Here is a 144,179-nt window from a genome sequence, read left to right as displayed (position 1 = left end):
TTGAGAAGCTTCCGAGCAAAATCCGTCAGACACTGACGAAGTAAAATTCCAGAAATACATCTAAACATCACAGACAACCAAATGTTTATCTAATAATGGTATGTCCACAAATTATTTTTAAAATGCTTCTCGATTTATGTTTTAAATATCTTCCAACTCTAAAAGAATGATATAATTTTTTCTGATGATTAATAGAGAAATGTATTACATTTAACTATAAAGGACAATTTCAATGACTAAACCAGCCCGCTTAAGATTTGCCCTCTTTGGTTAATCTCAATTGACGATCATCAAACAGCGTTACAACAATTTGTTTGTGCACGTTAACATAATAATTTAACAGTCGCATTGATAATCCGGTTCTTGAACTACCACTGATATCATCTGAGAGGTGTGTTGGTAAATCCAACTTTCAGTTTTTACGTAACCATAATGCAGCAGTAATTGCTTTGCTGGCTGACATCATTCACCTCCCCAAGCGCACTATATGCGGTGCGATAGCTCCCAGTTGCTCCATCAAAAAGGAGCAACGATTTCATTCCCAACCAATCTTCGTAAATGATATCTAAATTACCTTCCATCCAATCCATTTACGACAAAACACCATCAAAAGTTATGATTGCGATCAGCTCAACGACTGTGGTGGGGCCAAGAACGAACGTTCGAGAAAAGTGCACACGCCGCAGTTGACTTCGGATCGGGAAAGATGAGCACATCCTTCTGCCACCCAGTACGCGAAGCCAGAGGGACAGGAATAATAGCAGAGAAAAAAAAACTAGCACAAATAAACGCCAAGAATAAAAATACTGCTCGCAATAAATGTGGCGCCCGCTTGGCGGACAAGTTTTTCACGCTGTCGCTTCTTTTCCCCGCAGAAGTCAGTTCACTTGAAAGGATGCCTGCTAGCTGCGGCTGCCGTCCCCTGACAGGAAAAGATAACTATGGATGCTTGAGGAACGACCCGACAGCCATCATGCGATGGGATTTCCCCAATTCCATGACGCGGTTGTTTTGTGATCCCACGAAATGGTTGAGTGGTGGCTTCATGCGCTGCTGAACACCGTTGGTTATTGAACCAGAAGTAATAGATCCTGAGTTCCATTTCAGCCGCCAGCTTGGACTGGGGATATGTAAATTATAGAAAACTGCCTCATGCTATCTGATGTGCTTTATGTGGCATAAAAGCGAGATAGGAATTTTGAGGTAAATTGGAGTGTTATCGAGTTATACTAGTAAATAGACTAACAAAAAACCAGGCGAACCCATTATAATTAGCACGTGGCACTATGAATTTCGTCTCCGTCGTAAACATTACGGACGCCAGGATGGCTGGGATCCCAGGCTGGCGTCTCGTCATGACCTCCGGGAAGGTCATTGCCAGGTGAGCATGCGTCGGAAACGTTTGGGGGACGAAACTAGTGACGCCCTTCCGAAATTGAACGGTCTGCAGCTAATGTGATTTTAAGGATTGTTTTTTTTTGCTATCTGCGACGGGTTATTTATGTATCTGTACTTTGGGCTTTAGCTATATATTATCAGAAATTTTACGACTGAAAATACTCGTTTTGGGGTGGAATAATCGTCCCGAATAGGAACAGACGCTATTGTAGTTCAACAACAGAAAAGTTTTCGGAAGGAAGTAGCAAAATTTGTGCGCACATAAAGAAAATTTATCGTTCTGCATAAACTTTATGTACTGTTCGTTTTTTTTTTCTTCATTCTTTGGGACTTCTGTTTTCCCATGACTGTTCCAGTCTTTTCGGTACTATCTTTCTTATGTCTATTTATCTATGTAGTCAAGCGTACCCAACCTCTTCGAGGGAGGAGATCTTCTACGCTTCGCTGTTGGAGTGTATAGTCTGCATGTGCGCAGCATAGCTTTTTTCGTCGCGATGATGGGGGAAAATTCGGGTTCCATTTCCAGCATTATCTTCTGCTCGCTCGCTACTGGATATTCGTGCAATTCTAGCGTTTTCGTACATAGCGTGATTCGGGTTTTATCTAGCGACCATTTTACCTTGCTTCTGCTCGCGAGTGCTTGATTTCGACCGCTTCACGTTAGAATGAGCCAATGGTAGCAAAGGTAGGCTTTTGCATGCTAGCTGAGAGACTTCAATGCGCAGGTAAGTGGGTGATATTTTTTTAATTATTCTAAAGTTTTGAAATCTACCGATAGTTATTTATGAATAGTTAATTTGCTTTCAGAAATGTTCAGAACAGTATGTTAATTTCTCTGAATTCTACTCAGATATACTTTCTTCCCATCTGTCGTAAGATTCTTGCAAAAAAAGGTTTCAACGTAAGTTAATAAATCATAATTAGATGTATTGGTGGTAGTCTTCAAGATCACGGTTAATGTACCGATTATTTCATAATGCACCAATTCCATGTGCAATTTTCGAATGTGGAAACAATGACCGCAAATTAACGCATTTTGAACATATTTAATTTTTAAATTCATTGCCCAATCATTTTTTTTTTTTTTTGAAAATTTAACATGTAAATTAAACAATCAAACTGAATAATCTGTAGGATAGAATGTGAGATAATTCCTGAATTTATAAACCATAAATCCCAATAAAGCTATCTTATAGCAATCAGCTAAGCTTCGCATCGTGCAGTTTGGAGTTTTGTTTTAACCATCGCTCTGTAAGCATCAGCAGTAGGAAGAACAAGAGAAATAAAAGTAGCTAAGGATTATTAACTGTGTTCAATTCTGTTATAGTTTTTCGTCCTCGGCAAGGAACAACGTCAAATCTCAATTCTTTCTAGAGCTTCCAAGAGTTAATTGATTGACGCTTGCTCCCTTTGCTCGTTCTATCGAATACAGTCCACTTTGCTATAGCAAGAGTTCTCCCCAACCGAACATGCACCGTAAATTAGTTAAATTAGTAAAAAGTTAGATGGGATTGTTTCGGTAGTGTAAATTGAACTAATACTTTATTACATCACAGAAAATGCGCTCATAAAAAAGCGCCTTAAATTCAATAATAAACGTAAATAGTACAATGGAAACTGTTTACATCCTGAAAGCTGAATCATTGCCAATCTTTGCTGACATTTTAGTCATCAAGCCTTGCCACTAATGATAAGTTTGCCCAGTCCAAACTAAAACATTAGATTGCTTTCCAAAACTTCTTATACTTTTTCTTCACAATAATCTACCTTGAGTATATGATTTGCTATAAATCCGCAATCTGTCAGCAGAATTTGAGGAATCAAATTCCTTCCCTTAAAGTGCTTTTTTATTTAGCATGAGCATGAGCATGAGCATGATTGACCGCCCGCGGTTGCTATTCCGTTATTGCCAGATCAGCTGTAATTACACAGAGAACCAACGGATGATGTTTGGGACTAACATCCATCCTCAATGTGTAAAAACTGATGACCTTAATCTTTATATTAGGCAATACCAGCGCCGGCCGCATCCGAATGCAGGTCAAAGAAGGAGTGTGTATAGGAATATGTTGACGTGATACTCGCTTTATTGGAAGCCGAGAACACCTCTGCACTTCCACGAGAAATCACTGGGATGTTGGAGAAAAGGGTAGGCTTTGCAGCAGGTTTCGTTTTGGTAAACGATGCGCTGAGTTCGAGTACCGGGTTTATAATATCAAATATCGCGCGTACGAGTTCATTAAATCTTCTACGGAAATCGTTACGCGATCCGAGCTCATTCTGTTTGATGATGTAACACCGCAAAAATAAAGCGCACGCGAGGATACCAGACCTATGACTTGATTAAGACAGACGCAAATATTCGGACATCTGTTTATGAAGTCATTATGAAACTACCGAAACGCATCTCCCATTAATTTATCTTAGCTGACTGTTACACAATGTTACGAAAGCTACGAGAGTTGATTCTACGTTAACGCTTCGCCACTCGAATCACTTCTTTGTGAAGTGACCCTCTTTATACCGAAAATTATAACACGGTTATAACTATTCTGTAGAAAATACGACCTCATGAAAGGTATCGACGCAAAGTCTCTAGATATTTGATCACCCGGATATCCGCCTTTGAGCTTAACAGGTCGACTAACGACGTTTCTTGTATATTGTTTTTCTGTGCTCAATAAGCGGTTTCCTGATTTGAGACGGGTTAAAGCAGAAATTAACATTAGAGTGTTTTTAGGGCCACGCACAAGTGTGTGTGGTATATCCTAGAGAAACGCAAAATGTATATGTACTACGCTATGTGGACGATTTGAACTAACATATTATAGAGTTGGGTCAATACATTTCGAAAACATTCTTATGAGCAAAACTCTCCCGGGCCGAAAACGCGTTTTCACCGAAGCATTATGCCCGACCGTTCAATTCACGCCTACCGACGCAGACCTCACAAATTCGATATTTCACACCGATTCTCTATTAGTTGTCGATGCAAGTGTTACTTATCGAATAGAAAAATTGGCAAAGTTTCATGCATACAAAGCCTCAATAGTTTCATAAATGCAGATATGCATATTGACCAAAATATATATCTCAAGTTTGTTAACAAAATGCCGAACTAGGCAAAATTGGGACATAGTATACAAAAACCTCTATAGTACACAAAAAGCTTAAAAAAATCGAAAAAAATTAATCATAAGATCTCGACTTCGACTAGCATCAATGCACCATATACTCCAATTCCACAAACCACACCAGTACTATCTGGGTGAAAACATCTCTTTCTAATAAAACCTGCTTAGAGCATGACCGCGCACACTCGTGCCACGACGAGTTAAAGTAATGTTACGCGTTATGTTGGCTCATTACTAAGTTGAGCGATGTGTACTGTTTCGTTGAACACCGCGACATGCGTAGAATCATGTCGAACTCGCCCCCTCGGCGCATCCACACCCGGACTACACTTATGTTCTGTACTGTTTTTTCTGTTGTTTTTTTTTTTTGTTTTTTTCACTTTCCGGACTACACTTTTTCTGTATCCGACTACACTATAGTCACTGTACTTTACTAGTCTGGCGGAGTGGGGAACCATGCAACTGGCAACCCACTTTTTCACATTAAAATCTTGACACCACTGGATATAATTCATGTTGCATATGACTTCTTTGAAAGTAAACATTTGATGTGAAAATGAAGTGCGTTCATAACAAATGTAACAGCAATTGGCGAAGGACAAAGAAACAACAAGTTTACTCAGGTTTCCAAAAAATGCGGAGATTAGAGGAAAATGGATAAAATTTTGCGAGTTACCTGATAATTCCTTTATTCGTTGAAAGAGAAAATTATAAAAAAAATCATTTTGTTTCGATTGAGCACTTCCCGTACAATAGTACAGCGTGAAAAGCGACAGGACAGCAAATCTATGTCAGTATAATGTTATCAATAAACAATTAATTATAAAAAGAGCACGTTATTGATGAGACAAAAAAAAATTTCTTGTGATTTTCTCACATTATAAATTTAACATTATTGTGATATCATTGATTCATTACAATAACTATTCTCAAATAAATAGCAATTGTCATAAACAGTCCAATTATTGAGTCTAATTTATTCTGTATCTTTTAACGGCACGATTACAATACTTCAAATGCGAAAATCGACTGGTTCCCGTTGTGACAGTTCACACTGGTTCCCGAAATCCAGTCCGCCAGACCAGTGAAGTATACAGTGACCATAGACTACACCCCCTGTATCCCGGACTACACCCGGAAGAGACAGGTTGCAGGCCGAAAACACGAAAACACCAACAACAAAAACAGGTGCTCTCAAAGGCAGTATGAAAAAAAATGACAACTAGGTGTGGTGTCGCCTGCGTGTTCGTTCTCGAGCTGTAAAATGTAGTCCGGGACGGTGCAGCACGGCCGCAGAAACGAACTCGACACAACAATATAGTATTCCTGAACTTTTTACAAAATGTCAAAACAATTATTATTTCTTTTACCGTTTCGGATCTGCGTCTATGAAAATTTATCATAGTTAACAAAAGTTTGCCATAGCGTAAAATAATTATTCAAAAGCTAGTGAAGTCATAAATAGAAACGAAATGACAATGCATATTAAAACAGAGTCATCAGATATATTTCAGTTCGCAATTTGAAGACAATATCGCAAAATAGATAAACAGCAATCGTGTGGTACACTTCTCAAGTGGTGCAAAAATGAGGTTACAGTACGAAAGTGCTACGCCGTAGTAGCTACACATGGAAGATGAATTCGCCGTTGAATGGCGCACAGATTCATTGCTAAAAAATTATACTGTACTACACACACTACAATAATAAATATAAAAATAATTTAATTCTTGTCAGTGCAAACTACCACAGAAAGGTCTATACGAGACTGTTCAATGCATCGCAGAAAATATATGAGGCATTTCAACTGAAATCTGCATACAAACCTGCATCTTGCAGGCAAACCCGCACGTCTGATAAGAGGCTGCTGTTTGCAATTACTGCTAGAGTTCTTACCAACCACGCTACTCAAATCAAAACCGCCACACAACGCAAATCAACATGAATCACCTCTCACGCACACTGTCACACATTCAATAAACAACTCAATCTATCTTGAGCAGACCTCGCATTCAAAGCCCTCCACACATTCTGGGGAAGATGGGGCAAAGTGGGTTACCAAATAAGCAACTCTTATAATAAATAAAAAGTAAAAGTATTAATCAATGTTAGTAGACAATCATTATTGTTGAAATTTTCGGAAAGGTTTTGTTGAATTAATTGCAAATTCGATAATAGAAGACATATACCTAACAATTCGCGGAAATTTCTTTATTCATAACCTATTATGCAGTTCTGCCAATATTGGTGAAATCGATGTACATGTTTCACACCATTTTAAAAGAAGTGATATACACATACACTTATAAGGAAGTAACAAAAGATCGACTATTAAAGTAAAAATAATTGAACCGCTCTTTGCATTTTGGCTCCCTTGCTCCACTTTCCCCTACCCATGATGATACGGATTTTTTTCCTATGGAAATGCGTAAAGTTTGAGATGCCTGATACTTATCCTTTTCACTTCTCCCTGCTTGGCTCACTATTCCGTTCCATGTCACTTTAACCTACTCCGCGCTTTGACCTTCTGCCAAGTTCACCACAGACTACCGGCCCGTTTTTGGCTTGTAGCCGGCATTCATTCTTCGGCTTTATTGGACTTGGCTGGTTGAAGTAGAGTTGCGTTGGGCTTACACATACACTTATGTATTCTGACACTACCTCAATTACACTCGACACTTTGCCGGCCTTACAAATTTCAATTTTCAAGCGTGGATAAATAATCACTTCCCCCAAATAACACTGTGTTTTTCACTAAACCTTCACTTTTCTCACATAAACCAAGCATCACAGAGCACATCTCAACACTTTTAAACAGGTTTTGCCTCTTTAATCACATATAAATCAATAATTTAAGCGAAGAGATTTCGGAACACGCGTTGTCAATTAGCCGTGCTGCCAGTTCCTCCCTTAAAGTGCTTCTTTATTTAGATATACAAACAGTTAAACAGTGATGAGTCAGATCTGATAAATTTGGGTCGGACGAATTTGAATCGTTAATCGTCCTCGTAACACAGCGTTTTTTCTCTTCATTTTTTTTCTTGACCAATCTAATAACAGGATGTAGTTTTAGTAAAGCGGGCAATGTATGTAGTTTTTCGAGAATGCGAAAATGAACGGGAATAGAAGGTGTGACTTTTAGGCTTAGAAATTAGGGTGCCAATTAGGGTGAGGGTGATTCGACTTTGGCTTAGAATGAGTCATACCTTTCCCAGTAGTTTAATTGGCCAAAACACCTCGCCGGAGACAACGGAGATTGTGGGTTTGAGTCCCGTCTGGACGAGGGAAAATTTTTCTGAGCCTAAAGGTCACACCTTCTATTCCTGTTCATTTTCGCATTCTCAAAAAACGACATACATTGCCCGCTTTACTAAAACTTAAAATGTAAGTCATATGACAAAAATTCGTTCGTAAAGGATGTAGTTATTAATGTTGGTCGTCCGAACGTTTGGTAAGAAGTAATGGTAGATATTTTCTTGTATGTCTTGAAATACAGTGGCTATGACTTTGGCTGCTCATTTTTGTATCTTCTACTGCTTTGACTGATAATTTATTTTATATTTACATTTCATGTCCCGAAACGAGATACAATTGAATGTTTTATCAGTTTCTCGTAGTTGTCGGTTGCCCAGAACCGTTGAAAAGTTACAAAGCTCGAGACCTCTTTTTCGCAGTTTTGATTTAGTATTCTAATTATTATGAATGAAATAGTAGAAACTAGGGCTGATTTTTGCAATTGATTTTTGCATTGTTTTGTACAAATGTACTTGTGTTTGCTCTTTCACCTTACAAATATTTGCTGCAAATTTTTTTTACAGGTACAGATATCCAGATATTTGGAATGTATACTAAAGATTTGATTGCAGCAACGTTGTTCTCCACCTTTCCGATGTTTTATTGACTTCTGTATATTGCAATGAATCCATCTGACAATCAGAACATTGTACAGACATAATGTTTTTATTTTTTCTTCTAAACATTCAGTTTTAAACTACGTTTCGAACCTTTTCATTGCATCAAAACGTTTATTTGATACGGCACAAGTTCCTAATATTTAAATTGTTATCGGTGCAAAACTGCGTTCAAACTGGAAAAGTGCAGGAATTTAAAAAAGAGCATGTTTTTCGCACCGAAAAACATTTCGCAGAGGAATTTATAACTCTTCTTTTCCTGGATTGGTGCTCCCTCACATAGTTTTAGTGTCTTCAATCATTGTTCAATTACTGAAAGTTCTAACTATGGAATAATTTGGTATGGCTTTTTACAAGCGGTGACTTTTCAACACCTTTAACAATATATTACATTTTGTTAAGAAATTGCTTGCTCTTCTAGCTAAGAATTAGCTTTAACATGAATTTGAACAAACAAGTCAACTGAAAATAATAAACAATACAAATATAACTCAAACTTTGGTATATCAACATATCAACTATACATAAAATTGTGGAAAATGAAAATTAATAAATATAAGTTTTCGGGGCATTTAACAACAGTGTCTGATTTGAAGCATCTATTACGATTTTTGAAGAAGAATACTTCTCTCAGGAAGTTCGGCTACATAGGGATGTGAAATGAAAATCTAAAACCGAAAAAAGTAAAAAAATATGTCCAATTTCAAATGCTAATAAATCGGTTAGTATTCGATGGATTTCCTTCGTTCTTGCAGCAATAGATTAGAAAATCTTCTAAGATTCTGCCCAAATGAAGATAATTGTGATTTTATTATTCAAACTATTGAGCTATTGGACATAGTCAAGCCTTGTCAAAACGAAAAATTTGACCTCTGATTGGTCGTTATACGATTGCTTCCCAAGCACGGTCGACAGTTTAAAATATGCAATTGGGCCTATATAAAAGCTTATTTCAGCCGAAGCCGCTCATAATTGTTCTAGACAGCGACAACAGCAGTCATCCCTTAGCAGCAGCAGTAGCAGTGCAGTGGATACCAGCGATAGCGAATAGCGGCCACAGCTGTGGCATAGCAATGGATAGCGCACTAGTTGCAGCGGATCTCAGCATCGATAGCAGCTGGGCTAGCTGATGCGATGCAGCGGATACCAATTGCAGCGTATAGCGGCCACAACTGTGGCATGGCTACGGACAGCGTAGAAGTTGCAGCGGGTATATCTGACCATGAAGCACTTATGCAAGAATTGAATGAAAATTGCAATTGCAGCAATCGGCCTTTTTCAAGGCTACTTAATGTTTTTGGAAGAGCATAATGAATGGTTATTAATAAACTGCAACTGAAGTTTGATGCCGCTGCAAATGCACAGCAGTGTGATGTTTATTACGATTTGTTGATACTGTTAACAAGCGGTATATACGAAACAAATCCGATTTCAAACAGAACAGTTCGGCACGTTCTGCTCACGATGCTGAGTCTGTTTCAGAAAACTCACAACACTTCATTAACAAGGATGTAACGTCTTGAAAAAGACGGTTACAGTTTGACATCACAGCAGAATTTCGACCTTCATTCACATGTACTGCCGGTAACCACAAGTCAGTCCAATCTGTAAAAATATGAAATCGAGAAAACAGCTTCGAAAGATATTTCATCCACGCTCAGTTATCACTTATTTACCATGAAATATTTTGACAATATTCATGCTAAAATACACTTATTACTTTGTAAAAACCACTGAAATCATTGATTTAATGATAAAAACTTGAGTGTGACTGACTTGCCGTTACATTCTACATCGAAGAGAAAAGTAACCGCAAGCCAGTCACTTTGCCATGTTGATGCTATAGTACTTGTCGACGTGTTGTTATTCGTTGCCGTGGAAATCCGTCAATCCTTCGCAGTTCAGGAGTGTATGTTCATGTGAACAGTTCCAAAACTGTCGATGTTGGAAAATCTCATGATATACGGAACCGATGAAAGCTCATTCGATAAGGATTCGGATGAAGAAACTGCAGTCGGGACTGCAATTGGTTCAAACGACAACAAATGTCAAGAACTTTGATTAAAATCCGTTTGAGGTTCGTGCATCACCATCACCTTTGGCGATATCTTTGAACGATTTCCTGGACTCTTTTGGAAGTCGAAAGAGCTTCCGGAAGATTTTCCGGATAAATCCATGAAGAAGCGAACCAAGAAAAATATGGACTTGAACTCATATCAGCAGGAAATTGCTGCACATAAATTCATCACCATTTTCAAAACTAATCCCAACAATTTATAATTGTTACTAGATAACTTATTTTTATATAAACGATCATATCGAACTTCTCTTTTCCATTCCCCATCCATTTTATTTTTTTAATTGGGACTGACTTTCGGTTATTTTTCCTCTGGGACTGACTTGCGGTTACTTTTCATAATGGGACAATTCGACTTGGTATTGATTTCCACTTTTGTTGAACAAACCACTATTTTTTATCGGTACATCTGAAAGTACACTCAAAGGCCAAAAAACCAATGCTAACTCAAAACTGACAAAATCACAGATGGGACTGACTTGCGGTTGCCGGCAGTGTAATGATATACGAAAAGTATACGGAAAAATATACCGCTTCACACCATTAAATTGATTAACCCTAATCGAGTGTATTTCCAAAGCTATCTTTCTTGTGAAAGTATTCTACTTCAACCTTGCGGTAGTGGCTTTGCACACAACCCTCCTGTGATTTTTTTCGTACAATTTCGAGCGGGCTTGTGACAGCTCTGACCTTTTTTGAATGTTGTAGCTAATTTGAGTTTATTAGGCCTTTTGAAGCTTTTTAGAATTTTTGAGCTTCACAGAATGCTCTACAGTGATCAAGAGAATTCTTTTTTTCAATAATTGAACGCTTTAGACCTTATGTGTTTTTCAGCTCTCAAGTTGTTAGGGAAAATGCTTGTTCCTTTTATTTCATTGGTCACTTATCAACTGATTTATTATAACTCGTGTGATCTAGTTAATTTTGTAAAGTGGATGCAGGGCCGGCGTCACACTATTTTCCCGAGTGGGTAGTAAGAAATAGGGAAGGTTCATTGGTGGCCGTCCGGTAGGTAATCGGAACAATCACCATGGTGGATGATAGCATGCGTGTAGGCATGTTTTTGAGTTCTTTCTTCGTTTATTTTCATCAATTCCTCCTTAGTTTTCGTGACAAATTTGTTGGAGTAGATCTTACGCTTCAGTTTTGACAAGAAAATCTCGATGGGGTGCAGCTAGGTGGCATCCAATAAGTACGTCACGCAAATTTTGATTAAATTTTACTCCCCCTCCTTCCCCCTGTCACACAATGCAGACCCCCCCCAGGATAGATACGTCACGTCAAAGCAACTCCTTCCCCTTGAAAAATATAGAACTGTGAGTGTCCTGCCACAAAGTGACTGCCAGGTTCTGAACTGACCTAACAAGTCAGTCGTTGTAAGTTGGAATCCCGGCTCGGGGGTAACTGTTAATGTCAAATGAACTTCACCTCGGAGTTCACTTCCTTCGTGGAAAAGTAAAATACGAAGTGCCCTGCCAGTCGTTGCCATTCGTGTTCGCCAGGTAATTTTCACATTTGCACCGACCTCCTGCACACAGCGATGTAGCCACTTTTCCTTCGGTCTTTTCCTTCAGCATGCTTTGGAGTTTCTTATCGCTCAGGGTCGTCGGCCGTTCGGAACCGGACTTGTTTTCAATGCTTTGATTGTTGTTGATTATTGATTGTGTTTGATTGTTGTCCACAAAGTTGACGCAGCGGAGTACCGTTTTTTGAACAGTGAAGTAGCTTCACTGTTTTCACCATCACGGTTAGAGTTTGAGTTAATTTTTTTCTGCTGATTCATGGGTTACTATACTGCCGCTCATGGCAAGTCCGTCTCAATTGCATTTCTGTCAATTTGGAGTTTATCTATGGAATCAATTCCTTTTTATATCTACTTTCGATAAAACAAATATTTTTGAATACTTCGTTCTGAGGAACTATGAAAAAATAGCAAGTCAGTTTGTCCCATAGCAAAAGTGATCGCAAGTCGGTCCCATTGTAAAAATATTCGCAATTTAACCCCACAGCCAATAATGATTATTAAAAATGTCATATTTACCACAGGTTTGATTAAATTTAACGCGTTCTACATCGTGTGGCTCTAGCTGATAGTACAATGTTTTCTTCAAGACAAAGTTTCCACCAGTAGCTTCGTTGTTTGTTGACAGTGAACGCTTTAGGTGTGTCAAATATTGTTAGTTAAAGCATTCTTTAGTAAATACTACTTTTCGTATTTTATCCGTATTTTATGTAAAGACGTGGGCAAGAATTGCTCAATTATTGTCGTGAATTTGTCAGTCATATCAAATACTGCGGTAGGCTACTCAGCTGTTTTTCAACGGAGCAAACATTTTCCTAAGCTATAGGTGATTTTTCATATTTGCTTCCGCTGCTACGTGGAAGCTGTCCACCGGGACGAACGTGTGACCGCTCTCAGGAAAATTTAGAACAAGTTCCTACACCTAAACTGATTTTGAATTTATTAGTAGTATCAAAAGTAAAAACATAATCTTATTTTATTTCGGGCGGCGCAGTTGGTACATTGTGTTATGCTTCTAACAAAAAACTTGTTTAATGAAGCACGAGAGAAGGTCATTTATGAATTGACCAGCGATGGATTCATTCCAAACGCAAGCCATCGATTTGCAGTAGTTTGTTTTTCATCACCTGTCGTAGCTGGACTGAGTTGCTATCATTCTGGCTACCCACCCTAAAAGTAATCGCATGTTAGTCCCAGCTTATGATTTTCAACAAATTTTAATCAAATTTCGGTGTCAATGCAAGTTTTATGATGCAAAAGTGTTAGATTGTCATTGCAGTACTAAATTCTGTTGATGGCCTTGATTAAAAAAGCATTTGAGTGCAAAATTTCACCTAAAGTGTTACGATTTTTAATTGCTGTTTTCTCATCAGCACCAAAACGCAAATGAGACGGACCTGCTATGAGCGGCAGTATAATTGATGCTGCATGAGCTGTTTCGTTAGTGCATGTTTTGTAAAGGTATGAAAAGTTGAAAATTTTTGTGCATTTTTTTTAATGCAAACTTGAGGGCTCAACAGTTTTGTCTTCTTAAAAAAAGTCTCCATCTAAAACTTAAGCTTAAGGACTTCTGGTAAGGCTTCACTTTCAGTAGTGAAAATCTCACTTTTTTGAGCAATGAAAGAAATACACGAGAGTAGCTCTTGAAGTTTTCGAAATCGTAATTTTGTTTGATAGCAAATCGCTTTCAAATGCATGAAATCTCTAGCTTTATAACCTCGCGCTCAACGATGTCCATCAAAAAACGGTCGCTCGCACATGTGAACGGCAATTTTAGGTTTCGAATATAGGAAACATTACATTTCTCTTGATTTTGTCCGATAATTCCGTGTGGGTAAGTACCCACAAGTATATTTTCCGAGTGGGTACTACTACCCATACTACCCACATCAACTGCCGGCCCTGAGTGAATGTGTATTGAGAATGAGTGTGTGTTTTTAGATGTGTGGTCCCCGTGGCTCTGTGGATAGCGATGTCGGTCGGCTAGCTCTCCCACACGGTTGTGATATCGGGTTCGATTCCCGATCGAGTCGAGGATCTTTTCGAGCTGGAAATTTTCTCGACTCTGCACTGGGGCACGGTGTATCGTTGTACTTATCCTACACATGCAAAATGTGCCAAAAAAAACAATATCGATAACGAGATCTCTCAACTAATTTAGTTGATCGAGACCGCTATTAGCCCCAAGGCTAAGCGTGCGATATTGTATTGTGTGTTATTAGATTGAGTGATTTTGAGTTGTCCAAAGTACTGTGATAACAGGTTGTATAGTTGTAAACTGGATCTGATAGAAGCGATTCGAGTTGAACTTTGAAGATGTATTTTTAAACCCGGAGGGTTTCAATCAACATCCGAACGTTGTGACGCATCAAATGTTAGGTCTCATTGCGACTCGTGGGGAGAGCTGCGACTTCCGTAATGGCACGTTTATGTTGCCCTGTAGTAGTTTTCACCACGGCCAATAATAATAATAAAAATGATATCTAGCGTATTTTATTTCCAGTTTTACAGAATGTACCCCAGTACAGAAAACGAAGACGTAATCCCACGTCATAATTTAAAAAAAAAAGATATAAAGTAGGTTGTACGAATTCTGCAATAAATTCCTATATTAATGTATCCAACTATGCATAATATTACTTAGAGTACATCCACGCCAAAAAAACAGATGGTGTGTCTGTTTGTGGACTTCAGGGCGGCATACGACTCAGTGAAAAGAAACGAGCTGTGGCAGATCATGCTGGAACACGGTCTCCCTACGAAACTAATAAAGCTGAGTCGTATGACACTGGAAGGATCAAAATCGTGCGTGCGGATAGCTGGCGAGACATCAGCCGCGTTCGTAACGTTGGATGGACTGAAGCAGGGGGATGCGCTCTCCAACCTACTGTTTAACATCGCTCTTGAGGGTGCAGTACGTAGAGCAAACGTCGAAAGAAACGGTACGATCATCACGAAATCTCACATGCTTCTTGGTTTTGCGGACGACGTCGATATCATCGGTATCAACCGTAAGGCCGTGGAGGAGGCTTTCGTACCTTTTAAGAGAGAAGCAGCGAGATTGGGACTTGTCATTAGCTCTGCCAAAAAGAAGTACGGGAGTCCCCGTGGTGTTGGTGCTGAGGTGGTGATTGATGGGGAACGATTTGAAGTGGTTGACGAATTCGTTTATCTTGGTACGCTTGTGACATGTGACAACGATATGAGCCGTGAAGTGAAACGATGAGTTGCAGCTGCGAACAGGGCTTTCTACGGACTGCGTAGCCAGCTAAGGTCCCGTATTTTGCAAACTCGCACAAAACTAGCGCTGTATAGGACGCTGATACTCCCGGTGGCCCTTAACGGACATGAAGCATAGACGTTGAAGGAAGCTGATCGACGAGTGCTCGGAGTTTTTGAGCGTAAAGTTCTGCGATCGATACTTGGCGGTAAATTGGAAGGTGGAGTGTGGCGCAGACGCATGAATCACGAGTTGTACCAGGTATACAAACATGCTGATATAGTGAAGGTAATACAGCGGGGCAGGCTTCAGTGGGCTGGACACGTAGACAGGATGCCCGACGAGAGAGCCGCCAAAACTATCTTCAGTAGAGAACCAGGAAGAGGCCGTCGACTCCGTGGCAGGCCTCGCACGCGGTGGATGTGCGCGGTGGAAGAAGATGCACGATCTGCTGGTGTACGGGGAGACTGGAGAACGGCTGCCCAAGACAGAAGAAGCTGGACATCTCTTATTCGTTCGGCCCTGGACCGGTGAACGGTCCGTTAGCCAAAAAAGTAAGTAAAGTAAAGTAAGTACATCCACGCCAAATGACTAATCAAAAATTTTTGAGTGGTTCCGAATTGAATGAAGCTTTTCCTGAATATTTGGTTTTAGTTTCGAGACCGCTGATTTGCTGAGGTGTTTTATTTCTATTCGGATCCTCTTGTTGCGCGAGTAAAACTTTGACATGCTTCTTTTCTTGCTTGGACGTCGTTTTGAAAACTGGAGAGCAAATGTTGATAACGCATTATAGCAACCATTGTATGTATATACACTCATCTTCCAAATGCAGCGTTTCAGGTTTTTTAAATGCATTTTTAACAGAAATACACCAACTTAAAGTCGACCATTTTTGTGCGTTCTAGACTTTACACAATTTATTTACAGCATTGTAGCTCAGAAGCGTTCGATTATATAGAATAACTATTCAAAACCGAGTTTTAGGGAATTACTAATGTTTGGAAAAAAATTGCAAAGAAACAAAATTATAAAAATAAAAAAAAAGTTAGAATAGGGACCGTATGCGTATAATGGACCCTGTACGTATAGTGGACCCCTCTGGTATATTTTTGCATTTGTTTCTTGTCATTATCATATTTATGTCATTATTAATATTATTCACGAATAACTACAGCATGCTATAGATAAGGATGATATGTATTTTCAAAATTTCTGGAAGGAAATAGGTAAAATAACTAATTTTTATTCAGCACAACTTAACACAGCGGTTTGTAAGCCATTTTGTAAGAAGAGACAAATTATATCCTATTGTTTTCCAAGCGCATTGTGTGTTACAAATATGATCTTAAACATGTTATTACCAAGCACTAAGACTGAATCTTACTTTGAAAACCTTGAAAACGAAGAAAAAAATTAAATAATACTTATTCACTGAGGGTCCACCGAAGGCATAATTCAGGTTACTATGTTGCGTATTTGACAACCCTTCATTTCTGTTCATTTATAAACAAAATCTGTCGTTCGCGTGTGCGTTGAAGTGAATATTCGTGAGCAAAATGGGCAAAACCAATAAGTGTGAGTGTAATTACACGAAATTAGATGAGCAACAGTGTATTTTAGCGATCCAAAATCACGTTCCGATAAAAGAGGCTTATAGGCTGCATAAGCTCCCACGTTCAACCGTAAAGGATAACCTTGAAACATGGACTGGAAAAGCAAGGAAGAGCCCTCCAACTAAACTAAAGCCTTGGGGGATACATTCCGCTATCGGAACTCGATCTTCTGTTTAGTATACACAAGCTTCACGGCCAACTGTTAGTGTACACAACAATTGCGGGGTTAGCGCAACAATTTTACTGACACTAACAGGCTAAACCGAGTCGGGATTTCAACATACGACGACAGGCTCGTTGAATCAGCATCGTGGTTTGTAAAGAGCTGGGAGGCGCGCCCCAATGCTGTTTAAAATTCAAACAAACAAAACCGTTGTCTATGAATCTAATAATTTTGGCCTCCAAAACCATTTTCTTAGCTCTTTTGGCTATTTTTTTAGGCTTGAAACATCGAAATCCTTTCAAAAATACCTTTAAAAATGTGTGAAGTTATTTGAAATTGGGGTCTCAGAATTTATATTTCGGATGAAGACTCATGAACCTTAGTACTAATGAAAGAAAACAACATTTCATGACCAAATATTATAATTTGCGTATTATGCCCGGGTCCATTATACGCATAGTGTCCCCGGGTCCATAATAGGAAAAAGGGTCCATTATGCGCACATTAAGATCGGTAATAGTTATTGATATTTGGCAATAAAAATGGAACTTGACCAGAGAGTTTTTCATTAGATTAGGTAAAAGACTTCATATTTTAACCAAATATAAGAATACTGCTCCAAAAATTTAAAGAATTCAAGCCGTTTACATCTAAATTATGCAATGATCTACTAAGGGGTCCATTACTAGCATATGAACCCTATGTTATACATTCTGAATAACTAAAAAAACGAGTGATTTTCTTTTTCACTTTTGCATGTGGAAGCTTGAAATTCTACCAAAAATATTGGTAAATTATCTGAAGTGGAGAAAAAAAATCTTTAGTATTTGTAGCTTTCATTTTTTCAGCATTATTCAAGAATTAAGTCCTAATAAATTAAAAAAAATCGCTCGTTTCTAAGTTATTCGAAATTTGATTTGTATTTTGAGTTATTTATGTTATTTCGAAAAAATAGTGTTCCTTAGTGAAAAGACGCGTTAGGGATCATTCAAATAATACATAACGCGCTCAGGGGTGGGGGGGTATTCAGCGAAGCGTTATATTGTATGTGGCAAACATGAAGAATTGCGTTACATGAGGGTGGGTGGGTATTAAAAATTGCCAAATTCCGCGTTATGTAATATTTGAATGGTTCCTTAGTTCTTTACAATTTGTTCTCAGACTGGTTTTCTCTACAAGTTGAAGGCTTTGAATCAATTGTTTGATAAAAAGTAGTTTACTGAACCAAATATACGTACAGAATTTCATTCAAATTGAATAAGTTTGATTTTAGTTTTGTGTATTTTCAGATCATTTAGATAAGAAATGCTCTAAAATCATGATCTTCTTGCAAATTTATCAATTCGTTTTTGACAGAAGAAATCGATTTACCTTTGTTATACTATTACCTTTGTTATACTAAACAAAGGTTATAAAATCGGTCGAAAAACGCAAAATAGAACCATGATGCGGAGGGCCGAATCGTATATACCATTCGACTCAGCTCGACGAACTGAGCAATGTTTGTTCGTGTGTATGTGCGTGTGTGTGTGTGTATGTATGTTGTCTGTATGTATGTGCCGCAAAATACTAACGCACCTTTCTTACAGAACGCAATATCCGATTTTGATGATCTTATACGCAAACGAAAGCTACTGTTCTCCCCCAGAATGCTACCGAGTGGATTTTCGATTAGTGGCTTAGATTTTGAATTATTGATCAAAGAGTATGTTTTATATGAGACATTTAACTTTTAACGCAAAATGAATGGCACGGAGGGCCATGTGTTGTATACCAATTTACTCAGATCGACGAATTGAACAATTTATGTATGTTCGTGTATGTGTGCCTGTACGTATGTATGTGTAAAAATGTTGTTTATATGTGTAGTATATGAAAATCGACCCAAAAAAGAAAAATAACAAAAAAAAACTCTCTTTACAGAACGCTTATTCCGATTTTGAAGTTCGCATGCTCAAATGAAAGCCCCAGAGATCTTCGAAAATCATACTGAGTGCGATCTTTTATTGGTTGCTTGAACTGTAAAGTTTTGACCAAAGTATATTTTAGACATGGGATATTTTACTTTCTGGATAATTTTTCTCTCTCACTGCTCTTTCCACTTCTCTATCCCTCTTTTTTCATATCGCTATTTATTTCTCGAAGGAAATCAACAATCATGGACAACTTTTCATAATCTTTACACTCTTCGTAGTGCGTCTTAACTGGTGTAAATAAATTACCCTTAAGCTTTTTCTTGGAAATTTGAACTAGATTTTAGAAGAAACTGCAATGCTTACTTAGCTCCTTTTCTCGCTTCTGAAGCTTTCGTCCTCATTTCTTATAAAATATATATAAATTGTACGTTGAACCTAGATCTGATCTCACAGTTTGCACATGTAACACAATTAGTGATGGGAAACTTATCGATACTTATCGATAATATCGATAAATGCGGGACATCGATATTATCGTTAATTTTTTGACGTTAACGATAATTATCGATATTATAAGGGTGAGCACAAGTCAGTGCGGCTGGTTACTGGAGGAGACCCAAAAGAAGGAGACCTCACCTACCCTACCCCAGGAGTTGCTTTTGCCGCTAGGTATTTGTTGGGTGCTGCTATTCGACCAGATTTAGCATTGTTGGGGGTGGTGTGAAGGTTCGCCTCGGGGTGTCACTGAGTTTCTGAGAAAAAAAGGTAACTAAAAAGGTATTTATAGTTTTTAGTTTCCTAAGAACAAATGAACTCGACAACTTAGTACTGGAGAACTTCAAAAAAATATCTAAACTTTTTGCACCATCTCATAAAAAGCAATGATACGAAATTGTAATAAAATGCATCATGCCAGAACTTTGAGAAAAATGAATCAATTTTGATGACCGGTTTCATTTCACTGGAAAACTATCCTAGTTTCCTAGTATTACTTGGGAACTTGGCGTGACCAACCTACACCGAAAATGTTTCGTATTTCAAAGTGTGTGTCAAAGTGTACATTTTAGCAACGCATAGAACGTTTTAGGCAACTAAATTGTCTATCTAAAATACTTCATTTAAAAGAATCTGAGATTACCGATATTATCTAAAATCATTTTTCGTTTTTTAAATTATATTTTTTTCAGAGTAGGATCCTAAAATCATTTTTTATATTTTTGAAGGAAAGTTCAGATAATTTTTACTAAGATAAATTCATTCATAAGAAAAAGGTTCAAATACAGTTGGGTTTTCTTACGCGGGGGATACATGCCTCGTGAAAAAAACATGTTAAATCAAAATTCCTCTTGATAAACCACTTTTATTCAAAAATTCGTGTAAAAAACCACGTTAATTTGAAAATCTGCATAATAAACCTTTTAGAGAAAATCCGCGTAAAATAATCTGACCTTTTTAAATGTTAATCCAGATATATTTTCAAACGCAGGTTTGCAAAGTTGCTTGGTTTAATAAGACCTACACACCCACAATGTTCGATTGAATTCTGCTAGAGTGCTGCAAGCTCAAAGAAAATTAGTACCCAACAGGGAAAAAAACGCCAAAATCAACACCCATACTTAATAAATTCATACCTCGATGATTCCTTGGCTAATTTTCAATCTATGGCTACCATTGAACTCGAGATAAATTCTGATTTATTGACAACATATAAACCTGAGTGAAACAGAATGTCAGAAAAAGTTCTACGCGTTGCAAAAATGTACACTTTGGCACGCACTTTGGAAATCTGAAACATTTCCAGTGACCCTTGGCCACTTCCAGTTCTCAAGTAATACTAGAAAACTAGGACAGTTTTCCAGTAAAATGAAACCTGTTTTGTCAAAATTGATTCATTTTTCGTAAAGTTTTGGCCATTTGAAAATTGACAGAATTTTGCCAGCTTCAATTATTTCCCTGATTTTACAACCTTCAAAACGAACTTCGGCTTGAAACTACTCCGTAGAAAGCACTCCCGGCGTGAAACCCGAAGACTTTCCAAAACAAACTGCTTAACTCGTCCGGTTGTTTGAATTTTCATTCTCAGTATCGTAAGATTTATCATTCAAGGTCTTAACACAATGGATACGTTGCAGCTGCGTTTGCGTAATTTGACAGTTAGCCCATACATTTACTGTCAAATTAACGTCAACGCAACGTAAACGTATCCATTCTGTTTGGGCCATCACTGTCTCTGTTTTTAACAGATTTACATAGCAGAATTGCATTTGTTAAATAACGTTTGCAATGAAAAAATGGATAAAAATTGCCGCTTTTTCATGGGTTTACCTTTAATCGCACTGACGAAACTACTCATGTATCATCAATTAGAGTAACCCATGACTTAAAAAAAATTGACAGATTTATCAGTCAAACCAAACTGTGATAGTGAAAAAAGTGAAGCTACTTCGTTCAGAAGTGTGCGCGTTCAAAGAACGGTACCCCGCCGCGTCAAAAACGAACATCGTGCGGCACTTCGTGGACGCCGGGAATGCTATTCTGACATCTACAACATCTTGACACTATTGGACAACGATCAGAGCATCGAAAGAAAGCCCGGTTCCGGACGGTCAACGACCCTGAGCGACAAGAAGCTTCAAAGGATGCTGAAGAGGAAGACCGAGGGAAAAGTGGCTAAATTGCTACGTGCACTTGGCCGGGAGGTTGGTGCATGCGCTGAAACAGTGAAAAAGTATCTGGAGAACATCGACATACATGTCAGGAAGCGGCAGTCTCGTCCACTCGTCCACTGGTCTCGGAGCTGCAGGCAATGACGCAGCGACAGCGGTTGAATAAGATAGTCAAGTCGATTTTCCCGGCGAAACGCGACGTGGCAGTGGTGATGGACGACTAGACCTATCTCACCCTGGATGGCAACGACTAGCAGGTCTCTTCGTATTTTACCTCCCCCACGAAGGAACTGAGCACCGAGGTAAAGTTTATTTCACAGACCAAGTTCCCCAAGAAGGTGCGGCTGTGGTTGACAATCAGCGAGAAAGGGATGTCAAAGTTGCTTTTCTTTCGTTCCGGGCTGGCCGTAAACGGGGAAATTTATAGTACGAAGTGCCTGACAGAAGTTGCGTCGTTCATCAAGAGATACCATAAGCGCGAAGACACGGTGTTCTGGCCAGATTTGACGTCGGCCTACTACTCGAAGCGATCGTTGGAAGAGATGGAGCGGCTGAATATCGATGTGGTACCGAAGTCGGCGAATTCGCCCAATGTCCCCCAGCTGCTTCCCATCGAGAATTTCTGGGCAAACTTGAAGCGCAAGATCTATTCCAACAACTTGTCGCGAAAACGGAGGAGGAGTTAATAAAAAAACGAAGAAAGAGCTTAAAACATGACTACACGCATGTTTTCGTCCGCCATGGCGAATGTTCCGGTTAACTGCCGGAAGGCTGCACGGAAGGACGTCATATTTTTTTGCGAGGAAGCTAACATGATTACCTTTCATGGGAAATTTATCCAACTCAATTATCTCTAAGACATCACCATCACCATCTGAAAAAAGTCCATTTTTTCTACCGCAAACGTTAGCTGTCAAATTATCGATACTTATCGATAAAATCGATAAAAGCCTTGAAATTATCGATTGTTATCGATGTTTGTTTTGGGCGATATTTCCCATCACTTAACACAATTAGCGATGCAGATATTTTGAAAAGCTTTACCAAAGATGTATAGACCTATTTACATACGAATGTGGTAGTGCCACCCGTTGAAAAAAACACAAACAAATCGCTGTTTTGTTTGCAATGCTACGTTTTGAACAGTTGGAAAATTTTTCAGTTGAATACTTATTTTATTTATTGAATTTGTGACCAGGAATCTAAAGTAGCTGGTGAACGTAATCGGCAAAATTAGGAAAAAGTGTTGAAGCAACTCTACATGGCTATACACGTTTACTAGTGTGCGCAGGTGAAAAGTCACTTATCTCTATGAATGATACAATATGCTCATGTAAGATATAAATATTGCTTTCTAATTTAGGACTAAGTGCAAACAGAGTATCCATGTTATTCCACTTCTCCTTATCGCAGCAAGTTTGAAAAAGTCTTTATCTCGGATTTTTTCATACAGTCTAGGCCTTCGAAAAGAATAATGTTCTCGCCTACACTCTGAAAATCTAAAATTCTCAAAGATCGTGGAGAGCCTTCATTTTCAGATAATGCATTTGAGATAGAAATAAATTGACAACTTTCATCAATAGCTATATTTTTTTTCCTGTATAATTCTAAACTATAGAGGGCAGGTTTGTAGAAGTTTGCTTCAATTCGTAAAAAAAAACTTGATGCTGATTTATAAATCTAGGCTCTGCGATTTCTGAAAATAAAGCGAATAAGTAGAACCGCCTTAAACTAACATACTTGTTTGCTGTTCTAGTGTGAAATCAGCATCATTGTTATCTATAACTGTTTCCCCACGTTCGATTATCTAAAAAAAATTCAATTTCTTCTGGCCAGCATTTGAAAATTGGTTCGTGATCGAAAAAATAAGACTCATGTACTCCAGTGATAACATTCATATTTGGTTAACTCTCTGAAAACTATCTTTCAAATTCATTTCATTCATTATTGAAATTGGACTTATGATGGTATACGATTTGTAAGTGACTGGCCAAATATGTATAAAGTAATAGTTAGTATAACAAAGGTTTCTGCACCACTAGGTGGATTAATTCAGGTTTTTTTCTCTAGAAGAATATTCAACCCTCAGAACTTTGTCTGTAAGAACGGCTTTTAGTAAAATATTAACATCAAACTATATATTTATAGAGTATTTTTTAACTCTATTATTCCATATAAAATATCATTGTAGAAGTGTAACCTCTCCTGAATGTCGGCGCGCAGCTAAACCCTCGTTCAGCCGGAGAAGCACAATAATGGTGTGCGTGTGTTCGCTTTTGACATCTTCGACGGACCGCTGCTGGCTGACAGCGGTGGCAATATCGATTTTGACGTTCCTGCCTTATCTACTCTATTCATAATTTTACCCATACAAATTTATTCTGCGCATTGTCGGCGCATAAACTGTGGGTGCGCACACCAGCGTCCAGCTAGCGGCTCGTAAATATACGCGTAATTACATTCATGCTTTGCGCTCTCTTTCTACCCGTGGGTATTGAATGGAAAAAGTAAACATTCGAAAACCACAACACCACTGCGAGAGAACTGTGTTCGCTGTATGGAAGAACGGAGAAAAAAAATACGGCTGAAGGATTGAAAACTAGCCCGTCTGTGTGTATTGTGAATATAAAGTTTTAGGGCGTTTTGTGTCAAAGTGGTACTATTTCCGTGTTTTCCCTGCGACAAAAGCCGAATGGCTCGCTAAAAAAGGTACGTGGGCAATTTTAAAGTGCGAATCTAAGTCTAGTTAGTGTTTGCTAAGCCGACACTGGCGAAGAAAAGCGTAATTTTAGCGTCGACTTCTGCATCTGGCTGGCACCGAACCGAACCGACATCATCCGCCATTTTTTCCTGTCTCTTTCGGCTCTCGATGTGTTGTACTCACAGGGGCAGTTTTTGCACAGACAGGCAGTATTTTTCGCTGAGAAAAAATATGTGATAAAAATGTTTAAAAATATAATGGTAATATTTCGAATCACGTCCCGTATGGCTGGAGTGCTTACGTAAACAGCGAACACACGGTGGACAAAATTCTAGCTCTGGATTGTGAGCCGCTGCGGCTGTGAGCGATTCACAAATATGTCAATTTACGGTAAATCTCCAATCGGTACCTTATTTGGATGCTGAGCCGTACGTTGTGGGTTGTACTCGGTTCCCTTTATCTGGAATGGGTCTCGCAGTGCGAACTTTGATGTAGAAACAATTTAAAAACAAAATAAGAATGCGTATAGCCTCGTTCGAGAATATCTCAGGCGACTGCTTTCAGTTCCAATAAGAAATTTTTTACACTTGTCACTCACAATACTGGGTGAGTTAGCGGAAGTGAAGTGATTCATATTTCTATTCGCGCGTCATGAAAATGTGATAAGTGCATGGACATGACAAACTACTTTGTACAAAATCACAGGTTCGAGGTTTGTGCGATTCGTCTAGAATATCAAAAAAACATTTGAAATTTGATGTCGCGGTGAGGAAATTCGTTGATTCGTGAGTTGCACATGAAACTTGCGCATGCTTGGAATACCAATCGAATAGACTGCTAATTCATTCCAGATCAGAGCCGTGTATCGATTCCATAGGTTCCACTGTTTAAAAATGTTGTTGAAAATAACATTTCGAATCCTCATTTCAAAATCTTTGAAACAGAGTGGTTTTTCATTACCATTCTAAAGATGAAAACAAATGTTCTTAATAGAAAAAAATCTAACGGCGTCGTCGAGCAGCAAAAAAAAAACAGAAATGAATGAAACATCTCTGCCAGCTTCGGCGGTACAACGAGATCACGACGACCAAAAACGTCTTCGAGTAGCTTGGCCAAGCAGCGGTACCGTACGTTTAATTATAGCTGAATATGAAATCATTTCGAGTTATTTTTATCTCGGGGTCAGGAAAATCAACACCAAACTCTAATTCAGTATATTACGCATACGTACATGATTGTTGATAGGTGGTGTTATGTTTTTATGCTTGTCCTACAGATTGGAGGCAAACACACAGAGCAAATTTTGATGAATTTTCAATAAGAAAAAAAACACAAAAAAAAAGAAATAATGGCCAGATTCAGTTCTGCTTTAACCCTCAGGTATTTCCAAAGAAAATTGAACAATCATCATTTTGAACCTCGCAATCGACACTGATTATCTAATGCACTTGCACTGTGGCACTACTGTGAAGCCTGACAGAAGCGCAGGACTATCACTTTTTGCGACAATTGCCAGTCGGTTGACCGGTTTGCCTTGTCAGGGCCGCCAGCACCGCTTTAGCGCTTGGTTTCAGTGTACATGTTTTCGTTTCATTTGAATCAATGCTTATGACCAAGCCAAGCGATCCACTTTCCTTCGCCATATGGGTCGCGCTCTAGTCGCACTCACATTGTGCACTGTGTATCGGACTAGTCGTTATGAATGGAGCTGATGACTTTTCCCCAGATCGGTTGGCCAGTTTTAGTCGAGAGGTTGGCGATTTCGAAGTCGCTGATGGACGAAGCAATAGGGGGCAGGTAACCGCTCTGGCAGCGTCGAAAAGGGTGTTAAATTCCGCAACCGCACTCTCTACGAACTTGCACTTGTTTCTTTTGTTCGTATGCGACCGTGTGTGCGCGAGTATTAATCCAAAAGTCGATCAACAACCCACTTGTGATTGCAATCGCTACTGCGAACACAGCGGGTAACATTATGAGAAGCTTGTTGTGAAAGAGAAGTATTGTCTCACAATCGCGATATTTCGCCCACTGTCCAGTGAGTGCAAGGAAAATCATGTGCACAACAGGTTCGGTGAAATTCCGCGAGAAAATCCTCCAATGGAGCAAAATGAAATTCCGCTTAGAGGTTCGGAATGTTGAAAAACTGATAAATGATTGATGGAACAAAACTTCACTCACAACTGAGGTCAAGATTGTATTTTCAATCGTGAGAACTGAAGAATAACATAAGCTAATGAACTTGCTATTAACACCATACGTAGAGGCCAGAAGTCGTGATCGCTGCAGCAGATTGCAACGGAGATTGACGAACGCCCTAGCAGTGAGAGCCTAAAATGGTGAGATGAACTGTTGTGGAGTGTATGAATGGCGTCCGGCGGCGATGACGTCGTCAGTACTAAGCCGAATGGATTGGCGAGAATTGCGATGATATCATGCTGCGCGCCGATTAACGACTCTGTATTTCTGATCACTTAACATTTTTTCACGCCATTAAGAACGCGAGGGTGAAGGAAACCTTTGTACGAATGATTATTACAGTGAGAGTTAATTGGCTTGTGCAATCGTTTATCATTTATTCGGTTCGCGGATTGTGTATTTATCAACACTCAACAGTAAACTATGTAGGGCATTTTTATGTTAACACTGCAATAAAAAGTTTGTTTTTTGACTTTTTCTTAGGAAGGTATAGCAATCACTGGCAAAAATAAAGTTGTAAATGTGAATTAAACTGTACTTTGCAAGTAAAATCAAATTACGCTTCATTCAAAAATTTCACTCTCTCTCATTCGATGTCGAGGGATAATTCGAAGAATCAAAAAGTTTCATAACCTTAATAGAACAAACAGATTTATATTTTTTTTTTAGAATTTTATCTGGAACCTTACGTCCCAAATAGCCCCAGTTGTGTTCTTGGCCGACCAAATGTTGATACAGAAGTGTTACTCCTCGCCTGTGCGAAACGAGGACATACAAATAGCACATACTCAGTGATTTTCACCGCATCCGCCCATTGAGGACACATGGGTGACCCCGGGTGTCCAAACCTGCGCAGGTACTCTCTGAAGCAGCCATGGCCTGACAGAATCTGTGACAGGTGGAAGGTGCAAGGTGGTATAGTCGGCGGGCTCCCAAACGTGAACGCGTCGTCTACCATCACCGGAGTGCATCCAATCCTAAACTGCGCGTGTAGATAGCGCGGCTTTCAACTTAACCTCGCTGATTGACTCACCGAAGACTTCTAGAGTTATGTCGTCCGCAAAGCCCACAATCACAGCTCCCGGTGGGAGCTTAAGTTTCAGCGGTGGGAGCTTAAGTTTAGGCTCTTGATTCTAGGGGTAATTTTCTAGAATCTTGTACAGCACCGACACTCTAAGACTCCGAAGCGCATAGACTGTAGACACTCAGTTGGGGCTATTGAATGCATTTTTAACGTCTACGTCACTCTCGGTGAATCTCACAAGTCTATCAGACAGATTGGTCTACATGCCGATGGGTCAGAGAGTTTGCGATCTTAATGAGTTCATCGTCCGTTACCCTAAACACCTCCTCAACCTCTCTGCGGCTACCGTCACTCACTGTTTGTGCTGAGTCCCTCAATGGTTAGCTCCAACATCGCTGGTGAATGCTCTGTCGATCCTGTAGGCGTCACTCAACGGGTTCGAGTTGGCACCAGGGCTCTACATTTTCGAGAAAAAAAAAAACAATGAAACTGAATATTTCGCGCTGTCATGTCGATTCGAACAGTTTCATTTTCAATTGATTCCTTTCGGCTGCTGTCATCGATGCACTTCCTTCTCTCTTTCCCGTCTGTTGTCCAATGAAACTGATGACTATTTCAATTGACGGAGAGAGTGACGAAGAGAGAGACTTTTTCCTTTCCTTCAGCGTCTCAATTGAAATTAGCACCGCATCGCGTCGTTTGATTATAACTTTCTAATACCGCAAGCTGTAGTTAGAATAAAGTTCCGATCAATATTTCCTTTCTATTTTCTATATATACGTGAAGTAGTCTCCGCCAGAGTTCATTGTCATTTTCAATTGAGAATTGTCATGTGATAGTGATGGCGGTATCTCCGCTTTCAATTGAAAAGCATTGGTATCAATTTCAAGCCCTTCAGCTGTCAAAATCAAAGCAAAAGCTTTCGACCGGGTTTCATGTGACTCACGAAGTGCTTGAAAATGTTTTGTATCATTTCAAAGCGACGAGTCAAAACGTCACTATAACTTGATAATTGTCAATTTAAAATGACTTTGTCAGGCTCTGGTTGGCGCTGTCGCCTTTCATTTCTAGGTTGGAAGCGCGGTAGTGTAGCAATAAGTTGATGAGCAATCGGGGGGACCCTCCCTTCTTCGTGACCCAAACTTATTTCTTCCGGAATTACATCGGCATTCAAATGTGATGTCTTCCATCCGCGATGTCGAGTCTGTACCGTTTCTGCTCTAGGTGCTTTCAGCGCCGGCATTGGCTAGGGGGCCCCTCTGTTAGTGTGGCGCCTTCTCCACTCGACAGTCCAAGCGTTGAAGTCACTCACGACCCACGACGGCGTTAGGCCCGTTGGTTCCACGGTCGACCATCTGGAAGAATCTTCCTGTAGACCAACGTGGCGAAGCATAGCAACTGCAGTAGAATACTTCGTCCACCTTATCAACCACGTAGCCCTCATTCGATGTCGACACAATTTCTTGAACCGGGAACCTGCCCGTCGTCCATATGGCCGCCATACTGGACTCATCCGCTACTCAATTACCGTTTCCGGGAGGAATGCGGTGGGGGTTCGATATGAAACACCTCAGCAAACATCAGGCTGTTGGAGGATGCCAGCGGGCATAGCGACCAACCGACCGTCAACTTGGCTTTCTTCAGAGTTTTACTTCCCTCGGCCGATAGGAGCTTCATGGTGGCTACTTGGGAAGAAGGGGCCTTTTGAAGGCGAATCGCCTCCGCGGCCACCACCACTCCACACTATAGTCACTGTATACTTTAATAGTCTGGCGGAGTGGATTCGGGAACCAATTTGAACTGTTATAACGGAAAACCAGTCAATGGAAATTCTATACAACTGGTTCGCGTTATAACAGTTTAAATTGGTTCCCGAATGCACTCTGCCAAACTGTATTTATAGGGACTGTACTCCACACTCTTTTCGAAGGCTTGTGTATTGTCGCAACCTGCGGTGATTCCATCCAGGTTTTTAAGCTGATGAATCACCTCTAGGACGAGGGCCTGAGCTTGTACGTCTTTCCCTAACACTTTTAAAACTACCTATTTGTAGGTAGTTTCCTTCCCCTTCGCGTCTCTGTAAAGTTCTAGGATTGTTTCGCCAATATAAGATCGACGAATGGCCCAACGTCCTCGCCCAAATTTATTAGCTTGGCGTTGCTTCTCATGTCCCTCAAGACCTCGGAGTATTTAGACCGCGCATCGCCATTGCTTCTTTTTTTATTTTCGCGACTTCTTCATCCATAGATGCATAACAATAGAAGACTCTGGTTCAAGTGCTTCGAGATATTATTACGGCAATCTGCAAACTCGATTATGGCACCGAGCTGTGCCGACAGACAGTGTCGCCACTCTAGGTAGCTTTTACATCCCCTTGGACTACCGCTACAAGCAAGTCGCTGGATCCCCGTTCGCTGGAATCGAGAGGGAGGTTGATACAATAGGAAGGATAGCATTTCTTAATCCCTAAAAGTACTCCTCTATATTGGGTGGCTCGATCAAGGCGAATAATATTAAAATCATGGAGGTTGAGATCAACATTTGTAGTAAACCAAGTTAAGCAAAGAAAAAAAATGTCCCCTTCGTTTTTTATTTATAAGAACTTCTGATGAATCAATTTTTGGCAAAATACATCTTTGATTAAGCAGACGAATTAGGCATCGAAGGATATGATAGCTGCAAGAGGATGTCATTGGGCAATTGGTTGCTTCAAAAATGATCTAACCATTAGGGGAAATGCTGGAAGAAAGTTTTTAATTGGACCAGGTATATTAAAGTTTTCTAAAATCCAGTCCACAATGCATAAAATTTCACAAATCCAGCATTTTTTTTTATCAACTGGATGTGTAAAAGGTACAATTACGGTTTTGGATGTTCTTGGAAGTGCTGGTAACTTCTTCTGGTACGTTATTCCGCAGAACTTTTCGTTTTGGTTGTACTGTTCCTTTCACTTTGGAAAATTCTAGGTCTTTTTCTGGGAGGTTTAGGTGAGGTTTTTTTTTCCTTTTTTCCAGACTCCCCAGGATTGGCATAAAAAGCTCCTTTCAGTGACTCGTTCATCTGAACACAACAGATCAAAGAGATTCGCTGTTAGGGTGGAAGTGGCCGTGGTCTGTTTGGGTATATCAGGATAACAACGCTCCGAACGCTCTTAAAGAGACTGTTTTAATGTAACGCCGCGCTGTATGTGAAGAGCTCATACTGATTCTCTTCGTAGTGGATGACATTCGCACTACATGGTTCCTTCCACACTTATCGCGCAGCCTCTTATTGGAGCCTTATTGCTTGCAGTTGGTGCAGTTCATTGATCAGGGTACAAATAAGCACACAGGGAAACGAACCCGGTGGATCGATATGTGGCTTGGTAATGCGGGCCCGGCTAACGTAACAAGCAACGAGTTTGACGGAGTGCATACTTTTTTTCCGCCGACGAGCGGCACAGTTGCTTGCAGTCAAGTATTTTACCTCAGGATGGCTGATGTTCTAAAAACAGCCAACAGCATCTTTCAGGAGGCACTCGACGGACAGACTCGGATCGGTTACAACACCGTCGATTTCTACGTCTTAGGCGGGTATGTATACGCGTTACTCCCGAGTAATGAGCTCGGAATAAGCTACATCGTTGGCCTGTCATTGACCTCGACACGGAGCTTGTTTGGTCTGATCTTTAAGATATCAGCCACGGCTTTGTAGTGTGACGTCAGGTCTTTCGAAATTCGAACAACGTTCAGAGATTTCAACTTCAGCCTTGCTTTAGGCCGGAGATAGACAACGAAACGCGGACTTGCTGTTTCGTTTGGTTAGAGCCTGACACCCTAATGAAAATCAACCCAGAAAACGGCTAAGTCCCAAAAGGTCGATTTTCTATCAAAGATCTCGACGTTTTATGCTCTTTTAAGTCATTTGGCATAAAAAAAAAGAAAGTTCCGATTATCCCAATTTCATGTACTCCGTGGTAGATTTTCGAGGGACGAAAAATCACAACGCTTTGAGGTACCCCTAAATCATGTCCGATTGAGCTGAACTTATTTATGCACAGATCTTTTTTTGGGCCAATAAACAAAATGTACATGGTTGGTTTTCGAAATTCGACATGACTCTTTTCGCTGCCACCCTACTGGAGAGTATTTTTTGGAAGGAAGGCCCGAACTTGAACGTCCTTCCCTAACACTTTTCGAGCTACCTCTTTCTAGGTACACAAATTCAAATCTGCAAATATTGAACTTGAGCTTGATTGACTACCACGAGTTGCAACTTCGTTTTTGATCAGAGTCGATCGGAACTGTACATCGAATCTCCAATGATCTCTGCATGCTGATCAGTACCGACACCTGCTTGTCCTGAACGTAGATTATTTGCAAAGTTAAACAAAAAATGTCCTCCGTTTTAATCGGATACGCCCGAAAAAATATCATCTCGTTCAGAAATATCCTAATTTCCCAAGCGTTTAAAGCCAATTAAGAAAAACACGCTAAACCAATCGCTGTCTTGTCTGCAATTGTACGCCTTGAACAGCTAAACAAATATTTCGTTAAACACCCAGTGATCGTTTCAATTTCGACACGCAATATATCGTTTATCCGTTACCAGGAATCGAAATAAGCCAATTTACCCCATCAGCAGATTAACAGCTTATGGGACAAAAAACCATACACGGCTACATACGTTGGCCAGTGCGCGCAGCTGAAATGTCACTTATCTCTATAAGCAAACGCACGAAGAATGTAAGGAAATCAATGACAAATAACACTAACTAAAATCCCGAAATGGGCGCCGATTTTTTTTTACTGTGTTCGAATGTTAAAATACCACAAATTCTCAACAATAACATGTACTTCTCTGACTGAATTCATTGAATTTGCTGCATATTCGATCGCCTTCACAGCCTGTAGCATCTACTCACACGAAACATTCTAGTTTTAGCACAAATAGCTGGTAAAAAACACTTGAAATTCAAACTTTTATTAAGGATACAATTTGCACGCGCGCGCTGCCTTAGCCGTGCTGTCACAGAATCTCCAAATTCAAATCTGCAAATATTGAGTCCGAAAATATGTAGGTTGAAATCTTTTGATCACTAAAACCTTAGTTTTTACGCGGGGGATGCGTACTAAATTTGTATGGGCCCGCGTAAAAAAGATTTTTTTAAGTTGAAAACATAACGAAGGAAACCTCGTTTGAATTTGATGGGGTGAATCTAGAGATCAACATGCAAAATTTTAAATTTTAAGTATTTACACTGAAAATTATGGTTTTTCTTGTAGAAGGATATAGAACGGAACACGTGATTGAAATGAGGTTGATACCTTTTACCGTTTTTGTGTAATAGAAAAAAGCAACCCGCGTAAATATACGGGCAAGCAGGGATGCCAGCTCATTTTTTCAAATGTCTTCTAGCTACACGAAAAACTGTCCTTGAATGTCTTCCCAGCTAAGATACCTGGTGAAAATCGCCCGAAAGCTGGAAAAAAAAGATGTCGCAAGAAGGCGCTGCAAATTGTGAATGTCTTCACATATTTTTCAATGTCTTCTGTCCAAACCAGGAACAAGTGGCTTCAAACTGAAGACGTATTTTCCAATCTGGTTTCGCTGCTTCGAGGATTTTTTTTTACAATAGAAGTGACGAATCCGACGAGAAAACATTCTGCGGCCTTTTAAAGGAACTTCCAAGGTCACCAGGGGCACTAAAATTCACAAAAATGGTTAAAAACCAATACTTTCTCATATTTCTCCAGTTTGAGCTCTAGAACAGAGCCTGTGTTATTGAATGTTCTTTTAGAAAAGGTACTGCTAGACTTCCCGACAAAAGAAGATTCCCCAACGGAATCGTCAGAATCAAACTCATCAAACGACAACACCTCATAAAGATTCTGGAACTAGTTTAGTGGCAGCAGCCTCCTTAACATTCCTGCGAAAGTGCGCTCAGAGAACGGTAAATTGTGTCTTGGCACTATTTGTACGGGAGGCATGCGGACAGCTCATGCAGAGTGTACCCGCAATAGAGGCACTTTTCACACCCTTTATCGAAGGCGTCATCCGCATGTTGCTCTCCGCATTTACCACATCTCTCCTTTTTGCCGTAGTAGATGACCATACTGTTACCATTTGATGCAATTCATCACTCGCGGTACAAACAAGCCATGAGAACATAGCACGGTAGAGCAGATCCGGTGAAAGCCTCTCAAAACGAGTCTGATTGGGTGTACGTTTTTATACCCCTGTCTAGCGATACTGGATGCAATAGCATGCAATCCAGTATCTTAATCGGCTGAAGGCTGAAATCCTTAAAACGGCCGGCTTCATCCTTCAGCAGATGCACCGTAGTCGCACTGTCGATCTTTACTGTGTGAGCTGGAATGTAGGGGAGAAGTGCACCATGAACTTTTTTCCTTCAAATCTCTTATCGTTGCTCAAAGCAGGGAATTTTGTAATACTGTAGACAAAATGTGTATTAGTTGATGCAGTCTTTAACAGGCTATGTCTTTACGGTCGGTTGGGAAGGTGAGGAAAGAAGCGTTGTAATCGTTGTTGCTAGAGATCGAGTTTAACTCTCGATCTCTGGATCTCTAAAGACTGCAACGGAACGAAAGGAACTTTGTCACCGTGGAAAATGGTGAATTTTTATACATTTACTCTTTCCTCTACGCGTAACTCTATTGCGCTTCTTAACCGAGCCTCGTTAGTTACTCCTACCAAATATCGGTAATTACAATTGTCCAAAGAGGTGTGTATTCAACTCATTCGACTGTGTGTCGGGTCTGACAATTTTTTAGCATAATGGGAGGAAGTCTGAGAATAAACCCATGCGTAAAAGTTCCTCTGACAACGAACTGTCCTTCGTTCTATTTAGAATCGAACTCATGACCAATCGCTTTCTAAAGCGGGTTCTGTAACCTTGAGGCTATGAGCTTCTCTAAATTGCTCTAAATCCATTTTGTTAACCGCGATGTTAATACCATTCTATACGGACTATCAGGCTTTCTCAAGAAGTTTTTATGCTAATGTTATTTATTATAGTTGTGTTTCAAAACGACTGCATCTTCAGCTTGAAGTGGAAGACACTGAATCGTTGAATCTGTCTGTGGGGTAATATTAGTCGTCGTCCAATGTAAAAGTTTTGGTGGAAAATACTGAGTGTTGATCATTCTGAGACAACGAAACGTAACACCACAAACTCAAAACGAGGATTTTTTTCACAATCTTTAGAATTCAAACTTGTTGTCACCAGGGCTCTTGACGCGTATTTGATTCTTCATTCGCTATAACGTAATAAAAGGGTAGAGCGACAATCCTTCAACGTTATAGAATTTTTTTGAATGCAATCGATGATTTAGGGCCTCGGTTATGTCTGGAGATCGTAAAATGCGTCCTTAGACCAGAACTTCACGTTCGACGTCATTTTTAAATCTGAGATGGCGACTTGCGATTTCCGGAAAGCTACACAAAACAGAGTAATATTGAAAAAAAAAAAAAACTTAATATTGGCCTAGAAATTGTCCGACGCGATTTTGAAATTCAAGGTGGTGATTTCCAGTGGATCTGCGAAAATCGATTTTATATTCCACAATACAAATATTTTCGGAGCCAATATGATATTAAACGCTATCTTTTATTCAAGATGGTGACATTCGGTCTCTGGAAAGCTGGATAATTACATATGGGTATTCCTGGAGTCAGGATCACGTTTGAGAAACGAAAATCGGTATCCAATGGTGTAGTGTAAGCTGGCAACGTTCAGTTTCAGAAAATCTGCGAAAATCAATTGTATATCCCCCAAAATGGGTTTTCACGAATCGGGATGATATCCAGTGCGCAAATATCGGTGTCTGATACCAGTTTTAAATTCAACATGGCGACTACCAATTTCTGGAAAGTTTGAGGCACAATTTCCAAATGCTTCCCAATATTAATATTCTCGGAACTGATATGACGCTATGAATCCGACAATTGTTGTCTGGCGTCATTTCGAAGCCCAATTGGCAATCTTCGATCTCTGCAATGCAGTGTAAAACCAAGAAAAATTGGTAAATACTCCTATTTCTAGAAGCGAGAATATGCCTAGGGTGTGTAAAATGGTGCTAATGATAAGGTTAAATATTTTGATAAAAGAAACATTAGTATATAGGTAGTAACAATATCCAAACTGAGCTCATTTGAAGTTGTTACCCCACCGTGTGCAGAGTTGTTCGCAAAATGATAATATATTCAATAGCAAACATAGCATATTGATATTCAACTGTCTGATTATCCACTCCTTTCGCTTGAACCCGTACACCAACGCGCAAATGCTCCCGGAGGCTCAGCAAAGCTGGGTCATTGAATTTAAATGTTCGTTCGAAATGCAAATGCTAGTCGAAAATGTAAATCAGCCAGTATGGCACAGAAAATTCAAAAAGAAAACAAATTGCTAGCAGTCCCAGATTCCAAAACGATTCCGTGAGCTGATTCCGCCTGCACAAAGTAATGTTGTTTAGTCCCTCCCCATCCCCCCCATTCGCCTGGTCAAATCCGCATCCACCAGTATATGCTCCTTTGCGGGTTTCGCTAGGCATACTCACCCCGACCACGCTAAGCCATCGCCGCCGTCATCACCGCGTGTCGTCATCAGTGAACGCCGCGCATCATCAGCAGAGCACACATCTACTGCCAGTAAGTCGCTTCAGCTCAAACCGTCGGATCGCGTTCAGTAACTGCCAGCACGTTGAGTTAGTCGCGCGCGATTCTTTCGGTCTCCCGCTCAAGTTGGTTAGTGTTTATTCATAACAGCCACTCACTTCCTGTGCTCGCTGCCACCCACCCGATCGGTACTCCCACACCCACCACCACTCATTAGTATCCGTTTGTTTCGAGCAGTGCGCTTGCGTGTGTGCTTAGTGTGAAGCAATCGGTGCATGCTTGGCGAGAACTCTCCAGTTACTGCATGTGCGGGAGCGATAATAATTGTAACGATAGTGTGAATTACGGCTCTTTCGATTCGTTTTGAGAAGTTTGTCCTTGAACCGATCAAACCGTACCGAAGAAAGGGTGGTCATTGCATAGCTGTTATCGCGAGTGCACAATTGCCATATCGCACAACTCCGCGAGTCGCCAATATTTATCTTTCGCTCGCTGTTTTGCGACGTGACATCGGAGCTTCGTCCGCTGACGTAATTATGGTGTAGTTTGTTGTTTGATTTCATGTGTTTCTAGGTTTTATTATTCAACAAAGGAGATTTCGCTGATGGCGCTTTCTAAGTAATTTGGTTGTTGATTGAAGAAATAGAATTGCGATCGCTGCGGCAGTGTTTGAAAATTTGGTAATTTATAGTGCCAGTGAGAGAGTGTGAATTTCAAAATTATAAATAAGCGTGAAGTAAATCTGAAAGGTATCTGATCGAGTCGAATCAAATCAGCTCCACCTACGTACACACGTACACACACATATATCTACAAGTAGCGGACTTACCCACGTAAACATCAACGCTGGGAAGCTTGTGATCCTACCACGCACCGGAGGCCCCAAGGTAATCCAACTGACGAGCACTCGAGCAGATTGCGCTCGAAATTGGACCACAAAAGTACGATGAATAAAAATTTATTTCGCCTGCAGCGGCGGCGCGCTAATACCGAACAGTGCACATTCGTGGCGAATAATTGATTTTCAACACGCTGCCACCGCCGCCGTCATTACGGGGTTTCACATTATCCGGCTGCCGGTCTATTTTTTGTATCTGTTGTTCCCCCCTTCCCCCAACTCAACCGATAAATTAGCGCCTCTGAGTTGATCTTTTGGTTTTCTGGTACGGTGCGCAATTGGGGAACTATTATAAATTAGACTGAGAATCAAATTTCCTATTCAGATTTTAGGCGAACGTCTTCGTTTTAGGATTTGTGGTAGAGCAGCCCCTCGTCAAATGTCTGTTCTAATTCTACTTTACGTGCGGGTCGATCTACTCAAAACTCGGTCCGATTCGGTCGAAAATCGCACATTAGCATAGTCAGTAGCATAGATATTGATGATGAAAAAGAACATATTTCTAAACACGACTAGATGAGCATCTCGAATCGATCGGAAATGACTTTTTCCGAAAACAAACCGTCTTTCCGAATGGGACGCAAGCGAACATAAATACGCCCACTTGAGGGAAGCTGATCCGGTGTATGTTTGCTACTTTTCGAAGGTGCTGATATTTCCCAATAGGCTAAAGGTTGAGCGCGTTTAGCGAACCGCGAGTGGCCGAGTGGGCAGCGATCAATGACAATTTTGAGCTCGAGAAGCTGTACAAGATTGCTACTAAGCCTGCCAGCGATCGACTTTTAGTTACTTTGCAGAGGCGGGCAGAGGTTTGCCTGCCCGCCAGAAGGCAAAAAGTTATGAATGAGATGGTTTGTAGCGCAACTGGTTCGCGTTCGGTATGTAAATACATGATATCACCTTTGCAATGGTTGGTGATGAGTCGGTTTCCACTGAAACCGAATGATTCTCTTGAAATCGGAGGGAGCTCAAACAACAAACTCTTGTTTTTTTTTGTCTAAGACGTATCAAAAAATAGGAATCCAAAAGTTGGTCTTATTAAGTCAGAGTCCAAAGCTGTTTTGATATAAGGTTCACCGAAAATCAACGGATTTAATGTTTTATGTACAGATTAAATTGAGCACTAAAGATAATAACAGCATTTCACCTAAACATACTGATAACGTTATCGGGGCCCGTATCGGGACCAAAGTTATTTATGTTAGCTATCTACGTTTTAACACCGTTAACTCGTTAGCTGCTGTATTTTAAGTGGTTTTGATATGAACACACGCGTGAAGATGAATGAGGTTAGCGTTAAACTTATTTTGTTGTAGTCTGACAAAAATTGCGGTCAAATTACATGCTGCATTGAAAGAATACTTCCCACTTTATTTATACTACCGTGTTACTTCTTATCATGCACCTGGCATGATAAAGACACGTCTGGCGTCTGTAATCGTACGCATGGGAAGAGTCTTGGGCAATCTAATCCCGTCCCAAAGAATAAAGGTGAAACGCAGTTCATACTTTCGAAAATTAGGAAATAACAAAGCAGTTTCACTGATGACAAGAAAAACTATTGAGTTTGATATAAAGTTTATGTTATAAAATATTTCAATACACGAGCAAGTATTGAGTTCACAATTATAAATTCGGGACATATATCTGGACTACTAGAACACATAATCTAGTGTCTGAATATATTGAAATTTATTGGGACGTCAACTGCAATTAAAAGAAAATGAGTGTGTTAAAGTCATTACAAAATAACTTAAGCTGGACTTCACATGGTTTCAAAGTTTTAAAATTGATCTACCTGATTCTCTTGCAAATTTTTTTTCTATAATTGATTGGTAACCTTGAAGAGAAGCGTTGATTTTGGATTGCCCTTCACCGATGACATGGGATGGCTCCAGTTCTCTTGTTATTCTTCGCTTCGCTCACACTGCAAGCAAGCGAACAGGACCGACCGTTATACACACACACACTACCGGCACACTCACAGCTATCAGCAGTAGCCAAATGGTTAAAAGCAAACGTGACGCGAAAGATCTGGACAAAATTACTAACATGTCTGGACATGTTCAGCAATGCTGTGCAGTACTGCGGTCCGCCGGTTGGTCTTTTTGTTGTGGAACGCTGTGATACAATGAGTCGTATGGTCAGCCTTGCTGTCCCAAAAGCAGTGGTTGCGGGTTAAACCAGTTTCCAGTAAGAGTCAATCGTCCTCTTACTGCAGTAATCGGTTATACAATTAAGACTAAATTTCTGCATGCTAGTTTTAATACGTGACTACTGAGAGTTAAACTTCCGGTAGGCGTGTCTGTGTGGACTAGAGCTGTTCTTTAGAAGAAGGTCATGTTTCATATTTGATTGGCCGAAACATGCGTTTAACAAGTCTCTACATTTTTCCATAGTACAATAGTTAGCATCACAAAATCACAAGTTTTTGCATTTCGGTGGATGCACAGCTAATTTTCCAATCGATTGCTGTATAAATAGAGAGAATCCATTGAAAACGTACTGAGTTTTAAGCATTTAAAAGTGGACAATTTTCGCGCCACTCTCAGTGTTTTCGGTTTTTTATTCAATTCTAAGTAAATGAAAAATAAGTCGTACACAGTTGAAATTTTTTGCGGGGTTTCGGTAACTTATTGCCGAAAACGGCACCACTGAGTGCTCGGTTAAAAGATTAATGACAGCTGTCACATTTTATCGTAAACCTCGGTTCAACCTGAATGAAATTTCGGCACAAAATATTACTACCGAGATTTCGGATATTTTGTGCCGAGATTTCAGTTGGGTGAACCGAGATTTACGAAACAATGTGACAGCTGTCATTATCTTTTTAATCGAGCACTCAGTGGTGCCGTTCTCGGCAATAAGTTACCGAGACCCGGCAAAAAAATTAAGTGTGTAACTCTTCATACGAATATTCTGTTAGAGAATATTTTTTTACGAAGCATTATTATTTGCCCAAACCTTATTTTCAAGTAGGTTTTCTTCACAACTATAGACGTCTGAGGCAAAAGCAAAAAAAAAGCAAAGCTTTGGTGCTGGTCTACCAATTCTGAAACTATTTGATATGAGTAAGAATTGTTCGTAGTTTATTTTTATATCATCCTTATTAGATTCACATACAAATGCTTGGAAATGGTTCAAGTTCTTATACCGAAACGAGCTGTTCCTGCGTTTAGCACGGATCGTCTTCGAGCAATTCGAGATTTCGAAGGGTTTCGGCTGCCTTTTTTTCACGTGGAACATCGTCAACATCAAAATTACCGTCTTCAGAGCGACGGCACTAGTCACGGTACATTGTTTTGCTTAGAGCAGCATTTCCGTGAACTTTTTTTCAACTCTCGATGCGCACCACACTTTTTTTGTTTATTGACTGATACCTGGTAGTAATTTTATTTACTTTTTGGACGTTATGATTTTTCTGGTGGAGCAATCGTGTACTCAATTGATAATTATTTTTGTTGGACTGTCACCTACACACAATTGGTCACAATTGAAATGTTCTGCCACAACCGAGAACAAAACTGATTCGCCCGAAGGTAAACGAAGGTAAAAACATGGCGAGCTGATTAAATTGCAATGATTCTGACAATAAATTTTGAGTATGGAATGCGTTTTTGGTCAAGTAATGGTTCCAATTCGGCATCTGAAGAAAAACTTTCTCCCTTTTACCACTATACCGGACGTGAAAATCACCATTTTTGAAGCGTAAAATCGCCTGCGACACGTTCTTTCTCTCAGAAAAGTTTCATCTTAAGTATTTGACAGCAATTGATTTGATTTCTTGGCAGATTTCTTCAAATTGAAGATGAGGTTAATCTCAAAATGCATCCGTTTTCCAGATATTTCAAATTAAATATAATAAATTTGAATTATCCTATGAGCCTTTTTTTAGGTTATTCGTGATTCTCCAGATATAACCACCAGTTCATAAGAATGGGTGATATGCAGTGGCGTCGGGTCCACCTGTGCAACATGTGCACTGCACAGGTACCCTATTTTCTAATATACGGGCATATGCAATTATCGAAATATAATAACCTTTAAAAACAAGTAAGAATACTAGCGAAACCCTTCAATACAAAGCATCAAACACTTTGGTTTGATTTTCTTATTTCATTTAAGGAAAAAGAAATAAATTTTTGGTGCACATGTGGTGAAATCAGCCAGACGACGCCTCTGGTGATATGATTTGTGATTTTGTTCTTTTCGAGCTAAAATATCGGATCAATAGTTCAGAAGCACAGTGTCGAACCAAACAAAAATCCACTCTTTCAGCATATTTAAGGTGAAACGGTATTGAATCAACAAATGGCCGACTTCGAGCCACCGCTTCGAATCTTCAAAAGCACAAGACTCGGAAACAGTAAATGCGTCACCTGTGAAAACGCTATTTTATGTTTGCTGCGGTGAAGCAAATTTAAAACAGCGTTTCTATAGGGAACGCCATAACTGTTTCCGAGTCTTGTGCTTTTGAAAATTCGAAGTTGGGGCTCGAAGTCGGCCATCTTTGGATTCAACACCGTTTCACCTTAAGTACTAAAATAAAAATGAAAGCAATTGCATACCAGGCTACTTGGATTCTCACCTATAGGTCCTGCTTGTTTTGGATTTACTGTTTAAACCGACTTCTTCTCGACTTACCACAGATTCTTGATGGGATTTAGGTCTGGTGACAAGGATGGCCATTTTATGACTCAGTACCTGGAGAAGCACCCTCAGACTATGATGTCGCTTCCTGCATGTTTGGACATTGTTGTCGTATCCAGATTTTTCCACCAGAATCGTTCAAGTTGACCTCTTTTCTTCAGACCACAGCACATTTCGCCTATCCAATCGGAATAGTCCTTGGCAAATTTCAACTTCGCTAGAACATTTTTCTGCGTGAGCATAGGAACCTTCTTGGGTTTTTTTCCACAGAGTCTATGCTCCACATGTCGTCTTTGGACTGTTCGTGAGCTCACAGTCAAGTTAAGGTAAAACGGTGTTGAAACCACAAATGGCCGACTTCAAGCCAATTCCAATGCTCTTCGTGTTCGATAAAACAGGAGTCCACGGAAAACGACAGCCAAGGACGATGCTCAAATAGAACGTGTTTCTTATAAAGATCCTCTCCAGTCTGCAAAGAAAAGCAGAGACGAGCTTAAGGTGGAACGGTGTTGAAATTACAAGCGGCCGATTTCGACTCGAAATTTTCGAGCTATTATTTGTTTATGCGTCACCTGTGAATATGCTACTTTATGCTTGCTACGGTGAAGCAAAAATAAAATAGCGTTTTACAGGGAACGTATAATTTATTTTCGAGTCTTGTGCTTCTGAAAATTCGAAGTGACAGCTCGAAATCGGCCGCTTGTGACTTAAACACCGAACACGAATGAGGACGTCTTGCCAGAACTGTTCAATGAGGTGTATACAGGTGAGGAAGAAAAAGACATTTTTCTGTATTAGTGGTAAAAAAGAGGCAAAAATTACGTGCTCTTGGTTTGTGTCGTAGATCTTGATCCATGTGAAACGGTATTCCGCATTGCTAAATGGCATTTTTAGCTTAAAACTTTCAAAACTTCTGAAAAAATCTACTGAACCATGTTCTACGTCATTACTGTTAACAAAAAAGAGCCCTTTAAATCTGAGATTCAAACGATCTTTGTACCTTTCTATATTCCATTGAGAACTGTTTACTTCTGCTACGACTTTTTTTAACTCTCGATGCGCTTGCGCTACCGTCTCTTTCACTGCAGTGTTTCCAGGTATTTTTTGATAATTTTTTGGTATTTTTGATCAACTTTGTGGCTTTGCTCGTATTGTGGCCGTTTTTCGCACAGTATTCAGACTAATCGGGATCCCAAGTGATGGTTTCGTTCGGTTTCAGCAGCTCACAATAAACAACAACGACCTGGTACCACCAAATAAACAGCATAACCTTCGCAGTGAGATATTTAGCCAAACGGACGACTTAAGCAGGTATTAGACGAAGCAAATGTTTGCTATTTTTTAATACAGATTTTATTTTGTGCAAATAAAAATCACACCAAAAATAGCAAATATTTGCGTCGTCTAATACCTGCTTTAGAAGCATGACTTGGCAGTCCTTATGACTTTATTTTCTTAGGGTTGCTGTCATGAATCCATTTTTATCACCCGTCACTAATCCTTCCTTTTTTGCCGCTGGAGCAGTTGTTCACCGGCGAATAAAATACGCTCAACGTCTCTAGGTTTCAAACCACAAGGAACCCTAGGTTTTTTAAGATCATTATCTAAACATACAATCGCTCAGGCTTGACAATTAACTCCTTATACCGAAACAAGCTGACCCTGGGTTTGGTATGGATTCTCTTCCAGGAATTCTTTAAAGTCAGTGTCTTCGAAAGTTTTTGACCTTCCTTCACGCGGATAATGTTCAATATCGAAATTGCCGTCTTTAGAAGGACGGAATTCTATGAAAAAAGAAAAGTTACACTTCCCAAGTGTGGGGATTATTTGGCATAAAATCAATCTTTTTCACACAACTGGGAGGACGCATTTTTTTCATAATTTTCAGTAAAGAAAGTTTGATTACTCTGTCTATTCCCTGTAAGAAGAGATGCTCTTTATCATTCTGCAGGCGGGTTGACTTTAGCAAAATTTGTAAAAATTGTGTTTAAAACGTGGTATTATTCTTGGGAATGACCAGATTCAAGGAAATTTTACATGTTGTTATGAAGTATGTATTTTATTAATATTATTCTATCAGAAAGATGAAAACCCACTGGCGGTTTCCTATTAAATGGCATGTCGTTAACGTACAAGATGAAAAGAAGAGGTCCTAAATGGGAGCCTCGGGGGACACCAGTTGTGACTAGAATTGGATTTGAATTTTGTCCGTTGAATTTGATTAGGTTTTTGGCGGTTAGTTAACGATTCAATCCACTCCAGTTCATGCTCAATTTTTATTTAATTTCAAATGCCTTGCTAAAGTCCGTATAAAGAGCTTCTACGTGGTTTCCATTATCCATTGCATGAATTCAAGTAAATTGGTCGATGTTGTTCGCCCCTAAAATGTAGCGTTGCTTTTGAGTTATTCGTTTTGAATTTTAGAGAAATAGTTTTTCGATAACAATTGCTTTGAATAGTTTAAGAAAACAATAAATTGTAGTTATTCCACGATAATCACGTATGACAGATTTTTGGCACTAGAAATGAGTTTTTCATTTTTTGGGAAGCATCCACTTTTAAGTGTCATGTGAAAAAGCCAGAACAATCGCAATATTCTTCAGAATATGTTATATTGATTTTTTTGGGAGAATTCTACAAAAAGATTGTAAATCTTACCCCGACATTTTCGCCAAGATGCATTTTAGAAAGAAAACTTTCAGATTTTAGTTTAGTTTTTACGTAATTATAAAAGTTTTTCGGACAGGCTTTTATTTCAAGTTCAGTTTTTGCATTATATTTATATCAATTTAGATGATTGTATATATCCATTATTGAATAAGATGCAAAAATAGTTAATAACATAATATGTATTTAAATATGTTTGTAACGAATGTAATTTTGTATGAGAAGCTTTTTTTGTAATCCCTCCCAGTTATTCTCGAAGTACGATGCTGGCTTAGCGCTAGCCCCGCAATAAACCAGTACACTATCCGTTTGTGAGTTGTTATGAATTTGTTTGCAATCCAGCGAGAGATTTTTAATAAGTTCGCTGTTTAAGATTTCTTTGTCAAAAAATTTATCATGTTCTTATTTACTTTTAAGTGAATACAAAAAAAAAATTTGCCAATTTTGCTTTTTCAACTCGATAAAAAAGAAAAACCAGCCTCAACGTCAACATTGCTTGGCGAAAAATTTAACAACCGTATTTCATAGAATCAAAGTTTCGTTCTAAGCAGTCAGAGCGAACAAAAACATTGATCTGTTTTAATATTACCCGAGCCCGCACTTCTGTTTTAGCCATACCAACATTGAGAGTAAGGTACATGCTTATTATTTATCCGTGCTCGTGAGTATGCTTTTACCCTTCTGTTATACGGTTACTACTCTACTATACCGAGCCTCTTTCCTCCTACCAAGTATCGCCAATTATTATTCCCTGGAGAGGATCCAACTGTGTATCCCTCTGGTCTGTTGTATTCTGGAAGGAACTTAATTTAAAATATTGTAAAATTTAGTGTGAAGGAATGGTAAGTGGGGAGCCTGATAATAATGTACCTTGCCACTATGTAGCTCGCTAATTAATGCCTAAGTTGACATTTCGGTTTTTAATATCTAGATTTCGTTTATATTTACTAACATTCTTTTCTATGTTCAATTGCAAGGTATTATCAGGTAGATAACTGATAAATTGTATAACATTCAAATGCGAAAAGCAGCCAAAATTAAACTCTAGTCTAAAAGCCACGCTTATGATTCGTAATAGCTCTTGATTAATCGTGGTTGATCTAAACTGAATTCTAAACAAATCAGTTATCGATCGATCATACTGCTCCAAATTAACCGCCACCGCTAGTCACAGATGAACACATTTGAACATTTTCGGCCACTCTACGATGTAGTTTCGTTCTAAATATAAAGAGATGGCTCGAGGCCTCTTGGCACGTTTGAATCGACACCGCCAGACACGAGACGGCTTAGCAATGAACCACACGGGGGTTACGCTCTCCGGTGTTGGCTCTCGGTCAAAAGTGACTCGTTCAACGCTTCACAACGTTTCGGGGCGGGTGATGAATCATTAATTTGTTGATATTTTCGTTTCTTCGAAGCGGGTCACAGCTCTACGTATGTTAAGCCGTAGAAGAAAATCGTCATCAAAAAAATCTGCTTCGAGAAATAAAAACGTAATCCGGATGGTGATTAATTGCGCTGTACAAACACACAAAAACGAAATGATTTCAGTCTCTGGGATGAGCAAAAAAAAACTGTGTGACTTGCGCTGGGACGGCGGCGTCTGCCGCAGAATTGCGAAATAAAAACAAAAAATATAATTAAATAAAGAACCGCAAATTGCATCAGGCGCACGGCAAAATGCACGATTGTTGTGTTGCGATGCCACAATCAACCCCACACTCGATTCCGTCAGTCATCAACCAGCTGATGACGTGGAAACTTCAAACCCGTCGGTGGGGACAGCAGGAAGTGATGATGTTTTTCTTTTTTTTTTGTTTTGCATGACTTTTCCCCTCCCATGACTGGGACGGTTAGCAAGCGCGCAAGAGTGAGTGAACGAGAGAAAGAAAGCCGCTTTCTCGAGGAGGTCTCCTAATACGCGCGGTCTATTTTTAAAGATAACCGCGAACGCACGCAATCTTCGCTGCTCGGTAGGAAACCGGCTAGCGGAAGTTGGTGTTACTCAAGCGGGTCACCGTCGCCGATGCCGCTGCCGCCGTTTACCGGCAGATTTAGGGCAACGTTGCGCTTTCCAGCTGTGGTGTAGGCCCAGTTGAGTTGCGTAGTGTGCAGCTTGGCACTGGGACCTGTCTGTCGATGCAATAATCGACGAGTGAAAAGTGTTTACCCTGCGTCTGAAATAATATTTTGGTTGAGGTAGCGTTACAAACGGAACTGGTGGTGTCACTGTAGTTTTTTCTCGAAGTGTTTAATCGAGAAGATTTTATTTTGGAAAACGGTTACGTTCAATTTCAATTGATTCGATTGGTCGTAACAAATTGAAACACGGTTTTGTTACAACTTCACTCGTACGTTGTAGAGCACCATATCAAAACGATACTAATTTATCATCGATTGACATTACAAAATAACGCGTCCACCTAAACAGAACACTTGAGATTGCTTCCAAATGGCAGCGACAGTGAAGCATTCCATGCCGGGTTCGACACTCGCCCGTCAATCAGTCAGTCCCCGGTGCAGACAGTCCCTTTTTCGAAATGTGATAGTATGTTTATCTTTTAGCCACAGAGTAAATATGTGGATCAAGCAAAGCTGACAGTTTTCTCGCTCGGTCTCATCAAGAAGCGAGAGAGAGACAGAGTGCGCTGCGCGCACAGGGAAAGTGAACAGCAGAAGAAAATAAATAATTTGCGCGATATTGTATTCGTATTGAAATATGAAATTACCGTCCGGACCGGACGTGTTTGTCCTTCGACGATAAAAAAGAGCATTAGTTCGGCTCCGTGTGGTCAGTTACCGTGGTGACCCGATGCTGCCGTCATCGCTGTCATGCAGTCGGCAGTGAGTAGGTTCATTGCTATGCAATTGATATGCTACTTACACGCAAAGGGCGACACTGTAATCGGGCTAACCTTCAACTAAAGTGAACATGTCTGGAGGATGATTTTTGTGTGTTATTACTCTAATGGTATTCATTAAAATCGTCGCTTGCTAAGCGGGATGGGAGAAATGGTTTTGTAAGGCCAAACTAATCACCAAACCAACTTTGTTCACGTTAAATGGCTGCAATTGTTGCATGGGATTAGATTTCTTTTTAATGATAATTCACGATTCAGATAAATTCGAGGTCATCGATCGAAATGTATTGATGAAGTTAACGTTATTTGATAATATTGCATTGATTTATTTAGAAAATTAGTTGAAGAGGTTGAGTATGAGACACGACTGCAAGGTTAACATACGTACGATGGAATACCAATTGAATACTTGGCACGACTCAAACTTGGAATTAGCAGATTCTGAAACTACTTGTCGTTATACAAATTCAAATTATTTTAGATTAGCTGCAGTTCTGCATGTGGATTTCCCAGCTCTGAAAAATGAGTTTAATTAAAAAAATTGGTCTTCATCTTCCCGACTTCTTAAATACCATAATTGCTACTATAAATCGGTTTTCACAGATTTCCAGATTCCAAAAGTTGTCATCTAAAATTAAAAAAAGTCGCCAGTCACCCATTCCTGGTTTCTAAGCGTCATCCTGGTTCTGGAAAGACCCTTTGCGAACATTTTCCACAGCTTTATACAGCATTCCGAAACCATTGCAAGAAAATGAATATTTGTTGATAATGTATCAAAAAAAAGTGCATTTTCAATTATTTGAAAGGCGGGAGTCAATTTGATGCATGATTATCCTTTTACGCACATCAAAATATGATTATCTTTTCGGGGCTAAATTGTTGTTTCGATTAATTTTTTGAATTTTTTTTGGTGTAGAATTACGTCTCGCGCTATATAGGGGTACACATTGAAAAACCGAAAAAATCGAGAGCGTCACGAAAATTGGGTTGTTCAGCTATACCAATTTTTTATATCATCTGAAAGAGCTGCATTTCCTGAGCAAAACGTGATTTCCAAAAATTTTCTATCGGTGCCATTCAATTTTTAAATCACGAAATAAAACTGCTCGAAATCGCTACAATGACGGTTCGCCCATATACCAACCGTCATAGTAACGATTTGGAGCGATTTTTATTTTTCACTTTAAAATCTAAGGACCCAATTGTCCACTTTCCAATGCTTTGAACTTAGTCAGCTTCCAGCCATTTTCTTTCATTCTTACAGAAATCAACTGGAAAATTAGCTTTGCGTTTACAAAAATCCGGAATTATAATTTTGCGATGCAAACTATTGCACTATTGATAGATATACAGTCAGACCTCGATATAAGGCAACTTTATTTTTAGTTTCGTTACGTTATATCGAAGCACGAAAAAAAAAATATTTTTTTATTGATGCAAAATTCTTTTTGGTTACTCAAAAGTGGCCAAAAACTTATTTTCCTTCACCTAAAATTATATATAAACCTGTCTTATGTCCCTTTAAGGAAATTTTTGTAGACAAACATAAGTCACGAAAAATTGAAAAAATATCGGTTGACTCTTATTTAAAACTGGCTCGATCCGCCAGCCCACAGAGCAGCAGCTGAATTCAGCGCAGCAAGTCTGAACAGGCGACTCACACAATCGCATCGTTCCACAGCAGACGGACCAACCGGCAGACCGCAGCACCGCACAACATTACTGGACATGTCCGGACATGCTTGCAGTGTGTGTGTGTGGAGCAGAGAAAGACAACTCGAATTTTGCAAATTCAATTCTTCTCCTCAATGATACCAATAAACGCTTCTCTTCAAGGTTACCAATCAATTATTTAAAGAGATAGGGTGATCGCTCCATTATTTATCTCAATAGCTAGGTGCACCTATATTCAGTTTATTTCTGTCATTTATCCAATTTACTGTGAAACTTTTACAAATTTTGAAACTAAATCTTTTTGCTTCTTGATTTTGTCAAGTGGTTGAAAGTTTTACGTTGAAAATATGGTAAAATTTGACGATAAATTGATCAAAAAGGCGTGACGTGATGAATATAGGGAATATGATATGAATATAGGAGCGATTGTTGAAAGAGAATTATCACCGAAATTTACCACTGTACATCATCAAATTGATCCACCTCAATCGAGTGTATTCTTAAACCTGTTGCAAAAATACGTTGACATAATATAGGCTATTGTCATTCTACGTTAACCTTGAGATCGTTTTTCTTTCTCTCTCTCTCTTATACTTATACTTATTGGTATACACTAAAGTCGCTTTTTACGCGGGGGATACATGCCGCGTAGAAAAAACCGCGTAAAAAAACCGCGTAAATTCCGGAATCCGAGTAAAAAAAAACCGCGTAAATACCGGAATCCGCGTAAAAAGAAACACGCCTAAAAACCGCGTAAAAAGCGACCTTAGTGTATTTGTATATCAGTTTCTAACTATTGATTCGGTATTCACATGCTTAGAATTGACGACTCTATTGAGAATGAGGAAACCTTTGGAACTGATAAAAAGGTCTACGCATAGAGAATCGTAACACTTTTTGTTAGATATTGTTACCAAATCACTTAGAAGAAGTTGTGAAACGGAGTGAAATTTCATAATTCACCATAACGCACCAAAAAGATAGAAGTTAAAACTCATTTTATCATTTTGTCATTTAACGTTTTTGGGGTTGCAAAAAAAATTACTTCGATGAAATAATCTGACACGTAATTGAAGTATTTGAAATCGCTGCCTGCTGCGCTGCTATTTACCGCAGCTATGCTTGCTGCTGGTCAATCCAGTTTCCAGTAAATTAACCTTTTGCTACAATAATCGGATAGATAATGAAGACTAAATTTCTGCATGCAAGCTTTTATATGTGACTATTGAGAGTTATACTTTCGGAGGGCGCGTCGTTGTACACTCGAGCGAGCCAAACAACAACAATAAATCGTTCACAAAGTCAAATCATTTGTATATTTTAGTGTCAGGTGTGCTGAAGAAGAAAGGTAGTGATTGGTATTGGCCTTGTTGTATTTTCAGATTGGTTGAAAAGTGTGTTAAAAAATAGTACAATATTACTACAAAAAGACTAAAAAATATGTTGGGTTACAAACGTTGGAAAAATGGGTGACAAACGTAAAAAAACTGCATAAAAGACCCGTGCATTGTGACATGCGCGTGAAGAACATTAAAACTACCACGTCTATTACTTCTGAAAATGAAAAGGGAGGTATTTCTATTGTGCATTTTTGTTTTTTTATTCGAACATCTTTGCTTTTTTTCATTCTGCAGATACATATTTAATTGTATTTTAATTTGTTTTTTTTTTCTTGGAGTCGTTTTTTGTTGACTTTGACAATATTTTGTTTTATTTTTTTTTATTTTTAGGCGTTTTATGACTCCTCTAACATTTATTTTGGAAACTAGTTTTGATATTTTTCACACTACCTCGACATTTTTTGATTGATGACATATTTTGATTGATGACATATTTTGTGATAATTTTTGTTGTGTTATGGTATTGTTTTAAACTTTTTTTCTTTAAATCATTTACCTTCTCCATTTTTTTACCACTCTAATTTTTTACTTTTTCACCTTTTTAACTTATTACCTTTTACCTCTTTACCTATTTACGTTTTTCTTCTTTCACCTGTTTATCTTTTTTCTTATTTTTGCAATTTTATCTTCTTGATTTTTTACTTCTCTACCTTACTACCTTCTTCTTTACCTTTCTACCTTTTCACTTTCTTACCTTTTTATTTTTTGCCTTTTTATCTTTTTGCCTTCTTACCTTTTTACTTTTTGCCTTCCTACCTTTTGACCTTTATCATTTTTACCTTTCTACCTTTCTACATTTTTACCTTTTTATTTTTTTAATCTTTTTATTATATTTTTTTTCACCTTTTTACCTTTTTAGCTTTTTACTTTTTTAACTTTTTACCTTTTTACCTTTTCACCTTTTTACCTTTTTACCGTTTTACCGTTTTACCTTTTTACCTTTTTATTTTTTTACCTTTTTACCTATTTACCTCTTTACCTTTTTTACCATTTTACCTTTTTACCTTTTTACTCTTTTATATTTTCGCTGTCTCAAAAAGGCAAAAAGGCCTTTTTTACTTTTTCACTGTCTTACCTTTTTACCTTGTTACCTTCTCAAGGTTTCACTTTTTTACTATTTAACCTTTTACCAAAATTCCAAATTTTTGCTATTTTGGTTACTAATTTGCTGTCAGAATGAAGAAAATCTATTCGAGACCGACTGAGTTTTGAGCATCTAAAAAAGGAAAATTTTCGTTAAGTCCTCGATGTTTCGGTTGCACCCCGAAGTTGTCGTACGACGTAATTCTACGTAAAAGATAATTAAGCTCAAGAAAGCCACCCTAATAGAGCAATAAAATAATTGGTGATTCTCGATTACCATTGCACAAAAGTGCATAAATAAAAAAGGGCTTGTCGTTTCTCAGTTCTGGCTGGTTCTTTCTTACTTTTGTGTATTCTTACTACAGTGATTCGCCACTCTTGTTTCGCTGAGTTGTGTTGTAAGCATCGGTTTTTCTGCTAGCGGTAGAAACACAGCACAAAGCAGAAGGAAGAAATGTAGTGAAAAAATTTACTACACGCAGCGCTCATGTTGGGCAAAAAGAGGGCGATGAATACTCACTCTGCTCTTTGAGAAGAATAAGAAGCCTGAATACAGGGTGTTAGGTAGCTCACTTTAAAGGGTGATAGAGGACCCTATTTGATGAAAAAAATCCTTCTACGCATATGGTCAGAATTCAGCTACTGCAGAGTTATTCACTTTTTCAGTTTTCGGTTAGTTTTGCCTTTAACGAGGTCTATCACAAGAAGTGTGATAGCTAGCTCATTTCAATAAATTGCGCCAGATCTCGTTGAAGGCAAACATAACCGAAAAAGTGAATAATTCTGCAGTAGTTGAATTTTGACCATATGCGTAGAAGGATTTTTTTCATCAAATAGGGTCCTCTATCACCCCTTAAAGGATTTCAAGTGAGCTACCTAACACCCTGTATGAAGAAGAGTTACAAATCAGGCTTCCTTTTCTTTGATATATCACTAAGCAGTTAGTTATTAAATGAGCAAGGCTTTGAGATCTACGGGAAATTTCATAAATTTCAATGAACCCCTCCCAATATATATTTCTGAAAGTTGGGTATTTATCTTGCTTTCTTTGGACACCTTTGATCGATCAAGTTTCAAAATGCCAAAAATCTATTGCGTTCACTCAAAGTCTTAACTGAATTAAGAAAAATTTGTTGAACTAAATAAGGTTTGATAAGACCTGAAAAAATACAATTTTCAACCATGATTGTACCAGTCCATTACTGTAATTCTTATGATTCACCAGAAAATTACAAAACAAAATTTGTTCAGAGTTAATTTGTGACCTTGTGCAACAAACCGAATGGAAATCGGTCTATCGATCGATCGCCAAATAAGAGCAAAATTAGTAAATTTCATCGTGTAAGCCTAAAAGGAGAAACCTCAACCTGAAATATCATTTGAAATTCATAGGTCAGTGGCAGTTGACTTACAAGACAGTAGTGACTCAATTTTCAAAATCAATTATCTCTTCCGAAAAAAAAACGTTAGATAATTTCCAATTCAATACTGTTTCTTTCGTTACTATAGCTCTAATATGATTTATCCCATCGTTCGAAATGATATCCATAACTTCAAACTCAACACAATGGGTGGTAAATTTGCATTATCCGAACAAATCGCGGCTTGAATTGCGAACGCAAAAACCTGCTCGGTAAAAATAAACCTGTTGCGGCACATTTTTTTGCCCTATACCCACGTTCATTTGGATGCAAAATTCATAGCGTGGAAATAAACTGAAATATTGTTTGGCCAACAAAAAAGTGTGGATTTGTTCCAACACGTCCGTGATAAGAAGTATCTCTTTTCTAAGAATATTTTATCCAAAATCGATCACCCCAAAGTTGGAATATATAAATACGGTTTAGTACTAAATGGCAACACATCAGCGATCGGACAGTGAACCACTCGTGCATGCGTGGTCGAACCGCGCTAGTCGCTAAAACTGCCGCAACGTCAAATAGTGACAATCCGATCCGGGTGCTTGCGAGCTGCGGATTTGCTGAAACGGAGTTTCAGTTGGACATTGGAACGATACTTTTGCGAGCGCGCGCTCGCGTTGCTTGCGCAATCAAATCAATTGCCGGCTATACGTGATGTCGTAGCGATAAACAAACAAAGCGCTGCCGTTTCAAAGCCAGAGTAGTCCGCTTTGTCTGCTTAGAGCAAAAATAATCACCCGAACTCACAATTATCCATCCTCCATTAACATTTTGCAACCGCTTTGAAGCTCAGACAGCGTCTGACGATGATGAGGTTGTGAAGTCAGTTCCGCAATGGACTGCCAAAAAGTGTCAAAATCGCACGTCACCCATCAGTCTCAATCCTGTTGCCGTATTCAACCGGGAGGAGGTGTTTGGCATTTTAAAACCAACCTGTACGCTGTAATTAGTCTGAGACGAATTGCTCTCAAAATGTTGTAAATTTCATGCACTCGAAACGCTGCACGGTTTAAGACATGGGTTAATGAAGCGAATTCGGGGGCGACAAATACTCTAACTTCGTCACTGGGATAGTGATCTCAGGTAATACCTCATTAGCCGACACCCCAAGAAGTGGGTCGCTTCTTGATGAGCATTCAATCGTACGTAGATTTTAAGCGGAACGCGTTCCGTTTTGCGTCTCGCTGACGGAGTGAGAAACCGGTTGAACAGTTGCTGCTGGTTGGCACTTTACCGAGTCTCAAATAATCAAAGAATCAGAGGACCTTGGACAATAAACTATCGGCACCTGTACGTAGGCGCTGATGTCAGAGTTTGGTGCTGCGCCCATATGGTTGACCATCTTGGTAAACGAACGGCTAAACCCCCATTTACAGCAGTCGATACTAATTGACTTCTGGTTAGCTTCTTGCAACCGCTCATATGTGGTTTCAATTTGGAACGCCCTTTTGCACATTGCGCAGGTTATAAACAAACCTATTTTCGAAACTGTAACGAAAGTTGAAAAAAGAAAAAACGGAAACGGCACGGCGGTGTATTTTCGTTTCGTGTGGGATTCCAATAGGGCACCTCAACCGTTTCGTAGCGATTATGCTACGCTACAAAAAAACACGCTGGCATATGTTTCATCTTTACAACGCCCGCTCGAGAATTAAGTGAGTGCACATCGGAAGGAATGCAAAAATAAACTTTCGAGAACAAACTAACACATTGTTGTACTTATGTACAAAATAATAAAATTGCGAACACGTTTTCCAGCACGAGCGGGGAAATTTTCCATTTCGCTTTCCGATTAGTTTATTGCATATTAAACAGTCCAGTAGCTGTTCGTGACCTCGCTCACGCGTGAAGTGAAGCCGTCGCCGTCGTCGCAAGCAGCTGCGGTGACCGTAATGAGGGCGGCACGGCATACCCCAACAAAGACTGCTGCCCTCCGTCATCCGGGGGAGGGCCTCCACACTGGTGTGGACTGGAATGCTTACTGTCGACACCGCTGTAAGTGAAGTGCATCGGCACTTGCTCGATTCTCGTAACGTGTGTTGCCCGAGTTTCTTCCCCTTTTTACCAGACACCTCCCAGGGCTCAGTAAACGGCTTTCTGGTTCTGTTTCAAGCGATCCGACTAGAAGAACATCGGTCTGTTTGTTTGCAACATTTGCTGAAAGGATGTGCAAACGATTGTTGGTAATAAAAGTAAATTGCATTTACTTGCGAATCGACAAGTTGAGGAAACTCCTTTTTTGTTGAGGTAATTAAAATTTCACTAAACCGAATTTTACATAACACCTTCAAATGGTGAAACAATCTTTGTTCGTCGCTAGGCCCTAGTCGGTATCTATTTTCATCTGTTTGCTCAACCCGATACACATCTATCCCGTTGACTTTTCGATTTCAGTCAAAGGCTTGTTTGCTTTAACGTGAAACGTAAGCCAATTCGGGTCAACGCCTCCGTCTAACAAATATATGCATTCGAGCTAGCCAGCAGCAGGACACGTGATGTGTCCCTTTTAGCCGCTATCTAATGAAGGGTTACTAAGTTTTGAGTATAGAGATTTAATTCTATTTTTAACAAAAAAAAAAAAACTGGCAGCTGTTGAAAGATAATATCGGTGCACTTCACAGCCACATTGTGGTTCATCAGTGATAGCCACTATAAACGTGATTGACAAATTATCGTAGGAGATACCTGAACTTGGCAGCTCACACATAGAACTCTGGTACTTTAGCCGTTTGCTTGAACCCCATCATCCCCAACTTGCTGAATGATTTGTTTGTTGCGAGATGTGTTGTTGTCGTCAATGCAGATAAAATCAGCATATATAATAACAATTTCCCATGCTGAAACTATTCAGCGTTATTGTAGCCCCAGCTGCGAACCGTCAACTGATGAAAGTGCGACCATAAATTAATCATCCATAGTGTGCCTTAATGGGCGGAGAAGCCCCTTTGAAACATTTGTGATACTTCAATTGCAATTGTTTGATTGTTTGACTTTAGACAATGACACGAGCATCGACAAGACTTTGCCTGCCATAGCTAGCTCACGTAATTTCTGCTTCCGGCGTCATAGATTTCAGGTGTCGTGAGCAAATTCGTTCTACAAAGCAGCGTGTTTTTTAATAGAATTTTGACTTAACCAGTTGGTAATTTTGATGCCCAAATAAACTGTTTAACGGTACTACCTGGCTTCGTAGAGACGTGTAAACAGAGAGTGTGCAACAACCAATAAAACAGTTTAAGGAGAATTGAACAATCGGAGTGAGAACTTTTAATTTCAGCTATAAAAAGAATCTATAAAACTTACTTCTTTTTCTATACTTTAAATCGAAGAGGGTAAAAACTTCGTACTTCTAACGGACAATCGATTCCATTGCTGATCTGTGATTTTCCGATTTCCGCTACCGTAAATTTTTTTCAATTTGTTTGAGATATTTTATAACGTTTTTGAATCGGAAGTTCGGATGTTGAAGTTATAAGTTTGGAATTAGAATGCACAACTCACTCACTCACGTAACTCAGAGGAAATAGAGGTTTATATTTTGATGCAAAAATGTAAATGTCCCCTACTACAGGTTCATCTGGGGACTTCCGGATGAAAAATAGCCATTTCTCGATGGGTTCTTGACCGATTCCGGATCTTGCTGAGCTATTCGCTTCAGAAATGGTTTTGTCATCTATGCCAATGATGCCAATAAGCATTTTTATCAGATAACCCATTACCAATTCCATCCGAAAATTAGCAGGTTTGACTTGCCCACCGGAACTCAGGAATATTTCCTAATTTCAGTGACCTAGGCCACATTTGTAATCAGAAAATGAAATTTTGAAAGTTTTACAGTTAAATGGTGTTTGAATTATTAAAATCGAATAACATTTGGCAAAGCTACAGCGTTTCAAATTTCATCAAAATTTTGCTATCCTACTTATTTTCCCCTGTACCATTGGCTTGTTAATTTTTTTCCCTTCTTGCTTTAATCTGTCTGGTCGGCTGAGGTCGCACACGGCTCATCTCGCAGAAGTGTTGAAAAAATTGCAAAAGTATTGAAAATAGCCACTAGGGGGCTTCTAGGTTGGCACGAGTTTTATACTATCAAGCAGTTTGAGGAGAAAAAAACCTAAAGTAGGGAAAAATTGATTACAAATCCGTTTGGTTAGCATTAAACGATGATTATGTATTTTAATCATGGTTTGCATTCCTTTGCAAAAAAGCAGTGTACATTTGTAACGTCGTCTTGACAACTCTCGTCAGATTTGTTCACTACACCGTTGTTGCTCTTAAAGTGACAAATAAAAATTTTGCGTGTAGTTGTAACGTTCTTCAATAGTCGTGATCTCCTAACATGTGCCAAATATATGACCTTACTGCGGATAAATGTTACCGCTTTTTAATAACAAATTTGTTACGAAAGGATTAATTTTTCGTTAATGTTTTCACAGTGAGTAGTAAATTTCTCCGTGTATCTTGATTTTTATGATAATCACTAAAAGATTTTCAACAAAACGAATTTATCCTGTAAACCAAAACTTCACAAGATTTTTAAACAGCTCTTTGTTATGATGTTGCAATTTCATACAATGTTGCCAGTTTATTTGATAATCTGTATTAAAAAGGCGAATGCAAGCTTTTGAAAAGAAATTTTCTCGAACTATGAATATAAACAATGGCAATTTAAAAATTCTACGGCACAAAAGAGTGGTAAAACTTAGCCCTAAAAGCTTCAGATTTTTATACTAAGTACGCAAAAGCTAGTTACGCTAATGGATAAGTGAATGTTTAACACCAAAATATAACTTTACCCCGGAAAGTTTCTGAGCTTTTCTCTAGAAAAATCATTACAAACATTGAACACACAGTTTATGAGCTATACATTTTTGAATTGAATTATTTTCAATCAAATCGAAAAAACTCATTTGGGGTTTTCTAGAAAAACTGCCCATCTTGAAACAAAGTAAAAGTAAAAACGATTTTTATGGAAGCTTAATGCAAAAAAGTTGATATTGTAAAACAGGGTAAAACTGCCACGGTACTGTAACATTTTATGAGATAGCGCTCAGTGAAGTTTCAAGTTCAGCTGACGTCTTTTTTTTTGTTTACACAGTATCGTTATAAGAGCGTATTCTATGCTTGTATGACGAGGATTTTGGAGAATTTTCATTTGTTAGAAAATGGCAGATTTTTTATTGTTTTGTGGGGAAATAAACAAGAAAATGAATTGAAGTGAATTATAGTATGCGCTTTTATTTAACAACCTTAAACTAAGGAAGTGTTAGGGCTTTGAGAGAAAAGAATATTGCTAAGATACTGTAAAGGTAGACACGGAAAGTCTTCTGTTCGAGATGTTTTTAGAAGCATGTTAAAAAGGCTCCACCTATTTTTCAAGTACGCCATTTTTCCAATTTTGTAAGATGCAAACAGATATTAATCCGTATGTTATACGAATGTACGGAACGAAAACTTACTTCTGCGACCTAAGCACTTTGGCTCGCTTTAGTCGTGACTTGGGCCCAGGTCGAATTTCTATAGACTTCTTTGATTTTTTTGCTCGCCACGGTGTGCAAACAAACCTGGTCCGATCTCCATACGTTTCGTAGACTCGCAAAATCAGTCCTAGCCTTCTTAATTCTTGCACTTCTTCGTACCGCCGTCTGACGCTATATGACTGCCAAGAAATTGGGAGAGCATGACAATATGGTCCACACAGGATCATCCGGCACGGAATCCTACCTGCTGCCGTCGGAGAATCACGTCGATCTTCTCCTGCATCCGATCTAGGATAACTTTGCACAGGACTTTGAGAACAATGTACCATAGCATGATACCTAGCCAATTGTCACATACAGTCAAATCCCCCCTCTTGGGAACCCTCACTAAGATGCCTTACACCCACTCCACCGGAAATGTCGCGATGTCTCAGATATTGCAGAATAGTTGCTACAGTATCCTTGCGGATAGCATAGGGTCAGTTAGAGCTGCTGCTTCGATCTCCTACAGTGAAGGGTCCTTGGATTCGACACGAGAGATACTTGGCAAATGCTGTCAAGAGGTGGATGACTGGTCAGCAGTCGAAACTTGAAGAAGTAAGTAGCTGTCCTGTTGCGTCTTTCACAAGCATCCTTGGATTCATCCTAGCTCCACTTAGACATCGTTATTTATCGTCGAGGAGGCTGATATCGCCGGTTGCTGCATCTCTCTCCCCTTTTTAAGCCTGGGAGTCCGCTCACGCTCGCTTGTTCCGTCTACAAGAGCGTTTTAATTCCCTCTCCAGAGCCGAATATCGTTGATGGGCTTCGTTCTCGGGTTCCGCCTTATCTCTTCACTCCTATATCTTCCGCTATATGTTATCCACTTTTTTCTCTGGGTGCGCAGCTGTCGCAGATTGTAGTTGATTTGATCCTTGGTTTTTTTAACAAAAGAGGGCCCCAAGAAAATATCTGCCCCGGGCCTCACGGCACCTAAATCCGGCCCTGGTTGCCACAGAACTCTGCAAATCGATCTCTCTTTTTGCTCATTTCTTCGAGACCATGATGTCCTATGAAGCGTTTATTGTCTGTGTTATCGGAGCCTGATTAGGCGCTTATCAAAAAATATTTTAGTATAGTATCATTAATAAAATAACAGAAGGATTGTATGGAAAGCCACGACCGCAAGGATGACGTAAAATTACACAGAGGACCCAAGAAAAGATTGCAATGTCTCCCCCCACTAACAACCAATCCGACAACAAGAAGGGTAGAATAAATAACTGCTTTCTTTTCAATCTTTCTAAAAGATAATATCTCCGAAGCTTTAAATGCACTGTTTGTCCTGAGAAGGACAGTTGGTTGTTTTTTCTTAAATCGGAAACGTTGATCAGAAATTACTGCTAAGATGTAACCATCAGCTTCCTTATTTCTCCATCAATTGCCCTGCTACTATAATGCCGTTCCAAGCATAGTTGTCTCAGCGTGCATAAGGTTTGTGTAGAACATGGGACTACTATGATTGGAACGGCAGTATAGTGTTGGAAGGATTGCCCACGTTTACATCCAACGATTCGGTTTTGTTAACGTTGTTGTTGAGAGCAGCCGCCGAGGAGCAAGCAACCAGATCGTCGAGCTTACTCTGCATGTCAGAGCGCGGTTGTGCTGGTAATTCAACGTTATCAGCCAAATCGAAGTCGTTGAGGTGCTCCAGAGTAGCCTATGGCTCGGAACGCGGTCAATTGCACCTACCATGATCTCGTCGATAACGATGTGGAACAGTAACGGTGATAATATATATCCTTGCCTTATACAGGACTGCGTGTGGAAGCTCGTACTGCGCTTAGACAAGGTTGACGATTTTATTTGGGATTCCTTTTCGACTCAAAGTTCTCCACAAATTCTCGTGGTCAAAAGTTTCTTCGTAGTCAATAAATATTAAATATAGGGATTCTTGGAATTGTTTGACCTGCTCCAGGACAATGCAGAGCGTGACATTACGGTCCACACAGGATCGTCTGGCACGAAACTTTACCTGTTTCCGTCGCAGAGTCGCGTCGATCTTCTCCTGTATCCAATCTCGGATAATTTTGTAGAGGATTTTGAGAACAATACACAGTAGCACAGCATCAAACCTCCTTCTTGAAAACCTTCACTAAGACGCCTTGCATCTAGTCAGCCGTTGTAGCGGTGTCCCAGATATTGCAGAATAGTTGATACAGTATTCTTGGGGATAGTATGGGGTCAGTTTAAAGCTTTTCTGCTGATAGGCAATCGGCTCCGGTGCTTTGTTAGATTTCATACATCGGGTAGCTGCTTCGACCTTCTGCAGTGAAGGGTCCTCGGAGCTGACGCGAGTGTTACGTCGCACCCTTGGTGGATTCTGCCAAGATGTTTATGGCTGGTCGGCTGTCGAAGCCTGAAGAAGTAAGTAGTTGTCCGATCGCATCTTTCACAGGTATCTAGGATTTATCCTAGCTCCCTTCAGGTGTGAGATTTCGTAGAGAAGGCGGATGTCGTCGATTGCTGTGTTTCTCTCCTTTTCATCAGCTAGGGAGTTCACCCCCGCTTGCTTGTCCCGTCTATAGCCAGAGCCAGAGAATATCGTTGACGGGCTCATTCGTGGCTTCTCAGATTCTCGCCCGCTCTATTGCGGTTTTTACTCCTCTCCGCTTTCATATCTTCCTCCAGGTTCCATCTGTGATCTACTATTTTCTTCAGATGATTCTCCCTAGTCTAGAAAATTTAGAAAAGGCATTCTAGATAGCCGTTCACTATTGCTCTATATTGCCACCGTCTGGAATATCCTCTGCTTCCATTTCCAGTTCGCCAACGAACGATCTCTTTACAGCTGGATCTTCTAGTCGGCGTGTGTTAAATCGCCGTCTGAGCGTCTCCTCCTGGCGCTGAATCCGCACGATGCGAAGGTGGTTGATCTAATTCTCGATTTGTCCATTGACTATGTTGTTGTTGCCTTAGACGTCCCATGACGCGCTCATAGTCCGTGTTATCGGAGCCGATCTTCGCATTGAAGTAGGCAATGTAAATCTTGATGACGCCTTTTGGAACCGTATTTTAATATTTAGTTTACTATAAAAGTTCTCCTTTTTCCCTAGCTCGGCAGCATTGGTTGGCGCATAACAATGGTTTATGGTTTGGTTAGGTTTGGAACCCGTGTTCTGAATCTGGCCTAGATTATTCACTCATTACCACTTAACCCTTTAGTACCCAGTGCCGCCTTTAGACAGTCTTCAGTTAAACCTCTAAAACGTTTCAATCAATACTCAAAAATGTTTTTAAAGATTCATAGTGATTTTTTCGAAGTCCGTCTGAAAATTTATTCGGGCACTAGAGGGTTAATGAACGTAGCCCGGGGCTTTAATCAGGAAACCAACTCCAGGGTGATGGGGAACATTTTCACTTCGTATGTGCCAGAATAAAACAGTACCTGTTTCGACGGCAGTTTGTGTTCTTCAAATTTTGATTAACGGACTTCACTCAGTCTCAGGATTCCGAGTTTTCCCTACTGAGTAGAGATGGTCGAGTATGGGAAATTTGTTACCCATACCCGACCCGTACCCGACTAATCGAAAATTTTCAAACCCGTACCCGACCCGAACCCGTAGTCTGGTTTGTTTGAAATACCCGTACCCGACCCGAACCCGAAAAATATCTATTCCAACTACCCGTACCCGACCCGTACCCGAAAGAAAAAAACCCCGAAATTGCTTGAACCCGACCCGTACCCGACCCGTGCTGGATTTTTTTTTTCAAAATACCTGGGTACCTCGCATGTTATATGCACTAATTGTCATATGTGGTTTCTCGAGATGATAGCCGGAGTTAGACGAAAACCGAGTGTGAATGTGAACGAATGTTAATGAACCCAGAGTTCCAGGCGGATGGTCCACTTAAGGAAGAGGACCACTATGACAAGTGCATGTCTAGTATAGTTAAAAAAACGACGAGTTTTATGTGAACATCGCAGCAACCTGAAATCTTAATAGGGTAACCGCTCCTATATTCATCTCAGTACCTATATTCATCTCATCACGCCTTTTTGATCAATTTATCGTCAAATTTGACTATATTTTCAACGTAAAACATTCAGCCACTTGAGAAAATCGAGAAGTAAATATATTGACTTTAAAAAATTTGTAGAAATTCGACGGTAAATTGGACAAATGAGAGAAATAAGATGAATATAGGTGCACCAAGCTGTTGAGATGAATAATGGAGCGATTACCCTATTATAATAAAGTCGAAGTTAATATTGTTTATAACTTGAGAAAAATTTAATAATGCATTTGCATTTGCCAAAAACCTGTAATTTTTTAGTACGGATTCGGTGTCATCGATTCGATCTAAAAATCGGTACAACACAGATATTTCTGTACAACCCTGGTCACAGTGCAAACCAAGACTATGCTATCGCTGTCAAATCTTCGTACCAAACATCTCAATGCGCAGTGGGGAATTAGTGGCCATCCGCCTGAATTTTTTTTACGTCAGCTGTTTCATAATCTTTTTCCTTTATTGCTATAACATTCAAGTGCTTAAATCCAAAATGTGGGTGCAATATCATGAGATCTGTTTTTTTTTTATGACTTTTCGAAGTTTGGCATACATTACTTCGAAACAGCTGCAATGATAACTTAGATTTTTTGGTGGTTGCCAAAATCATTAATAATTAGGTCACGTGCTTTATGGACAGCCCCAAAAAAAATGGAATGGAGATTGGTGTTCAGCACCCCAAAATTAAGTAAATACCATATTTTTGTCGCATTTATCCACACTTTTTTTTACTTAACCAGCCTTTGTATTTAGTTGCCTTACTGTGCAATGCTCCGCGGTTTTTCTCACAGATATGAAAAAAGCCTGGAAAAAATTCCATTTAACTAAAAACGGTTGGAGGAAGAACTATTGACTTTCACATTAGAAAGAGATAGCATGATGCCATTCCCTTGGTGCAAACACTGCCGACAACTGTCAGAATACGTATTGGCCGATCTCTCGTTGAGTGAGAATGGGCAATTTCTTGTTCGATCTTCCTGATTATCGACACTAAGAAAACACCTAGGTTCGAAATGTTAAAAATTAAATTCTCATAACGCACGAAAATCAAATTACCCGTACCCAACCCGTACCCGACCAATTGAGAATTTTCCAAACCCGTACCCGACCCGAACCCGAGGCCTTGGTTTTTAAATTACCCGTACCCGACCCGAACCCGTAAAATATTTTTTCACGTTACCCGAAACCCGACCCGAACCCGTCGGGTATGGGTTTCGGGTAAAAATATCCGTACCCGAGCATCTCTCCTACTGAGTTAACGTTAATATATTCCATGTTCCAATTATTGTCCTTTGCTTCGTGCTAAAAGTCGCTCCAGTAAAACAGTCCGTAATCTCTCTCTGTCGGTTTCTGTAACGATTGGAAGGTTGTCCTAAGGTCTCCTATTCCGGGAAAAAAACATTTCGTATTCAGCCGCTGTTTGAGCAACACCTCCATGATGAACAGACGCTTGGCCAATGATCGCGTCGCATCCTCTCACTTAACTATCGTCGGATTGACAACCAGCTGAGTTCATGTTTCAGCTGACAGTCTATTTCAATCATATGACTCGTGTGAAGACCGCCACTACTTCCAGATTACCAACAAACCACGACTAAAAAATGAACCTTATTTCGTAGGTGTTAGTAATCAGTGTAACCGGACTGATAGATCTTTTAGCCACGCAACAAAATAACATATTATATCGTGTTGAGACTTACAAGAAATAAAAACCATCAAACTGTTATAAAGGGTGTTTTTCAAGAATTTGGTTTCCCTTAAAAAAAAACGCATAAAAATTACAAAACTGTATGAAATCTTTATTTGAGCCGATAAATTGGTTTATGCTATTTACTTTTTAAAGATAAATCCATCCGAATGTTGGCCACGGCTACGTTTTGAATGGTCCATACGAAAAGTCCAATTCTGGGTCACTTTTCGAGCATTTCGGCTGGTATCTCGCGAATAACGCGTGTAATGTTGTCTTCCAAGGCTGGAATTGTTGTTGGCTTATCCGCATGGACGAAAGACTTAACGTAGCCCCTCAAAAAATAATCTAGCGGTGGTAAATCGTATGATCTAGGCGGCCATTTCACCGGTCCATTTCGTGAGATGAATTGCTCACCGAACTCATTCCGCAATATGTCCATTGATTCGCGCGATGTGTGGCACGTTGCTCCGTCTTGCTGAAACAACATGTCAACAAGACCCAGCTCTCCCGGCAAAAAAAAAAAAAATCAGAAATCATCGCGCGATAGCGAGCGCCATTGACCGTAACGTTGCGATTTTGATCATCTCTGAAGAAGTACGGACCAATGATGCCTCCAGCGTGTAAACTGCACCAAACCATGCATTTTTCTGGGTGCATTGGCGATTCTTGTGTTGCCTCTGGTTGCTCTTCGATTCAAATGCGGCAATTTTGCTTATTAACATATCAATTTAACCAGAAATGAGCTTCGTCACTGAACACAATTTTTGTGCGAAAAACATTTTTCACAGAGGATGAATTTTGGTAATAAAATTCGATTTTTGTAAGCGTTGTTCGGGCGTAAGTCTATTCATGGTGAAATGGCAAACCAAACTGAGTACATTAGACTTTGACAGCTGTCAGGATTCCCGCGTGAACTGTCAAATCTGAATACACGAAAAACCAAATAGCAAAAAAATCACCCTTTAGTTTAGATAGAAGCAGATCGCAGAAAATGCAGTGCATTTTCAGCCAAGCGATAGTTTACTACGCTGTTGCGTGTTGCATATTGCAGCTGTGCGGCTGGGGTACAACAAAATTCTATTCATGCTGATTGGTGGCAGATTTGAGAAAGTAGTTCGAAATGCTCCTGTAAAATCGAATTAACCGTTTTCTGAATTTAATTACAATTTGATGAGAAAACTTCCTGATATTAATTTGATTATATTATTTTACTCGACAGAAAAGGTTATTCAGTTTGAGATGCGGGGACTGCCGTACTTAAAGTTTCCAGCTTAACCCTCTAGTGCCCAAATTAATTTCTAGACGGACTTCGAAGAAAATCACTATACAGCTTTATAAACATTTTTTAAGTTCTTATTGAAGCTTTTTATAAGTTCAACTGAAAACCTTCTAAAGGCGGCACTGGGCACTAGAGGGTTAATAGGAATGGGATTGACGGTAAATGAACATTCTAAGAAGAAAAAATTAACTTCAACTTCTTTTCCCGATGTTCATTTTAAACACATGTTGCAAAAGGCTCTACCTCTTTGAGGAGTAGCCCCACCTTTTTTTTCAAGGTATTTCTATCTCAGTTTTGCCAAATGCAAAGAGATTTTATCTCGTATACACTACGTATGTGCGAAAATTGAAGCTCATTTAATTTTGGCAACCTTTGGAACTGCAACAATATAACCCGTATCTATTGTGGCTTCTTTTCGTGCCGGCTGGGAGCAGATAGCAGGGACACCATATCACCAGTTGAATTAAACTTTGGCACAACTCATAATTATACAGTTTGGAGTTTCTGTTGGCCTACGATGCTAAATAAAATTAAGTTCCCCAAAAAAAAAAAAAACATTCCAAAATTCACAAAATATCCAGAGTAGCTGTGCCTTTACAGCTTACTTCCAAAACGTTTTCGAAGAGGTGATCAAATGAGGCTACAACTCGTGAAACCTGCTCATTATATGCGCATAAAAGATTCAAATAAGTTCAATGAGGATATGAAGTCTTGAAGTTTAAAGTTTTTGCGGAAATGAAAAAAGAAAATTTGGACGCCAATTTTTACACACGTTTTTCTCAAAACTTTGGATTATTAGTTGTGTCAGTCTTGAATTGAACTAGTCTGAAGAGTGCATTGCCGGTTAATTAGGTATAATATTTTGTCGGTTTTGTTAGGGAAAGCTTGCATCAGCTCTGATTGGTCGAAATCTGCGTTTCAAGAGGGAAAATTTCACATTTTTTGCATTGGAGTGGATTTATAGCTAATTTTCCAATCGATTGCTGCAAGAGCGAAAGAAATTCGTTGAAAACTAACCGAGGGGTGTGCATTTGAAAAAGAAAAAAAAATATTTTGCAACCCGGAACTTCCATAGAGACGTAGCTCTACGTCAAAAACAGCTAGGAGCAAATATTATATAATAGAATATTCTGATCAATAAGCACGTCTAGAAAATGAAACACTTGTTTTCCTGATGCTCAATATTTTGAATTGTTCTGTTGTCCTGAGAACTTGTTGAAATGAATTGAAGTAATATTTTCTTGACCTTCTGTTCAAATTGGTTTTAGTTTAGCAAAATTCTTATTAAGCCTTAGTAAGTCTTAGTAGAAAAGAATTGAAAATTGAGAAAAGGTTATTTTTCCATTTAATTCTAATACTTGGTAGTAGAATTAAATGGAAAAATAACCTATTATCAAAATTTTTTATGTTAGTTTGCTTCTTGGAACGTTTCACGCATTTTGAGTTAAATTTGTTGTTTTTTTATTTCTTTAATTCAATGTTTTCTAATTTGTAGACATTTTTCTATATATCCAGCTTTTACAAAAACTTTCAGCCATATTGAACTGTTGGATCCTTATAGTTTTTTATCTTAATCAAAGTGAACGATTTTTTTTTGTTCATAAAGCATTTATTTGACACGGCACAATACCGAAAGTGAACGATTGTTCACGAAGGGGTTAGAGATGGAGAGCTAAAATGATGATTTTTCTATACAATGTTCTTACCACATTTCCTTTGCTGTTTGAAAAGCTCTTCGTGTTGGAAATAAAAAAAAGCTTACATTAGAATAGCACTGGAAGTCAACTTACAATTTACCAAGAGGTCATAAATATATAACCTTGTTTAACCTGGATATGACGGAAAAAGATTTCATCAAAGTAACTAAATAATCTCGATATACTGAAATGTATTAGAACGCTTTTAACCGTAGACCAACGCTGGTTTTTTTTTTCGAAATCGATATTTCCGGAACCGATTAGAATATTTGGCTAATTTTTTTTACATTGTTGCTTGAACTCCTTTCAGATTTTTTCCGCTAGATGGCAAAAGTGATATTTGATTTCCGGACTTTTCCGTTGTACTGAGTCGTTTTCGACCCGTCGTATTGCAGTGTATTATATGACATTCCATAGTTCATTGTAATTTTGTTGTTTACACTCGTATGTCGAGCCGGTTTAAAACAATATTGAATCAAAAAAAATCGTTGTTCCTCAGAAAAGTCGAATGATGAAGACTTGTCAGCTGGTAGTAATGACGAATATGCTCCCGAAGTCGCAATAGAAAATGCAGAATCTGTGAAGTTTCATGGAGAAGACGATTCGAATAATGTGTGTTTCCCATATTTAATCAATTTCTCCATGGGTTACCATACAAAATTAACATGGGCCCAAAACGACCCGCCAATGTAAGATTAATCGTATTTTTTTAACGTAGGTCTACGGTTAATTACAATCTCGTGTAATTTTTTGTAGACGCTGAGAGAAATAAAATTTATGTTCCATAGAAAATTCTCAAATAAAGTTTAAATTGACCAAAATCTTTTATTATTCAATAGGACGTAAAAAGTTAAAAATTTAACGGTCAAAGAATATCATGGCCGGTTAAAACATTCATATCCTAATTGGATTGTTGAATTGCGATGGTGAATACTTTTGTTTAAAACCAAACTTAAGCTGGGTTTATCAATTTCAACAGGGTACTTACAAAAAGCAAATATTCTTGAAAAACCGTCAGGTGGAAGTTCGAAACATCACCAGGAGACAAAACGAAAATAAAACTAAACCAGTGGAAATTATTTCGGTTAGGTAAATGTAGACTGAGACGTTGGAGGTTCTGAGGTAAATCTACAGAGTATGTCAGAGTCTTACTTATCTTAGTCTTATGAAAAACTCGACGTTCCTAGTTATAAAGTTGTTTGTTTAATCGCATGCCAAATGTCTTGTAGTAATGTACCAAACATCTCAATTGGACTGTTTGTATTTGTATTTGTATTTGAATAATCCATCTGACAATAAATAGTCTTAATGAATAAATGTACTAACTAATCACATTTATGAGTTTACTTATAAAATATCGGGTTGGTTCGTCAAACTGGAGGTGGTCTCCAACAGCGGTAAAGCCACGAACACACGCTGTGAATGGTTCATTTTTTCCGAACAAAGTGCGGTGAAAAACAGGTTGCAGTAATGTTGCGTTTCGGAGATTTCTGTTCGGGACACGAAAATTTACCATTTGGAGCAGTGCCGGGGCATCTAATTCTCCATTTAGTAGCTTAGCGATGAACAAACATTGTTGTATTGCATTGTTGTTGCATTACGATAGTAAATATTTTTGCTCAAAAATCTTCTGAACCCCGTTGCTGGAAGAGGTGTTAATATAATACACATCTAAATCCAGCCACTGTTTCTTAGTAACCTTTCGAGATGACTTATGTGTCGGCCAACTATTACACGCTGCCTAGCATACGCTCCTAAATAACACGCCGGCACCGTTTCCCAGGATAGCCGAAAATAAATGTTACTCCACTGCGGACTGCTCTGCCGAACAGCAGGCAGCTACAAGAATACCATTATCAAAATATTACCGAAAATTGCTACCCACTACCAATCACAAAGTGTACTATTTATACCATCGAACGGATCAATGCTGTCGGTTTGGTAATATCAATCTTTGTTCTGCCATGTATGCGTCCGAGCGCCGCCGGGATATTGTTGTGCTTTTCTTTCCTGCCCGGCGAAAATAATCAGAAATTGTATTAAAAGCTCTGCTGGAAAACTAGACCTTGGCCAGCAGGGAGAGAGAGAGAGCGTACGGCTCCGAATCAACGAGCGTCGCGGGATGCTGTAGACGCTGGCGCCAGTCAGACGGACGCCAGATAGTTGCTACGGCATCCTGATGGAATCCGTGTCGGATTTTGCTGGCAACAAGACACTCCGAACCGAATACGTCTTTGAGTGAGGTAAGGGAGAGTTGTTATATGGGAACAGGATGCGAGACGAAGGCGATTGGTTATGCTAGATTTTTTTTTTATTTTTCGGAAAACATCCAGGATGTGCGTGCTTTGCGCGTCAGCGAGAAGCTTTTCCGATGGGACTAATCTAGCAGTTAGTCTACAAGTGGTTCGACATTAAGCTGTAAGCTAGAACTTTATTGTGCACGAGTTCAAAGTTCCCTCGAAAGAACTCATCCAACTTATATGTTTGCATTATTATTATCAAATTCAAGACGTTTTGTCATTACAAAATGTATAACAACAAAACTATTTTTCTTTTTATTGCAGAAATTCCCCGGATGCTAGAAAACACCCCCGCCTGTAGGAAGTCAAAGCAATTCGTAATCATCCCCGACAATCAGCAACTTGAACGATAGTAGTTGTACATACTGCATAGAATAGTGTCTAGCTAACACCACAGTAACACGAGAACAGAGAGCAAATACATTACGCACAAGAAATAAAACTTTTTGCCGGATAATATCAGCACCAGGACCAGGTGGCAAATTGTTTTCATCGCATCGAAGGTAGGTGGAAACTCGATCAACTATTTTGTTACAGACTCCCCTCGGAGCTGGTTGGGTTGGGAATGTTACCAGTTTTTACTGAACGAGAATTTTGCTTATTTTTAAACTCAATTTTGTTCGTCATCTTTGATGAGTGAAATATCGGTAGAACCAGCAACAGCACGTACGGAAACTATCAGGCGGCCTTCAGCGTGAAACTAGCACCACCCTGTGCCGTGTACACAAACATACACGTTCCACTAACGGTTCAGCTCTCATGCGACCGAATGTGCTCGCCTTGTTTCCTGGGTTTGTCCTTGTAGTGACCTGCGGGGGAGGCAGTGATGGCATGCGATGCGCTACTTTGGATAGTCGAACGTGTATGGCGTACAACGGAGTCGACCGTTGCGGGTGGTGAGTTTCAGGATCTAGAGAAGAACCTGGGACTCCGAACTGGTGGCGCCAGGCGGTCGCGACACACAGCTTCCGAGCGGTTTTCCAGCTACGCTGTTGCCACTACTGCCATTGAATACTACAATATATGCTGCTGCTGGAATGGTGGCATAGTAGCTGACAGCATCATTTAATGGTATACGGTGCCAACCGACAGGCTACCGAAGTTGCTCGGCAATGCAGCTTTTCAACTGGTAACTGTTGGCTTCTGAAGTGTACCCAAATCCGTGTGCTTCCGCCATGCCCGAGTTGTGCATGTGAAAGTTTTGGTTGTTTGGGCTTTTAGCATAATTAAGTATTCCCGCTAATTTAGGGCTTGTTCAGGCACTGCGTTCAAGCAGAATGTATGCCTTGATCGGAGTGCCTTCCGAATGGAGATTCCATGAGAAAATGTGAAGATGATTTTCGAACTCAAAGTGGAATAAATTAGAATTAAAAATAGCTACTAAACGACACGTGTTTGTTTTGAAACTATCAAAGAGAAATCACGTGTGTAACCGATTCTCTTTTTACGTTGCACTTGTATTCCCTAGATCGATAGGAATATGTAAGGAACGATAATTTGTGTCACGTTTCTGTATTACCGAAGGAGAAGTTTCAATGACGGTAAATTCAAAATATTATTCTACTTCTGAAACTTATGTCTCAGTTATGTTAATTTTTTTTTCTCGATTTGTTAAACGAAAAAAGGAATCTCAAGAGTCAAGATGGAATAGACAAATTAAGATGATAAACAATCACTGGTAAAGATTTAAATCAAAATATGTCATTACCAATATTTTAACAATTCCTGTTTGATTGAGTGTCATTTTTTTAGGGAATCAGAAACGTTATCCATCGATGTGAACTTTAAAAGAATTGCTGTATTTTACCATAGTTTTGTTTCATATTTTTTCTGTTTTATCAAATTTGTGGCTTAGGATTGATTAACCTTCCCTTGTAACTTGTACATTCGTATAGCTTAAAACTTATTTCAGCCTATGCCTGTCTATCAATCATGATTTTATAATAACCCAATTGTGTTAAAAATTTAAATTTTACCAATAATTATGATTATTCTTGACGTTTTCATCGAACTAATTCTCGCAAATTTGCACTTCATTTTAAAACGCCGTATAAAGGCTCTCTTTGAGAGTGACTAAAGTTTGCGCACTGCTGAGATAATACAACAGAGACAACTTGATTTTCGTGTAAAAGAATGTTATGCGTAGTGGCACCAGGATTTTTTTTTTCAGTTTTCGACAAAAAACGCAATCTATTTTCTTTTCGGATGCGTCTCTTATTTGATATATGCTAAAAAGACTCACTATAACAGCATTGCAGTGAATTCTGATGTGTAGTCATTTTGCGTAACGTCCTTTCGTGTGAGAAACCTCACCAAGAATTATCTCTTGGGAGAGCATTTCAGATTTCACGGTAGTTTTGCAAGCTCCTCAAATACACACAATTTGCTGATCTCTTCAAGTCAGTGCGTCGCTTTGCCCACCAGTGTAAGAGCATTATATTTCGCAGTGACAGATATTTCCCTACACGCTAGCGATTCTCTGAAGAGACCCCACGAGACTGGCGGTGGGTTTAGGTTTAAAATCGCTTGTTGCAAACATTTTCAGAAAACCTAGCCAATTAAAAGTTTAGCAACGCTCATAACTAATTCACGAACTGGACAATTTAGCTCGATAATCGGTAAACGCTTTACTTTAAACTCATGTTAGCGAAACTTTCGTCTATCGCTATTCAATAGCTTATTACGTAAATTGTTATTTGGTTAAACATATTGCTCATTGGAATAAACTGAAATAATTACTTTCGAGTACTATTCACAACAAGAAGTTCAGAATTCTTTTATTTGAATCGACAAAGTGGAACCAAAGTTATGGTGATTTCAAGTGCTCTGCAACTTGAAAATGTCGTGGCGTGGCTAAACTATAACTTCGATTGTTCCGAGCTTGTTTTTTTTTCAAATGCTGCTGCAGCTTTTATGATAACTTGTCTCTCAAAGAGAAGAACTTCAGATATCATTGTATGTTGTTTAATGAAACATACATTCTGAAAGTAGCTCTCACAATAAAGTACAACCAGTTTTCGAAGCAATCAAAGAACATCATCAGCAATTCAATTTTTTCTGCTACTTTTCTAAAAGTCAACCCACCAATGAAAATAGGTAATTTCTATTTGTTTCCGATGAGAAAACACATTAGCTGTCGTACACAAATTACGTAACGCATGAAAGAGGGGGGGGGGAGGTTGAGGCTGCGTTACTTATTGTTACATAGGGAGGAGGGGGGTAGCTGACTAACTGTGATGTTTGCTCAAAATTGCAAATCTGGAGGGTGGGGGCAGGTTGTCTAGCGTTACGTTATTTGAAGGGGAACGGGAGGTGAGTCATATCGAACGTTACTTTTCGTTACATAGAGGGAGAGGGAGTCTGAAATCAGGTTTATACATTACGTAATTTGTGTACGACGCCTTACTGCAAGTTTTGGACAATTTGGAGTTAAAGTTCTTATGAGAATTTTTTTAGAACTTTCTCTCATAAATTTTCAAATAGACTAACTTTACTCACTTCTATGGCGATCATAGAAACTCAATGCCGAATCCAGAATATGCCTCCACGAAATTCGGTCTTTGATTACTCCTCTCCAGTAGTCCCTTACGCCCGCTGCTCGGGCATCCTCGTCGACAACACACATCTCACGCGTGCGGATTTTACATAGAATTATCGTCCACCGATCGCAGGATTGCTCGAAGACCCCATGCGCTAGTTGATCTGCCTCCTTCCACGTCGACGATTCATATCCGTAGAGAGTCTCCGAGGAGATCAGCGTTCTGTAGAACGCAAATTTTATGCGAATATGTAAGGCGACATCCGTAAATTACGTTATGCAAGAAATCCAATTTTTTTCCCACCCTGTGTTATAAAGTGTAACGTCACGACCTAATTTTCATAAAAATTACGTAACGCTGTAAAAACTCCCCAAAATCGGTAAAATTCAGATTGCCATGTAACTTATGTAATTAATTTATTATGAGTTTATTTATCTTCTTCAAACCAAGATATTTAAACGATCATGAACTATGAAATACTGGCTCAATCATGATTAAGGGAAACAAGTTGTCCACCGCTTAGTTTCCTAGACGGTTTATATTGGAGTCTCCGTCAGTCCAGATTACCAGACACTTACGATACCACTGTGACTCACTCTTCTTTAGTTCCTTACTCTATGGTCCCTATTATATTTTTCGTAGTGATTCAATTTACTCGAAAAATATTTGAATGTTGTTATGTTTATTTTTGAAATCATGTACGATCTCTTCTGCAGGTGGAAGATTTTCCGCCTCAAGGTTACCGGATAATCTCCGTCGGTTCTATTCTCGATTGTTGACTATTAACGATGATTTTGGCAACTTTATTGAAATTGTTCAAGCAGCTGCTGTAAATCTTTTATAAGACACAGACATTTGCAATTTTAAAAAGTGAGTCGTTATGTACATTCGCTGCTACTCGGCGTTGTTTGAAAAAAGTCGCAGCAAACCAGAAGTCGTATAAGGATGTTTATTCTAAGTCGCTTAAATGTTCATGTCAAGTTTGAAATTACATAAGATGCAACATGAAATTTGTTTATATCGTATGAAATTTAAATCATATAAAACGCTATATAAGATTATATATGAGTTTCAAATGAAGCCATTTAGGCGCATTTCATACATAATAAAAAAATAAGGGTTCACTCAACAAAGTTGAGTGCGAATTATATAAACCAATTTGTTTGCTGGAGTGCTCGTTCTTGGAGTAAAAGAACGGCCTCCCCGGAGAGGTTAGCAAGATATTTATTGTCACGTAACGATAATCATATCTCCTATGTAACAATTCATAACGCTCGAGGGTCCTCCCTTCTTCCTATCAACGTTACGTAATTTATGGATGCCGCCTAAGCTGCGGGACCCACCCTGGCTACGCAATCTGTAAGTATCCATCACCACAGCAGTACAAAGGCTTCATTTTGACTGTGTCCATGGCGAGTCCAATTATCACAGCTTCCATTCTGAGAGCCGTAAAGGCCCCATCCACAGCTTTACGATTAACACCGATGATGATGATATCGATGTCATCCAGTCCGGGTTCAAATCTTAGTAGAATCAGGCCATTCGATGTCAACGGATTTAGGCATGTGTTTATTATTATTAAGGGTTTACTCCCCACTAACACTTCGTTCACGTTTCATTCTACAAAATCTCGACAAATCCCTGTAGCTCCACGCTAGTTCAGAGAATTCACCACAGGGTCGTTTTATGCTGTCTTTTCGCTTCACCCATACACTCTTAATCGTACCTACCCCGTGGGAGTTATGTTCGATGTAAGCAGACGATGTTTATAGCGAAGGTGTTCCACTCTAGGGTTAACAACGTCGAAATAGGGAAAATGGCTCAGAGACTGCACTAGTCTCAATCTCCGTTCGGACGACCAGAAGACGACCACTGTCCCTATACCTATCACTCGCATGTGCTTTGTCTATATCACTAATTTTCCGGTTCTACTAAACACACGCGCGCACTTCTACTCCTTGTGGTGGTTGAAGATCTAGAGATCGGACTCGTGCCCAAGTCAAGCCTTTTAAGCCCCTTACTCTGGCTTGGAGACTAGAATCTCCGACTTTGGCCGAGTTCTGACGTTTCTTTTGCCTCCTTTTTCTTGGCAACCCTTTCCTCGTAACATCATCTGGGACTACCGAATATGTACATCGACGATGTACATGTTGGAGATTATTTGCAGTGCAGATAAGAGTGCATGGATGTGTTTCTGACATTTCTCTCTGAGTGTACTTTGGCTGGGCAAAGCTCATTTGCTGCTGCCAATGCTGGAGAGAAAGGAACACTGGGCAAAAAAGATATGTGGTGGAGCCACATGTAATGTTTTGGAACCAACCGGTTCCATCCCTCTTGACAAAAATAGGTCCCTCTTACAATAAACCTGGCTGAAGAGATATTCAGTTGAAACCTCTCTAGGGAATTGTGATTGGCGATAATATTGGCCGGAGATAGAGAAGCTCGGAGTCCTAAACGTGAGCAGGAAGTAGAAAAAGCACACACACAAGCACGAATTATAGTAATCATGTCACTTAATCTCAATAGTGATATTGCTAATATTGAAGGTGCGGAATACAGCAAACACCCAGCCAATATTACAAACGATCAATGTTACTCTTTCATATGTTGAAGAGCAGGTTCGAGAGTCTGTCCCCTTGCTTTAGACCACCCGACGTCACGAATGCGCCTGAGATTTCGCCCGCTGTCCTGACGTTTGATGTGAATTCGTGAAGAGTCGCACGTATCAGGTCAATCAATTTTGTTTAAGCATAATATGTGGTTGCGTGTCATTCAATCGTACGCCGCCTTAAAGTCTTTGAAGGTTATCAGCAACGGCCGCAGTCAATGGAACAGAATGCAGGAGGTAGTTACTACAGTCGAAACTGTGTCCCTTGATCACTGAGAAAATCATATAAACTGTTATTTACGCTTTACGATCAATCTTGTCTCATTACATAATTTTGGTTGGTTGAGGTTTCTAAACATGTTGGATAGTTAGTGACTTATTCGTAATTATTCATACAATCTATAGGCTTATATGTACATTTTTCCTGCGGATTTTGTTTTGAATAACAAAAGTTAACTTGTCGTCATTTTTATTTGTGCCGCACATTCGTAATAAGTCTCCCTTGCGTCGATATTAGGCGCCAGAATTCACCTTGATTTCAAAACATGGTGTCTGGGATCGATTTTTTGTCTCTGTCCATCATTCCGATCATTTGAATTTGATTCTCGGAAATTGGATGAAATACGTTTTTTATTTTTATGAGACTACTTCCCATTCTATAGGGGTATCAAACCATTGTAGAAACATTTCTTGTACTTTAAAATCCTCACATTCCAATTTGGGCTCCATTTGCTCTATGAAATTTCGAAATACGCAGAAATTTGTGTTTTGTTGGTATGGAAGCCCCCCACCCCCGTTCAGATTGTTGAACAACCATAGAAATTTCTTCCCCCGAAAATTCCCACATACCAAATTTGACTCCATTTACTTGATTAGTTCTCGAGATATGCAGAGATTTATGTCTCTTTTGTATGGGAACCCTGCCTTCCAGGGAGGAGTGGGGTACCCGGTACCAAAAACCCACCATCATATGAATTTTCCTGTCTTTCCAAGTCTCTAAGAATCATTGTTGAGATTCATTATGTTAGTTTTCATGTTCATTTCGAACCATTCGATGATTAAACACGAAAGGAGAAAACCAACAGACATTGTTGACGTTTATTATTCGCACACTACGATTAGCAAATTCTTGTTTTTTTTTTGCATTGAAAATTTTCTCTGGTTACTACATAGGATTTCTAGCTTTTTCAACATGTCCAGTACATTTTTGAAACTTCTAATTGCGAGTCAACACGACGCAGCCCACGAAAAACAAAACGGAAAAAGAATTATGCAAATCCGTCAACTTGTTCCCAAAGTATGCGGTCACGAACGAACAGCGATTGATTTTTCAGAAAATATCCACTTTTTCATTATGTCATTTATCAGTCTCCTGAATTAAATTGTGTTTTTAAAAAACCACTTTATTTAGTTATTTAGTTCTCTTAACAAAGATTCTTTTCTTTAAGCAAATTCACTATATGTTAAACGTAATGTGCTCTAGAATGATCTGGAAAGTCTCGTCAAGAATTATTATTATTAGTTCAGGATTCCTTTAACTTCCTGGATGAAGAACTTAGTATATTTTAAATTAAATTATGTATTCTGATTAGTTGTTCTTAGATTTCGTAAGCCGAATTCGAATGCAGAGTCATGAACCCATAGGTCGCAAATTAGGAATGTAGGAGTCCAACTCTAGATTTCAATCTCCCTCAATTCAGTTATCACTGACTCCCTCAATTCAGTTATGATTTTGGATTTTAAGTTGGTTCCGGTTTAGTTCCGAATTTCGACTCATTAATTAAAGTTCTGATTTCGAGGTTATGCAGTGTGAAGTTTACATTTTCATTTTGCGTATTTCAGGTTTTGATTTGTGTTCTGACTCATCCTTTTTTAGTAACCTCGGCTAATCTTGTTGAAGAACGGTTTATATATAACCAACAGATAAATTAAGTTTTGAAATAATATTTTTTTCTGTATTGAAAAGTTTGAAGACTGTAGTTTCAGTATTAAAAGAAAAATGTTACGAATTTAAGGCTTATTCTTTGAAAATTCAAGTGAAAACTATTCAAAACAAAGCACACTTAAAATATTTTTTCGTTATTCCATTCACGCACATTTGATAAACATGGTACAAACGTTTTCGTGGTACCTATAAACTAAAATATATTTTCAGTGCAGCAAAGCAAAGCTGCAAAAACGTCTTCAATATTTTTTTTCGGTAACGGTTGTGAATCATCACTGGATTATCTAAAATAAAACTATCTGATCGACTTTGTGAAGATATTTGAACTTGGTTGATAAACGCTTGGTTTACACCGCGGTGCGCAAATCGACACAATATGTTTTTATTATGTGTTAAACGATACAATTGCTTTAATTCAGAGTAACGTAAACCTAAAATGGCATCTGTCCAAATATCTACAGCAGCAGAAGGTTTAAAACTTATTTTAAACAGTCTATTCTTTCACAGCGAGGACACACGTCCCATGTGATTGGTTTTGGGGGAAAGTAGGTAAAGATGGACATTGCGGGTAAGATGGACACTTCTAATATTTCACAAACTAGAATGTATTATGATAGTTGAGTGATGCGAATACATTCTTTATAGTGTGTTAATGCTTTTGAATTGCACTATCGGTTTTCAGCAAGCAAACTGTCAAATTTGTAAGTAAAACAAAGAATATTTTCGTGAACGCGCTATTTGATGTAATTTTCATTCCACGGAAAATAGTGGAAAACTCGTGAAACTTATGTGTTTTTATTTGTTCCCAATAGTAAAGTGATTAATTAGTCTTTTCTCGGTTTTCTAGTGAAAATCCAGCAGATTTTCGATGTTCCGATAAAGAGCTACGATCGTTTGAAAAATTTACAACCAGGTCGGGCATGACGGACACACTAAGGTAGGGAAAGATGGACATACGGATTTCACATGTAGCATCGGTTGTGTACTACAGATGTTCACGAAGTAAACCCGCGAGAGAAACCAGCAGATATTAATCACTTAGCAGTTAGAACAGGCCATATAGGCGGAGAATTTTCGCCTTCGTCGAAACCCACCCTCTCAAACTGTTCACGTGATGTATATAAGGACTCTAATAACGTAGAGTAGTGCATGGCCATCACTTAACACATAAATCAAAAGAATACTTATCATACTACATCTTTTTTGTGAGTCTCCACCTTTACCTTCGTAGTGTCCATCTTACCCACCCCAAGTGTCAGTCTTTCCCAACCTTGTCAAAAAACAGCAATTTGTAGTCATATTTTTGAAGACCCAAAACACATAAAACTTTGAGGTAGTTCACTAATACCAAAAATGATTATGGAAACAAATGACCTTAAGTTTCAATTTGTATGACTACTGCGATGTAAATAGCAATACCTAACTAATTATTTAGATTAAACCTTAGGGTGTCCGTCTTTACCTACTTTCCCCTACTTGTTTTACCTATTCTCATTAGGTGCAAAAAAGCGAGGCTCCCGACAAAGTCACCATAAAATGAAAATTGTCACACAGCAGTAAAGAGGAGGCAGTAAAATTCTTTGAAATTCATTTGGCTCGGCTCCGAAAATATGTCAACATTGACAAATTGGGTTGCAAAGTTATCGTAATTTATTTTATTAAATCGATCGCTTACGCAAATCGAGCCAATTTTTAAAACAATAATTCAGAGGCTATTGGAAAAGTACAATCCAATCCAGGTCACAATGTTTAGCAAAAAGTCGAGCAATCACAATCAACAAGATCAAATAACCACCGTTTCACGTGGTACTCACCCCTAAACAGACAAAACAATCGGATCCCGTCGCCAGATCGGCTGTCACGAGAGCCCACCATTCTGCGGAGCTTTCTGGCACAGCATAAAACAAAAGCATGAACATCCCGCGAACATAACAGAGCAGGGAAATTCATAAAAAGCCGCAAAACTTTCATATCATTTTTCTTGTTCTTCTCCTCGGTCTGCAAGGCCAGCAGCGCGAGTTGCTCAAAGCGAATTTACCTACCTACCCATCTCCACTCGCTGTGTTTGTTGGGTACCACATCCTATAGCCAACAAACAAACACTGTATCAATCCGTCTTTGTGGCTTTATGAAAGCGAGAACAAACATCGCGATGCTCCGTTCCATTTTTTTCTGCTGCTGCTGCCAACCGTCTGCTGAATGTCTTCAAACATGGGCATCCCATTATCTTACAACAGTGCGGGCGAACGAAAAAAGAAAAAAAAAAACAGAAAAGAGAAGAAACAAAAATGCATTATCATATTTTGACAATAAGGAGACTACTCACTAGCAGCGCCCGTCGTTGGTGACGTTAGGGGGAGCAGGGATGAAAAGCATCGCCTACTGTCGCCTACATCGCCACAACACAACCCCCACAGCAACGCGTTGACTACGATGATGACGGCGACGTGCGTCGCGTTGTCCGTGCGGGTGCTAGTCTGTGGATGATGGAAAGCGTTCCTGCGGATGCTTGTGTGAGTGGCTAATGGGATTTTCTTTCGCTCGTAGTGTGCCACGTGAGTGTGTGTGTGTGTGTTGGTGAGTGCTTTCACCCCAATTTTTCCATCGCAGCGATTATAGCGTAAAGGGTAGTTCAGAAGGGATGATAAATCGACTTGTGTATGTAATGCTATTGCACATATCGGTTCGAATTGGATCGGCGGAACGGTTGTTGGGACGACGGCGAGGGAGGAGATGTTACACCGTGGAAAATTCGCTCCCTTGCACTAGGGTGACTCTTTGGTTAGTTTGTAGTGATGTTCGTTTCTGTGTGTGTGCGCGCGTGAAAATGCAATCCGTCGATGCGAAACCATGCTGGTGTTAGTAGGGGTGACTATCATTCTTTTTGGTTCGCACTGTTGACAGGACAGATGAGAGCGACTGTAACTTAGATTACTTTCTAAATTTGGACTTACATGATAAGAAATCGGGTGGACGCTAGGAGGAGTTCAATTTGGGGGGAGGGATGGATATATGCCGATACTCTGGAAACGGTTGATGGTGTTGGTCTAATAGGAATGTAATGCGAGCGCTTATTTTCTCTCTCTCGCTCTAAGATCAGGCCTTAGAAGTGCGCCTGTGTTTTCGCGTACAGACAAGTAAATAGACGATAGATAGGAACACAGTCGGGAAAAGAATCGGAAAAACGTGAGCCCTTCGTCAGCATCCCTAGTCTACCGTCATTCTAGGCCTAACCGTTGTCCCGAGAGGACATTCTAATTTATCCCTGGCCTCTGGGATTCGTCGGGAGGCTATCCTTCGAGCCAAGTTCAAACAAGTTCAGTGAATCAGTTGTACGGCTGCCAAGTGGCAGCCAAAGTGTGTGTTTTGAGTGTAGGAAGGTCAAATTTTACGATTTTCACCAAATGTGCCCAGTTGTTAGATTGTCCTGTTGTAAGATTTTAAGCTACTAGGAACGATACCCGTAGGAGTATTACGCTGTCTAGTAGCAAGCCCTCAAGTGTACTTATCGTTGAATGCCATTTCATAGTTTACCGCCATACAAGTGAGTGATGTTCTGGTGTATTTTTTTCCTTACTTATTTTTTCTATCAAAACTTTTGTAGCGAAAAGTGCCCACTCTCTTCTACTCGCCTACAAAAGGTACAAGTTGAAAACGGTTAAAATAAAGAATCAACCATGTGGAAATTGATTGTTCTCGTGATTCTGTTTCAAGCACCCGTCCTTCACTTCTTCGCTTGATGTCAATTGCTTGTGTGTATCCCCTGGCCGGTAAGGTTCGTTTGGCGCTGGGGACGAAAAGAGAAGAATATGCCTTTGCGGACTTTTTCTGCCCCTCTGCTGGCCACAGCGAAGAACCAAAGCGAACGAAAAAAAAAGTTGCTCCCCAAGATAAATGATACCACCGTATCGGGGGCGCGAAAAACTTTGCACCACATTTCCCGGACCCGGGGTTTGGCCCCATGTGGAAACTTTTTTTTATCAGCGTGAAACCAGAGTCATTTCTGGGTGCTCTCACCGTTAAATCACATATCGCCTTCGCTTCGTCGTTTGAACGGGAGTGAATAAAACACTTGAAAACTAATTTACAGAATTTAACGAAACTTTTCTCACGTTCCGCTGCCGCTCATCAGTATTTGAAAATCCGGGTGCAACAATGCGACCCCGAGGGACGGGAAAACCCCTACCTATGGCGTGGGTGGACGTGTGCAAACAGAACAATCGTACCTTCGTTTTGCATTTTGGGTGTCTAGCGAGAAAATCGGCGGTGGAAAGCCGACAGTTATTGTTCGTCGATTTGCCATGTTATGTCAAATTCTTTTTCGCCAGAGTTTGAAGAGAAGTGATTGTGATGAATTGAAAATAAAATCAGACTGGACTCTTCTTGTGATTCTAATCGATTTCTTTCTTTCCGCACGTTCAAAATGTCGCAATCTCTTTCATTTCTTCGAAAACGGACATTACGTTGGCCAGTAATGGCATGAAGCAAATCTTTCGTCATGTACTGTCACGCGAAGTAATAAAAATGGCAAAGTTCACCGCCACATTCATCCGTCTTCCGTTGGCTTGCCGTGTATCCTCTGTAATCCTTTCCCTCGTTCCGTTGCACACTTACCACACTAGTCGAGCAAACCGCGTGACGGTAAAGCTGGCTGAATATCGCTCGCAGCCTCGCTTTCAGCCACGGGGCAGCACAGCGAAACGTGATGAAAAGTGTATGCACCCTGCTTAGGCGTAAGATGGTTCTACCACCTTTCGAAGCCGCAGGAAAAAATATCTCCATATGGAGTCGAAGACTAGAACCGACGACAGCTGAACTGTCGTTGATCCTAGCGAGGTCAGATTCACACGCAGACATCCATCCGCACCACCCTGTGAGACACACTCATAAAATTAAACAACTTTCCACCAGTTTCCTTTTGTGGGCGGCTTAGCAGCGTTCTTCCCCCTTCGTTCAAATAGAACAATCGGAAAAACTGTTTGCTAAACTTTGACATCCTTCCGCTTTCTGAATTGCCATCGTTCTGTTTTTTTCTCTGTTCCCACTGTCTCTTTGCTCCGTCACTGCTTTCTGTCTTAACCGTTACGTCACTTCCACAGGTTAGAACGTTTGTTGGCGGCATCCGCCGTGCGGTGATCAAGTGCGGTGTACGGTTACGAGAATACTGCAGAGTGCCTTATGTTACATAATTTTTTGCGCGGAAATTTTCATCATTTCCAACACTCAAACTCGACATTTTTCTGTGTGTCCTATTTGAAAAGCTGGTTGAAATTACAAACGACGAAGCACAAATCGGGAAAGTAAATACACTCTAGCGAAGAATGAGTCTCCGAATCAATGGTGCCAACTGGCAGCAGGTTAAATCGAAAGATATATTAAATAGCGCACACACGCATACCAGCACGTGACGCGACGGGACGGGGAGACACTTTTCCGCATCCGAAAACAGGACGCAGGAAGTTGGAACAATAGGCGTCCGGGCGCGCGCGCTGATACTGGTGGTGAAGAGCAGCGGCACAGAACAGACCGTAACGACGATGGCCATGCCTGCTGGAATCGCTCCGGTTGCCGGTAAGTGTGTTGTTGGTGACTGAACGGGCGAGTTTTCGTTTTGAGTTGGTATAGAAAAAAAAGCGTTGGTCGTACGTTCAGTTGATTTTTGTTTTGGATGATTGTATGCAGGCTTGTTACGTTCAAACAACGGTCTTGGTTTGATGTTATCATATTTAATTTGTTTAGAAAATTTGTGTATCTCGTCGAATAAGAAACAGTTAAATCTCTCGAATTTTATTTATCGGTTTATCATAACAGTTCTAACAATAGATATCAATATTCGAGGACATAAATGAGTATCGAACATGTCATAATCTAGATAACTGAAAAGAAATTGAGTAATCAAGGTTTCCATATCAAAACAACCTTATATTGCGTGATAAGCACGTAACGATACAATTAAGATTGAATTTCAAATAGGGCCACTATTTGAAATTCAATTTTAATTATATCTAATATACGCAAAAAGTAAAATATGAGGTTGACACTCAAATACTTTTGCACTCTACTTCGAAGACTTAAAAGCGTTTTAGTAGTGTGCAAAATAATTTTTATTGAATTTTTCCCGAAAAGTGAGCGATGTTGCAATTATATAAGAGAATTTTCTTCACAGTTGAAAAGGTGAAGTGATAATATAAATGTCACGCAAAAGAAAAATTTTGTTTCCCTACAAAATGACCTCTTCTGATACGCAAATTTCGCGTGGTAGGAATATTCCACGAAATTTAAGCATTGGATTGAAACTGGTTGAAGAAAGCTTAAAAGGAACGGAACAGGAGACTTAACATTAGGTTCTTTTCACTCTTGAAACCCATCAACAGCTATTTTTCCAGAGAGCAACTCGAGATCGAATTCATCTTGAAGTGATATTATGAAACTTTATTAATTTATCAATAGCTACAAAAAAGCATTTATCAGCGATCGATTTGTTTGATAAAACAAATCACGAATGTTCCATTGAGTTGTTAACGGTTTTCTAAGTTTTATATATCAGCTAAAAAAACTGTCATTCGATTGTTAATTGAAGACTTAAAATTGCTTGAAATCTGTTGAATGACAGTTGTTGCAATGATTTCGAGCAGTTTTTATTTGTGATTTAAAAAAAAAACCGAAGGGCAACGATCTTTTTTTTTAATCACAGTTTACTTAGAAAACGCAGCTTTTTAAGATGATTTTTAAAAACTAGTATAACTAAACATTCAAATTGATTCAGAGTGAAGCTTCCTCAAGCATTTCGTACAACGACACTCGAAGAAAACACATCATAGCTGATTGCATACAAGTCATACTCCCCACTTGTATCCGCAGCCTTGCATGCAAATCGCTCACGTCGATTTGCTTTTGCAAAGGCATTGTGTTCTTATACAAGCGTTGAACCGTTGTTATGTTTCGAATAAATAAATAAGGTTACGTTCCGATAGTAGAATGCACCGAGGCTTTGTTGGTTTTAGGTAAATTATATAAAACCAAAAATCGACATGACACCAGGTGAAACAAAAAACAAATGACAAAATTTAAACAGAATAGAAAATGATAGCAGTTAAGTAGAAACTGAATCAAACAGAAGTGATAGCACTGAAAATGGAACAGAAAAAAATAGTGAGATAGACCGAAACAATTTAAAGAAATATGATTTCTGGTGTTAATTGAAACTATTCGATCTTTTTAATCTTTAAGATCTTTTTGAATTCTTTTACTCACATGTTAGGCTACAAATAATAAAATTCAAATTTGATTTGTTTTTCTTTAGCTTTCATGATCGCCTCGTAGTTCTGGTGAAGCATTACAAGCGGCATGCATCAGGTATTTTGTTCATGTTTTTTTCAAGGCCGTCTTAGATCGATGGAAGCTGAGTCAACTTTCATCGGTTTAAGGCTCTCCAGTGTTTCCTCCATTATTCCCGAAATAGAAAATTCCAATGATTTTATATCTGGTGTAGAAGCCGGCCACAACTTCTTGAGAATGAATTCCTACAAATTATCTTTTCACCAGGCTTATGTCATTTCTACTGCATGCGAAGGAGCTGGAGCATCCGTTCGCGGTCTCTAAAGAAGGACGAAGCATGTTTCATCAGACGCTTTTTCAGAATGTTTTGGAAATAGTATTTGGCATTGATTTTGATGCTCTTCTCTATAGAAAGTAAAGTGTGTTGAATGTATGAGAATGCAAGACAAAAATCAAAACAGCCATTCTGTTTTTTTTTTATATAGGTTTGATAAGAAAAATTTTCAGTACTGATGAAAGTTACAAATTGCATAAATTAACATTACATACATTTTACATACAGCAAAGCAAAGCCTTGGTCCTACATTCCGTATCGGAACTCGACCTTCTGTTTATTATACACAGACTTCGCAGCCAACTGTTGAGTGTACAGGACAATTGCGGGGCTAGCGCTACGATCCTACTGACACTAACAGTCTCTCTCGAACCTACGACGACTGGCTTGTTAGGCCAGCATCGTACCTCGAGACCAGCTGGGAGATTACATACATTTTACATACGTACTCCCAAACATGTCTTAAACGCTAATTTTTTTCTAGATAAGTATAAATTGAAAATTTTCCCTGCATATTTCTTATTTTGATGTTAGATGGAAAGCTTGTGAAGCATATTTAAATAATTTCTAGGATAATACAAAGCAACTTGAATGCCACCACAATGAGATTTCATATTTGTTTTCATATAATTACTTATTATCTGCATTGGTTGACTAAAGCGGAAAAATGCTGCCCTAAAGTTCGAAATAGGTCCTCCAAAAAGATTATAGCTTTTGAACCATTCCTCTTAATTTCGGAGTCCTTAGTGTATGCATAAGTGCGTCAAAGTACTGCAAATGGGAAAACTCGTATTCTCGCTGAAGCAAATATCTCGATTGGGAGCTCAATTACGTTTCGTCACGTGGTTTTAATCATTGTTGTGTGATAGAACATTGCAAGTTAAGCTGGGTTCTGTTGTCTCCGCTTCCTTTACGAACAGATCTAGTGTACCGCAGGGCAGTAATCTTGAGCTGCTACTTTTCATTTTTTTTTCAACAACACTGCTAGCGCTCTAGAAATAGGTTGCAAACTTGTTTACGCCGCGATGATTTAATAATTTTTTTTGTTGATTCGTAATTTCGAAAATTGTTGCCGTTTACAGTCGCTACTGGACGGCTTTGTGTCGTGGGGTAAACTAAATGCCTTGACACTAGTAGCAAAGGCATCATTAGAAAACGTGAATTCTGCTTGAAAGAGCATACTCGAGCAACCGCAATCACTTCCAGAATTTCAATATAATAAAAAAAGGAGTAAGAATCACAGTGGTACCTCAGGGTATTTTTTTTTTTGACGATAAATTCAAATCGAAATTGTTTTTTTTTCTCTAAGCATTAAGAAACATATCAAAATTCAAATTAGTAACATATCAAAAGTAGTAGTTACATGCCTCTACCGTTGCAATTTGGTTTTTTACTTGAGAAATATAGAGTATATCAAAAAAATAATTCGAAAACTAAATGTCACTTGAACAGCTAAAACCACTTCACAGTAAATTTGTTTCACAACCGTATAGGTGGACTTACGAAGTTATAAGTATCATTATACAGTGTGTCTTACATATGTATAAAGTTTATCGACATATTGAATTGTTCAAATAAGAAATTTACTGTTTTGATTTTAACCTATGGAACGTTACACGTGATCCTATATAAACTCTTTCATTCTGGGCATTGAACCGTGACAGCGGAGAAGCTCTCGACATCGAATCATCCTTTTTTGAAGTTCACACCTCAAATCACTTTGAATTCTTCAGCCAGTTAGTCGGAAAGGAGCTGGATTCGAATACTGCAGGGACGAACCGATTGTTTTGATTTTAATGATGCTGAGCTTGAGCTTGACGACCGCGCATTTTGTAGTTGCTTCTCCTTGATGGATCTGAGCTAGTGAAGTTATCCGATTCTTTTCGATTTTGAAGATGCTGAGTGCGTGAAACTTTTGAGTACTACTTTACTTGTAGGTTCGGTTCGATTTGTTTACTTTACGGATGTTAGTTTGATTCACAATGAAGCTCCGTCATGCATTTGTTGATTGCATACAAGCTTGAGGAGTAACATACTACACTTGTATTCGCAAACTTGCATGCAAACCACTCGCATGTAGCTTTGCATGATTGCTGCAATTTTTGAGTTTTCCGCTCTCCGCAAAAAATGTTTTGGTCTACATTATTTTCACACATCAGGTTTTTCGCATTTTTTAGGTTTATGAACAAATTTTTTAACATTTAAGTTTTGATGAAAAAATTTGCCACTTTTGTTGTAGTTCTCGAAAAGAAGAAAAATTTTAATTAGTTACTGTGAACAACTGTGTTGCTTGAGAAAAGGCAACAGACTTTTTTTTCTAGCACATTAATGGCTGACGGAGCCTTTCGCAATGAAAATGTTGCTCTTAAAAGCACAGGAACAAATGGCCTGCCTCATGAAATATTTCTTTGCAAACTTCGACATACAATATTCCTGTCCAGAAGACTGTTTAAAGTCTGCCTTGACGTGAGTTTCATCATCCACGCAATCAAACTTCGCCAGCATTTTCACGTACTTTCGCGATCGTTATATGGCTGCTTCCTGCTTGCGTGCGACATCTCGGACGGCAAAGTTGGGAGGATTCCACTTGAAACTGCTGACCACTATTTTCGTCTTTTTCGCGGTCTTCCGATTTCGATTTCTCTCCGATCCGTTGGTCACGTTGATTTGGCCACATTCAACAATTTTGCCAACTTGGTGTGCGAATGATGCTCAAAATCGACAAATTTCGAGTTATCTAGTTCTAGCATTAAGGGGACGATATTTAAACATAATGAAATCAACATATACAAAACAAAATACGAACACAGATCCATATTTCGGTACAGTCACGAATCGAGAAAAAGATTAGAAACGCAATTGGAAAAATTAGCATTATATTACTCTGCAAGTAAAATTATATGGAAACACTGCCTATCCTCCTTATTCTAATATTCTGGTGTGTACTTTGATTTCATTCCAAATTTAACGAGTTTTTCAAAGCCAGTTTTGTTTCGAAACTGTGCCATTCGCAATTTCTTCTTGCGAGTATGATAAATGTTGAGTAATTTTTCGGATGGAAACATTAATATTTGTGATTAAACTTCTATTTTTTCAAAAACTTTTTTTCTTGATTACTTCATGATCGGACAGTCCTCAATATTTAGGAATTTTTTTTCAGTGTTCATAAAAAAAATATATGTATTTTGAAAATTAGCTTTTTAAGATATTTTTTTTAAATTGTTCCTTAAAGTTTTTCAGAGTGTATATTTAAAAAAAAAAGGACGGAATTATTGAACGGAAGACGTCATACCAATCAAATAAACCGTTTTGGCGCTAAAAATATTTGTAATCTTCAATACCTTCCCAAAATAGTATTTTTGAATAGCTTCAAATGAGTAGTGTTCCAAAAATTATACCAATAGTATGAAATGGCATCTTTTGCCTATAGAAACATCTATGCAAAGTTTCAATCAAATGAAAAATGGTCGAATAAATAGGCTGCCTGTTTTTTGTGGAATTGCACAGAATAGAGAATAGAAGTACAATCACAAATTGCGTTGCCCTAAGGTGGAACTGTGTTAAAGCCACAAATGGCCGACTTCGAGCCACCACTTCAAATTTTTAAAGATTTTTAAAGACTCGGTAACAATTAATGCATCACTTGTGAAAACGCTAATTTATGTTTGCTGTGGCTTTTGAAAACTCAAAGCAATGGCTCGAAGACGGCCATTTGTAATCTCAACACAGTTTAACCTTTAAACGCCTTTTTATTTAATTAGAGAAATGTTATTTTTCATTTCTAGTCTTTCTAGTCTCTAAAGCGTTTATAAGTGACTTTAAATTTATTTTGGGATGATCTTCTTTTTGACTTTCGCAAACATTGGTAAAATTGTTCTTCGAAGTTCAGTTTTTATCCCCAAAAAAGTCTTTGAACCACAATTCAAAATAGTTTTCAACAACTTCAAGCTTATTTTCGGAGTATACTTTGGAACGTTATTAGTGACGTCAAGCTTCATTTAGGATAAAATTTTTGGCAGGATTAAGCTTTAGTATTTGTTTAATAGTTTCTAACTTAATCTAATGGGGAGCTGCGTAGCCGCAAGGTTACAGACTCCGCTCTTCAAGAGGATGGTCGTGGGTTCGAATCTTAGTAGAACCAGGCCATCCGATGTCAGAAAGGACTTAAGCATGGGTTTATTCTCAGGCTCTCCACCAGTTACCCTTCCTTTACGCTGAAATCTACAATACCTTTGCGTGACTTCCTCTTAACAAAAAATAGGTCCCATTTATCAATAAAACTGGCCAGAAGGACGCACGACGAAACTTCTCCAGGGAATTATAATTGGTGATATTTGGTAAGAGGAACGAGTATCGGTATAGTAGAACAGTAATAAGCGTGTAAGGAAGAGTATCACATTACACACAAGCACTGATGAACTATAATAATAAGCATGCCTCTTCTCAATAGCGGTATTGCTATTAACAGAAGTGCGGGATACAGCAGACACCTGGGCATATCTCACAATAGATCTACGATTCTGGTCGCAGTGAGGAAGTCCATACAGAAAAAAAACTCAATCCAAGAATATTCGTCGGTTCCTCAATGTTACGATTGCAATTCAACTGCGTTCGAGTTTTGTTTGTAAATCGCAATTTTTTAACGTAGAATTGCGTCTTATGGGAGCATTTGAGCAGTTAACCCAGAGATGACTAAAGTCCCGAAGTAACAACATAGCTTTCAAAAAGTTCAAACAGTTTGGCTTTTCTGCTCGCCTCTGTATCTGGTTTTGTCCAAGGAATTCACTAATTACTCCGGTGTGCCCCAAGGCAGCAATCTTGGGCCAATTCTGTTTATTGTTTTTCTTTAACGATGCCACAGACCTATTCACCGGAAGTTGTAAGCTCGTGTATGCTAAGTACTTCAAAGTGCATTTCAAATGAGAAATTCGGCTGATTGCGGCATTCACAGTATGGTCTAGCCCTATTTGCTACGTGGTGTAATGTCGACCGAATGACCCTCAATGTTGAAGAAGTACATAACCATCTCATTTCATCATAAATCGAGACGCAAAACCCACTGCTTCAATTACACGATCGTCGGTAATATGTGGTTCCCATGGTTCTGTGGTTAGCGATGTCAGGTTCGATTCCCAATCAGGTCGACGATCTTTTCGAGCTGAAAATTTTCTCGACTCAGCACTGGGGCACGGTGTATCGTTGTACTTATCCTACAACATGCAAGATGTGCCTAAAGCAATATCGATAACGAATTCTCTCAAATCTGGTTGGTCAAAACCGCAATTATCTCCCCAGGCTAGCGTGCGATATTGTTGTTGTTGTGGTCAGATGTTGAAGCGTGTGGAAGTCGTGAATGATCTTGGTGTTTATTGTGACTGAGCTATCCTTTCGACAGCTCGGATTCCTATTTAAAATCCTATATTTTGCGTTGATACAGTCTCGCTTGGTGTCCTCTGCTGTCATTTGGTCACCGTATCACGCACTTTGGATCAAGAGAACTGAAAGCATTCAACGGGAGTTTATTTGTACGCCGTCAGGAACCTACGATGGTTCAACCCTTTAGATATCAATGACATTATTTCTCAACGCGTGCAATCTACTCAATTATTATCACAACTAAATTTTTATGCACCCAGTCGTCCATTAAGAAATCGTAAAATATTTTCGGAACATCCTCACAGAACAAAATACTCAAAAAATGGCCCAATAAATCGCATGATGCGTCACTATAATCAGCACTGCGAAAATATCGACATCACCATGGGCAGAAATCAAATAAAAAAACGACTAACTACTGGAAATAATGTATAGAATATAAGAAAACATTGTATTATTATAACTGTAGTCTACATTTGCTTGACGAAATAAATAAATAAATAAATTTGCTTCAATATAAAGCTCGTTGTAAAAAGCTGGTTATTACGACGTCGGAAAATAGACGGAAAGTTTTGAAAAGTGTTTTTGCTATCCTTTGAGACTGACGGTAGTTTATTGTTGGAGCTAGGCGTTTGAGATCCAGAGCCGGTTTCCTCCGTTGTCCGTTAGTTAGAACAAAATATTTTCAAAATTCACCTCTACATTCGATGAGTGTGATGTTCATCAAACTATTTAATCTTTTCGAATAAATCATCTTTTGGAGACAGGGGTGAGCTATTCCGGCGTAAGCTACTTTAGAGTCTTGATTATTTTACATTTAAACCTTGACTACGATATGACTTTTTGTTGATATGACTTGAGAACGAAACCTCGGAACACCTACTCTGCGAATGCCGAGTATTAATACAATGCAGACTTCGTATCCTCGGTAAAGGATTTCTGACTTCTATCAACGTATGGAGCAATAGATCTATCACCAATGCCCGCAGTAGTTCAGAAAACAGGAAAAAAAAAGACTGTGGCATTATTTTATCACTGACTATAATAAGATTTGTTATGTGCTAGAACTAAGTTTTACATGTTTTATGCGTTAGAATTCAGGTATTAGAAGGGTATGCGGTTTTTATATCTAACTGTTGGCTTTACCTCATCACAAATTTCAAATGCTTATAACTCATTCAGTTTTCAAAGGATGTTCTTCATTTTTGCAGCAATCGATTGAAAAATCAATTGAGTATCTACGAAAAATTTGAATTTCATGATAATAACTGCTTTACTATTGAAAAATGTAGAGCCTTGTTTCGAACGCAGATTTTTACTAATCAGAGTTGAAAATAAGGCTAAATACCATGGGTATTTTCGGAGCCGGGATGATATACAGAGGTCGACCTCAAGCGCCATTTTGTGGTTCAGGACGGTGACTTCCGCTTTCTGAAAACACCCTAAAATGGCCGAATGAAAATTTCCGGAACCAGAATGATGCCTAGAAAATGGAGATCAACTCCAAACGCCACTATGAACTTCAAAATGATGATTTCTGGTGTCTTGAAAACATTCATAAATTACCAAATACCACCTAATATGAACGGCATCGGGATGATGATCAGAGACCTGAAATCAACCTCAGACGCAATTTTGAAATCTATGGTGTCAACTGCCGGCTCTTGGAAAACAGTATAAAATGAACAAATACTACCCAACATGAATATTTTCGTAATCGGCATGACGCACAAAGGCCAGAATTTTACCTCAGATGCCATTTTGAAATCTGAGATATCGACTTCCGGTCAAATACAGCCTAAAACAAATATTTTCGGAACCACGATGATACCCAGAGGCCGTAAATCGAACCTAGCAACCAATTTGAATCTCGTTTTGGCGGCCATATTATTTTTAGTGAGATATTTCATTAAAAGCAAATTATCGTAAGAGAGCTATAACTGAAATTTGCCGGTTCAAATCACCAAATCACTTAATTCCAGTCTAGTGTCTTCACTAACCTTAGCCAGAGATACATTTACATAAGACAGGCTTTTGTAATATAACGTCAACTGTACGATCGTGTCTCATGCAAATGCTCTTCAACTTTTTTATTTCATAGCTTTCAAGGATTTTATTAAATTTGATTCTATTTAATTCTGAGTATGCTAAAAAATGCCAATCGTTTCAAAACAGTAACACGTTTAAGGATTAAAATCCCCTTCTCCAAACGTCACTTTATTTGTTTGGATTTGCTCCCATTTTGCTTTTACCTTTTTTCTACAATTTCCTGATTTTATTCATAAAATTCAATTTAAGCAAAATGCTAACAAAAATTCCCGACTATTCGAGAACCATCTGAACGCCTCCCTCCACTCATTGAACAATGTCATCCGCCCACGCAAACATTGCATTCTATAACCCCATTTCCGTTTCCATGGCCGTCAATAACTGGTCACACATATGATGAACCGGTTCCTCTTGCTCGACTTACCGGATTACAGCCACTCCCCTCGACTGCGTCGTGACGATTGAGGCAGTAGTGTCGTTGCTCCAAATTTGCTCCAGTGTGTTTGGAGAAGTTCACTTTTGTAGAAGAATTGACTCTAATTAGCTGATTGAGTGAGGCGGCGTGGCATCAATATCTCACCATGGCGACGATCCACTTGTGCTCACTCTGGCTCTAATGCAATGGCGATGTGTTGCTATAATTAACGAATCTCCAGCAGTTTGATACTAAGCAGATCCCCTCATGCTGACAACGAGCCGGGCACTAATTGGTAGGAGCTGGTGCGATGATTTGCGGAACCACTATCTCCACCGCCCAACCTTCGGTTTACGACTGTCTGTCTATCCGTCTATCTGTTAATGCTGCTGTTGTTGTTGCTGGCTAAGAAACTTGGCACGCTTGCGATTAGTAGGAAATTTGATTCCTGATATATCAATCAAGTTCTTCGATGACGATGACGACAACGACGACGACAATGGTTGGCAGCTTCAAAGGCATGTAGTCCCGTTGTGAGCCGGAACAATGGATCAGTAGTGTCGTCTAGCGTTGGTAACGAAGCTAAGGGTGTGATGAGATTCCAGCACAACAAACGTAATGGGCCGGTAATCGATGACTTAATTAATTTTGCCGTTGTTTCTTCGAAACTAAGGGGTGTAGAAAGGTTGTCACAGTAGGAGGGCATCCAATAGCAAAAAAACAAACAAAGAAGAAAACAGAATGATCGATCTAAAGTTTAATAGTTTAATCACCGAGCTGAGATTCGTGCTAGAAGAAGTTGTTGACCGAAGAATCTGAATGTTGGCTTTTTTTTGTTTCTTAGGCTGTTGTGTCTTTGATTGTTCTGTTCTGATTCGGAATGAAAGCCAGAAAAACAGCCAGCAATGGAAGCGAAATTGATTTTAAAAGGATTATTTTTCCATTAGGTTCAGCTCAGAATTGAATTTGTTTTAATCAGTGTGACATCGAGCTCGACGACGTCGGGCGTCAGGCAGAATAAGAAAAAACGTTTGGCGACGGAACAAAACTTTCGTTACGGGATCCCCGTTGTGTTTTCGCACGGGAGACCGTCAATCCCTGGCTGGAAGAAGCATAATTAAAGGAATTCGCCTTGTTTTTTCTTGTCCCTATCCTGTGAATTACCTATCAGGATGACTTGCGAAAGTTTTCACTACTTGGACGGCTGTGTACAAAGTTGCACGCTAAGCCGGAAAGTATTAGACAATGAAATTATCTCGGCTAATGCTGAAAAATGGGCACCGAAGGCGGACTGATTTTGGGCACTATTTTAATCACCGCTTTCGCAGTATTTAGCTCGAGGGGTTGGAACATGACGCGCTGGGGTTCTGTCGCAGATTAAGCTTGAAGCTGAAATTTTTCATGCTCCAATCAGCGGGTGCTTTTGTGTTTTAATATTAGGACTATTCTATTCTAGTATCCAACTCGCATTTAACCAATTCTTATCCTCTCTTTCTTTACAGGTGAGTGTCACTTTTTTAAAGCCTTGTGATGGAATAGATACTATAAATGTTGTAGGTATGACTTTATTATTTTTTTGATAGTCAAATAATCCAGAAAAATCCGTAAAAGTACCAATTGAAACAAGTCAAAATTATTTTGACGAAATTGAAGGCTTTGGTTATTTCAAATATTTAACCACAATATGAGGTAATAGTTGATATTTTATATTTCAATCGAAGAGAGTATTACACCTCACATTTTCAAAAATTGAATGATATGAACAAAAACAATGACTAAAGCTGATAAATTGACTACAGTGGTTAAGTCACATACGTTACGCTTTAACTAAGTTAGGTTACATTATTAATTGAATATTACAACACATGTCTGATAAGTGGCTCTTCAGTGCGTGATGATATGACATCAACTCCGAGTTTATATCATCGCAAATAAAAGGCTACAACCGCACATAAGTCCCCGTTGGGCAATCAGTTTGACTCCTCCATAAAATTGAGTCACCCACCAATAGAAGAACACCGAGCAGCGAAGAGGCACTTTAAGCGCTTGTTCCAAACTACAACCGGCAACCGTGCGTCACCATCTGTTGGGTACTGTGCGACCGCAAATTGCCACCATTCCGAGCAGACAGCATACCAGAAGAAGGAGAACTGGACATGATTGCTGCACTACTGCTGACCGGCGGCAAAGTCGTGCGGTTTGTGTATTATGTTTTGTGCTACCGAAGACAGACCGTGGATCGAGCAGCACTAGGAAAACGGTATCGTGATAATGATAATAAAGAAGGCATACTGTTTCGCGTGTTGTTGTTCTTGGTGCCTTCTTTCTCAAAGTGTAGCTTTAAGAAAAATGTTCACTACCTAGTTAGAAAGTTCACAATTTCTATCGTCACATGTGAAAATATTAGGTTCACTTAGTGTGATTCCTTCTGGGTTCCACAGCCGGTTCTTGGTTCGAATCGAAAGCACTGCAGCGTTGCTAATATGCGTGCCTTGCCGTGACAAGTTTCACAAAAGCAACAAGCGCAACCGAGCGAGTCTGTGGCAAGCTTGTTTCTGTCATAGAATGTTTTGACATGTAGGTAGAGATTTTTGTTGTTTCCCTATACTGTTTACAACCATGCATTCTTCTCGAGGGGTAGTTTCGGATGTTGCCTGGCTGCGCGTGATAGTGTGCGGAATTGCAAAGCTTCCCTCTAAGTGGGTGGCAATCAAGCCCGTATGCTTCAGCAGTCTTGCATCATTGGCGATGGTGATGGCTAGTGAGCAAAGCGGACACTCGCGAAATGGACATTCAGTTGACGCTTCAAGTTGGCGGGTTCAAGGTTCGAAATGCTGGATGAAGTGGACAGATCTGTTTGAAAGAAATATAAATTGTGCAAAAATATTGTTCATAGTATATCATTGAGCTTATAGCGAAAGTTGGCAATACATTTTAATTAAAAACAGCGTAATTTTGACAGCTCATTAAATTACTGAGTTGTTAGAAACCTTTAATTTTATATTTATTAAAATGTTGAATGATAAGTTTTTGAAGAACGTTCGATGCATTATTAAACATTCAAAGTTGAAAGAGATCTGGGGTCCTTTATTGCTTGAGAAAAAAATCTGAATGTTATCTTTAATGCTATAACACTTTTTTATGATGATTAAAATATACAGGAATCTCCCAGATGGCCACAGAAAGGTCAAGTTCCAAATCGGAATATAGCACCAAAGGCTTTGTTTTAAAATATGCAGGAATACAAAACTTCATACGAGTATTGCTAAACAAATGAATATTGGGCCATGCCTAAACAGAGCAGTAAGACATCGAGGTTATTTTGATAACGTACCATTCGAGGAACAATGAAAGAAGCAATAATGAATTAATATCAATATGTTTTGAGATGCAATAAGATTATGCTATTTCATAACAATTATTGTATTTTTTTTTATAAAAGCGACGCATTTGCCTGAAGAGAGCAGCGAATCATGTGTATCTGAGGAGAAGGCAAGAAAACATCGCGGTGAAATCTAAAAATATCACTTCAAAAAGATAATAAATTGGAGTGATCTTGCTCACACGAAAGGACAATACGCCCAATAGCTACACAACAAGTGCTTGTACTGTGTCTCTAGTGTCGAATTCGTTTTCGCGACGGTGCTACACCGTCCCGGACTACACTTTGCAGTTCGAAAACGAACAGCAACATGATACTACACCAGCCGCCAGTCACGCATTGTTGCCATTCGAATGCTATCGAATTTAGCTCAGCAGTGATCAACGCGGTATATATATACTTCTGTGTATTCTCATTAGAATGATTAACCACTCTTGTTTCGCTCAGCTGTGGTGAAAGCTGCAAGTGTATTTTTTTCCTGCGTGCGGAAGAAACATAGCACAAAGCAGAATGAATAAGTTTGGTGACTAAAAACTTCTATACACAGCGCTCGTGCTGCGTATTTTCCACCTATTGAGGACACTAACAAGCCTGCTTGCTGGTTCATTTTATAATAAGAATGTACCGAAAATTGAATTTTCATTTCATGTCAATGGCTCCGCCCACTCACTGTTCTATGTTCCATCCTAAGGGTGTGCCCTTGGGAAATCTCATTCGTTTCGTGTTAACAACTATGGGGATGCAGACGAAGATGATTATCAAAACTGCTCAATACTCAATAGAGTTTCATGATTTGTCTCAAACGAATGTTTAGATTTACTTCAAGCTAGTTTGATGTACTGGATAGCCTCTGTGTTACGCATTTTACGCAATATTGGTGCGGGTAGTGTGAATTGAAAGAGCGCAATAATTACGCTATTTTTTGCGGGTAGGATTATTTATGAAAAAAGTAGCAACAACATTCATAAATTATTATCACGTCAAATAGTCATTGCACGACGCCCGGAAAACCTGATTGAACTTGATGAAACGAGAACAACCATAAAGCTTGCTTCAAATAGTATGGGAACAAAAACAATTGTGTGTATTCCAGTTATTTATTATTGAATTAAAGATCTTTTACTCATGGGCGCAACTACGGGGGGGACTAGGGGGGGCTTCAGCCCTCTCTAGAAATTGTTTAGCCCCCCCCCTAGAATTTCCAGAGAATGATTGTATTCAATATACATTCCATACTACTTATCAGAGCATCAAAATCAACACAAATTGAGATGTCGTCATTCATTGGCTAAGAACTAGCTCTGCACCCAGGATCGTTTCTCAAGCCTAGCTCTCTTACTTATCTTACCAGTCAGACAAGAGCTGTAGTAACTCGTGCTGTATCAAGAAGTTGTCGCCCTTTTACTCGGTTTTGGGCTGTGTTTCACCAGTTCCTGCGCCCCTTACTTCTTGGTGCCGGTAGGGTTTGCTGAAGAGAAGTGATTTCACAGGGTTGTCGTCCGGCATCCTTACGACGTGACCGGCCCACCGCAACCTATTGTCTTTCGCCAGGTGCGCAATGGGGTTCTCTCCAAGCAGCGCTTGTAGCTAATGGTTCACCACCGTAGATAGTCCACAGCACCTTCCGTTCAAAAACACCAAGAGGACTTCCGTGGAGGACTACCGGTTATATCAGGGTTTTGTAGTTTTTTGTATTGAAGTAGTCATGTCCGATCAGCACTGTGATTGGTGCGTACGTGGTCAATTGTTTTGCTGTACTTTGGTCGAGAAAAGAAGGGACTTTGGACTGCCAGCCCGTGGGAAGCTGCGAAGTTGGTGCATAGCTGGCCGTTGTCGTTCGTCACGGTGTACAGGCTGTGCGGGTCGATCACCGGCTTAAGTCTTTCCTTCCGTTCATGTCCCCAATGAAGATCTTAATGTCTCTACGCGAGCAGCTATCGTAAAGTTTCTCCAGCTGTGCGTAGAACGTTTCTTTCTCTGCATCAGGTCTTCCTTCGTGAGGGCAGTGCACATTGGGAATAGTGTAGTTGTAGAACCAGCCTTTTATTCTCAACAAACATAACCTGTCGCTGATTGCCTGCCACTTCATCACACGACTCTGCATCCTGCAGTGCTATGCAGGAACCGCTACCAAGCTCATTGGTTGTGCCACCGCTTTGGTGGTACTGTGCCTTGCGGTCACAAATCCACCGTACCTTCTCTCCTTTCAGGCAAAGCTCCTGGAGCGCAACGATGTCGAAGTGGCGGGATTCTAGCTGATCCAACAGAATCCAGTCGACATCCGGGGCGTTGAGCGATCTACTGTTACATGTACCGAGCTTCTAATCGTCGTCCTTATTTCGTCGGGTGGGTCATTGCCCATTGTTCCGGTTGGTTTTGAATTCTTGATTGTTCGGAGTATGTTTATTTTAGTATGCTGCCTTACTAGGGCTGCGATGCCTAGTCTCGCGGGGCTGCCGTCATAGGTGTAGCTGGCGAGACACCGTATTTCATAGTTCAGCCGTTCGGTCCGGATCAGTCGCTGTTTGAGCCGCCCCTAGCCTGTGGGGTTCAGACAAGCTGCTCTCTAAGGAGAACAACTACCCCTTCCCTGTCAGCATACGACCAAGTTCCCACCGGTTCACCGGTTTTCCCTTGGTTGCTCGTATCACAGTCGGTAACACGTGGAGGTAGGAATAGGGCATTATGCCTTGAACCACACTGGGGTCTATTTTATTCCAGCTAGTGCGGGTGTGCTGTTAAAAAGCACTGCCCAGCCATTTACCAAACCTGGCTCTCCTCAATATCCAATCAGTGTTGCTGAAAGAGGTTGGCGTTGACGCTGTGTTCAAGATATTCAGTAAATCTTCGGAGATTCTATCCCAAAGTGATTTTGTCTTTTGTTACGACACTATTTTAGGCGTTATTAAATAAGCATATTAAAACTCCTTTTTCCGTTTTTTTTAAATTACATACATGAAAACTAGCCCCCCCTACAAATTTTCCTTAGTTGCGCCCATGCTTTTACTACCTTATAATATATTCGAGATCTTTCACTATACTATTACTCACACTATTATTGAATTCAAAGCAAAGCAAAGCCTTGGTGCTACATTTCGATTCGGAACACGACCTTCTGTTTATTCATACACAGACTTCGCAGCTAACTGTTTAATGTACAGGACAATTACGGAGCTAGCACTGCGGTCCTACTGACACTAACAATCAGCGTTGCCAACCCTCCAGTTTTTCCTGGATATCTCCAGTTTTTTTGAAGATCGTCAGCGAAACAGCTGAAGGTTGAATATTGCCAGTTTTTTGAAAATTGTTCCAGTTTTATCCAGTTTTCTGTTAATCGCCACATTTTTTAACTCATTCCCATTACATGTATGGTCTTTTCAGTGTTTTGTGCATTCATGCGCCTCGGTTGTAAGATTTTATTCGAAATCTACTCAATTTCAAGTACGCCAGTGACTACAATCTCCATGTGTAATCAATTTTCTTTCAGCCTTTTTGGTTACATGCAATAATACGGTGCAGCATTTTTTAACCGAAAATCAAATAAAATTATGTAAAAGCTTCAAATTAATATATCCAGTTTTCTCCAGTTTTTTTACTTTGAATTAATCCAGCTTTTCATAAAAAAAGGTTGGCATCGCTGCTAACAATCTCTCCCGAACCGAGTCTCGAACCTACGACGACTGGCTTGTTGGGACAGTATCGTACCTCGGAGCCATCTGGGAGATTTAGAGACTTAAAGTCATTCAAAAATAGCACTGGCCAACTTTGAAGCACTTTCATCTTTGCTAGAGGCATCCAAATTCACACAGATTAAAAATCTTCCTTTTTTCAGTTCAAGCATGAGGGAAACTTTTTTTTCGCTGTTAATAAATATTCTGAAAATTTTAAATTTTCATTAGGGGCAAAGCAAGAATTTTGCAAGATTATCTGACAGTTGATCTATAAAACACATACACTGTTTCTCAAATAACTTAATCAATTTAATACCGAGGGTAAACTAAACATCAATATTTTCTTCTTACTTTACGGAGAAAAGAAGGCAGAGGCCCTCTGGAGGCAGGTCGAGGCTGAAATTGTACGAAATCCACATATCGTCAGCTGAATTTAAGATTGGTACAACCCAAAATCGATAGTTTTGAGCTTTATTTCCGCACAAAAACTTTGAGGCTATCTATTCTCATTGAACTTCTTTGGGTCTGTTACTTTAAGCTGTACGAGTTAAAACTTTTTTTCAGTTTTTATGATACTTTTGAAGCTATTAGTTATTGACCAGGACCTATAAAGGCACAGTTATTTCAAACCCTGGATTTATTATAAGTTTTGAAACGGGTCTTTGTGGAACGAAACTAAATACTTTAACCTCGTCTGCCATTGAAAGCTCAAAACTGCAAATTTTTGAATAGTGCCAGTATTGAATTCAACTGACGATATAGTCTAATAATCAATGATTTTTTTTATTCTGTTGAAAAAAAAAAGATGCAAAGAAATTCAGTTGAACATCTAATAAATGTTGGAATTTCGTTATTCTCTCTCAGACTTATTTGACTTTGCTACTCCTTTAGCTCTTGTTTCGCATATAGGAGATTGTTTCAAAATTGACTCTTTTTATCACTATTAGCAACGTTTTGGATAGTGGCAGAAAAATAAGAACTACTTCAATTAAATAATTTTAGGGCTATAAAAGGTGCCTTTGATGTGACACAATAGTGACACCGGTAATTGGTTTGATGATAATTCTCGTTTTCTTATTATTACGGCAGCATTTTCAGCTCATTTTCAGTTACTAAGTATTCCATAACAGCCTACAAATAGATTGGAACACAATTTTCTTTGCACTTTGGAGTCCTACACGCGATGAACGGGATTTTCCCTTTCCCTTCTTCACCGTGACCTGTATGGTGACGTCTTAGGAATGGAAATCTCGTCTAAGTCTAATCGTCGGTTGTTTTCATACTACAATAGTTAGTACCAGATAATCTCAATTTTCCGCAATTAGGTTGACGTATAGCTTCTTTCCCAATCGGTTACCGCAAGAATAAACGAAATCCCTTGAAAAGCGACTGTGTTTTAAGCAAGTGTTTTGAATAGACTGGTTCTACAATTTGCATTCCTGTAATGTTGTAATAAGACGTAATTCTACCGCCTTCCCACCGGATGATTTCAAAATCGTTCAAAATCTGTCCACGTGGTATGTGGATGGCCCCTTAGATATTCGAGCATTACTAGGGAAAAAAAGTTTACCCTAAAAATGGAATTTATAAATAAAATATTTATTTTTTAGAACTTTTTATTATCATCCTAGGGATAGTTTTTTCTAGCTCTGTTTGAATTCTACTGCACTGAAATCTTAATTTTCGAATGTTTGCTTCGGATTGCCGAAAACATTTTACAACAAAGCAAAAAAAAATTCCACAGCTAATCCTGAAACTATTGTTTGCGCAAATCTAAAGAATAATTAGATACTTTTCAGTACAATTGGCGACCGTGATATTTTATTTAAATAATTAACTATCACGTATTTTTTGCCATCAGTATTGCTGATACTAAGAGATCGCGGTTTTAAATCTGATTTGCTTCGTTCAAACATAAGAAATTCTAAAAATTAAGCAAGATTTGAGTACAAAAAAGTAACACTAGACTTACTGATTATTGGTAGTTAAAATCTATTGAAAAAAAAAAAACATTGAATCGCTTAACAGGTATTCAATCACCGACAGTTTACTTTAATATGCTTTTTAAATGGTAGTTTTATGATTTCCGTTGCATTTATCAGTCTTTGTGCTTTAAATTTTTAGCTAGTTAAAATAACATTATTTCATGATATTATTACAGCACTAGTTAAAGGTTTCTTAAAAAAATCGATGATTTCTATAGTTAGTTTCGTCACATTTTGCTTAAGCGATAAAAAAATAAGCAGTAAAATTGAGCGTGCTCTTATCCCCCTAAGGGTTGAAAACCTGTTCACAGTAACTTCCACTTCTTTCCACCTTGGAATCTTCACCTTCACAACCTAACAGTACCGCAAAAAAAAAATCTTGTTCTAATTTCTAACATCGAAAAGCGATTAACACTTTATGCTGCGTAATGTGTGTGCACGAGCTTCACAATCGAATTGAAATGGCACTTTCATCACATCTACGATTGCAAAACATGAGTTTCGAAAGCGTTTCAACTGTCGCCCCCTTCTTACTTCCTCTCCATTCTTGCAATCGTTGCAATTATCCCACAGTTGGGCGTAAATCATCCAACTTTATTAGCTCCACTCGTGGTCGGTTGGTCCATTCTCAAGCGTGTGCCCCCGTGTACCTCCGTGCTTCCCGTAGCCATTACCGCATTGCTCCTCTTGAGGTGGCGCCTGTTTCTGGCATGCACCTTCGTCGTTCGCTCTCTTTTCTCGACTGTAACTGCACCGGAAGAGGGATTGGAAATGCAGCAAAGAAGTAAGATGGCGGGTACCGCCTTCCCGCAGGATGAATTATGCTTATGCACTTTAGACTTGCCGGCGCATTTCTTAAGACCGAAAAATTTAATTCCTGCTTACGACAGATGGCGTTCACTATCTCCGGGACGTTAAGGGCTGCTTGTGTCGGGAAGATAAATATTGTTGTTCCTCCAGTTAACCCTTCTCTTTATTCGTTCGCTCGGCAATGAAAAGAATCACAACCGAGAAAAAAAAAACCTGGGGGCAAATTTATGTCCCTGATATTTGGTAACGCAATAATATAGTTTTTCGAAGGGTTTTTTTTTCCCGGTGAAGGGCGAACACAATGCTCTGGGCATCGATAACCTATCACTTTGAGTGTAGAGAGATGGTTGATGAAAACGGCCTCTTCCACTCTGTGGGGATGCTGTTTTGTACACTGTGTAGAGAGAAAACGTGCCGAAGAAGATCCACTTGAGAGGCGGTATTCTCACGTTCGAGTGGGATTCCTTTGAAAATGGCAGGAAGGGGGGTCTCTTTTCATTCCTTTGATGGCAGGAAGGGGGGTCTCTTTTCATTCGAGAGGGATTATGTGTGGCTGATTTCTGAAGCGTGAGAGTGTCAAAGCTAAAACCGTGGCAATGGTTTGGAGCGAAACTGGCCTCTCAGAGGAGGAACCAGTTTATTTACCACTTAGAAAAGTCAGTGTGTTAGTTTTGGGGATACTCCGTGTGCATTTTTGACTCCTGCGGGAGTAATTTGGGATTTTTTTTTTTTTTTTTGAGTAAAATGCAATATTTCTCTCACACACACGAGTGCTCGTTTAAAAAATGATAGTATATTGGTGAGAAGATCTATGATGTTCGATTACCTCAAATGTGTGCGTGTTGTAAGGACTCGAAATTCCGAGTCTGTGCAGTAGCATCCCGCTACGTGATTCTGGCGAGGGATGCTACACGGTATCAGAACAAGGTATCAGTTTGTGCTGTGACTTGGTCGGAACAACTGATGGTTTGGAAAAGATCCAACTTTACCGTAGGTGGCTGAAGCGATACGACCGGGAGTCGGTGACGGGTAGCGTGTGAAAAGTGAGTGTGTTTTTGCAGATAATGTTTGGTGTTTATGCGACTGCCCCGATTGAAAACTTGGCACGGGCGCTGTGTCCTTGCTCCGATTGTGGACCATTTTTGCTATTAAGGGCAGCACGGCGCCGCAAAAGTGCCCCAGATTTACGGCGCCACTCGAGCAGTTGGTCCTTTCGGAGGAAATCTGGATATGTGGATTCAGACCAGCATCAGCAGGATAACGAGTTCGGTTGGGATATCGATGCGGGTGGTTTCGAGGAGTGGGAGCAGGATAACGGCACTCGAAAGGTGACCAGTTGGAAGTAGCAAAACGTCCATCGTCTGTGCAATTTGCTCCCTACTTGTAGGCGCTGCGGGATATGTAGCATAAAAGCTTAGAATAGCTAGAATAGTCGTGGTTTATGTGTGCGTCTTTTTTCTGTAGTGTCCTTTTTTTTACTTTTTCATCACAATCTCTCCGGGCTGTGGGGCACCAAGTAGAAAAAGTGAATATTATCATCACCGTCATCATCATCATCATCATCATGGTGATCATCAACATCTTAAAAACAGACGGAGCGCCTTTATCACTGTCGCAATGAATGGAGGCGAAAAAAAGGATGCCACAAGAACACATATGAAGGCAATTTTTATTACGTTCTAACGGGTCAAAAAACGACGAGATAAAAAAAGACTTCTGCATATGCATGCATTCTGTGCAGGTGAAATCGGTCTTTTCCTGGAACGTTTCAAATTATGATAATTTCATGCCACCTGTGCTTCTCCATCCGTGGGTTGCTGTCCCTGATTGCTAGTTCTTTATAGAGTTTTTTGTTTTTGTTCGCATATTTTCCGATTTTTCCGGTTCACCTCTGCGACCTGAATAACGACGACGGGACGGCAGTTTAAGATCGGCTGATTTTGCACAGATTCGTTTAAAGCTCCGAGTGAAGTTATTGCCCCTGAGTAAGACGTTTCAGGTTACTTACACAACTGAGATTAGTTCCTGTCGGTTGCATCGTACTTTCAGAATAATGCATCGACCAGAAAAACATGTGTGTGTATGAACGATTTCTGATTCTGCTACTGTTCAAGCGTTTATTTCACTTCGCTCAGTTGACTCCAGATGATGATAACAGCTCCGATGCAGAAAACGTACTGGAATTTCAGCGCGTTTCGTTGTGTGCGAGCTTGTGTCGCTGTTAATGTCTTTCTACTGTGCAGTTTTATTGACATGTGTCATTTTAACCCGGTCATACTTGCTTGCTTGCTATCCACGCGATATTGGCTCCGAAATTGGCTGCCTGACTAACACCGAATCGAAGAGATTTTCGTCGCTGCAACAACCACCCACATGTTGGCAGAGCAACACTCCACAGTTGCCACGTTTCCCATCGTTTTTTTTTTCATTGCTGGGTGTCGAACGAGCGCGCACTGACATAGAAAAGATTCGATTTTCCGGAATTTAAAATGAATTTCGCATTTTCTTCCTTCTTGTCGAGTTTCTTTTTTTGTGTTACATTTTCTTCGAAATTACGGCAAGGATGTTTATTAGGAAAAGCCTCATTTTTTTCTAAATAATATTCCTCATTTTAAGATTGCTACTTTTTTGCTAGAAACCCAGGGCCCCGAAATCAACAGCTCCGTTTTATTAGATTATTTCGCTGCCATCACATTTTTCTTGTCTTTACAAAGAGGAAGCTGATAGCTTCCGTCCCGATTGTCAACAGCTCATAATGGTTATAATGGTGCTGAAGCACACCACCGCACCATGCACCGAATCGTGCCTCACTCGCTTGGGAGAGGATTACAGCACCCGGCCATGCCGAGTCGGAAGTGATGGGGCGTCCCTTCGGTGGAGAGCAACCGAGAGTTTCCTTCCGAAAGTGTCCGGACGTGTTCCTCCGATCCGATCTGCCTCTCCTGGTTTGGTGGTTAGCTTTAGTTGCCGCAACACAAGTGGATATACGGATGAGTAATTACCTTGATCCTTGAACCTAGCTCCGGTTGATATGGTTTAGTCTGACTATCTATTCGCCGGGCACCGAAAACCGCGCTACCACCGGCTGCGCTGGGATGGATTAGAAAGTGAAATTAATTAAGTTCAAAACTCATTAAGAAGCCATATAAGCGACTCCATTAATTTGTAGCTTTCTTCGGACGGAACGATTGGGCTCCTCCGGGTGGGTTTATTGCAATTGAGCGATTTATTCCTAGCCCGATCCCGGCCAGCAGTCAGCAGGGTCAGTGTCCTCCGCTGCCTCCGAACGAACGATTTCGTACGGCTTCTAATTGAATTTTACCGAAGGACGGTTCGGATTTTATTTCCAGCAAATCGTTGCTGTATTGCCTGGATGGTAATTTAGTCGATGCAGATGAAGAACTGGATCCTGGGAGTTTGTTTCGGAACTTGTTTCCAGTTATATGATTTCAGTTTTACTTTCCAACTATGTTGCCAATGTTATGAATTCGTTTTGCATTCCCATACAATGTTTTTTTCTTATTAAGTTGGAATCAAAAATTGAAATTGTGTATACATATTCGAAATGCATTACGCCAAGCGGAGTCACTAGTAATCGACTACCGATAAGTTTAGGATTGTTTAGGGAACCACTTTGATACTCATAGCCAAGCAACAACATCTAGTGCAGATGTAAATGGAAAAATCGATAGTTCCTAAAATTCTTTAACAGATGGCAATGCACAAATAGTTGCGCTCACTGGTGTGATTTAATAGCAGAAATGTGGTAGTTCACGAAATACACATAGAAAGTATTATACCACACAAGATCAAAACAATCGAAGTACGGCACATATCTTGATGTTTTATTTATTTTTTAGTCATTGGGCATATTTTTTTTTTCGATTTTCACAATTTCATGTAGTCTCCCGTTGGTAGATTTTTATAAACATTTAAGCGCTTTGAGGCACCCCTAAATAACGTCCGATTGAGCTGAAATTTCGCACAGGTTATTATTTCTGGCCAATAAATAAAATGTACATAGGGGGAATAGGGGCATAACGAGCACCCTAACTTGTTTTCTGATTTAAGCATGGAAAACGACAAAAATTTTACGCTGTCTTCAGTGCAAAACTTGAATTAACTATCTATAATTAAAGGTACACTATTCAAAAATTGAAAAGTTTATCGTATAATGGTGAAAAACTCAAATTAGATTCATACATCAAAAACTAGCAATCAGTCGATGTGTGTGGCACAATGAGCACCCCACTGGGGCACAATGAGCTTAGGGTATAATGAGCACTCTTATAGAACATATCTTGATACTGTGTAGAAGTACAACTAATGGGCCAACGTTTATCGCGGGATGCCGTGATGCTTGGCGGCTTGTTTCGTGAATGTCCCGTCGCGCCTTATGGTGGCCAATTCCGCCTGCAGTCCCTTTTTCTGATCGATTCGGTCTCAAAGGTTTTTCTAATATATGTTCGCACCATCACTGTAAACAAACACTGACTATGGAAACAGACAAACTCACAAGTCTACTGAGATGAATTTCAGGTATGTTTATGTGACAAAGTGTGCTCATTTCACCCCACCTAAAGGTGACCATTTAAACTTTTTAAACTACTTCAGAGTCCTTCTAGACTACAAAAAGTTGAAAAACTAACAAACTGGAAATACTGGATAACCCAAAATAACTAGAGAGACTAGAAAGACTAAAAAAATCAGATGAACCAGAGAGATTTAGAGGAGTGAAGCAGAAAAAATGAAGAAAAGACTAGAAAAACTACGAAAAATATTATATTTAAATAACTAGAATGAACTAAAAAAATAGTAAGAGTAGAAAAACTCGAACGAGGCGGTATCCATCGATTACGTAACGCTTCTAGGGGGAGAATAGGGTATCCTCTAGCTTTACTTATGGTTACACAGCGGAAGAAGAAAGTAGGATCTGTGTTACGCAGCGAAAAAATCTTTTGCTTTCCTTTCCAGGGAGGCCGTAATATTACTCCTAAACAAAATTTTTCCAATAAAAAAACGCAAATCAGAAGCAAATATACCACCTTCGAAAACTGAACAAATGTCTCTGTATTTTTGTTACAAGAATAAACTCATACGATTTGTTCAGTAACCACTCAATTTCAGAAACTTGGTTTACAACAAACTTTTATTACGATTCGATAAGTTTTTTCAATGTTACAAGTCTCCACAATTTTACAAACCGTGAAAATGCGTCGTGCAACTCGAAAGAAAATAATTGGAAAGCAAGAGGCAGTGTAGACTGATGAAGACTTCCAAACAGACTATCAAAGAGACGATGTGTTAGATAAATAGTAGCCGGCATCTGACTACTATTTAAAAGACTCTTGAAAAAGACATGTTACTGGTCATTCGAACATCTGGTTTTGAATTTCTCAACTTTTCGAATGAAAACAAATATTTATGTTGTATGGCCAGGGTGAAAAAAAAAGGTTTTTTTAGAATTAAATTCTATGATTTCCTCTGACATTCACTGATTGGGTAAGGAAAGGCTTAGGGAGTGGTGTCTTTTTTACTCAGTAGGAGAAAACGAGCCCCAAACTCTTGAATTTTATCAATATTGACAACTTCGAAGGCGAGAACTGAAACTCGGATTAATTAGCTATCTTACGAATAGGAATGTGAAAAGCCGTTCAACAAAGAAAAATAATTGAATAAGAATCAATCGAAAAAAATCAACCAAAATTGCAGCCACCCAGGCGCTTTTCGGAAGCTGCAAAACTGCAAAACTGCTTAAAATAGGTTTAAACCTGTTTGAAATAGTGTTGGATATTTTAATTAATTATTGTTAATGTTTGCTAAACCTGTTTTACAATCTGAAAAAAAGGGCTGATAGAGAGAAAGATAGTAAACAAATTGTCATACCTATGCATGTTTTTCAGCTTACACATTTCGAGTATTTTATCTCAATACACAGGAGGCATAAGCTGCTGAAAATAGGAAAAGAAGGTGGTCTTTCACAGCGTTACACCATTTTAATAAAGGGGAAGTTGTGAAGTTACATTTTATTGCACAAAGAGGGAACAAACTGATCTATTTTGCGTTACGTAATTGATGGATGTCATCTAAATAGAAAGACTAGAGAGATAAAAAACACTAGAAAGACAAAATAGAGTGTTCAGACCACAAAAAGTAAGAAGGTTAAAAAGATTTAAAAAAGACTAAAAAGAATAAAGAGATTGAAAATAAACTAGAAAGTTAAAAAAAAAGATCTAGAAAAACAGGGGGAATTAGAATGAAATGACCAGAATGTCTTAAAGGACTAGAAAGACTAGAAAGACACAAAAAATAACGAAAGACGGAAATATTAAAAGAGTCGAATGACTATAGAGAAGAAAGGACACATAACAGAAGAACTACAGACTAAGGAAATAAAAAGAGTCTGGAATGGCTAGAAAGACTAAAAAAAGTACAAAGACTACACTCCGACATTTGTAGCGCTAAAATCATTGCAGTTTATGTCACTAGTGTAGCATAGATCGAACCTTATTTGGAAGCCTTCTCGGTAGCTGGATTGTAACTAACTCGATTCTGTTCAGAGAGTTTTGCGATAACCTAAATTTTGACATCTGACGGTTTTCTATGATTTTTCGATATGCGTAATTTTCGTTTTAATTTACAGTGAAGGCTAGTGCACACGATTCTAGATGACAATAAGCTGTCATGTAACAGACTAAAAGGACTAGAAAAATTGAAAAAACTAGACACAGCAGAAAGAATAGACTAGAAAAATTAGAAAGACTAAATACAAAGAGGACGAAAACATGCGGGTAGGCATGTTTTTGAGTTCTTTCTTTGCTTTATTTATCAACCTCTTCTCAGTCCGCAACAAAATTTTGATATAATAAATATTTTTTAGATCTTACGCTTTAGGTTTGCGCAAAAATTCTCGATGGAACGCAGCTGGGAGACGTTAGGCGGGTTTGCCGACTTGAATACCACTGTATTCAGCCGCTTTATCTCTTCCAATAATCGCTTCGAGTAGTGGGCCAACGCCAGATGCGAGCAGAACACCGCAACTTCGCCCTTTATTTCTTAATGAACTTCCTGCAGGCACTTCGTAAGATAAATTTCCCCGTACATGGTCAGTCCGGAGCGAAAGAAGAGCGGCTTGACATCCCCTTCTCGCTGGTTGTCAGCCACAGCAGCACCTTCTTGGGGAACTTGGTGTGTGAAATGAACTTTACCTCGGAGCTCACTTCCTTTGAGGGGGAAGTAAAATACGAAGTGCCCTGCCAGTCGTTGCCATCCAGGGTGAGGTAGCATTCATGTACCGGTGTCGCTGTACAAGATTTTGTAAAATTTCCTCCAGAGTCGAGTACCTGTTTACAACACGGAGAAGGGCCAGTAGTGCGCCCCATGACCGAAGGAGTTCCGCAAGGTTCTATCCTGGGCCGGGTGTTATGGAATGTCATGTATGATGGGGTGTTGAAACTCAAGTTCCCTGTAGGAGTTGTGACCGTCGGCTTTGCAGACGACATAACGGTAGAGCTCTACGGCGAGTCGATCGAGGAGGTCTAGTTGACGGCCGTGCACTGTATACGCAAGGTCGAAGACTGTATGCACTCCAGGAAACTGGAGTAAGCGCACCATAAGACGGAGATCATGGTTGTGAAAAACCGCAAATCAGAGCAACAGGCGGCGGTCAGAGTCAGAGACTGCATCATTACCTCAAAGCGATCTTTGAAGCTCTTGGGGGTTATGGTTGACGATAACACATTTAAGAGTGACGTCAACTTGGTTTGTAGGAGGGCTTCAACGGCTATTGCAGCACTATCTTGAATGATGTCGAATAGCTCAGCGGCGAATGACAGCAAGCGTAAACTTCTTGCCAGCGTGGTTTTGTCTATACTTAGATATATTTAGGTATACTTAGGTATGGAGGCCAACAGTTATCGTGGTAAACTGGAAAGTAACTACAGGCTCATGGGGTTGCGAGTGTGTTTCGTACAGTGTCATACGACGTAATTTACGTCCTGTCCGGCATGATGCCTATCAGCATTGCCATTAGGTACTAGAGGTACTAGAAGATCATTCTCGATGATCAGATGGCAGCTGGAATGGTCTAATTCCGCGAAGAGTAGTTGGACGCATCGACTTATTCTGGTGTTATCCGGATGGGTCGGGAGGCGCCATGGAGAAGCTAACTTTCACCTGACACAGATCCTGACAGGTCAGGGTTCAGGCAGTATCTACATAGGTGCGGGCATGCGGCGTCCCCCATGTGACCCGAGAGTGGATGCGAAAGTGACTGCTGAGCAGGTCAGCCAGACACTAATCCGGACAACTTAGTTCGGAGGATGTGTGAAGACCCCTTCAGGCTGTTTGTGCAGCCGCCTCTCAAATAGTTTAAGAGTTGCAAAGCAGGCTACAGGTTGACCACCGACACGCGAGACACTGTTGCACTGATCCCCTGGCCCAGCACACACAGTGATGTAGCTACGTTTTCTTTGGTTTTCCTCTTCAGCATTATTTGGAGCATATTGCAGTTCAGGGTCGTCGACGGCCCGGAACCGGGCTTTTTTTAGATGTTCTGGTTGCTGTCTGATAGTGCCAAGATATTGCAGATGTCGGAAAGGGCGTATCCAGGGTCGCACGATATTCGTTTGGGATACGGCGGGGTACCGAAACGGAGTAGCTTCATTGTTTTCACTATCACGGTTAGAGTTGGACTGTCAATTCTTTTTCTGCTGACTCACGGGTTACTATGATTGATGCTGCGTGGGTAGTTTCGTTAGTGCGTGCGAAGGTAAACCCATGACAAATCAATTTTTGTCCATTGTTAATTAAGGAAGGTTCGACTAGGGGGGCGAAAAGGCCTTGGTAAATTTGACAAGTAATTCAAATTTTTATCTGCAAACTAGAAAGACATTAAAGGTCAGTGAAATGTCCAAGTTTAACAATTTTCATTCAATTATCGTCAGAACTCAGAATAAAACAAGGTTTATCAACGTTAGGGAATTTCGCTGCTAAAAATTAATATTACCAAAAACAAGTGTAAGTAAAACGTCTGTATCAGAACATTTTCGAAATAGCTAAAAAAACTTTGAACGGCAGTACTTTGGCAGTATCAGACCAAGCGTTGTCTTGCAGCAGAATCACTTTTTCGTGCCTCTACTTGTATTGTGGCCTTTTGCGCACAATGCTCAGCTCATTTACATCAATTGATTCGATGGCTCATAATAAATCATACCAACATTGAATACACAGCATAATCTTCGCAGCGTATACATTTGGTCAATCCGATGACGTACAAGCATGACCGGGCAGTTTTCATGACTTTCTTCAGTAAAAAATCTATTTCTCATCACCCGTCATGATGCGATTATGAAATCGCTTTCTTTTTGCCGCTGGAGCAGTTGTTCAAAGCGACAACAACGCTCAATGTCCCTTGACTACAAATCATAAGGAACCAAAATTCCTTGTTTTTGAGTCATTCCTAAAGCATGGCAACTCCTAATACCAAAGCAAGCTGCTCCTACGTTTGGCATAGATCTTTATCGATTAATTCATTAAATTCAGCGGTTTCGAAGGTTTTTAGAAAAACGAACAGTCGTTAATATCGAAATTACCATCTTTGAAGTGTCGAAATCAATTACGGCTGTTTGTTACATTTAGAGCAGGATTTACGTAAACTTTTTCAACCTCCAATGCGCTTCAGACGCCGTAAATTTTATTGGAACTTAGCTGTGCACCTAATGTAATTAAATACAAGAAACACACAATTTAAACTAACTAGAGGAATACTATGAGAAACAGTGAGCAACATGAGAAAAAAATAAGCAACATCGGATTGATTCAGCTCCAAGATAAACTGTTAACGCCACACCATTAGCTAAAAAGACTTTACAAATAAACAAAAACGGAGGAAACTAGAACCAGAATGGAGTTAAAAAAAAACAATGAACAGTAACTCAATTCAAGCTTGAACCCATTCTGGATAATATTCTGCAACTCACTTGGAGAAAGATATCGTACTGACAGAATCGTTTTTTGTTTGTAGTTATATGAGCTCTATTTTTAGACGAAGAACGAGTTCAAGGTTTGAGTTGAACTAAATTTATAACTGTCATCGAATTAGGAAAAATAAGATTTTTCAAATCGAACCCATAATGGAAAACATTTACTAACATGGAGGCTTTTTTTACTCTATCCATCATAGTTTGTTTTTTGTTGTCTCCTCCCACAACCATGTCGGGACATCAATCAAGACACGTCAAACGTACGATTTGCCTTAGCATGCGTGCTTTGATTTATGACCGTCGAGCCTTCGAACGGGACGCAATGATTAATCGGGAACCGCTGTAAACCGCCTATCAGGTGCACCAAGTGGTGGGCCACCGGGAAAGTGCGGGAAAAGAGCTGAGGTGTCCAATTATCCCGTGTTCATGTAATGTCAACAGGGCGTCAAAACAGTGATATTTATCACCCACACGTTACGCGCGCCGCCCTTTCTGTTTCGAAGCCCAACACGGAAATTTTTGGCTGAGCCAACCTTGCACCACCAGCAGCTCAGCCTGCCGATGGACTATTGCGTATACATACAATCCGGTGCCTGGGAACAATCGTAAATCATCGGTTGTATTGTCGGTTCCGTCACCCTCGCCCTCGAACTTTCACTTACCAAACACTGGAAAACATTCACGCGCTCAGATAAACAACCAGAAATTTTGCCCCCGTGCGGACCGCAAACTGTGTACATTCGATGTGGGCGGCAAGGGTGATGCGCAGGACAACAACGGACGAAATAACTATAAACATATCATTCTCACGCACCATTGAAGGATACGGTCACCGTGATAATGATCTCGATAGCCGAACCGCTAGTGACCCAACTGGTCAGTACGACAGGAAAGGACGGAAGAAGGGGGTCACATTGCAAGAAGGTTTCCCACCAACGAACGAGAGCTATTAGTCGGCATCGGAATGCCAACGGCAGGCAACAGGGTCATCACCAGCAGGACGCGTTCGTCCGTCTGATTTCCACCAAAAACCAACTCGTGTCGGACCGATTTTATTGCACCGATTTTATGCAGTGTCGAACGGATGATCTGGCTATTCGATTCGACATCTCTTTAAATTGAGCTGTGAAGTGCATCAAGAGGGTATGTTTTACCGCGCGTATAGGTTTTTGAGGAAAACCAGCAGAGGATGTGGGCTTCTTTCCCATGTTAGAAACTTTTTCAAGAAACTTTACAAAAAAAAATATCATACAATCAGCTGTTCTTTAGAGTAACAAACAACCTTCCGTGGCTTTCCCGTTTCCTACTCAATCAAACTAATTGAATTTTATAGCCAAATATTGCCTTAACCATTCTGGTCCGTCCTGTTCAAACAGAACAAACAAACACACAAACAAGCGAATTCCCTACACTTCTGCGAGCGCGTATCTTCTACTCCGGGCGGAAGCGCGAAAACAAGCAAATATGTTTGATGGAAGTGATGCTGACAAGTACGGTTCGCTTGCCTCGAGGGCGGCATTTTGCTTACATCGCCACGGTACCGCCCGGTTAAGTTTGCTCAAAATCTACCAAGTTAACTGTATCCTAAGCACTTTTCGTTGTACGACAGCAAAAATTAGCAAAATCTTGATATTGTCGGGAAATTTATTCCAGCCGATGCGCGAAGTGTGGCGGTTACTAATGGTTCAGGATTTCATCGTCTTTCAAAGTCAAAAGTGTGTTAAAGTTTTCCAAGTTTATGATAATTCTAGACTTTTCACGAATTATTATAAATTGAAGCTACTAAGCGCTGGTGCTGATGATTTTTAAATGAACCCATGAACCCATTCCACCCAACTGGGAACAAAAAAATCTCAGGGTAAAATATTTATCGACTCAAATATGTGTTAGCATTGACGAGCCGCTCTCACAGCCGCTTTTTTCCTCTACCGGTGAGATAAATTGCTTTTCAAGCAGCTGCCACCGAACCGAGCGCTGCTTGACTTGGGAGTGTGGAGTTGTTGTGGAAACGCTACTCCCCCCGGAGGTGGAAACGGTGGCATGGCGATGATCGTAATGAGTTTTGATTACACGGCCGCCTCTCCCTATCATTCAGTCATACCGGATAGGGATTAGGGTGCTGATAAAATTGTTATGTACTTTGCTAGAGCACACAGAGCTTCTCTAAGCCAACACGATGGGAAGGTTTCGGGAGTATCAAATTACCTTAAACCGCTGCAGCTTTGCAGGCTGCTTTTAGGTTAAGCTTCGCTTCTCCGAAGTTGGCGCTTTCAAGCTGTCCGAATTAGAGGTGAATAAAAGTGTATTCTCTCATTACATCGCAGACATTTTATCGATTGTATCTTTTTTTTTTGTTACTTTCAAAATAGTGATTAGAAGTAAAAAGCTGCTTATCACACCTGTACTTACTATAGAACCATCAGACTTCAGACTGAAGTCGCTTCTCATTATCGCAAGACAAACGACGGATGACGAACGATTTATGCGAAACTTTTCTCCTTCACACCCGCTCATCATTCATACTTTAGTTTGCCGTTCGTTCCGTTTCGCAGCCAGCATGGGCGTTGTCATTAGGACCAGCTTTGGCTGCCTCACACCAAATTCGCACCCATTCGAACAAAGAAGGGAAAATAAAGTCAGGGCACAGGCAACAGCACCCAATACGAGCCGAAGCCCGCATTTAAATTTATCGATTTTCATTCATAATCTAATTTCTCCCGTCTGTTTTCTTTCTTTTTTTTTTTTGCAGTGTCACTCACGAACAGCCGCTCTCTGCCGTTGCTCTCATCGCCACTACCCACAGCCGACGATGTCGACACTGTCACTTCGCATCAGTCTCGAGGGTGGACGGGTCACGAAGACTATCCAGTTCGACCCGAACACGACCGTTTTCGATGCGTGCCGAATCATAAAGGACAAATTCGCGGAAGCGGTACAAGGACAGGCCCAGGAGTTTGGACTTTTCCTAGCAGATGAAGACACCCGACAGGGTGTGTGGCTCGAACCGGCACGTAATCTTGGTTACTATCTGCTAAGAAATCACGATGTGCTGGAGTACAGACGGAAGCACCGGAATTTGCGCGTTCGAATGTTGGACGGAGCGATCAAGACAATTCTGGTTGACGACTCGCAGCCAGTGTCCCAGCTGATGGTCGTCATCTGTACGAAGATCGGTATCACGAACCATGAGGAGTATGGTTTGGTTCGAGAAGACCCGGATGCTCAGAATGAAAACCTACCGGACAACAAATCCAACATGGGAACGTTGACACTGCGTCGAAAGGTGGCGGAGAAGGAGCGCGATTCCAAGATGGAAAGTTTGAGAAAGAAACTCCGCACGGATGACGAAATCAATTGGGTTGATGTGGGTAAAACGCTCCGCGAGCAGGGAATAGACGAAGCGGAAACGGTTCTGCTGAGACGAAAATTTTTCTACTCGGATCAAAACATCGATTCGAGAGATCCGGTGCAGCTGAATCTGCTGTACGTTCAGGCCAGAGACGCCATCCTGGATGGGACGCATCCCGTTACGCAGGATAAAGCTTGCGAATTTGCTGGTATTCAGGTGCAAATTCAGTTCGGTGACCACAACGAATCGAAGCATAAACCAGGGTTTTTGGAGTATGTATCAATTTTTTTGTTACGAACAAGATCTTTTTAACGTACTAATCATTGTTTTATTATACTAACAGCCTCCGAGAGTTCCTGCCCAGTTCGTACGTTCGAGGGAAAAACATTGAGAAGAAAGTTTTTGCCGAACATCGACGCCACGTCGGTTTGTCGGATCTGGACGCTAAGTATTTGTATACGAAGACGGCCCGGGAACTGCCGACCTACGGAGTGACGTTTTTCCTGGTCAAGGAAAAAATGAACGGTAAAAACAAGCTCGTGCCGCGTCTGCTTGGTGTCACTAAGAGTTCCGTCCTCCGGCTGGACGAACACTCGAAGGAGATCCTGAAAACGTGGCCGTTGACGACGGTACGTCGCTGGGGTGCTTCTCCGAATACGTTCACGCTGGACTTTGGGGATTACGCCGATCAGTACTACTCGGTGCAGACGACGGAAGCGGAACAGATCGTACAGCTGATTGCCGGTTATATTGATATCATACTGAAGAAGAAACAGGCTAAGGACCATTTTGGTATCGAGGGCGACGAGGGATCGACCATGGTGGAGGAGAGCGTGGCACCGTCAAAGTAAGTTTTAGTTTTTATAAGAATTTATGCTGAATATTGAGTATTTTGAATTTAATTTAATTTTTTTTTTTAAATTTCGCCTTTCGTATAATATGAATGTCAAAAAAAAGGGGACCGCTGATATCGATAAAATATTGATCAACTTTTTTTTTCATCTTCATATTTTTCCGCTTAACTGAGAAAGAGTTGTAAATTGTACTCACAGATCGCTTTTTCTATATGTTTAAAGAAATCAGACAACTTCTTGGAAGTCATTCTTGTGTACATTTTTCTCCATGTTCAAACGCAAGATCTAATTTAATTTATCCAAATAATCAAAAATATTATGAAAAGAACCAAGTTTGTAACGATATTTTCCAGAGCTCGATGGGCGAAGTTCTGCCGAGTTTGGCGGATTTTCCTTCTTCGATACAAAAGCAACATCGTTGGCTTCGTACCACTCCATCACTTGTTTAGCATAATGGCATGATACTAGATCCGGCTAAATCAGAGAGTCACATTCGTTGGACCGAAGCTGCCCTTCCTTAGCCGCTTTTGGAGGAGTTCTTCTCTATATATTTGGCCGTTGACGGTGCCAATCGTTCAGTACGGCTTGTTTAATTTGCTCCACCTACAGATCGCCTGCAAAAATAAATATTTCTTGGCAAATTCGTCGACTTTCTTCTTCCGGGACTGCTGCGGAACATCCTGGTGAGACTTGCCAACGCAAAACTCCAGGCCGGGGATCTGCTTTCTGCATGACTCGTCGTCCATTAGGATGCGTTTCGACTACACGAACCTTTCGCAGTACAGTTTCCTGGTGTGGGATTTGGCCACCGTATTCGGGTTATCGGTTCAGTTAGACGGCTTCCTTGCCTCAAAGACATGAAATCCGGCCTGCTTCTTTGTCATTTGTCTGAACGAACCAGACAGAAGAACTGATCGTCTTGACCATATTTTTTAATTCATGCCAACTCGCCGCCGGGTCGTCTGGATCTCTTCGAATGATTTTATTACACGAAACATGGTCGAATGGTCGATTCCCAACTGTTTCCTGATCCACATGTGGAACTAGCCTGGATTTTCACAAGCACACCATTTTTGCTCGAAAATCACTTGACAGATTGTTACGAAGATTTGAATATAGAAACATTACACTTTACACTAGTTTTACCCAGGATTTTATTCAATTTTACCCATGCAATTAAAAGTTTCAAACAAAATAAAGTATTACATTTTTTAGTACAATTTTGAATCATAGGAATTTTTCACTTAACATTCGATGCATTCGACTATTTCCCTATTCCTATTACTTTTCACCTACTTCTGACACTGTTTGATGTTTCCGAACAATGTTTGACACTTTTCAACATATTTTTAAAGTTAACAGTTACGATATATAACATTATAAATATTTTTGTAATGTTTGATACGTTTGACGTTGTTGACATTTTTGACATATGACATTTGGGGTAAAGGTACGTTTAGGCTATTAGACATGTCGGTTTGATTTTGACCACTGCAGAAATCGAAAGTCTGCTCGATTTACCGTTCGACATACTTTGTCGAATCTGTTTGTAAGGCGATGTTCACACTGCTTGCACAAGTTGAAAGGAAGAAAATTTCATGTCCAGCATTTTTCGTACGGTAAAGCCAAGAATTGAAGTAAACTAATCAAATGATAACGTTTAGCGAATTGTCTGAATTTCATTTGAAGAATATTGAAAACATGAAATTCACACACTGAAAAAAATTCTTTTTAAAAGCAAAAAGAATATGGTCATCTCTTTTAAAAAAGAATTTTTAGATAGAATTCAGTTGTCTCAGACTCTTCTGAATAAGAATGGACATACCTCAGCCCTTTTTAAATGTTAGTCCAGATATTTTTTTGTATAAAAGCATACAAAGTTACTTGGTTTAGTAAGGCCTACACACCAACAAAATTCAATTGCACAATGAAATGATGCTGCCAACATCTGGTCGGGTCGACGCGAAACGTGTCATCTGTAGCTCTTTTGTCATTTTCAACATGATTTTGGATATTTATGACATTTTTGGTATTTTTGACATTTTTAACATATTTGACATATTTGACATATTTGATATTAAATATTAGTGACTTTTTTAGAGCATTTTTGACATGTTTGAACAGTTTTGCTTCAGACCATCTAACGTCACAAGCGAGTCCGAATATTTGCCCTCTGTCCTGACGCTTGATGTGAAACCGTCAAGCGTCATATGTATCAGTTTAATCAGTTATATTGGAGAACCTTATTCAAGCATAATTTGCCACAGCTCGTTGCGTTTCATTGTATCGCACGCCGCTTTAAAGTCTATAAACAGATGATGTGTCTGCAAGTTGCATTCTCGAAACTTGTCGGGAATCTGTTTCAAGGTAAACATCTGATCCGTTGTAGATCGTCCTGCTCGAAAACCGCCTTGGTACGCTCCAACGAAGGCTTCCTGGCAGGGCCGGATTTAAGTGCTGGGAGACCCGGCGCAGATTTTTTTGTAAGGCCCTCTTTTCTTAACCCTATCCCCGCGGAGAGAAATCAGTTTTTACATCGAAATATGGCATTCAAACTCTTATTACTCAGCAACCGCATGCATAATTAGCACAAACTATATTGTGTGTTGAAGATTAATCTAATCTATCTATTCTCTAACTATACTTGAAGTTTCTAACGATGGAAATAATCTTAAGAATGTTTTCATCGTTAGAAAATTCAAGTACCTATAGTTGTTAAATTGTTATCAAAATTTATATGTCAGGTGATGCCATATGGCATCACCCGCGGGGAATGGGTTGAAACATTTAGAGGTAACGTGCTGTGTCTCCCCTCTGGCTTCACGTCTGCCTCAGGACAAGGGAGCCCTTCGAATCGGGAGGCCCGGGGCTTTTGCCCCCTTTGCCTCCTCTAAATCCGGGTCTGCTTGCTGCAACGGCCTCAGACGCTGGAACAGGATACGGGAGAGAATTTTTCACGCGGAATTTAAGGGGGTTATGCCTCGTTAATTTCTGCAGTTGAGTCTATGTCCTTTCTCGTAGACAGGGCAGATTGAGTCCTTCCCCTAGGATATGGTGAATTGCACTACACAGCTAACTTTGAAAAGTTCGAATGGTAAGCCGTCTTTCCTAGCGGCTTTGTGGTTCTTCAGCTCTTTGCAAGCATTCCTCACCTCGTTCAATGTAGGTGAATCCACAGCTTGTCTGTCCTTCTCAATTTCTATCCTGTTCCCCTCGACGACTCTCCTACCTTCCTCACCGCTCAACACCACTTCTAAATGTTGCTTCCAACGCCAGGCCACCTGCGATTTATCGATAAGCAGGTTCCCCTCCCTGTCATTACATATCGCAGCTACTGGCAGATTCCGTTAATCGTTCTATAGAAGCTCCTCGTGTCGTACCTGGTGAAGCAATTCTTCGCCTCCACGAGGAGGCGACCGTAGTTCTCACGTTTTTTCACGGCAGCTCTTGCCTCCCGGTATTTCTCCCGCATCTGACGCGTCACACGACAATCTGCTACTAACGTGTTGGCGTAGGCTCGGTTCTTCTCTTCCGTCATCTCTAGGCACTCATCATCGAACCACCCACTACACGTGGTTCCCGTTGTCATGCCAATCACTCCTTGCGCTGTTTCGCTGACCACATTATGGATGTGCTTCCACTGCTCGTTTAGGTCCACTTCAGCTGGTTCGTCTATCAACTTTCCAAGTATAGTCTGCAGCAACTCCTTCTGCCGACAACCTCTGGATGGACAGCCGTATCTTCCTCTCCGAAACGGAATTGAATACGTTGGTTAGCCCGGCGCGTGCCTAACACGAGATAGTCGAAAGGACCGCACATCTATGACGTCTGAGAAGTGCCGGCCGTCGATCAGCATGTGGTCGATCTCCAATGGGGTGGCTTCAGGTGTGCCTCCGAATGTTCAGACGTGCAAAATGGGTACAACAGATGGCCATTCTCATGGCCGCGGTGAAGTTCACCCACTTCAAGCCGTTTTCGTTGGTGATAGAGTGCAGGCTTTCCCTACCAATAACGAGATGAATAAATTCCTCTCGTCCGACTCGTGCAATCATATCTCCGATGGCGACATTTATGTCGTGTTGTGGGCGCTCTCCATACGTTTTCTCAAGGAGCTCGTAGTACACCTCTTTTACGTTGTCGGTTTTATCGTCTGTCGCCGCGTACACGTTGATAAGGCTGTAATTGAAGAATCTGCCAGGCTTCTGAAAATGACTGTCTATACGTGACAGAAAGTTACCAACTAATTCGGCTCCCATTGTATTGCACAGCTTTCCCTGCTCCCTGTAAGTTCAGTATATAGCCACTGACGAAAGGAACACACATGCAATGACAAACGGATTGTTATTTTTCATCTCCTTATGTCTATTCCAAGCTGTCGCTAACGACAGCCTATAATGCCAGATAGCCTTCGGTACGAATCCGGGTTGTCAGGTAATTATAATTTACGAAAGTAAGGCCGATGTTACAATGAAGGCGAGATGGTGCGGAGCACGTTTTTTTCTTACGTGGGGAATAATATCAACAATGGAAACACATGTGAAACGGTTTGCTTTGTATTCAATATGCCACTGGCCTAAGAAAAAGGAGAAACTTAAGTGTGCGAGTCGATGACAGCCGCAGCCGATCAGCAGGCTGTCAACAGCGCAAGCCAAGCCAACAGGACATCCTCAAAATGAGCAAACTAGGCTGTCATGTCATGTGTATAGACAGAGGAGCTCCGTAGCCGCAAGGTTACAGAGTCCGCTTTGGTAAGCAGGTGGTCGTGGGTTCGAAATTTAGTAGAATCAGGCCATTTGGTTGTCGAAGGACTTTAGCATGGGTTTATTCTCAGGCTCCCCACAACGTACCCTTCCTTCAATCTGAATTCTACAGTACCCCGTGTTGACTCTCCTTCTAACAAAATAAGTCCCTATTATAAAAAAACTGGTGTGAGTAACGTATGAAAGTTCTCTACAGGGAATTGTAATTAGGCGATATTGTTAGGATGGACAGAGGCTCGGTATAGTAGAGCAGTAAGCTTGAAACGGAAAGGTAAAATTTACACACATGCACGGATATGAAAGATAAGCGTATAACTTATTTCAATAGTGATACTACCAATAATATGAAGTGCGGAGTACACCCGGGCAATATCACAATAGATCTAAGCTCTGATCGCAGTGATGAGTACACACAGAAAAAAAGAGCTATATACAGTTTCGTTGCCTTGTGTGAGCTTTAGCTGTATGTGAGCTCTCATGAATACCTTATTAGGGTGGGGAATCGTTATATGGAAAAAACGAAACTTGATAGCAGAAAGCCAGAACCAAGTTTTTTTTGTTCTATTTGGAGCCCCAAACAATCCTAAATATATCGGAAATCGATTGGTTTAGTCTCCGCTTGGCGCATTGCTTTTCAAATTTATATGGAGATTTGTATGGACAAACCAACGTTTTTGCATTTTCCATTCTAAAGAGCTCAAAGTGGCTCAAACCATAGGTTTCATGACTTCAAATGGTAAGTTTTTTGATGCCTAACAACTTGGCCGAAGACATCAAAGAGCTAGGGTGTCCCAAAAAAATACTAGGGCTGTTCAAAGTTGAGTATGTCGGAATTTATGTTGCAAACCATATTTTCTGCCAACACTGCCAGTGTACCGGCGTTAGTCAGATTCCCATCAGAAGTAACTTCTGAAACACGTTGTAGATTCTACTTACGCCTAGAATATTGACCTAAATTTGTTTGCTTGATCCAGCTGAGTGTATAAACTCGTTACGGCAGGTTACTTCTGATGGGAATCCTGCTGACGCCGGTACATTGGTAATGTTGGCAGAAAACAAGATTTTCTGCATTTAAATCGACATACTCAACTTTGAACAGCTATAGCTCTTCTTAGAGACATTCTAGCTCTTCAGTGTCCTCTGCAAAGTTGTTGGGCATCTAAAATACTATACTTTAACATAATGAAGTGTATTGTTAGAGCATCATTGAGCTCTCTAGGAAGGTAAATGCAAAAAAGTAGGTTTTCCCATATAAATTTTCATATAAATTTGAAATGCAATGCGCCAAGCGGAGACAAAATCAATCGACTTCAGGTAAGTTTAGGGTTGTTTGGGGCCCCAAAAGGACCAAAAAAACTTGGTTCTGGAAAATCGATCACTTTCCCCCACCTTAATGCTCATGCTCATGCTCAAAACTGAAAAATTTAAAACTGTTTTCGTAGATTGTCAAATCTCGAGATTGACTCATCTTACCTCAGGATGGTAGGTGGTTTATACGGGATTTCATTTGAGAAACACGATCAAACTATCAAATTTAAAAGAAAATTGGCTGCTGTTCCCGAGAAAAGCAAAATTATTTACAGAAAATTATTTATCTGACAACACTTTCGGTCAAAAATGATACTTCTGAATTCTTTGTTTTTTTTCTCTCTCCAGAATTTGGTTTTTTTTTCGGACGTCTATAAATATATTCAAACATTGTAATACAAAAGACACAGAGCTGGAGGTAACCAATCAACATTAAAAGCGGGATTTTTTTCAAAGTGATCCAAGACGAATAACTCTCCAATTTTGAGACAAGTTCGTAAGGATCAATTCAATTATATCTCAAACAAATTTGTTTTGATGAAATTGCCTTTAAATTCATTTCATCATCATATATTTTAATTCTCGTCGATACTGAATAAACAATTTCGATATCAATTCATGGTAAATCTTAAATCTCATTTCTCGTTTTATCATTCGTTTTAGGGCCACTTTTCTGCAGCATGAAGAGACGACTCCTTCCGGCAAGGTGGAAACACAATCAATTGCAAAACCAGCGATCATGCGTGGATACGACGGTAAGCTCTTCTTGTCCACCAAAAACCTTGTCATAAATCAACGACGGCACTCGATCCATTCGAAAGAAATGCAACTGATGTTTACTGTGATGAATTCGAAAGAAATGCAACTGATGTTTACCTAATCAATTCGCAAGACATTTTCTCAAAAAAACTAAAATTATTTTCAAGTAGAATTTAAAATGAATCAACGCTCGCTCGTTGGTGGTAAAAAGACAGAACTTCATTACTCTTGTTTAGTTTCCTGCTCTGAAACGCATAACTTGAGCAAACTTTCTACACAACAATAGTCCGCTCTAGATTGCCACATGTTCAGCCTGCAACACGTAGGATGCTTCCTCAGTTTCGTACCAGACAATAAAATCCATCATAACAGACAATGAGCAGACTCCCCCTCCCCTTTTTCCACACCATGAGTAGTGAAACGCAGCTCAATCGCTTGTCATTTGGCACGTTCTGCAACGTTTCACCACGCACGACAATGTGACGCTTTCCAGTCCGACTTCAACTAGTTAGTCCCTGGACCACCAGGCCTCTAGGCTAGGCTTTATTATGGTTGATAATGTGCAAAGGATGTTAGCTGTCCATCACAACTCACCACAGGATCAACGAGTTGACGTCGTTTCTCATTTCTATATATGAATCACAAACACACACCCACACGGACACACACAAACACATTCGTATATGTTACTCGTTTTCATTTTAGCCCATTATCTATGTTTGCTTTTCCGCGTTTGATTATGTGCATTTTTATTCTTTTTCTTTCATTTTTTTCCTTTCATTTGCTCCTGATTTTTGATTTGATGCTGATTGGCGGCTTGATTTGTGACCTCCGTAGGCGAACGTCCCTACGGCACTGGGGAGATGCAGTCCATGCAGTACGGTGCTATCGTGGGACAGGTCAACTTGGCCCATCAACCGCCCATGGTGAGAAAGCGTTATGTTGTTTCTGCGTTATGACCGTTTTATTAACACACTAGCATTTTGGTTTGTACTTTCTCGTTTTAACAAATTAACAACAACATCAAGTAATAGATTTTGAGAGAAAAAATTCAATCAGTTCTTATATTTTCATGCTGCCCTTCTAAAACTAATGTTTGACTAACGCAACCGGCACTGCACAGGCGTAGGTGAATTGATTTTTCTCATCTTAATCTAAATTCCCCTAGTGTTTTTATCAGATAGTAGCGATTGGCAACGCAAAATAACCGAAGTTGACGAATTATTTTAAGAAGTTGAAACATGAAGGTTTATATAACACTTTTGTACAGTTGCAGCAAACTCGCATCAGTACGGTCCTGTCGGAGCCACAGCGGGCCCTTATTGGGTATATTTCTGCCGGTCAGGATGCGATCAATAAAGCGGAGAAGGACCTGGAGAGTAAAGCTCAGTTACCCCCGCTGGGAACAGATCCGGGATCGCTGCAGTGGCGAGAGGAAACGTTGGACACCTCGAAGCAAACGGTCACGACCCATTTGGCGACGATGAACGCCGCCACGGCACAGGTCGTAACCGCCTCCCAGCCGGATGAGATCGATCACGATGCCGTGGGAGCTGCGGTGTCGCAAATTACCCAGAGTATACCGGAGGTGACCAAGGAGGTGCGTCTGATTGCTGCCCTCATGGATGATGATTGTACCGGCGATAAGCTGCTGGAAGCGACTAGGAAACTTTGCGCAGCCTTCAGTGATCTGCTGAAATCAGCCGAGCCGGAGAGTAAGGAACCACGACAAAATCTGCTGAATGCTGCAAGCCGAGTTGGCGAAGCCAGTGGACAGGTGCTCAGTACCATTGGCGAGGAGAGTATGGAGAGTCGTGAGTTACACGACATGCTGCTGGGGTTGGCCAAAGCTGTTGCGAACACGACTGCGGCACTGGTGCTGAAGGCTAAGTCCATTGCGGCTGTTACGGAGGATGAGGCTACCAGAAATAAAGGTAGGTTGTTCTTTGAAATCAACTTTGTTGATGAAATTAACAAACTTTTATTTTATTTCAGTCATTGCCGCCGCAAGTCAGTGTGCACTAGCAACAAGTCAATTGGTGGCTTGTGCTCGCGTCGTGGCCCCTACTATCCAGAGTCCGGCCTGCCGTGAGCAGCTAGAAGCGGCTGCACGAGAGGTGGCCAAAGCGGTGGCTCATCTGGTGGAAGTTTGCAACGATGCCACCGACAACCAGCAGCTTCGTGGGGACCTGATGGCAGCTGCGAAGGATGTTTCGAAAACCCTAGCCGAGCTGCTGGAGCACATCAAGTTAAGCTCGCGTGAGAAAGCCCGCCGGGTTGACGAGAATCCCGTCGAAGAGGTTCTGGTAGCGACCGATATTTTAGTCTCATCCACCGATCCACAAGAAATGATTCGACAGGCCCAGCAGCTGGGAAAAGCTACGGCACAGTTGATCCAGAGTATCAAGGGAGAAGCCGAACGGCAAGACGATTCTAACATGCAGCGCAAACTGCTGGAAGCCGCAAAACAACTGGCCGATGCGACAGCACGAATGGTCGAAGCTGCTCGGCTTTGTGCAGGCAATCCGCATGACTCGGGTCACCAAGAATCCCTACGGGTAGCAGCTGAGGAACTCAGAGTAATCACAACAACTACGGCAAACACGCCAGCGATCAAGCGTCGGTTGATCAATCGTTTGGAGCAGTGCTCGAAGCAAGCAGCTTCCGCAGCTACTCAATGCATAACAGCCGCCCAGAACGCACTGATTCACAGCAATGACGTTCAGACGAAGGAAATCCTACTCCAGGACTGTCAGTCCGTTGCCGATCAGATTCCACGCTTGGTTGCCGGGGTAAAGAACACACTCTCACGACCGGATGATCCGAACGCTCAGCTTGGTTTGATCGATGCGGCGGAAATGTTCCTGGAACCCGGAGCTCAGGTTGCGCAATCGGCTAGGGATCTTCAACCAACCGTCATGGATCAAGCGGCATCACAGCAGCTTTCTCGTTGTGCCCTGAATTTGAGCCACGCCATTCATGATCTTCGTTCGGCCGCCAATCGGGCCAGAGAAGCTTGCGGTGGAAACGAACTGGACGCGGCCCTGGAAGCGGTACGCAATCTAAGAAACGTTTTGAATGACACTCGCCGTGCTGGTCAGGAAGGTAATCTGCGACCCCTGCCGGGTGAAACAGCAGACAGTTGCTTCAAGCAATTGGCTGCCGCTAGTAACAGTGTCGATTCAACACTGTACCAGTTGATGTCGGCAGTTCAGCAGGGAAATCGAACGTACGCTGGTGTGGCTGGAAGAGATACTGCATTAGCCCTAGGCGAGTACACAAAGAGCGTCCGCGGAGTCGTGGCAACCACGAAAAATCCGGTGGTGGTTGATTGCGCCGATGAAGTTATCGTAGACTCCATTCGTGTGATTGAAGAAGCGCAGAAAACTCTGCAGAATTTAGGCAATCAAGATCAGCTGGTGCAGGCGATCAAGCGTACGAAGAGTTCGTTGGGTAGAACCATTGATTGCTTCCCCGGTGTGAAGGATATTAACGACGCCTACGAGAATATGGCAGATTTACGAGCGATTTTGGATACCGGAGAGTATCCACCGTCAAGCCGTGCTTTCGGTCAGTTGCAGACCGAGTTGAAGAGTGCTGCGGAGAAGTTGAATTCTGCTGGCGGTCAGGTGGCGCATTCTTATGACAGTTCGATCAAGCTGGCCAACACTAGCCAGCAATTTTATCACTCTTATAAGGAGTTGATGACCGTAACGCTTGAGATGGCTGGTCAAACGCCTGAGGATCGTGCTCGCGAGGAGATTGTCAATTCGCTGCGTGGAGTTTCGAATCAGTCGGTGAGTCTACTGGGAACAGCTAAATTTGTTGCAGGAGATCCAGAGAGGCCGAACGCGAAAAATGAACTGTCTTCCGCGGCCCGGATGGTTACGGAAAGCATCAATCGGTTAGTGAATGTGTGCACACAAGCCGCTCCAGGTCAGAAAGAATGTGACAGCGCTATTCGAAGCATCGAATCGCTGAGACCGTTGCTGGAGTCAGCGCAGGAGCCCTTGACTGATCAGGGTTACTTTGATTGTTTGGATACGGTAATGGAAAAATCTAGGACTCTTGGCGATGGTATGACCGGCATTGCTAACAATGCTAAACTATCAAAGCATGCGGAATTCGGTCACTCAGTTGATTCGGTGTCCGACTCGATTAGAGGTTTGATTGAGTCTGCAGGGCAGGCAGCCTATTTGGTGGGTATTTCTAATCCAACAAGCGTCGGTGGTCGGCCCGGGTTAGTGGATCAGCGACAATTCGCCCGAGCTTCTCAGGCGATTCGTCAGAGCTGCGAAGTTCTTCGTGGTCCCGCATCGTCTCAGCAGCAAGTTCTCTCAGCTGCGACGGATATTGCTAAACATACGTCGGCTCTGTGCAGTGCATGTCGTAATGCGAGCTCTACAACAACCAATCCAGTCGCGAAGCGTCACTTCGTTCAGGCAGCGAAGGAAGTCGCCAATTCAACCGCCGACTTGGTGCGTGAAATCAAAGCCCTAGACAAGGACTACAGTCCGGTTTCCAGAGCACGTTGCGCTTCCGCAACGGAGCCCCTCCTGGAAGCAGTTTCATCCTTGTGTCAGTTCGCGAACTCCGCTGAGTTCATCTCTATTCCGGCACGAATTTCGACAGAGGGCCGGAAAGCGCAGGAACCGATTCTTCAGGCCGGTCGTGGAATTTTAGACGGTGCTGTTGATATGGTGAAAACGGCTAAGGTGTTGGCAATGACTCCAACCGATCCTCCAGTTTGGCAGCAGTTGGCCATCCACAGCCGAAATGTTTCGGAAAGCATTAAAAAGCTGGCTTCTAGCATTCGTGAGAAGGCCCCAGGTCAGTTGCAGTGTGATCAGGTTTTGGAAATGTTAAAGGCGTGCTCTCGGGACTTAAACTCTGCAGCACTCGCCGTCGGTGTTGATGGTCTTCCCCAGCGGAAGGAGAACAATCTGCAGGGTTTCACCAATCAGTCGCTGAACGCTGCTTCAGAGTTGATCGACCGTCTGGAGCCAGTGAAGTCATCTGCCAAGAAGAATGCCGAAAGTCTTGGCCATGCTGTCAATCAGATTGCGAAGCACATTGTGCCTCTGACTAACGGAGTTATCGGAGCTTGTTCCCACGTCGTACACTCGGGTCAGCAGACGGTGCTGATCGATCAGGTCAAATCGGTTGTCGAGTGCTGCTCGCAATTGGTGCAAGTAGCTAAGAATGCCGGAGGGAATCCTCGTGCGTCACATCTTCACCCGGAACTGGATGAGGCTGTTGAATCCACACGTGAAGCAATTCAGGAACTCAACGCTACAGTTGAACGTTTGTCCACCGAGAACGGTGTTGTGACTGGGCTGATGGAACAGATCTCTCGTTCGATGTCACGTATTACCGACAAGCGCCAGTCCTTCCTGGGGGCTTCCATCAACGAAACTTACGTCGATTATCAAACTCGTATGGTACAGTCTGCTAAGGAGATCGCCCGTTATGCCAATGAAATCAACGCTAAAGCGGCTGTTGATCCCTCCAAGTTAGCTCAGCTTTCTGTAGAAATGACTCATCACTACACACAGCTAGCTCAGGACTCAATTGGTGCCTCCGCGTTAACCACTTCTCCGGATGTTGCCATCCGTATTCGCAATACCGTGCAGGATTTGGGCCGCTCGGTCAATGTTCTTATCCAATCGACGGCTGGAATTCGCAAAGATGATAGCTCTGGGCTGGTCGAGATTTCCCGTGGAGCTCGGGACGTTTCGGAAAAGGTTTCGCAGGTGCTTGCGGCTTTACAGGCCGGTTCCAGGGGAACACAGGCTTGCATCAACGCTTCCAGCACGGTTTCAGCCATCATCAGCGATCTGGATACGACCATTATGTTCGCCACGGCTGGCACGTTGCACTCGGAAGACAACGAAAAGTTCTCCGACCATCGGGAGCACATTTTGAAGACCGCCAAGGCACTGGTCGAGGATACTAAGATTTTGGTGGCTGGAGCTGCCGGAACCCAGGATCAGTTGGCTGCCGCCGCACAGAATGCTGTTACTACCATTTGTAAGTGTTGTATTACCAATCATTTGAGGTTATGTTTGACTCTGTGTACATTGCAGTACAACTGGCGGAAGCAGTTAAGCACGGCGCCGCTTCCCTCGGCTCCAATCAGCCCGACTCGCAAGTGATGGTGATGAACGCGGTGAAAGATGTCGCTGCAGCACTCGGTGAGCTAATAAACGCTACTAAGCTTGCATCCGGTAAACCCATTAACGACCCGGCTATGAATGATTTGAAAGATAGCGCTAAGGTATGTTGTTTTTTGTATTCGTTTTATGTCCTCTCCTCTTGTTTTCTGCTCCGATTCCACCTCTCTTTCCACATGATCCAAGCATAAAATTCCGACTAAATTCTTCCAACAACAACAACAAAACAGCTAGTTTAATCCGCTCTTGAATCTGTCACTTAACCCTTGTAATGAAAACTTATTTACTCCAAATCGTTGTTGGGAACTGACAGTTCCACTGTTGTGATTAATCAATTTCGTTCTAATACTTGGTGGCCTAAATCTTAATTTCTTCCTGGTTCATAACCGCAAGTACAAGTGTCTCCGATTTACTTGGCTTTTATTGATCGAAAATTAATCGCAAAGCAATAACAAACAAACTAGAATACGACTACGATAGTTCAGAAATAACCAGCAAAACCAAATTCGCTAACGCTTTCCTGCCCGCTTGGTACTGCAATAATTGGCTACAAAACCGCTGAAGTACTAGAACAACATGTAGAACAATGACAATGATAACGGCGCTTTCCTCCCTCACCGGGTTTGTTGTGACCGATTGATTGATTCAAGATTGTGATTAAACACGCTAATTTCACTTTAGATCAAACAAGAGAGAACAATTAATCGATAATTTGCCGCACACACAATTTGCCTACCATTTATTTATAAATTTAGTGTTCGCCTCCACAACATTTCTCCCGTCCAACTCGGCTGGTGGGGAGAAATTTTAGCCAGACGTTTTACGTGTCCACCAATTTAGTTTTTCCCCACTTTCCCCTTTGAATCAAACTTGCCAGAAGAGTGTCACAGAGCAAAGTACTTTAGATATGGCAGGTGAATGTAAACAAATCGAGAAGAAAACAGCCGTTTTCAGCCAGCCACTTGTTCTCGGATCAACAATCAACTTTTTTTAGTGAAAGAGCATGCACAGCATTGGGTAATTGGCTAATTGTTGCACAGTGCATGTTTGCTCGGTCGGTGTTAATTTGCTTGCGCGATCGTCGTTGTTTTATTTTTTCTTCATTTGCGGGTGACGTAGAGTCGAAATATCCAAAACAAAATAATTGCGCCAGTGCATGCTGTACAAACTGAAGAGTTCGCTGAATTTGAAGCACAATTTCAATTATATCTCTATATTTTATGCTAACAAAATTGTATCCATTTGTAATCGTTTAGATCTAACCGCATCCCAATGTTGAAAGTAGTCGACAGCCCGTTCTATTATAATGAACCTGTTCGAGCCATGAGTTAGAGTACCGGGTACTAACCGAAGCGTTGCCTGCATATATAATGCCAACAGAGAAGGGGTCCAAAATGTTTCCACAACTTTGCTTAACTTACATTACGTTTCTTCGATCGAACAACGATCAATCTACGGTGCGGTCTATAGTCCTAACCGGTGGAATGCTTGATGGGTGCGTTGGATTTTCTCCTCTTATCCCCCCAATCAAAAACGATTCAAGACCTTGCAGCTGGTTTCATACCACCACTTGTAATCTCTCCTTATTCTTTCACAGATGATTAGTGCACTTTGTCTCTCCCAGGTATCCGAATACCGTGAGAGAAGACAATTTCCATCCACTTCATCCACTAGCGTTGTTAGAAAGTCGTAGAAGCGACCCATTTTTGGACCATCGTCTGTTGAGTCGTGTGTGCGTGTGTTTGAATGTCTTTTTGATTCGTGCTTTTCTCCTAAAAAAATTAAGTTGAAATCATACACGAATGATGCGCTCCTCTGTACGAAAGCTTAGTTTAGTCGATGGAAACTTTTGCACACACACAGAAAAACAAAAAAAAAAAAACAGAACAATTATTTCCGTGTTTCTATTCAGACGGCGTTACAGGATGCACTGGCGTATAAGGCGGGCACTGCCTGGTGGCTGTCCGATCAGGAAGAGGAATTTTTACGGGTCCTCGCCACGGCACCGACACTATTCGACGGCATTTTCTGACTGCGAGTGATTTTTTGATTGTTTTTACCTTAAACCTAGGTGCCATATCTAAGCGCGAATTTTTAATAATCGCCAGGAAAGAAAACAAAACCCCCATATCACACTAGCGTAGCCTTACTATTTGATGTTTCATGTTTATTTTACTTATCTTATTATTATCGATTATTCCATTGAATGTCTAGCGTCTCGATTTAGTAGTATCAAATGTGTTTATCAAATCCCCAGTATTGTGATTCCACACTAAACGAGCTGCTTTTCAATAAACAAGAAATTGGAAGCTTTGTATCACGCGTTTCGTTTGACACCCACTTTTTTGCACTGGCCTCGTTAATGTTTGAGCTCATTATCCTATCTGCCTATTGACCCCCAACCTCCCACACTCGCCTTGAGAATAGCACCGTTAACACTGTTGCCCAACAAAGCCTAGTACTACGTACATGTGATTCGGGACACGAATCGATCGATCGCGATTAGCGTAGACCGCGATTTAGTAAGATAAACGGCGAACGTGTAGGTAAACTATTGATTAATTGTTTTGTATATCTGTTTCTGTTGCTATACTTGACTGTAGAATATTGGGCGGGATTTTGATCGGAAAGAGGGACCAAAGAAATGGTTGGTGGATGCTGTGCGGATTATGTTCATGAATAATGTTGATTTATTTAAATCTAAACCTATCTACTGGTGATTGTGATTTTTCGTCAGGCGAGAGAGACTTTGTCAACCTTCGCTTTCGATTGAAAATCTGCTGTTTTCTTTTCGAGCAGCTGTGAAAATCAATGCAAGAGCATACGAGTATTTTACACCTAAGTCACTACTCCAATGCTCTTACATTGATTTTGATAGCTGCAGTCTTCGAAAAGGAAACAAATGATTTTCAATTGTTTTCAATTGAAAGGAAAGACTAACAGCGACCATATTGTATGACGATTTTAGATTGAAAATGACTGAACGATGCTTCTAACAATGATAACTCATAAAATGTTATATTATTCACTGGTGAAAATGTTAGATTTTCTACGGCGTCATATTATTTGCTGTGATTAATTGACAAGTACCGAAAACAAAACTCGAAATGCTCACATGCAGAAATTATACTGTCTTCTCTTTATGTGATTGTTTGGTGAGTTTTTTTTAAACTTTTCTACTAAGGTGAATGACCACCGGTTAAAACCTCAATACATAAAATAAATAAATAATAACTTTTCTAATTAAACAAAGCAGACTAATCAAATGATTAAGCAAAAAATTTAGAGTAACATGACGTTTTAGCACAACTTGGAAAAAAGTAGGAGGTTGTATCCAGAACACGACTCCATAACTGACGCACACTATTAACAAATGCATTGTTGAGAGTGTTTCATTAATGAGTCATAAAATCTATTATTGCTTGATCAAATCAAGAAACTCTAATGCAACACTTCGCATGCAACACTTCAAAGTAATATTGCTCTACTAGTAGTAAGAAACAATTTGCACGCTTTTTGCCGTGCAGGAGTACGAAATATATGTCTGTGATAGCTTGAAATATATCGAAAAAATGGTTAACCTTCAATTTTTTGTTCCGTTGCCCTAAGAAGGACAATTTGCTGTTTAAAATTGGATATAATGCTTATCGCAACCTTTGTGCTGCCCCGACAGTGGATGAATAAGGCACTCTAACAACACACACTCAGGGGCTGTTGAGATATGTGAACAACCGGTGAGGGATTTGTTTAAGCCGAAAGCAAATTCGGAAAGCCAGCTGATACTGGCGCAATCTGCTACTGCTACTGCCACAAACTGTTACGCTACTGCGTCGCGAATCGTCGATGCGTCTCACCTTCCGCCAAAAGACTGGAACTAGTTTGGGCAAAAGCACTCTTCAATAGCCTTAGAGTGCTTCATAATAGGCTCCGGTAACACATTCTCTCATCTTCACTAAACGAAAGATTTAATACTCACATTTAATTTTTGTAACCAGCGGTAAAAGACCGCCAGTGCTCTCATACACGCAACTACCCGTATCGTGTTGCGGCTTGGAACGACAGCGATTTCTTTTGCTCCCTGTTGCGTATTGCAGTTGAGAGACGACAAAATTCTGTTCACGATGATTGGTGAATCGAGTTAAAATTATTGCTGTAAAGTCGAATTACCCTCCTTTTTAAGGTGTTCTAACATTCTAAATGAAGTGTGATATTTTCGTTCAAGCGAGCTGTTGGAGGGCTATCGGCTTCGCATATTCGCACATAAAAATACGATATCACTGATTGAACAGAATAAGTAAGCATTTGTGTTTAAAGTCTAGCGCTTGAGACCTTTCGAAAAAATGATTACTCTTCAATTACTTGTTCAGTCACTTTTAGAAGCGCAGTTTGCTGCTCAAAACCGGATAAGCTGATTGCAACAAGTCCCGACATTGAAAAAGCTGGTTTCACATTTTATTTTCAAAAATTAAACGGCCACGGCAGATTTTGGTTGCCAGGAACAGCACAGAATGCTTGCTCGTGTTGTTGCCAAAATAAGGCAATGCCTTATCGCGAGGAAGAAGACCGAAACCCTCAACCGGCTGCTACCGTGCCACTGCTTAGATGTGTGATCAACCGGCAAGCGGTTTGTTTAAGCCGAAGGCAAATTTGGAAAACCCAAAGAGTGGATTCCCAGCCGACTAAGAATACTTTTCTGTTGACCTTTTTAGGGAAAGCCAATAAGTGACCAAATAAAAGACGTAATCATCGTTTCAACACGACCTGACAGCTTTCAATAAAACAATAGTTTGCACAATCAAACAGTAATTTTCTGATTTGGGCGAATACGTGTATAATTTTCCAATCGATTGTTACAAAAGTGAAGGAACCCGGTTGAAAACAAACCGACTTATAGGTATTTGAAAGTGGACAAATTTCGTTCCCTTTCCAATCAAAGATTTTTAATTTACACCCCTATGTTATGTTATTCTAATCACTCTCCCACGGAAAACAAGGTGTCTAGTATCAGCTGTTTTTTCGACGAGGGATTGTCGAGAAAATATACTTTTCCAGATTACGCAACAGAGAGCTGCTTCGAATGTCTGTCTATCTGTGGGAGAGTATCTTATAACTATACCTGGTTCTATGAAGAAGGCTGCTGCACGATTGAGCTGAAATTCTAATAGGGACGGCCCTAAGAAGATAAAACTTCTGACACTTATCGTTAAACGAAATTCGGAAAGTCGATTTCCATTGGCACCAATGACATTTATACCATGCGATAAACAACCATTCGAATGTTGTTCTCGAATTGACCATTTACTGAACTGTGTAACGGTTTACTTAAAGCAAATTTGCATATTCTATTTGGGGTATCAATTCAATTCAATTGGTCACGTGCCGATAGCAAGTACAACGCTGAAAGACGATGCACGACAAACTTGAAGTCCCTAAGCAGAACCACAAGTCAGTCGAAGAAAGTAATGCTCTAGCTCTTATGCCTAAAGTGTAAGAGCTAACATCTAGCGCGTTACGCAGCCAATATTCCGAGGGATAGCAGCTGAATTAGCTTTCACACTTCAGGTATAAGAGCTAGAGCATTGCACTATTCGACAAACTTGTAGCACTACTTAGATACTGCGAGCCTGTCATTCATCGCTTCTCAAAACTGTAGTATTGGAACGATCCATCGGCGCGCGGCGTTAAAACATCCAAAAATTAAATATGCAACCTTGGTTTAAACAGCACGCGCGTTGCACGGTAAGCGGTACCGCTAAAGATAGTAAGAAAACACTTCATCTTTAACGTTGTTCTCTCCTATTCTCTTTCTTCAATATTTTACCGTACTCATATCTCAACTAAAAAGCAACCTGTATTGAGAGTGAGTGATGTGAGTGTCAAATAATTTATTTTTGACGTAGGACTACATCTTTGTTTTTTATACTAGATTACATTTTGTGAATTGAAAATTAATCTGGCAAATGTTGCGTCGGATTTCAAACGATTATAGCAAGCAAACGACTTAATTCATGTTAGTCATTCATAAGTCGGTGGATAGATAAAATGTGTAACAATTGTTTGATATAATGTTTAACATTGTTGCTGAACTGCTTAATGGTGAAAAAAGGTGAGAAGTTCCAAGGTCAAGCTTTCCCATACATTTCCTTCGCTATTGGCTTGCTTCTCGAGCACGGATAACAATAACATGGACGGAATAAATTCCACTGCCTACACATTTTGACTCAACAAAGTGTTTTGGTTTGTTTGTCTCTCTCTAAGCTGCGTGGTCACGCCCTAATGGCAAAAATCTACGCTGAACTCGATACAAAAGACTGCGTGTAGAAAATTCAGCTTCAGTCTAGTTTGTCACAAAATAGCGAGTGGAGTATAGCTGTTAGAGGTACGCGACATTGAGAAACGAGAGCTGCATACGAGTCATCTTCCAGGCACTGCGGATTATGTTACCTTTATTTTGCATACGGTAGCAACAGTTACCATCGAGAGCAAACTTTATTATGCGCAGTCAAGCAATATATTCAATGCTACCGATGGTGCGATCATCAGTGTTCTGTAGAACAAATTTCTAACTGAAGATTATGAAATCGGTTCTTTTCAGAACTTTGTCGATGCTTGAGGACAAGAGTTATGAGAATTTTCGCAACGACTACTAGTGTAAAATTTTCATGTATTCATGCATCGTTAGTTTTACAATAACGACCATCAAATATGAACGGTAGTGTTGCCTATGAACAGTTTATCGCAGCATATAATATATACATTTAGTCCTACGTCACCATTTCATACAACCTCTAGGGTTATATACCTTGTAGTATTTTTTTAAATTTCGTTTTCCTACATGATAGTCATTGAGTTAGGTTACTTTCTTTCCAATATTCTGAAAATTCACATTTTCATGAAGCGCCCTAATCCAAAACACGAATTACATGGGATTACTTAAAATACGGTCGCCAACGCGTCAAGCGTTTTGGTGATGGCTAGGGGCGCCATAATGCACAGGAATGGTTGAAAATCTATAATCTACTGCAGCTATTTCTAGCTTTGGGGTAGTATTTTTTTTCGTTTTTGTCGACCAATTTTATTATTCATCAAATTTTGCAGTTATATGATTATGTCAGTGCGAATATCGTACGTGGTTCAATCATTCTCATGTCTTCCACCAATTAACGTCAGCACGGACAGAACTTTTTTCCAGTCGCATATCGGCAATATGAAACACGCAACAGTTGCACTCTTGGTATCTGCTTCCATCCGACACAAGAACAATTTCATTGTCTTTCGTGTGCATATGAGAGCACGGCTTTATACCAACACAAAATTAGTTCATTTTTCGTACATTCGTATTGAGAAACTGGGCAATCTGTACGAAGCTGTTTAGAAGCTAGTTAGAAAATAGATATAAAATAATCGTCAAAAACAACAAACGTGCTCGTGATAGGATAGCCGCTGCTTTTCCAATTGATTTTTACTTACTTTTTTCGCTGGTTTACAATTTAAAAAATTATTATACCAATTATTATGCCAACTCCACCAATCGATTATGAGATTATATACTTATGAGGTTTTCAAAGAATCGAAAAAAAATTATTGCAAATTCTTGAGAACATTTTCACAAATATTCACGAGGATCCTAACAATAAAAAGAAAGTTAGAGCGATTTGAAACGCGCCTCGTCACGGTGCATAAGCTAAACTTTGAACTTTATCCGCGTTTATCTCGGAATGGTGTTTCTCGAAAAACGGCTTTGCCGTGTTCACGATTGAGGCAGAACTTTTTTTGTTGTTGATTCATAGAGCTTTGCTCTTTTTTCCGTTTACAGTAAGACCTTTCCCACGTTTCAAGCAACAGTCTGGATGAGCAATTATAACCAAAATATTCAATTAAAAAACGAACACTTAAATTGTAGTCTTCGGATGTTTATATGAGAATGCATCTGTTTCTCAAGAACGAAAAATACTTCTGGAACATTTTTTCCCTTTGATATTATACCTAAAGTGAGTTTCTACTCTACCAAAATGCTTCACTGCTGGAATCTCCCTCTCGCTCGAGCACGAACACTCCACACGAACCATCACCAAGGCAACGAGAGAAAGAGTAAATTACATTCGGCGAGCCAAATGAAGCCACATTTTCAAATCAAATTTTCACTCACAAACTAGCGTGTTTTGAACGAACTTCACATATTTTACACACGATACCTCCGCGCCTACATGAATTTATAAAATTATTAACACTAAAAACCTTGGAGAAATCACTAATTATTCGAACGTTCGGGAAGTACGTTGCAGCCATTCAGTACTTTGCTGCCAGTTGTCATGATTACAAGTAAATAATAAATACAAAAGATCTCGGAATTGACTTTGCACTGGTTTGTAATCTTAGACATGAAAATTAGGAATAGTTCCAAATTTGTTCTCCACTCTTCTGACGTTTGAATTTGATTTTTAAATCCTTGATGGATTCTAAATATTAAAATGTTATCAGTATTGATTAAAATGATTGTAAATATTGATTTTTCGACCGGAAAAATGAACAATTCTCTCGCACTAAATCCACGTTTGGTTTTCTCTTCCGATCAACCTCGCGCCTCTTGCCAACCCTCTCCAACACATGACTGCTTTTCACTAATATTTTCTTTTTTTTTCTCCCATTTTTCTTGTGACCTCCTTTTCCCACAAAACAAAAAACAGGTCATGGTGATGAACGTCACCTCGTTGCTGAAAACTGTTAAAGCCGTCGAAGATGAACACACGCGGGGTACCCGCGCAATGGAAGCTACCGTCGATGCCATTTCCCAGGAGATCCGTTCGATGCAGTACGCGCCGGATATGCACCGGGCCAGCATGCAGCAGCTGTCCAGACCGGAGGATTTGATCATGGTGACGAAGCACGTGACGGCCGCGACGGCTAAGGCCGTTTCGGCCGGAGCTTCGAACCTGCAGGCTGATATCGCTGCTGCTGCTAATTTGGGTCGTAAAACCATTTCCGACATGCTGGTGGTGTGCAAATCCGTCGCTTGGTCCTGCGCTGAAACACAAGAGCTTCGCCAGCGAACGCTGGATGCCGGTTCAGCGGTGGCCATCGCCTACCGGGATCTGCTGGAGGGAATCCTCAACCATTGCAGTGCCGACGAACGAATGCAACTTTCTCGAAGGGTGGCGAAGTGTGTGACCGATTTGGTCGGCATGGCACAGTTGCTGAAGGGTTCCGACTGGGTGGATCCCGATGATCCGACAGTGATTGCGGAGAACGAGCTGCTCGGTGCGGCTGCTTCTATCGAAGCGGCCGCCAAAAAGTTGGCCAGCTTGCGACCTCGTCGACAGACTGAAGTGAAGGTAAGTTCTTCTTTTTTAGTACAATTTTTTATTCGATTTTAAAGAAGTGATAGTGTAGTAGCAAATAAAAATGGTGGTTGGGTAGTAAATCATAGCAAGTTCACTTTTCTCCTTCTCGGACTATTCTGTAACCTTTCCTGGTGGAGGGTGATTCCGGTAAGATATGTTTGATATTCTTGGTTGTTAAATTTCATATTATCACCCAGGAATCAAACATATTATTACTGTGATCATCGTTGATCTTCATAAAGTGCAAGTGTAAATAACCGATGGTAAAATTTGACGATGTATTTAACAAATGTTTCGAAATTTTTGTTTCCAAAGTTTCTTTGTTTTTGGTTCTGGTTTCATTTTGTTATGTTGATTTTATTTGCACGTTTTCTGGACTAGAAAACGTTTGGTTCAGTTTGAACCGAAAACCTTTGGGTATAGTTTCTAAATCATTTTAATTTTACTTTTTATGTAGAACAAAGTAAATACCGATACTAAAGCGTTGTTTCTTTTTCACCCCACCAGGAAGCTGATGAAAGTCTTAACTTTGATGAAATGATTCTGGAAGCCGCCAAGGGAATCATGGCAGCCTCATCGGCGCTGGTCCGAGCAGCTAATGCGGCCCAACGAGAGTTGGTGGATCAGGGTAAAGTGGCCCGCCGTCCGCTCACCTCGTCAGATGATGGCCAATGGTCAGAGGGGTTGATTTCTGCTGCCCGTTTGGTTGCTGCCGCTACCCATAGCCTTGTGGAAGCTGCCCAGCACTTGGTGCAAGGAACCGGAACCGAGGAGATGTTGATTTCAACCGCAAAGCAAGTGGCCAGTTCGACTGCTCAGCTCCTTATTGCCTGCAAGGTGAAGTCTGATCCGAACTCGGAAACCGGAAGAAGACTGCAAGCTGCGGGTAATGCTGTTATCAAGTCGACAGATAAATTAGTACAAGCTGCCCAACAAGCCATCGAAGGTGAAGAAGAACACACTCTGAAGCTCAATCGGAACATGGTTGATGGAATGGCTCAGGAAATTAACGCTCGATCGGAGATTCTAATGCGTGAGCGACAACTGGAGGAAGCGAAGAACAAATTGATTGCCATTCGTCATGCCAAGTACCGTCAGAAGCTGGCCGGTGGATTCACTACCGACAGTAGCGACGAAGGAGGTATTCAGCCTCCGACATTTACCGGTTATCAAACCGTTTCCCCAAAGCCACATACCTTGCCCAAGCCCGGTACTTATTCCCCGAGCACGATTCCCGGACCCGGACAAGCATCGGCCACCGGAACGTTCCCACGTCAGCAACAAACTCAGCAGCACCAATCCAGCACCGTAACGAACAGCTCTACCTTCCAAAGATCCCCGCTACTGACGGCCAACGCCGTCCCGAAGCCGTACCAATCGGATGCAATCAAGTCACCAACGGCACTGGTTTCACCATCCATTCTGAATCGATCGTACGAAACGACCAGAGTAGAGAACTCGAATCTAAATGCCAGTAAATTCAACCGAGTGCAGTTCGATGCCGCCGTGCAGGACTTGCACAACAAGGTTCAACCTTTGAGTACTTTCCGGGCGTCACCAAGTCCACAGCATCATCAACAGCCGCAACAGCAACAACAAGCGAATTACGGAAAAGTTTCATCCAGCAGCACAACTGTCACCACCAGTAATGGAAACGCAGCCCCACAGAACTACGAAGGATTTACGACGAGGTAAATTGACGCTTTTCATTACGTCACGCCAATCATAGCCAGTGTACGAAGTAATTTGTAAATTAGTAACCGTACATGCACTTAGCTGGGAATGGTTTTTGTAATCGAGATTTACTGAGCTAATATTTGGAGGGAAATAATGCGTAGCATGCACTACTACTGTTTGCAGGTTAAATGTAGCTCAATTTTTTCATAATTAGCTAACAAAACGGTTCATGAAGTTTGGTAACTGGAGTTTTGTTTTTTACTATTGTACAGAACTGAAGAGTCTAAAAGTTACGTGAAGTCTTGAGTATTAATAAAAACATTACCGGAAAACTTCGAAAGAAATGAATTTCCGTTACGAATTAGAGCTCGTGCATCGTTTTAAATGACAGAAAAAGCTTGTAATAACAATTTTTTCATTTTATTATTTTGTTCCTAAATTTGTTGGCTTTTATAATGTTCAGCGTAGCCATCAGAGATTTGAATGTCCAAGTCAAACAGCAACATATTTTTTACTTATTCGAGCAAAAAAATTCGAGCACAGACAAAAGCTTTGGCGAAATATTTCAAAGTGGAAATATTTCACATGCTTTACTGAAGGCGTCTGTAAAATATTTATAATTATTCTTTTGGTCCAAAATGGCTTTATATTATTCCAGATATTCTCACATAAAAGATGCAAACAAAGTTATTAGGTAAACATTGTTTGTTAGATATATTTTTCTCTTCAAAATATTCGATTCGATTCAATATACCTGCAAAAACCCTTTATTAGCCTAGAAGCTCATGAGCAGTTTCGCTTCAGCAAAAAACATTACAATTTACACCATGTGTTACAATTCCGCACCCAACAAGTAGTTAACATTATGTACTTTCGGTTTCTTTCAAAAAAACTGCATTAAACCTGTGCGACAGTCAATAATCATCACCTAAAACACCCCATCGTATATTGCTAATACAGCCTTCTCATCGTTATATAACCATTTTTTGTTCTATTTTTTCAAATTTTCTGCGGCACCACCAGATACGAAACCCGTGTCTTTCCAGCTACCAATACTAATCCAGCCCCTAATACCCTAATCAATGTCGAGCAGCAGTTCGCTAAACTAAACCTAGAGAACCATCAGCAACAGCAACAGCAGCAGCATTCACCCTTGCACCAGCAGCAGCAGCAGCATCTTCTACAGCAACAGTATCAGCAATTTAGTAGCAGCAGCGGTAGCACCCTCAGTAACCACCATCAGCAATATCGCACCAGCCCACTAAATAGCATCGCACCCATTAGTGGCAGTAGTCCTAACCACCTGCAAGTAGTAACAAGTAGTAACAACAACGGTACACTTAATCTTCTTGACAGCAGCAGTAGCAAAATGGAACAGCGAATTTCCTCCCAGCAGCAACAGCAGCAGGTCATCACCAAAAAGGTCCACATGACCTCGTCATCGACGATGAAATCCACGACCAGCAGTTCCAGCGGGTGGAAGTAAACTATTCTGGTCCGGAACCAGCCGAAAGCAAACCGGTAAATTGTTGTATCTTTTTTAGTGGTGAATATTGTTATTTGTATAGTCAAGCGCGACCGAAGAAGCCCTAAAACGGGAAATTAACTCCCACATGTGCCTGTTTTTATTGTCGGACTAATCGATGTTGTACTAAGTAGCGAGAAAAAGGGAGAAAGCCGAAATGGTGTTAATCGATAGCTTCCATTGCGTTTAGAAATGTTGTTAACAACTGTGTAGAAAAAATTGTATGTTTGGGAAAATTAAACGCAAACACTAAACATGGGTCTGCCAGCAGACTCGTTATTCACTTATACGAGCCTAGAACTTAAGCGATCCGCCCACCCCTCAGTGGGTAATGCGGCTTATTAGTAGTGCCTCCAAGAAAGAAAACTAAGCAATTGTCTTCTATTAAATTGTTATTATCGCGGAATTGTTTTGTTTTCGTCTTTGAAACAAACAAAATCACAAAGTGCCACCCACAGACACACACTCACACCTTTGAAGATGTCAGTTTTGAAATTTTACTAGAGAATTATAAATTTTTTTACGCAACTAAAATAAGTCTACCTTAACTGCAGAATGGTTTTCAATGCTAACGTGCCTCTTTGGAAATGTTAAAATTTTCATTAAAAAATAAAAGTATACCGATACAAAAAAATTATATACAAACGACATCTTTTTCACCGTTTGCCTTTTCACATAAAATCTAGCGACGAAAGTTTAGACAAAAAAATACGATTGCCAATATTAACTGTGTGCCATTTTTTGTCTAAGAAGTGTTTTTACTTAAATTTAAAAAAAAATACACGCACATATTTTTGAAGTACGTTTATATAAAGCATTTGCATATTCTGCAATATCTGTTCATTACAATCCGTGGCAAATAAAACAGCACTTAAGAAAATAAAAAGCGAACGCTTTTCTTAGTTTTGAAGAGCCAAATTAGACCGCGTGTTTTTTGTATAGTGTAATAAAGTCAACCCCGCGTCTCAAGCGTAAGCGGTAGTAAATAACGGAAAGTAATATTTTATATATACACATTAATAACTGATGATTTTTATTTCTCTACGCAACAGCAAACAATAATCAAGCCAACACTAGTAATAGCATGAAGATATTAACGCAACAAGTAACGAATAGAACGTGAATGAGTATTGTTTTTATCCTTCGTCTTCTACTTCTTCCTCTAATTAATGATTGTATTTTAACGAAACGATAAACACAAAGCAGAAGTAACGTAGAACTACTATTTTTCAACCGTTCGAAAATAAAAACAAAATAATTCGAGGGTTCAAACTAAGCGCTAGTTGATATAGCAAACGATGTAAAACAGCAGTATAATGAAAAACGAGTAAATTTTAACCAATAAAGCGCTTTAATATAATTATTGCCGACTGGGTCTTGCTTGAAGGTGCAGGTGAAATATCACGATTTCCCTTTGATTTCAAATTTTAAATGCATTACATAACAAATATTGGGGAAGGTCTGCCTAGGGTTTTTTGCGACGGCGTTTAACCATCTCTTTGCTTGCGGTGATGTCCTTTCCGTCACCTAGAGCCTTTTTGATGACCTTCCTCGCAATTTTTTTTTTAAATAGTTTATTTGACACGGCACGATACAATTTATGTTTAACTGTGCCAAGTACATTTTTTTTAAATTCTAAATTAGCAGGGAAAAGAGGGAGGCCTTTTCTTTATTCTCGCGGCCGACTACGAGCTAGTGGGGATTTAAGGTGAGAGGAGGGGAGTTACAATTTTGATTTTAACTGT

The 144,179-nt window shown here is 40.2% G+C and overlaps 1 protein-coding gene across 11 annotated transcripts; it reads left to right on the top strand.

The window, feature by feature from the left end:
- The first annotated feature begins 24,168 nt into the window (after positions 1–24,168).
- Positions 24,169–143,799, top strand: LOC129726018 (talin-2). Of its 11 annotated transcripts, none has more exons than XM_055682551.1 (13): positions 36,220–36,286; positions 36,731–37,044; positions 69,578–69,816; positions 115,438–116,309; positions 116,381–116,884; positions 123,623–123,714; positions 124,556–124,644; positions 124,989–125,652; positions 125,714–129,748; positions 129,805–129,995; positions 138,579–139,223; positions 139,740–140,923; positions 141,933–143,799. In XM_055682551.1, the coding sequence occupies exons 4-13, from the start codon at positions 115,498–115,500 to the stop codon at positions 142,393–142,395; spliced, it is 8,679 nt and encodes a 2,892-aa protein (XP_055538526.1). In that variant the 5' UTR covers positions 36,220–36,286; positions 36,731–37,044; positions 69,578–69,816; positions 115,438–115,497; the 3' UTR covers positions 142,396–143,799. The 11 variants fall into 11 exon arrangements, with proteins under 11 accessions (XP_055538523.1, XP_055538526.1, XP_055538525.1 ...); XM_055682550.1 differs by having other exon boundaries at positions 36,260–36,286; positions 36,703–37,044; XM_055682548.1 differs by lacking the exons at positions 36,220–36,286; positions 36,731–37,044 and adding an exon at positions 24,169–24,329.
- Positions 143,800–144,179: the final 380 nt, after the last annotated feature.

This window comes from Wyeomyia smithii, chromosome 2 (genome assembly GCF_029784165.1).
Source record: "Wyeomyia smithii strain HCP4-BCI-WySm-NY-G18 chromosome 2, ASM2978416v1, whole genome shotgun sequence".
NCBI lineage: Eukaryota > Metazoa > Arthropoda > Insecta > Diptera > Culicidae > Wyeomyia > Wyeomyia smithii.
Note: the sequence above shows the minus strand (reverse complement) of the source record. Positions and strands in the feature narration are given on the sequence as shown.

What these genes read in the sequence shown, in the direction of transcription:
- LOC129726018 (XM_055682548.1), top strand. Translation starts at nt 115,498, where the DNA reads ATGTCGACACTGTCACTTCGCATCAGTCTCGAGGGTGGACGGGTCACG. An exon ending in GAATGCTGTTACTACCATTT is followed by an intron (nt 129,749 to 129,804) that starts GTAAGTGTTGTA and finishes TGTACATTGCAG; the next exon opens with TACAACTGGCGGAAGCAGTT. An exon ending in ATTTGAAAGATAGCGCTAAG is followed by an intron (nt 129,996 to 138,578) that starts GTATGTTGTTTT and finishes AACAAAAAACAG; the next exon opens with GTCATGGTGATGAACGTCAC.